At 45.9% G+C, this 121,896-nt stretch overlaps 5 protein-coding genes and 1 long non-coding RNA gene across 6 annotated transcripts; 3 read left to right on the forward strand and 3 right to left on the reverse strand.

Annotated features, from left to right (window-relative positions):
* Positions 1–30,773: 30,773 nt before the first annotated feature.
* Positions 30,774–37,654, forward strand: LOC123441174 (MEIOTIC F-BOX protein MOF-like). Its single transcript, XM_045117678.1, has 4 exons — positions 30,774–31,747; positions 31,843–31,998; positions 32,083–32,317; positions 37,373–37,654. The coding sequence occupies exons 1-3, from the start codon at positions 30,848–30,850 to the stop codon at positions 32,287–32,289; spliced, it is 1,263 nt and encodes a 420-aa protein (XP_044973613.1). The 5' UTR covers positions 30,774–30,847; the 3' UTR covers positions 32,290–32,317; positions 37,373–37,654.
* A 16,212-nt stretch (positions 37,655–53,866) lies between these two features.
* Positions 53,867–55,435, reverse strand: LOC123441175 (probable pectinesterase 67). The gene is made up of 4 exons (XM_045117679.1): positions 55,117–55,435; positions 54,858–55,020; positions 54,292–54,746; positions 53,867–54,157 (listed from the first exon to the last, which is right to left on the reverse strand). The coding sequence occupies exons 1-4, from the start codon at positions 55,377–55,379 to the stop codon at positions 54,001–54,003; spliced, it is 1,038 nt and encodes a 345-aa protein (XP_044973614.1). The 5' UTR covers positions 55,380–55,435; the 3' UTR covers positions 53,867–54,000.
* A 7,575-nt stretch (positions 55,436–63,010) lies between these two features.
* On the reverse strand, positions 63,011–65,631 carry LOC123441176 (ankyrin repeat-containing protein At5g02620-like). The gene is made up of 3 exons (XM_045117680.1): positions 64,990–65,631; positions 64,186–64,718; positions 63,011–63,706 (listed from the first exon to the last, which is right to left on the reverse strand). Exons 1-3 carry the CDS (start codon positions 65,609–65,611, stop codon positions 63,107–63,109), a joined length of 1,755 nt encoding a protein of 584 aa, XP_044973615.1. The 5' UTR covers positions 65,612–65,631; the 3' UTR covers positions 63,011–63,106.
* A 5,909-nt stretch (positions 65,632–71,540) lies between these two features.
* LOC123441177 lies at positions 71,541–76,783 on the forward strand. Its single transcript, XR_006630424.1, has 3 exons — positions 71,541–71,581; positions 76,363–76,471; positions 76,744–76,783. It is a non-coding gene; the product is annotated as an uncharacterized LOC123441177 (long non-coding RNA).
* A 13,949-nt stretch (positions 76,784–90,732) lies between these two features.
* LOC123441178 (protein ZINC INDUCED FACILITATOR-LIKE 1-like) lies at positions 90,733–110,927 on the forward strand. The gene is made up of 17 exons (XM_045117681.1): positions 90,733–91,053; positions 96,247–96,287; positions 96,638–96,698; positions 96,824–96,926; positions 97,045–97,147; positions 97,232–97,285; positions 97,373–97,435; positions 97,519–97,568; positions 97,651–97,726; positions 99,969–100,169; positions 100,773–100,860; positions 108,870–108,955; positions 109,044–109,151; positions 109,824–109,868; positions 109,958–110,046; positions 110,378–110,421; positions 110,602–110,927. Exons 1-17 carry the CDS (start codon positions 90,897–90,899, stop codon positions 110,703–110,705), a joined length of 1,473 nt encoding a protein of 490 aa, XP_044973616.1. The 5' UTR covers positions 90,733–90,896; the 3' UTR covers positions 110,706–110,927.
* A 2,667-nt stretch (positions 110,928–113,594) lies between these two features.
* Positions 113,595–120,936, reverse strand: LOC123441179 (ankyrin repeat-containing protein At5g02620-like). Its single transcript, XM_045117682.1, has 3 exons — positions 120,201–120,936; positions 119,368–119,900; positions 113,595–114,269 (listed from the first exon to the last, which is right to left on the reverse strand). The coding sequence occupies exons 1-3, from the start codon at positions 120,811–120,813 to the stop codon at positions 113,670–113,672; spliced, it is 1,746 nt and encodes a 581-aa protein (XP_044973617.1). The 5' UTR covers positions 120,814–120,936; the 3' UTR covers positions 113,595–113,669.
* Positions 120,937–121,896: the final 960 nt, after the last annotated feature.

A 121,896-nucleotide genomic window follows, 5' to 3' on the forward strand; every position in this document is an offset into this window, starting at 1 on the left:
CCCTTCAAGACGGCTCGCGGAGGGGTGACACATATTTTGGTAGCCGTCGACAAGTTCACCAAGTGGAGCGAAGCCAGGCCTATCAAGAAGCTTGACGGCCCCACGGCTGTCAGGTTCATCACATATATCTCTGTCCGATATGGCGTTCCCCACAGCATCATCACCGACAATGGCACCAACTTCGCCAAGGGCGCCCTGGCGCTCTACTTTTCCAAGGTAGGCATCCGGCTCGACTTGGCCTCAGTGGCACACCCTCAGTCAAACGGCCAAGCAGAGAGGGCCAACGGCCTGATCCTAGCCGGCATCAAGCCAAGGCTGGTGGCACCACTGGTCAGGTCAGCCGGCTGCTGGATTGAAGAACTGCCGGCTGTACTATGGAGCCTCCGCACCACGCCCAACCGGTCGACCGGCTTCACTCCTTTCTTTCTGGTATATGGGTCTGAGGCTATTATCCCCACGGATGTCGAGTTCGACTCGCCTCGGGTCACCCTATACACAGAAACATAGGCGAAGGAGGCCAGAGAAGACGGTGTGGATCTCCTCGAAGAAGCAAGGGACTTGGCTTTGAGCCGGACGGCCATCTACCAACAGAAGCTGAGATACTACCACAACAAAAGGATCAGGCCTCTCTCTTTCAGAGAGGGAGACTTGGTCCTCAGAAGAATCCAGCGCACTGCCGGCCAGCACAAGCTCTCACCCCCCTGGGAGCGACCCTTCATCATCAGTAGGGCATTGCACAACAACGCTTACTACCTGATTGACGCCCAGAAGCCAAGGAAGCGCAAGAGGGACGACTCTGGCCAAGAAATGGAGCGCCCATGGAACGCGGCCTTGCTTTGCCCGTTCTATTGCTAAAAGGCAGAAGACAAGCAAAGGAAAGAGCATGCGCATGTATCTTCCTCCCTCTTCAGGGAACCACGAAGGCAATAAAAAGAACATGCTCCATGTTTCTTTTTGTCAAGAGTTTTCACTCAGTGTACGGGCTACACAGCGTACCGCCTCTTGCTAGCTTAATCAAGCTCGGAGGCTACGCAACGCGGCCCCTTGCTAGCTTTAAACAAGCTCGGGGGCTCGCCAGCCGCGTGAACGGTCCACCCTTATAACGGACACATAGTGTACCGGCTGACTCCTGGTCCGTCGCTCGAACCCGCGGGCTGGCTCCGGCCGCTCGGTTCGCGATATGACGCCAGGTAAGGTCGAATACATGCAAAGTCCGGCTATACTTGGGACGACCGGCTCGGGATGGCTCGATCGTATATACGATCTCACTCAAGACTCAAGACGGCCTGTGACTGCCGGGAACAACAACTACGATGAAAAGAGCATGCTCCATGCTTATTCTTGCTAAAGAGTTTTCACTCAGTGTACGGGCTACACCGTGTACCACCTCTTGCTGGCTTAATCAAGCTCAGAGGCTACGCAACATGGCCCCTTGCTAGCTTTAAACAAGCCCGGGGGCTCGCTAGCCGCTCGGACGGTCAATCCTTGTAGACGGGCACATAGTGTACCGGCTGACTGCTGGTCCTTCGCTCGAACCTGCGGGCTGGCTCCGGTCGTTCGGTTCGCGATATGACGCCAGGTCAGGTCGAATACATGCACAGTCCGGCTATACTAGCGACGACCGGCTCGAGTTGGCTCATTCAAGCCGGCCTCTGATTGGCTTATGTCTTGTTCTTTATGTCTTGATGGCTTCGGATAAGAGAAGTCAACCAGGAATCAAAAGACGGGATCATAAGACAAACACGCTTGGTGACGAATATAATGCTGAATATTTACATTCATAAAAGCATTGGCCCACGGCCCACGTTCGTTACATCCCTCCGAGGGTAGAACCAAAAACACAGAAGGACACCAGTTACGGGACAACGACCTCAGTGGTCATCTCGGCTGCTGCTCCCGATGTGGTGGCATCACCGCCTCCAGCTCCTCCCGAGGCAGTTGCGCCGTCTCCCCCGCTGGGGCCCCGGCTCCGCTGATCCCGGAGTCAGCTTACGCCCCACCGCTGGAGGCGGCTGCAGATTCCGCAGCCCAGACCGCCTCGTCGGAGCTGCCGTTGGCGTCATAGGGCTGAAGGCCGTGCAGATCTTCAACAATCACGCCGCCGTCTTCACCCCGCTCCAAGACGAAGTCATCCCAGGCTGCGTACTCGGCGACGGTGCTGGCTCTCACCCGAAGCTCCTCCTCCATGCCTTGCAGCTCCGCCTTTGAGCCGTCGCGCTGGGCAGCCAGCTTGCCCAAGTTCAGGTTCCGATACCATGACTTGGCCAAGCGCAGGGCATATAAGCCCCAAACCGCGCTGCGGAGGCTCGCCAGGCATCCAGGCGCTCTCCACCCGCTGCGAGCCAGCGGGCAAGCCGGGTCATGGTCATCGGCTCCACGCCCTCCGGCCACAGGGCTGCCACCATCGACGAACCTGCAACCTGGAGCTGAGTCACAGACTCGCCCAGGACGTGCAGGCGGGCACGCAGGCCCACCCCGATCTCCTCTACGCTCCAGCCGGAGGTAGTATCTACCTCCTGCCCGGCCGCGCGGCGCTCCTCACGGCACACCTCAACGGCGGTGTCGGCTGCGACTTGGGTCGCGGGGAAGAGATCTGGGGTAACGGCAACTAGGACGTAAGAACACAACAAGAGGAGGAGACGGCAAAAAGACCAAACCCAAAACAAGGAAAAGAGACCCACGCTGGAAGGCGCCGTCAGTCTCATGAGAGATCTCGAGGACCTCGTGCTCCCGCACCTCACTCGCATGAGTAAGGCGGGCGATTTCCTCCTGGAGGGTCGCGGCGGACTCCAGCGCCTTAGCCAGCAGCGTTTGCTTCTGGGTAAGGGCTTCATCCTTCTCCCTTAAGGCGGCGTCCTTGAGGTCCACCTACTTGAGGTGAAGCGACGCGAGGTGGTCCACGGCGGCAGAGTAGGAGGCCTCCTTCTCCTGCAGCGTGGCCCGCACCCGCTCCAACTTGACCCGGCTAGCCGCCTCGAGCTCCTTCTTCTCCGCCTGAAGAAGGTCCAGCTGCTCTTGGAGCCGGCCGCCGGCGTCGCGCAGGGCATCACGCTTCGCGGCAACCTTGCTGAACCGGACTTCAAGCTCGGCGATCCGGCTATCAGCGCCCAGGTGCTGGTCCCGAAGCTCGTTGTACGCCTGTACCTGAGCATCGTAAAGCGACTGCCAAAGGGGAGAGAAAGGGAACATGATTAAGATTTGACCTAGTTAAAAGCCTAACCAGCCCGATTCTCGGGGGCTACACCCAGTGGGTGCGCTTGCGCGCCCCCACTGAAGAAAACTGTGTAGAGAAAAAGGCCTCCAGGAGATTCAGACCGGTTGGCAATCAACCCGCCCGATTCTCGGGGGCTACACCCAGTGGGTGCGCTGTCGCGCTCCCACTGACGTCAAGAGAAGAGAGAAAGTGCAAAGAAAAACCAAAAAAAGGCAAGGCCTACCTGGGTGCGGGCTTCCAGGCGCTCCATGTCGCTGCATACAACGCGGGCCGCCTGCTCCACCTTCGACCGGCTGCTGCCAAACAACGACACCAGCTCCGGTACGCCGGAAAGAACGGAGCCGACGGGCAGTCGCACGCGGGACAAGTTCGCCGCCCGCCATGTCTTCATGGGCCAGCTCCCAGCCCGGCCCCCTGCCCTTGGCGCAACAGGGCCGTGCTGGGGAACAACGATGGCGTCGGCTCTTGGTGCCGGCTCGACGGCAGACTCGGGCGCCGTCCCAACCGGCGCTACCTCCCCCGCAGGAGGCGGACGAGCCGCGTATGGCGCATCCATGGTCGCCCCTGGGGCATCAGGGGCCGCGTCCGGCGCGGTCAGATCCAGCACCGGCGCGTCAGGAGCCGCTTCGGCCTTGGGAGAAACCGGGATCGTCTCCAGGTCCACCTGCTCCGGTGCTGCCGGTTCAGACGGCTGGGCCCCTTCGGTCCTTGGGGCCGGCCTGGAGGCGGCCTCGCTAGCTGGCTCCTCCACACGGGCATGTGCGGAGGGGTCATGTCTAGCCTTCGCACGCTTCTCCGCCGGCCTCTCGACCCGGCTGGGGCGAGGCTGACCCACGGCGGCCTTCCCCACAGCCGTGTCCCACCGGCGCTTGGACTCTATCTCGAGCTCCTTCTCGGCAGCATCAGCTGCTGCCCAGCCGACCCGCTCGGCTGTGGAGGCGGTGTCTTCATCCGCATCCTCCGCCTCCCTGTCAAGCCAAGCTTCTCAGGAACAAAGCTCATCTCAAGGTGAGGAAGGGAAAAGAGGAGGAAACCTTACCCTGCAACTACCGGGACCTGCCTCCGGCCACCGCCACGGCGTCTCTTGGCGCCGTCTGCTCGCTGCCCAGCTGGAGGACCCGACGCCGGTCGCTTAGAGGCGGGCCGGGCTGTGGCACCCTTGCCCTTCTTCCCGGCTGCCTCGTCAGCAGCGTTCGCTCCGCCACCTTGATGCTGGCCACGCGTCAGCAGTGAGCTGGTGACCTCCTCCACCTCGTCGGAGTCTTCCTCGAAGGGTGCATCAGAACAGAATGAGGCTTCCTGATCGTCGTCCGTCCAGTCTGCTACGGCGTGCCGCGGATACTCACTAGACGACTCGGTCCCTTCCGACTCCAGGGGATCTTCCGAGCTGGCGGAGGAGTCTGAGCGGGGCTCCATCGCACCCTCGTCCTCCATCTCGGAGGTGTCGGACACCTCCACGTCAGGGGCAGGCTGACGGAGGGACCCCTGTAGGGTCTTGAACATCTACAAAAAAGGAATTCAACCAGGCTCAGCAGCGCCACCGGCTCCAAGACAAAACAACAGAGAAGAACGGAGTAAGGCTACCATCGGAGGTGGGTGAGCCTGTTTGAACGGGGGCATCCCCCATGTCCATCCCCCATGTCCATTCCGCTCTCGGAGATCATGGGCAACCGTGATACCATGGGCAGAATTGCCAAATGGTCCATCGCCATGGCGGACCATGATATTCGGTACGGGCCTCGCGCCGCCATCAAATCACAGGTGGTGGCCGACTTCTTAGTCGATTGGGCCGAGACCCAGTTCGAGCCACCGCCTCCAGACTCCACGCATTGGTGGATGCACTTCGACGGCTCGAAGATGCGAACATGACTGGCAGCCGGCATCATATTGATGTCTCCGAAAGGGGACGAGCTCAAGTACGCTCTCCAGATCCATTTCGCCACCTCCAACAACGTCGCCGAGTACGAAGCACTGGCTCATGGCCTCCGGCTTGCCAAGGAGATCGGCATCCGGCGGCTCATATGCTTCGGCGATTCAGACTTGGTGGTGCAGCAGGTCTCTGGCGAATGGGACGCCAGGGACGCCAACATGGCAAGCTACCGCTTCCTCATCCAGCAGCTCAGCAGCCCCTTCGAGGGTTGTGAGTTCCACCATGTTCCCAGGGCAGAAAATGAGGCGGCCGATACGCTGGCAAAGATTGGCTCCACAAGACACGCCATTTTAGCCGGCGTCTCCCTCGAGCAACTCCACAAGCCGTCTATCAAGCCGTCTCCTGAGTCGGCATCAATCTTCGTACCGGCCGACTCTACAATACAAGCGCCGCCGGCTCCGCCAGTTATGCCGGCTGTGGACCCCACGCCGGCTACACTGACGGCACCGGCTCCAAATGCGGCACCGACCGAGTCTACGGTGCAAGCGCCGTCGGCTCTACCAACTACGTCGGCTTCGGATCCTAATCCGGCTCCATTTGTCCAACCGACTCCAACAGCGGCACCAGCTACAACGAGAACCCCGGCTCTGTCCGGGCTCGAATCCTCCCAGTGGGTGGACGTCATGGAGATAGACGGTGAGCTGGCTGCAGTAATAGCACCGGAGACGCCATCAAGCTCGGGGGCTGCGGAAGCCTCCAACAGTCAAGACGAAGCAGAGGCGACCCTTGTGTCGGCTCCATCATGGGCTCAGGCCATTCTGGCCTTCCTTCTTCGCGGCGAAATTCCTCAGAACGAGGCGGAGGCAAGACAGATCCGCCGCCTACGCCATCATCAATCGTGAACTGGTGCGACGCAGCACGAACGGCGTGTTCCAACGCTGCATCGAATCAGAAAAGGGCAGGAGATCCTCAGAGACATCCACCAGAGGGAGTGTGGGCATCATGCCGCCTCCAGAACCCTGGTGGCCAAAGCATTCCGCCATGGATTCTACTGGCCCACGGCCCTCGAGGAGGCCTTGGATCTGGTAGACAAATGCGAAGGCTGCCAACGCTTCAGTGCACAAAGCCATATCCCGCCCTCAGCGCTGAAAACCATTCCCTTATCATGGGCATTCGCCGTCTGGGGACTGGACATGGTTGGGCCCTTCAAGACGGCTCGCGGAGGGGTGACACATATTTTGGTAGCCGTCGACAAGTTCACCAAGTGGAGCGAAGCCAGGCCTATCAAGAAGCTTGACAGCCCCATGGCTGTCAGGTTCATCACATATATCTCTGTCCGATATGGCGTTCCCCACAGCATCATCACCGACAATGGCACCAACTTCGCCAAGGGCGCCCTGGCGCTCTACTTTTCCAAGGTAGGCATCCGGCTCGACTTGGCCTCAGTGGCACACCCTCAGTCAAACGGCCAAGCAGAGAGGGCCAACGGCCTGATCCTAGCCGGCATCAAGCCAAGGCTGGTGGCACCACTGGTCAGGTCAGCCGGCTGCTGGATTGAAGAACTGCCGGCTGTACTATGGAGCCTCCGCACCACGCCCAACCGGTCGACCGGCTTCACTCCTTTCTTTCTGGTATATGGGTCTGAGGCTATTATCCCCACGGATGTCGAGTTCGACTCGCCTCGGGTCACCCTATACAAAGAAACATAGGCGAAGGAGGCCAGAGAAGACGGTGTGGATCTCCTCGAAGAAGCAAGGGACATGGCTTTGAGACGGACGGCCATCTACCAACAGAAGCTGAGATACTACCACAACAAAAGGATCAGGCCTCTCTCTTTCAGAGAGGGAGACTTGGTCCTCAGAAGAATCCAGCGCACTGCCGGCCAGCACAAGCTCTCACCCCCCTGGGAGGGACCCTTCATCATCAGTAGGGCATTGCACAACACCGCTTACTACCTGATTGACGCCCAGAAGCCAAGGAAGCGCAAGAGGGACGACTCTGGCCAAGAAATGGAGCGCCCATGGAACGCGGCCTTGCTTTGCCCGTTCTATTGCTAAAAGGCAGAAGACAAGCAAAGGAAAGAGCATGCGCATGTATCTTCCTCCCTCTTCAGGGAACAACGAAGGCAATAAAAAGAACATGCTCCATGTTTCTTTTTGTCAAGAGTTTTCACTCAGTGTACGGGCTACACAGCGTACCGCCTCTTGCTAGCTTAATCAAGCTCGGAGGCTACGCAGCGCGGCCCCTTGCTAGCTTTAAACAAGCTCGGGGGCTCGCCAGCCGCGTGAACGGTCCACCCTTATAACGGACACATAGTGTACCGGCTGACTCCTGGTCCGTCGCTCGAACCCGCGGGCTGGCTCCGGCCGCTCGGTTCGCGATATGACGCCAGGTAAGGTCGAATACATGCAAAGTCCGGCTATACTTGGGACGACCGGCTCGGGATGGCTCGATCGTATATACGATCTCACTCAAGACTCAAGACGGCCTGTGACTGCCGGGAACAACAACTACGATGAAAAGAGCATGCTCCATGCTTATTCTTGCTAAAGAGTTTTCACTCAGTGTACGGGCTACACCGTGTACCACCTCTTGCTGGCTTAATCCAGCTCAGAGGCTACGCAGCACGGCCCCTTGCTAGCTTTAAACAAGCTCGGGGGCTCGCTAGCCGCTCGGACGGTCAATCCTTGTAGACGGGCACATAGTGTACCGGCTGACTCCTGGTCCTTCGCTCGAACCTGTGGGCTGGCTCCGGTCGTTCGGTTCGCGATATGACGCCAGGTCAGGTCGAATACATGCACAGTCCGGCTATACTAGCGACGACCGGCTCGAGTTGGCTCATTCAAGCCGGCCTCTGATTGGCTTATGTCTTGTTCTTTATGTCTTGATGGCTTCGGATAAGAGAAGTCAACCAGGAATCAAAAGACGGGATCATAAGACAAACACGCTTGGTGACGAATATAATGCTGAATATTTACATTCATAAAAGCATTGGCCCACGGCCCACGTTCGTTACATCCCTCCGAGGGTAGAACCAAAAACACAGAAGGACACCAGTTACGGGACAACGGCCTCAGTGGTCGTCTCGGCTGCTGCTCCCGATGTGGTGGCATCACCGCCTCCAGCTCCTCCCGAGGCAGTTGCGCCGTCTCCCCCGCTGGGGCCCCGGCTCCGCTGATCCCGGAGTCGGCTTACGCCCCACCGCTGGAGGCGGCTGCAGATTCCGCAGCCCGGACCGCCTCGTCGGAGCTGCCGTTGGCGTCATAGGGCTGAAGGCCGTGCAGATCTTCAACAATCACGCCGCCGTCTTCACCCCGCTCCAAGACGAAGTCATCCCAGGCTGCGTACTCGGCGACGGTGCTGGCTCTCACCCGAAGCTCCTCCTCCATGCCTTGCAGCTCCGCCTCTGAGCCGTCGCGCTGGGCAGCCAGCTTGCCCAAGTTCAGGTTCCGATACCATGACTTGGCCAAGCGCAGGGCATATAAGCCCCAAACCGCGCTGCGGAGGCTCGCCAGGCATCCAGGCGCTCTCCACCCGCTGCGAGCCAGCGGGCAAGCCGGGTCATGGTCATCGGCTCCACGCCCTCCGGCCACAGGGCTGCCACCATCGACGAACCTGCAACCTGGAGCTGAGTCACAGACTCGCCCAGGACGTGCAGGCGGGCACGCAGGCCCACCCCGATCTCCTCTACGCTCCAGCCGGAGGTAGTATCTACCTCCTGCCCGGCCGCGCGGCGCTCCTCACGGCACACCTCAACGGCGGTGTCGGCTGCGACTTGGGTCTCGGGGAAGAGATCTGGGGTAACGGCAACTAGGACGTAAGAACACAACAAGAGGAGGAGACGACAAAAAGACCAAACCCAAAACAAGGAAAAGAGACCCACGCTGGAAGGCGCCGTCAGTCTCATGAGAGATCTCGAGGACCTCGCGCTCCCGCACCTCACTCGCATGAGTAAGGCGGGCGATTTCCTCCTGGAGGGTCGCGGCGGACTCCAGCGCCTTAGCCAGCAGCGTTTGCTTCTGGGTAAGGGCTTCATCCTTCTCCCTCAAGGCGGCATCCTTGAGGTCCACCTACTTGAGGTGAAGCGACGCGAGGTGGTCCACGGCGGCAGAGTAGGAGGCCTCCTTCTCCTGCAGCGTGGCCCGCACCCGCTCCAACTTGACCCGGCTAGCCGCCTCGAGCTCCTTCTTCTCCGCCTGAAGAAGGTCCAGCTGCTCTTGGAGCCGGCCGCCGGCGTCGCGCAGGGCATCACGCTTCGCGGCAACCTTGCTGAACCGGACTTCAAGCTCGGCGATCCGGCTATCAGCGCCCAGGTGCTGGTCCCGAAGCTCGTTGTACGCCTGTACCTGAGCATCGTAAAGCGACTGCCAAAGGGGAGAGAAAGGGAACATGATTAAGATTTGACCTAGTTAAAAGCCTAACCAGCCCGATTCTCGGGGGCTACACCCAGTGGGTGCGCTTGCGCGCCCCCACTGAAGAAAACTGTGTAGAGAAAAAGGCCTCCAGGAGATTCAGACCGGTTGGCAATCAACCCGCCCGATTCTCGGGGGCTACACCCAGTGGGTGCGCTGTCGCGCTCCCACTGACGTCAAGAGAAGAGAGAAAGTGCAAAGAAAAACCAAAAAAAGGCAAGGCCTACCTGGGTGCGGGCTTCCAGGCGCTCCATGTCGCTGCATACAACGCGGGCCGCCTGCTCCACCTTCGACCGGCTGCTGCCAAACAACGACACCAGCTCCGGTACGCCGGAAAGAACGGAGCCGACGGGCAGTCGCACGCGGGCCAAGTTCGCCGCCCGCCATGTCTTCATGGGCCGGCTCCCAGCCCGGCCCCCGGCCCTTGGCGCAACAGGGCCGTGCTGGGGAACGACGATGGCGTCGGCTCTTGGTGCCGGCTCGACGACAGACTCGGGCGCCGTCCCAACCGGCGCTACCTCCCCTACAGGAGGCGGACGAGCCGCGTATGGCGCATCCATGGTCGCCCGTGGGGCATCAGGGGCCGCGTCCGGCGCGGTCAGATCCAGCACCGGCGCGTCAGGAGCCGCTTCGGCCCTGGGAGAAACCGGGATCGTCTCCAGGTCCACCTGCTCCGGTGCTGCCGGTTCAGACGGCTGGGCCCCTTCGGTCCTTGGGGCCGGCCTGGAGGTGGCCTCGCTAGCTGGCTCCTCCACACGGGCATGTGCGGAGGGGTCATGTCTAGCCTTCGCACGCTTCTCCGCCGGCCTCTCGACCCGGCTGGGGCGAGGCTGACCCACGGCAGCCTTCCCCACAGCCGTGTCCCACCGGCGCTTGGACTCTATCTCGAGCTCCTTCTCGGCAGCATCAGCTGCTGCCCAGCCGACCCGCTCGGCTGTGGAGGCGGTGTCTTCATCCGCATCCTCCGCCTCCCTGTCAAGCCAAGCTTCTCAGGAACAAAGCTCATCTCAAGGTGAGGAAGGGAAAAGAGGAGGAAACCTTACCCTGCAACTACCGGGACCTGCCTCCGGCCACCTCCACGGCGCCTCTTGGTGCCGTCTGCTCGCTGCCCAGTTGGAGGACCCGACGCCGGTCGCTTAGAGGCGGGCCGGGCTGTGGCACCCTTGCCCTTCTTCCCGGCTGCCTCGTCAGCAGCGGTCGCTCCGCCACCTTGATGCTGGCCACGCGTCAGCAGTGAGCTGGTGACCTCCTCCACCTCGTCGGAGTCTTCCTCGAAGGGTGCATTAGAACAGAATGAGGCTTCCTGATCGTCGTCCGTCCAGTCTGCTACGGCGTGCCGCGGATACTCACTAGACGACTCGGTCCCTTCCGACTCCAGGGGATCTTCCGAGCTGGCGGAGGAGTCTGAGTGGGGCTCCATCGCACCCTCGTCCTCCATCTCGGAGGCGTCAGACACCTCCACGTCAGGGGCAGGCTGACGGAGGGACCCCTGTAGGGTCTTGAACATCTACAAAAAAGGAATTCAACCAGGCTCAGCAGCGCCACCGGCTCCAAGACAAAACAACAGAGAAGAACGGAGTAAGGCTACCATCGGAGGTGGGTGAGCCCGGTTGAACGGGGGCATCCCCCATGTCCATTCCCTGCCCTCATCCATGCGGGCGGTGGAGATCAGGTTCACCCGTCGCGCCACAGCGCCCGGGGTGAACCTCTTGGCGGACAGCCGGCATGGATCAAACCGGCCGCTCATCTGGCAGACCAGATGTGGCCGCCTCTGCAGAGGCAGAATCCGGCGGACCACCATGGTGGCGAGAAGGTCGCGGCCGAGGAGGCCGCTCTTCCCCAGAATGTCGAGGTGGGCGCAGATAAGCGCCACCTCAGGATGCGGCTTGGGAGTCTTCGCATCCCAGGTCCGCCGTGTCGGAGGAGCGATGGTGAACGGGGGCATGTTGAGGGCGTCCTGGGCCGGGTCGGCGCTCTTCACGTAGAAGAAACCCTTCTGCCAATGCTTGATGGAGTCTTGCAGAGGCATCTGGGGGAAGCCGGACCTCAGGCGGTGATGCACCAACGCGGCCCCGCACGGCGTCATGGGGCGCGACCCCTTGAGCTTCTCCACCTTGGATTTCTCCATGGCGATGGACTGTTGCTTGAAGAAGAACAGGCTGCGCCACAGTTCGACGCGAGGCTCGATCCCCACGAAGCCCTCGCACAAGACACCAAAGGCAGCCAGCTGCAGTATGGCATTCGGCGCGAGATGGTGCGGCTGCAAGCGGAAGAACTGGAGCCATTCGGCGAAGAAGGAGCTAGCCGGGAGCCGAAGCCCCGGTAGAAGTGCTTGACGAAGACCACAACCTCTCCCGCGGCGGGTGCGGGAGCGGTCTCGGAGCTGGGAAGGCGCACCGACACTTGGGAGGCCGGGGGCGGCAGTCGATGGTGACGAAGTGCATCGATGTGCCCCTCGTCGACGTCGCTACCCAGCCAGGCCCCCTGCGAGGACGCCTCCTGCGCCGATGACTTCTTCGAGGAAGATCCGCCGGCCATGGCTGCGGGTGGCGAGAGCTCGAAGCGGTCGACGGAGGTCTCGGCCGCGAAGATGAAGAAGACAGAGGGCATGAGCTTTTCTTCGCAGGACGCAAGGAGGTAGAGAGCACGGAGCAGGGCGAGAAGAGGGGGCCAATGTCCTCTGATGGGGTTATAGTCCTACGATAGGGTCATAGGCTTGCCCTGTAGGTCCTACCCAAGGACTACCCCTCACAAAGGACAAGGCCCTTAGTCCGTTCCGACTGAACTAAGGAGTCCCCATCATCCAGTCGGTAACAGGTCCTCGATCATCCAGTCGGAGACTAGCATTCGGAGGATATCAAGCTAACCGACTGCATACCACTCGGAACATCGTAACCCCCTGGAGGGAAACGGTCGTACGTTTCCAGGTGCATTTATTAGCATTTAGGGCGTACGTTACCTGTAACGTACGCATTCAATCGCCACTACTCCACCCCTGTACCGGAACCGTTGTGGAGGGCAGCGCACTCTATATAAGCCACCCTCCCCCGCTGGTAGAGGGGTTAGCAACTCATTGTATTCCATATTCCACTCGACAACAAGCTCCCAGAGCACTGAGACATAGGGCTATTACCTCCACCGTAGAGGGGCCTAAACTCATACAACCTCGCCGTAGCTGGGACTCTCCCATCCTTGTCGTACCCTACACATCTACTGTCAGGCTTATACCCACGACAGTTGGCGCCCACCGTGGGGCAGGCGTCTAAGCGACTTCCGACGAGTTTGCGACTACTTCCTTTCATCATGTCGTCCGGTGGAGGTTCGAGCATGGGTCACCAGATCTTCTTCGGCGCTCTCTCCTTCATCATCGACGATTCGGCGTGGCTTCGGGATGCTCCTCTCGACGTCAAGGCGCTTCCCCGTCGTAGGGCTACGCACTTCCGTGCCGGTGCCCGCGGCATTCTTCTTCTCCAACAGTCGGCTCCGGTGTCGACCTACACCGCCGTCACGCGCCGCGCAAGCGGTCTCGCCGTCCGCGGCTCCAGCGTTGGGTGCAACACGCCCAGGCGCGCCAGAAAGTGTCTTCACAAGTGGCAGTTCTAGAGTCTGTTGTGGTCGCCCCGCAGTCCCAGCGCTCGGGCTCGGTTCCGACTGAGTTTCCTTCCGAATACACGGGTCGCGGGCCTGTAGCAGAAGTACACATGGCCAACTCCCATGAAGATCCCCGTCAAGCTGGCCGGAGCGAGCGCGAGGTCGGCGAAACGTCCAGCGCGCGTCGTCCACCTCGCCGTTCTGCCAGTCGGCACACTCGGCGGAGCAACGTGGAGTTGTTCCGCACACCCCTCCTCAACTTGGCTGCGGCTGCCAAGATAGCCGATTCCCTCCAGCCGACTGATTCAGAAGCTGGTAGAGGGATCGAGCAGATCCGAGCCCTGTTGCACACGGCGCAGCAGCAGAATTCGGCGGTCTCCCAGTCGCACAACAGGATCCATAATAGTTCTGTTCATGCGAATACACATCGGTCGGTTCACAGCCCTGGTTCCCATCAGCGGCACAGGGGAGGCAGCCATTCCATGAATCACGAAGATCGCCACCGTTCACGCACCCCTCCGCGGGGTGGGCCCTATGGGTCCCGACATCATGATGATCGACGTTCAGTCGGCGACACTTACGACCCAAGACCCGACGCAAGAGGGCGTATCGCCCAGCGAAGGGACGACAGGGGCCGAGCCCACCGCGATGGTCACGATATGGACCGCCCAAGTGGAAGCAGGACCATCGTGTCTGGTCCCGAGTGTTTTAGTCGAGCCATCCGCTCGGCTGACATCCCACCCAACTTCCGATTGGCGACGGGAATCAGCAAGTTTACAGGAGAGTCCAAGCCGAAAACATGGCTAGATGACTACCGAGTGGCGGTCCAGATCGGAGGAGGGGACAACCATGTCGCCATGAAGCACCTCCCTCTGATGCTCGACGGCTCGGCGCGAGCGTGGCTGAATCAGTTGGCCCCCTCAAGCATCTACAGCTGGGCAGATCTGGCCCGAGTGTTCATCGGGACCTTCGAAGGGACGTGCAAGCGCCCTGCTGGCCTCGTGGAGCTCCAGCACTGCATCCAGAAACAGAATGAGCCCCTGCGAGATTTCATTCAGCGTTGGACAACTCTCTATCACACGGTGGAGAACGTCACCGAGCATCAAGCAGTCTGCACCTTCAAGGCAGGCGTGCGGTACACGGATCTGTACCTGAAGTTCGGCCGAACATGCGATATCTCCATGAGCAAGATGATGGAGATAGCAACACGCTATGCAAATGACGAAGAAGAGGACCGCATCCGAAGCAGCAAGCACAAAACAGTCGCTGATAGAGATGGAGGCAACACTCGGAAGCAGAAGCAGAAAGCTCCGACTGCTCCGCAAGCAGAAGTCGCAGCCGTAACCAATGCCAAGTTCAAGGGCAAAGGGAAGGCTCAGTGCACCCCCAAGAAGAAGCAGTTCAGTAACCCCATCCTGGACCAGCCATGTCCGGTTCATACGAAGATGGATGAAGAGGGCAACCCCATATATGCGAAGCATACCACTCGACAGTGTCGCCTCCTGATCCAGGGGTTCAGCGAAGGGCAACCGAGTGAGAAGGACCATGAATAGGATGAGGAGGATAAGGAGGATCCGTTCCCCCAAGTCCATGCAACCCTGATGATTTTTGCTGACGTCGAGAGCAAGAGTCGACTGAAGTTGGTGAACAGAGAGGTGAACATGGCCACCCCTACCAACCCCAAGTTCCTCAAATGGTCTCAGACTGCGATCACCTTCGACCAGTCGGATCATCCGGCACATGTACCCACCCCGGGGAGACAGGCTCTGGTCGTCGACCCGATGGTGGAAGGAGTCCGACTGCGCAAAGTCCTCATGGATGGCGGTAGCGGCTTGAACATCATGTACGCCGACACACTCAAGGGGATGGGCATCCCGATGTCCAGACTCAGTGAGAGCAGCATGCAGTTCCATGGAGTCGTCCCTGGACGGAAGGCCAAGTCACTCGGTCAGATCGCGCTGGACGTCGTTTTCGGCTCCGACAAGAACTTCCGCAAGGAAAAGCTGACGTTCGTAGTGGTCGACTTCCAGAGCGCTTATCACACAATTCTGGGTCGCCCAGCGTATGCGCGTTTCATGGCCCGTCCATGTTACGTATACCTGAAGCTGAAGATGCCAGGCCCGAAGGGTGTGATCACCATCACGGGCAATCGACAGCGAGCCGAAGAGTGCCTGCAGCAGGGATCAAGAATAGCCGACCAGCAGATGGTCGTCCTCGAGCTCGACGAGTACAAGAAAACAGTCGACCCCGCCGACCTGATGCGCTCAAAGAAGCCAGCTTCTGAATCCGCATTCCAGTCGGCGGGTGAGACGAAGAAGGTCAGCATTCACCCGACGGACGACACTGCTGCCCCGACGAACATCTCCACCACCCTCGATCCTAAGTAGGAAGCCGAGCTCACCCAATTCCTCCGTGAGAACTGGGACATCTTCGCATGGAAACCCTCTGACATGCCAGGTGTACCCAGGGAGTTGGCTGAGCACCGACTGCACGTGGATTCCACCGCTCGGCCCGTCCGAGAGCGCCTGCGCCGGTCCACCGCGCACTAGAGGAAAGCAATCGGGGAGGAGGTGGCCAAGCTGCTGGCAGCCAACTTCATTCACGAGGTTCACCACTCCGAGTGGCTCGCCAAAGTTGTCATGGTGCCCAAGAAGGACAAGTCGCTCCGAATGTGCATCGACTTCAAGCATCTCAATAAGGTCTGCCCGAAGGACCATTTTCCGCTCCCCCGCATAGATCAAATTGTCGATTCGACTGCGGGGTGCGAGCGTTTGTCATTTCTAGATGCCTATTCGGGCTATCATCAGATCCGTCTGTATGGTCCCGATGAGTTAAAAACAGCCTTCATCACCCCATTCGGGTGCTTCTGCTACATCACTATGCCATTCGGTTTGAAGAATGCAGGAGCTACCTTTATGCGCATGATCCAAAAATGTCTCCTTGACCAGATCGGTCGGAATGTGGAGGCATATATGGATGATATCGTAGTCAAGTCACGCAAAGGTTCCGACCTGCCGACTGACTTGGCAGAAACATTTGCCAGCCTTCGTAGGTACGATATCAAGCTCAACCCCGCCAAATGTTCATTCGGCGTTCCCAGCGGAAAGTTACTCGGTTTCTTCGTTTCCGAACGAGGGATCGATGTCAACCCCGAAAAGATCGGGACCATCGTCCGAATGGAGAGGCCGGTCAGAATACACGATGTTCAACAACTCACAAGTTGCCTAGCGGCTTTGAGCAGGTTCATCAGTCGACTCGGCGAGAAAGCACTTCCTGTGTACCGACTCATGAAGAAATCAAATACTTTCGAGTGGACAGACGAAGCCCAAGTCGCATTCGACGACCTCAAAGTCCTACTTTCCACCCAGCCGGTTCTTACTGCTCCGCTCAGTAAAGAGCCCCTTCTTCTCTACATTGCGGCTACAAATCAAGTCGTCACTACTGTTCTTACAGTCGAACGAGAAGAAGAAGGCAAAGAATACAAAGTTCAGCGGCCAGTGTACTACGTCTCCGAAGTCCTGGCTCCTTCCAAGCAGAGGTATCCCCACTATCAAAAGCTTATCTACGGGATCTACTTGACTGCGAAGAAGGTGGCCCATTCTTTCCAAGACCACTCGGTGTCTGTTGTTTCTGATGCTCCATTGTCGGAAATTCTCCACAATCGAGACGCGTCAGGCCGAGTGGCGAAGTGGGCGATGGAGATGCTGTACTGCGATATCAAGTTCGAGGCCAAGAAAGCGATTAAGTCTCAAGCTCTGGCCGACTTCATAGCACAATGGGCAGAACAACAGCAACCGACCCACATCTACTCGGCCCATTGGACAATGTTCTTCGATGGGTCCAAGATGCTGAATGGCTCCGGCGCTGGCGTTGTGATCATATCGCCAAAGGGCGACAAGCTCAAGTACGTGCTACAGATACACTTCGATTCCTCCAACAACGAGGCAGAGTATGAAGCTCTCCTCTACGGGTTGTGTATGGCCATCTCACTTGGCGTCCGTCGCCTGATGGTCTACGGCGATTCGGATTTGGTGGTCAATCAAGTGATGAAAGAGTGGGATGTCAGGAACCCCACCATGACCACATATTGCAATGCAGTGAGGAAGCTTGAGAAGAAGTTCGAAGGTCTAGAACTTCATCATGTTCCGAGACTGAAGAACCAAGCAGCTGATGAGTTGGCAAAACTCGGATCCACTCGGAAACCAGTCCCGAGTGACGTCTGCCTCGAGCACCTTCACCTCCCTTCAGTCAAAGAAGATCCTTTTACAGAAGAACCAGTACAACCAAAGAGTTCAACAAATCCGACTGAAGTCGATGTACCTGTTGTGGTTGATCTGGTCATGGAGATTCTTGCTGTCATCCCCGATTGGACTGTGCCGATCATTGCATATATCCTGAGACAGGAACTACCAGAAGACGAAGTCCAGGCCAGGCAGATAGTCCGCAGGTCGAAGTCATTCACTGTCATTGATGGCCAATTGTACAGGGAGAGCGTTTCAGGCGTTCTCCAACGATGCATCTCCCCAGAGGAGGGGCAGCTGATCCTGGAAGATATTCACTTGGGACCTGCGGTCATCACGCCTCTTCGAGAGCAATCGTCGCCAAGGCATTCAGGGCTGGTTTTTTCTGGCTGCAGGCAAACGAGATGGCTAAAGATATGGTCGACCGATGTGAGGGCTGTCAGTTCTACTCCAACAAGTCCCACAAGCCGACATCTGCGTTGAAGACAATCCCTCTTGTGTGGTCGTTTGCAGTTTGGGGATTAGATACAGTCGGACCATTCAAGACAGGCTAAGGGGGATACACACATCTGTTGGTGGCAGTCGACAAGTTCACGAAATGGATCGAAGCCAAGCCCATCAAGAAGCTCGACGCCTCAACAGCCGTCAAGTTTGTCAGGGACATCATCTCCAGATTCGGTGTACCTCACAGCATAATCACGGACAGCGGGACAAACTTTGACTCGGACAGATTCAAAGGTTTCTGTACAAGCCAAGGTGTCCGAGTGGATTTTGCTTCCGTGGCGCATCCCCAATCCAATGGACAAGCAGAGCGGGCGAATGGGCTTATTCTTCAAGGTTTGAAGCCCCGACTCCTCCGAGAGGTGGGACATGCCGCTGGCGCATGGGTCACCGAGTTACCTTTAGTACTTTGGGGTCTCCGCACAACCCCGAACAGATCTACATGGCGATCACCGTTCTTCCTCGTTTATGGAGCAGAAGCAGTCCTTCCGAGTGACTTGCTTCATAATGCGCCACGAGTCGAACTCTTCTCCGAAGCTGAAGTAGAACAAGAAAGGCAAGACGGAGTGGACCTTCTAGAGGAGGAGCGCGAGTTGGCACTGACTCGCTCAACCATTTATCAACAAGATCTGCGGCGTTTTCACGCGCGACACGTCAGGAGTCGTACGTTCCAAGCAGGCGACCTGGTGCTCCGAGTGGATCAGCAAAGACCTCACAAGTTGGCTCCTGCCTGGGAAGGACCCTTCATCATCTCAAAGGTGCAGAACAATGGAGCATACAGACTCTACAACATCGACAGGGTGATAGACGAGCCACGAGCATGGAACGGAGATCTCCTGAAGCGCTTCTACACGTGACAGTCGACTGAAGCAATGTAAAGAACAAGTATTGGTGAAATAATATAAAGCAGATTGAGTTCTTTGCAGGTTCAAAGTTCTTCCGCGGTCGCAGACTCCGGTCTCAAAAAAAAACTTAGTTGCGATCCAGAATCGCCTAAGTATGAACTTTCTCCGAGTGTGCACTTAACGTCACACTCGGGGACTTAGCTGCGATCCAGAATCGCCTAAGTATGAACTTTCTCCGAGTGTGCACTTAACGTCACACTCGGGGACTTAGCTGCGATCCAGAATCGCCTAAGTATGAACTTTCTCCGAGTGTGCACTTAACGTCACACTCGGGGACTTAGCTGCGATCCAGAATCGCCTAAGTATGAACTTTCTCCGAGTGTGCACTTAACGTCACACTCGGGGACTTAGCTGCGATCCAGAATCGCCTAAGTATGAACTTTCTCCGAGTGTGCACTTAACGTCACACTCAGGGACTTAGCTGCGATCCAGAATCGCCTAAGTATGAACTTTCTCCGAGTGTGCACTTAACGTCACACTCGGGGACTTAGCTGCGATCCAGAATCGCCTAAGTATGAACTTTCTCCGAGTGTGCACTTAACGTCACACTCGGGGACTTAGCTACGATCCAGAATCGCCTAAGTATGAACTTTCTCCGAGTGTGCACTTAACGTCACACTCGGGGACTTAGCTGCGATCCAGAATCGCCTAAGTATGAACTTTTTCTGAGTGTGCACTTAACGTCACACTCGGGGACTTAGCTGCGATCACGAATTGCCTAAGTATTAACTTTCTTCGAGTGTGCACTTAACGCCACACTCGGGGACTTAGATGCGATGCAGAATCGCCTAAGCACCCACATTCCTTCGACTGTATCCTACAGGTACACTCGGGTAATCAACTGACAACTACATGAATTGCAGACCCTCATTGAGGCTCATGTGGATGTCAAAACAACCGACAACTACATCAGTACCAACCCGCAATCCTACCGATCCACTCGGTGACAATACAGATCCAATCGGAAATTCCACGGACCCTCAATGAGGCTCATGCAGATGTCAAGACAACTGGCATGTTCTGAATGTTTGCCTTTGGCTTCACCAAGAAACGCCAAATAAAAACTCGAGTCAAAATTGCAACAGAAGAGCAAAAGATTCGATTCAAAGTTCAACCAAAGATCGTGCCTCGGTGTGGATCAAGCTTACCCACACCGAAACAAGAATGTGACGGCCAACAGCAGTGTCCAAAGTTTCTTACAAATCAACACTCGGCATACCGAGGATCAAGTTTTCTTACGCGTCGTCTGGAGTAGCGCCAGGACTGGAGGGCTCCACGAAGGTGTCCAGGTCGATTCCGTCGGCGATGCGTGTGGCACTTTCAAGGAAGGTTTCCATGAAGTCTTCGAATCGAAGTTTCTTCGTGTTGGCCACCTTCAATGTCTTCAGCTTCTCCTCGCGCACCTCCTTGCAATGGACTCGGACCAGGGACAGAGCAACATCTGCACCACAACGAGCTGCAGATTTCTTCCACGAGTGCACTCGGTTCGGAATCTCCTCCAGTCGAGCCATCAGGTTCTCCATCTCCTGCCACGACTCATCTTCTGGCCAAAGCTCCTTGTCGATTCGGCCAACGACTTCTCTCAGTCGACCGATGAAAGGGCCAACTTTGCCCACGCGGATGTGCGCCTGGAGCAGATCCCGATTGGCGTCCTCGTCGAGTGGAACGTTCTCGAGAATCGACCGCTCCACATCAGCTGCTTCAGCTTCAGCGTCAAAGCAAAAATCTGCGACAACAGGACAAGCAAACAATAAGCGCCGAGTGTGACGCGCATAACACAAGCACTCGGAAAAAGCAGGACTTACCAGCCAAACGCGTCATCATCTGCCGAGCCCAGTCGCTGACATATTTCTCCTGCTCTTTGCACCGTTTGTTCAACACGTTCATTTGTCCCATCAGAGCAGTCCTTTGTTTCCCCATCTTCTCAACTTCCTCAGTCAGCACTTTGTTCGCTTCGCGAGCCTCCTCCAAAGACTTCTCTCGCTCCGCCAGAACCACCTTCATACCATCCATTGCAAGCAGTGCCGCATCCCGCTCACCAACAAACTGAATCTTCTCCGCCCTCAGAGTCTCATATGCTGTCCCCATTTCACAAGTTTTCTGCCAGCCAGCACCAAGAGACAATCAGATAATTCAACAATAAAAGTCTAAGTTCTTCAGACCCCTGCCGACGCAAGCAGTCGACAGCGGTCTCGGGGACTACACCCAATGGGTTCAGTGAGAGTGACCCCACTGGCCTGCAACTCAAGCAGGCCCGCCCTATTGAGATGCATGTTACCACCTACGCCTACGAGGCTAATACTACCCGACCTGAGTACAAATTACTCTCGGGGACTCTTACAGTAAGTGCACTCCGAGTGCCACAACTGCTCGCAGTCGGTCATATTATTTACAGACCTGACCAAAGCAGAGACAATATGTATAAAGACAACTGCTGGTGCAAGCACTCGACAGAAGTCTCGGGGACTACACCCACTGGGTTCACTCAGAGTGAACCCATTGCAAACAACAGATGCTATCCAAAAGCACCCACTGGGTTACAAGAGAAAAGTAATTACTTACTAGGCCACTTACTCGGATATCGTCCCGTAACTCCAAGCTCCGCTGGTACAAGGAGGCGATGGAGTCGTACGCCTTTTTGGCTTCTCCCGCCATCAGCTCGGCCTGCACCATGGCCCCCTTGGCCGCTCCCACCTGATCCTCCGAGAGGTGCTGGATGTTGAACTCGACATTGGACGGGCCTGGCATTGTTGGAAGCTCCCTGGGCATCCCGAGGCTCGCTCCAGTCGGTTCAGCCGCCACTAGCGCCTCCTCAGTCGGCGGCATCGCTTCAACCGGCGGCACGTCCACGGCGGGAGCAGCAACTGGCGGGACGGCCTCAAGGACAGGCTCTGCTGCTGCCTCAGGCCCCTCCTGGTCACCCTCACCCGCATAAATCACCCTTGCCAGACCGAATGGCGCGAGATCTCAAAAAAAGAGAAGGACGAGACCGAAGACAGAATTCGAGACGCGATAGTATAAAACACTCGGAGTCACTACAACGCACCTGGTTGGGACGAGACGACGTTGTCCGTGTCCATGGGGTCATCCTCCTGGCACGCCGGAGAGGTGGCAAAAGCAGCGACTCTGTCGAGTGAAATCCATTCGACCAATAAACAGGAGTTCACTCGGATATCAGAAGAAATTAGAAGATCGATACACTTACGTGGAGGTGATGGGGACAACAACCCTCATCCACGGCAGAGCCTTCCTAGGTTCGGGCCCACTTGGTTTGGCCGCCTTGGAAGACTGACCCGCAGGCTCATCGGCAGCGTCCCTGGCCCTCTTGGTGCTCCGAGCACTCGGGACCATTGGGGTAGTGGGCGGAGCACTCGAAGATGCCGGAGGGACCGAGGGAACGGAAGGCTCGTGTCGGCGCTTGGTCCGATGCTCTAATTGCGGAGGCGGCGAGTCCTGCTCTTCGTCTTCCTCCTCTTCCTCGCTAGTCTCTTCCTCTGACTCCCCGCTGTCGGAGACATACTCAGCGCTCTCCAGGCTGCCCTCTTGGTTGCCTTCTTCCTCCTCCTCGTCCGGGTTCCCGTTCGAGACAGGAGAAAACCAGTTGGTCCACTTCTGCGTGAAATACAGTCGGCGACATCAAGCGACGAGCAGAGATTCAAGAAAGCGATAAAACTAAAACAGATACGTGCACTCGACACATGGTACTCACCTGATTCGGAGGAGGATTGTCCGCGCTGAAAGCCCTCACTCGCTGAGACCCTCTGGGGTTCTCGCAGGCGCCTGTGATCTGGAGCACCCACGACGCCACCTTCTCCTCGGTCACGCTCAAGACGTTAGTCCGAGTGGAGTCCTCGGTCCCCGAGTAGTGCCACATGGCGTGGTCGCGAGCCTGCAATGGTTGTATGCGCCGACCAAGGAAAGTCTCCAGCAAATCCATGCCGGTGACTCCCCTCCTGACGACGTCTACGAGTGCGTTGACCAAGGGCTGGATGTCGAGCTTCTCCGCCTTCGTGAGCGCGAGCTGCTTAGGTGGAGCGGGATGATCAAGGCTGAAAGGGGGCAACCCTGAAGAGGCGTTCGGACATGCAACATCTTGGCAGTAGAACCACGTCGACTGCCAGTTCCGGACCGACTCGCTCAGCTGAAGAGCAGGATAACTACTCCGACTCTTTTTCTGGAAACCTAAGCCTCCGTAGAGTTGGAGAAGATGTGTTTTATCATCTGACTAGCTGAGTCGTTTGATAGTCTGAGATCTAGCAGAGAATATATGTTTGAACAACCCCCAATGGGGGGGCAGCCGGTGAAGCACTCGCACATAACGATGAAAGCAGAGAGATGGGCAATAGCATTCGGAGGAAAGTGGTGAAGTTGTGCCCCGAAGTGGTTCATGATGCCCTTAAAGAAAGGATGCGGGGGCAGGGAGAAACCTCGGTAGACATGGCTGAGCAGCAAGACGCGCTCCCCCTCTCGGGGTGCCGGCTCGACCTCATTCTTCGCCGGCAGCCTCCAAGACTTGTGGACGATCATCCCGTCCTCCACCAGCTGCAGCAGATCCCCCTCCGTCACCGTGGAGGGGAGGAAGTCGCCTTGAGTCCACCCCGCCGGCAACGGCCGCTGCCGCCGCTGAGCAGGAGCCGTCGCCTTCCCCTTCTTCTTCCTCGCCTCCATCTTACTGGTCTGACCCTTGGTCATGGCGGAAGTTGCGAGTTCGCGGAGAGGGAGGAGGAGTGGAGAGGTTAGGTGCGCTGGAAGAGGCGAGGAGGACGAAACAAAGGAAAAAGATCCGGCGGGCGTAACGAAAAACCCTTGCCGCCGGGATTTAAGTAAAGTTCCCACTGGGTCGCTGGCAGGTGGCCCCGAAACCTTATCCCCCGATCGGCCGCGGCGATATCAGTGGAGGAGTTGAAGGTGCGAGAATCGAGGCGTCAGGCGCTACTCGAGCGCACTGGCGTCATTCCCGCTGAGCGCGCGAAAACCGAAATTTGAAAATCCCAGAAAATCCGCTGCTGTCAGTTGAGGGGTCGCGTCAAGAGATACCCCGAAAACACTCGGTTTCCGACAGTTTGTTCCACGGAGATTTCCACTCGGATCGTTGGTCTGAAAAGATAAAATGGATCGAGGCAAGCAACGCCCAAGCCAAATCCGTTCCAGTCGGATCCAGACTTCAAGCATCGCTTCGTCGTTCCAACCCCAATCCATTCAGGGACTAATGATGTGGTTATAGTCCTAGGGTAGGGTCATAGGCCGGCTCTGTAGGTCCTACCCAAGGACTACCCCTCACAAAGGACAAGGCCCTTAGTCCGTTCGACTGAACTAAGGAGTCCCCATCATCCAGTCGGTAACAGGTCCTCGATCATCCAGTCGGAGACTAGCATTCGGAGGATATCAAGCTAACCGACTGTATACCACTCGGAACATCGTAACCCCCCTGGAGGGAAATGGTCGTACGTTTCCAGATGCATTTATTAGCATTTAGGGCGTACGTTACCTGTAGCGTACGCATTTAATCGCCACTACTCCACCCCTGTACCGGAACCGTTGTGGAGGGCAGCGCACTCTATATAAGCCACCCTCCCCCGCTGGTAGAGGGGTTAGCAACTCATTGTATTCCATATTCCACTCGACAACAAGCTCCCAGAGCACTGAGACGTAGGGCTACTACCTCCACCGTAGAGGGGCCTGAACTCATACAACCTCGCCGTAGCTGGGACTCTGCCCATCCTTTTCGTACCCTACACATCTACTATCAGGCTTATACCCACGACAGCCTCCTCGAAACCCTCGTGTCCCATTTAAACCCCCACGAAGCGTCGTGGGGAGGGGATCCGGTGCGCGCCGGGCCCCATTAATTCCGTGTATTACGGGCGGTAACGCCCCCCTAAGCCCAACCGTCGCGGAGTAAATCCGCAGAAGATCTCCCGCGCGAAGGCCGAGGGGGCGTCGTGGCGGGACCCAGGGCCCAGGCCCGGTCCCGTCAGCAGTAATCGCCATCATTACGCCAAGCGGGGCCTGGCATGTGGCGTTCTCCGGACCAGTTAAGACTGGACCGAGGCATCGCTTCGAAGCTACCCGGTTCCGAAGCCGGCGTCCTTCGTCGCGAACAACACCCAAAATATCAAGACAAATCAGCAAGCCGGTGAGGCCGCTCGCCAGCAGGCGGCAGACCTCGCCAGCTTCGGGGACTACTGTCGGGGGGATAACCCCGGGTAGGCTCATCAAGCCCGTTCCTTCATTTCTGGGCCAATAGACATGAAGGTATGGAGATTCCCAAGGCCCAAGTCTTCTGACCGGCTAGGCATCACCTGCCGGCTGGAAGACGAGGCGGCCACCTTTCTGGCTGGCCAGGCAACCCCTGCCGGCTAGAATCCAGGCGGCCTCCCCTTCGGAGCCGGCCTGGTCCCGCCAGCCGGACTAAGGAGGAGGCGGCCACCCTCGAGCCGGTTGACCAAGCACGCTAGCCGGCCGAGGATCACAAGTCACATCAAATCGTAGGTCCGGAAGAGACCTCACGATTAAAGGTAGCTACGCGTCAGCAAAGGTACATGATCAGGGCGCCCGACAGGTACGAGCGTCGGCGGCCACGCCGTTGACCTACCCCGGCTCTAATCCATCACCTAGCATAGTGCCGGACCGTCACACTCCCACTCCATTACTGCACTCGGCGTGGGGAACAGTGGAGGCGGTCGTACTACCTGCCCATGAAGAATCTTGCGGGGCAACGCTTGACGTACAACGCGTGCTCAGCGTCAGCCTTACGCGAGAGTCCCATTGGCCAGCCGGCGGGTCCCACAGGCAATTGAGACCATGCAGCCGGCGGGCCCCTCATCGACAAGACAAGACCCTTGTGGGCCCCTGGCCAGCCGGCGAAGCAGCCAGCCGGGTCCCACGTTTGTACCCTTTATCCATATTGTAGGCCAGTGGGTTCGTCTATAAAACCCCCCGGCTGCCCCCAATGCAAGGGGCCGATCATTCACCAGTCATTCTACACTACACACTCACCAACCCACAGAGAGAGAGGTAGAGACGAGCCGGCTGCTTCCCTCTTCCTCCTCCCAACACAGCTCCAGGAGCGACATTGTACTCTGTTCCCATACATCAAACACACCAGCAGGATTAAGGGTATTATCTCTACGGAGAGCCTTGAACCTAGGTACATCGTGCGTCCCATGCGTGTACCAACCTCGTTCCCAGCGCCTACCTTTGTCCCTTCGGTTCTCACCGACTTTAGCCTACCTATGGCATATGTTGTGAGTATTCACCGACACAAATCATGCATGTAAGAATATTTAGATACCTATGATCAACAAAAGGCATCAATATTATGGTCTTCGAGAGAAGTTCGCCATCTTTTCTCCCTATTTTCACTGATTCTATCCAAGAACTAGATGCAACCACTTAGGGCCATATTCTTAAGAGCACAGAAAAGGAAGCACTAAAAATCCAATAGCAAAAGCATATTCGTTTGTACGAAAAGAGATGCGTGACAGGAGATGATACGGGGCAAACCCATGGATGTCGATCTTTCACGAATTGGAGGGGGATTCCTCAAGAACACGAAGAACATGAGGAACAACGAGGAGAAATCACAATATAAACACTCAAGAACAAGAGCAATCATACATCCACACAAGATCCACAAAGGTACAAGAACAAAAAAAGGAAAAGAGGATACATGGCAGAGTTCATCCCAAATCCCATATGGGGAGATGGGGCCTTGAATCCACTAGGGATCTTCCCTCGCAAGTGGCCTTGACATCCACTAGGGGATCTTCTCACATGGAGGCATCTCCATGGGAGAGCTAGTGGAAGGAGCAATGCTCAACTAGATGCTAAATCATTGCTAACCCTAGAAAGGAGGAGGATGTGGTCTATTTATAGTCCAAGATGAGTGGAGTGGGAAAATAGGGGGGGTACATGGCCTTTGGCTCGTGTCTGCCCGCACAGGGGACGGATGTCCAGGCCAAGGGTCAGATGTCCAGGGCTTCATGGGGGTGCAGGATGTTCGGGGCTCGGGTGCCTAGTTTCCGCGCGGTTCGGGTCCTGGAGCGCCAGATTTGTGGGGCGGTGTCCGGATTTCCGACAAGGTGCGAGATGTCCGGGCCGGGGCCAAATGTCCGGCACCTATAGCTGCTTCGGCTTGGCCTTGGCGTTGTAGGGGCCCCATGGGTCGGATGTCCGTTCCATTGGCCAGATGTCCGGGGCCTAGAGGGTCTTGCAGCCTCCTTCTTCTGTTGCCTCTTCCAGGCTTCCCTTGCGGACGGTGTAGTTGTTCCTTGGCGCTTGCACTCCGCCTCATCATCCGTGAAGCTCCGACAATACCTATGAATGTACAAGAGAGGAGTGTCAAGTAGTATACCATCCTTGAATGGACAAGTGAGCACATGTAAAGGAGATGATTCACCTTCTTGCCAAACAGACTCTTGTCATGGCGATGCCCGTAGGATGCTCTGCATGAGGAGAGGATCAATTACTTCGGTTCTATTAGGTACCAACTTTTTTCTTTCCTCCACACGGAAGGAAATCTTGTCAGCTGTATCATAACCACCTTCAGATTTTATATGTACACAAGAGCACCCAATTTTTTTTTTATATTCTCCACAAGAGATAGAAGTACCCGGTTCTGAATTTTATAGTCACCACATTTAGTGCAAATAAATACAAACTTACTAATGATTTTACTGCTCAAACTGAGGAGGAGAAGAATGATTATTAATTATACTGACCAAAATCACGACACCTACCCGACTATGCGAGAAAGAAAAGAAAACAAGAACTGAGACCCTTTATCAAACAAGAGACATAAGTGATTGAAGTGTCAGCTCAGCTCTGTGGGTACCGATCGAGAACCCAAGAACCAGCAGCAACCTTGTAAATCCTGCAGGGGAAAGAAAACGAAGAGTCAGGGAGGAGGGAAACCGGGCACATCAGATGAATTGGAAAAAATACACGGCTCGATACGAAGAAGCTGAAACGACGTTTCTTACCCGAAAGACAAACCTCTACATATGAGAAACGATAGCATCTATCTGGTTGTTCTCTTCTACAAATTTCTCTGCATATGAACACAAAAAATGTTCTATGCAAATAAATACAATTAGTAATTAATTGAGTGCTCACACTGAGATGGTGAATAAGAATATTACACTGACCAAAATCATAACACCTACCCGACTATGCGAGAAATTAAAGGAAGGAAACAAGAACTAATCAAATCAGAGACTTTCTATCAGACAAGAACACCTAGATACACGAAATGCTCGTCTTTGTTGGATGGTACTATGGCATCACAAGAAATAATACTGGAAGTCTGGAACCTATGGAGGAGAAAGAAACGGTTTCTTGTTTGATACATTGCCCATTTGGTTGGACTGAAAATCAGATTGTTACATGGAGGTTGGGATTCAACTGAGTAACTGCTGCCATCTGTAGGTACCAGCTTCTTTCTTCTCTACATGCACAAGAAAAAGGCTACTGTTCAGCTGAATCATGACCACATTCAGATTTGTATAAATGAACATAAAGCACACAAAAATATGTATATTCTCATTCCACAACAGATAAAAGTACCCAGTTCTGATTCATATTGCTAGCGAACACTTGATTTCCAACAGATGCTTCTACCAACTAATAAATGGCGATGATAAAAAAATAACATTAGTGAAGAGGAGATAAACCTTCACCTGAGCTTGAACAAACAAAATAGGAAGGACTCACCTTTGATCTGCAATAGTACTTCCTCAATAATGCAACTACATAAAACACTTCTACTAGCTAGTACTTCATCGGTGAGCAAACGCACTGAAGCTCCTCCAAACATGAAAATGTTGAATTCTGGAGGGGAAACATGAGTGTTGCCCATGGAAATGTGAGCAGCCATACTATCAGATATTGCCATACTAGCATAGATCGCTATATGTGTTGTAGCGATGAAACAACCTAGTCATGGTGGTGTATAGTTGTGCTGCCTAAACAATATCAAATAGACAAACTTTGTAAATGAAATTTTCCGTTGAATATAAACATGGATTCAACAAATCATAACGTAAAAACTAAAATGTAGAAACAAACATGAATGGGAAAAAGAGATGATTCATCCCTTTCTTTTTCGTCAAGCTCTTCCACAAAATTCTTTCTCTTCTTTTTTATCTCAGATCTGAAATTCCACAAGATTCTTTCTCTTCTTTTTGATCTCAGATCTGAAAAATGCACAAATTGAGAAATCAAAATCATAGAATCAAAGAACTGAGATAATAAGTGGGGGAGGAGGGGGGAGCAATCTAGATTGTAGATGGTGATGATGGATGACGAGATCATCCTCCACTCCACTGTGACACTCCCACCACCAACCGCCATCCTCCTCTGCTCCTCCATGCCCACCACGAAGACCATGTTGTCCCTGCTCTCCCATGGTGGCATCCCTCCTCTCCTTCCTTCTCTTTCTCCTTCTAATGCTCTCTCTCTCGTGAAGATCAAATCGAGCACCGTCGCTGATGTCCTTTGCATGCAGGTTGCTACCGCCGTCCTTTGCCTACAGGTCCCCTCTGACGCCGGAGAAACTCGCCTCCGCGTCCGCATAATTCAGAATGGACCGAGTGAAGGAGACGAGGAGCTTCTGCGGGGTGGTGAGGGAAAAAGTTTAGGGTTGGAGACAAGGAGAGGGAAACATGGAGGGTTGGAGACAGGGAGGGCGCTGGGCTCCATTGTGGACACGGGAATGGTTGACCCAGCCAATCCGTGCAAGCGCTGAGCCCACCTGTCATAGGGAAGAAAATAGCTGCACGTTGACAAAAAATACCAGCAATCAAATGATCGAACGATCAGGAGCCGAAGTCAAAGAAGATCGAACACACATGAATGATGCGCACGGGAAGGCCTCCAGAATGGTGTGTAGCCTAGCGTCTTTTATAAGATATATATAGATTACCTTAAACTTTTTTGAATTTTTTTTGACAATCAATACCATGATGCATTTATAGTAGTGAATTGTAGATCGTAGAGATACATGAGCTGACAACAGAGAATACAAAATAAAGTCTAAAAACAACGAGCAAATCTTCGAGATCTTCAAACTCTTTCTTCTTCCATGACACAAATTTAAACTTTTCTGATGATAGTCATAGGAAAATAATTAACAAAGGTATCAAACCATAAACCTGTGAAAACCATTGTGGGCTCTCCCATAGTTGTAATTTGAGCCGCAATGTCAAGGCTGCGATTAACACAGGTAGCCATTAAAGTAATCAACCAACATCGGCAGGAGTACCAACACCGATACTCCAGGGACAAAAAACCGAACAACCATGTCAACATCGTTGGGAGCCAAGAATACGAATTACCATTGGCAAGGACATACCAGCCGGGACAGATATTGCGGGGACATTCCTCCTCGCGGCGACCATGAGAAAAAAATGCAAAACCGATCTGACGAAGCAAGATTTGGAAGACTATGCCTAGACAAGTTTAATCTTCCAACACATCATTGACATCAAGAAGGAGATCTCATCGTTGAACGAATGGATGAAAAATACTTATGGTAGACGATGCCATCTTCAAAGAAGAAGACGACTATCAAAACCATAAACCAATATAACGAAAACACTACTATACTGTTAGGTACTCCACTCATAGACCGGGTTTCCCACCCCTCGTGATGCCGACGAGGCCGGACGGAGGATGGGTAACTGATCTATGTTGGGGACGGAGGCGGTTGGCGGCCGCTAGGTCTTTTTTCGTGTTGGCTTCTCATAATTCATGCATGGGTCCACATCAAGACTAGGGGCAGATGGTACACCCCGTCCCTCTCGGGCAAGTGTTTTTTCGTTTTTCTGAATAATTAATAAAACATGTTTGGACTAAATTTTTTATAATTTTTTTAGGGGGATTTTTTATATATAAATAAAATGGAACCAAAGTGTAATGGACCGGAGCCCACCTGCGTGCTGGTATTAAATTTTGGTAGTTTCGTTGGGCTCAACCAAATACGTCGTCATCCAGGCCCATCCTTCTCCTAACCCTCGACTCTAGGGCAAATTCCTTGGCTTCCAATCCGTCTCGTCAGTCCTCACGCACTCATGGCGGCGGCTGCAGACTGATCGCCGTCCCAATCCAAACATATGGAAATGCTCGGGGGAGGGCGCTCCACTTCCACTGACGCCTCCGCCAAGCCGAAGCGTCCGCGTCATGCAGTGGACGACGGCATCGGCACCGGCACCGGCACCGATGCCGATGGCAGCAGCGGCGGCGATGCGGACAGCGACCGTCTGAGCGCCCTGCCGGACGACCTCCTCCGCGAAATCCTGTCGCGTCTCAATGCCCTGGAGACGGCACAGACGTGCGTGCTGTCTGCGAGGTGGAGGAACCTCTGGCGCTCCGTGCCGTGCCTCGACATCGACGAGCGGGAGTTCACCGCCAAGTACCCATTTTTCGTCAACTTCACCGGCAACCTTCTGCGCGGACACGAGGTCGCGCTCCTGGAGGACCTGCGGGTGTACCTGCACACAGGCGTCCTCGGGTGGTCTGCCCCTTGGGTCCGCCGCGCCATAGGTCTGGGCGTGGGCGAGGCATGGCCTTGCCGGCTCAAAAGGCTGCATCTTTACAGCGTGCATGACCTGCAACTGACGGACCTCGGGAGGCACATCAGCTCCCACTGCCCTGCTTTGGAGGACTTGAAGCTGCAAAACTGCTGCTACTTGGTCACCGGCACTTTCAAGATCGCCTCCTCCTCGCTCAAGAAATTGGTCGTCGTTGGCGACCATGAGGATGACGATGCCGATGGCCTTTTCTACTTCGTCATAGATGCTCCTGCCCTCGTCTCCCTTTGCTTGGGCAGCTCCGATATTTATCACATTAGTGCTACTCCTACCGATCCACATTCCATGCCGTCTCTTACCGATGCATCAATTCGTCTATGCCCCCTCACGACCTTCGGGATTCCATCAACCGCGTACGAATCCGGTCTTCTTGCTACCTTGTACAACGTCACAAGCTTGCACCTGTTGCATTTAGGGGTCAAGGTATGTTCCCCTTCTTCTTTGCATCCATCCATTTTTAATTTTATCTCCTTTAGATGATGCTAAATTCTGACTGACTGTCTGGATTATATATATAGTTGTGGCATTGTGAGGATTATTTGGAGTTTCCTATATTCGAGAACCTGAGGACCTTGTCCCTCGACCAGTGTTATATTGCCGGCGACTTCATGGGGCTGGAGCCTTACCTACGCAACTCCTGGAACCTAGAGAAGCTCACTTTGCGCCGCTGCAAGGTGGTGATGTTGCGTCTTCCTTCATCAACAATTACTATAACACAATTTAGTCAGTTAAACTAAGTCTTATATGTTGTTCGACAGGTCTTAGACTTTAGAACTAAGATGAAGGAGGAGGAACATCTTCACAAATATTCTCAGGACCCGATGGATTTCATGTGCGAGAACCTTACGATTACTGAAATCATATACCAAGATGGTGATGCTTCTGTCGACCTACTGGTCAAGTATTTGGTGGGCATGTCGAGGAATCTGCCAAACAACAAGATCGAACTCACTAAAGTCGATTAGCAGAACCGCATCACAATACACTATGGTGGTGAGGATAATTCATTTTGAATCACAGAACACAGTTTTGTCTCTTCTAATTATTCGATAAGAATGCTCCCTTGGACCATCTGAGCATGCGTGGCTTCATGAAATTCATACTCCTGTTTGGTTGTGCCTAGGGTAGTGAATGATCACACTCGTGTTATACTCTTGTGTAGATCAAAAATTAAGGAAGGGTACCTTCAAGTTTGAGAAATGGTGGCTTACTAGGCCTTATTTTAAATAGATACTAGTTAAGGATTGGTCTATTAGACACAATAACTCAAATGGATATCTGGCAACACAAAGTGAGATTGTTTAGGAAGCTTTCTAAAAGGTGGAGTGCCAACCTTGAGGCTTTCCTTAGGAAACATAAGAAATTTTTCATGGAGGAATAGGATGGTCCTAATGGATGGATACTATTCTACTACAACTCAGTGGGAAGCTTGCTATCCTCTCAGTAGAATAGTATCCATCCTATTCCTCTTCATGGTCCTATCAAGATGAGAGGAATAGGATGGATACTATTCTACTACAACTCAGTGATGTTTGGAATAACGAAGAGATTAAGGCTAGGCAGAGATCGTTGGTTTGGGACATCATGGAAGGTGATACGAACACTGCCTACTTTTATGTTGTAGCTGATCGGAGAAGGAAAAGGATCATTAATGTGATAGATGGTCCTAATGGACCTGGTAATGCAGAGATGAAGAAAGTCATAGATTACTACAAAGATTTTTTAAGAATTGACCTAGACCTTAAATTACTCTTAGAGATTATTTTTATGGTCTTGAGTAGAAAATCATTGAAGATGAGAAAGTTAGGTTAAAGGCTGGGTTTTCTGAGGAGGAAACCAAAGATCTTATCTTTGATACACACTCTATTTGTGCCCTTGGGCCTAATGGACACCCTTTTTTGTTTTCCAAAATTTCTGGGACATCCTAAAAGTATATATTGGAGCCATGTTTGGGTCTTTGTTTGAGCTTGATTTAGACATCATTAGGCTTAATTTTGCTATGTTACTTTCATCCCAAAAGAGAATGATGCTAGAAACATAAATAAATTAAGGCCTATTAGTCTCCAAATTGTTGTTTTAAAATTCTCACTAAAGTTATTACAAATAGACTAGTCGATCTAATTGGTAGATTAATTTATGAGCGTCAGTCTACTTTTACTAGAGGCGGGTTTGTTTTGGAAAGTGTGGTTACTGCACATGAAGTAGTTCATGTGGTCAAAAAGGTTTGATCTTTAAAATTGATCTTGCGAATTCTTATGATAAGGTGAACCAAGCCTTTTTTGTATGAATTTATTACCCCAAGGGGTTTTGCAGATAGATGGATAAATTGGATTAGGAAAGTCACACAACAATAATATGTTGTGGTTAAAGTCAATGGTGACGAGAGTTATTTTTTTCATAAATAACAGGGGTCTTAGGCAAAGAGGTCGGTACCCATTTCCCTTTAATTTACTCATCGTAGTTTTTGCGAGGATGTTGGTTAAAGGTCGAAAAGTTGTGTTAAATAAAAAATTATTCCCCCTTTTTTGACATGGTGGGGTGGTTTGTTTGCAATATGTAGATGACACTCTGATGTTCTTGGATACTGATAAGAGAGTTGATACAACTCTCAAATGGGCCTTGAACTATCTTTAGGTAGTATTTGGTATGTGTATTAATTATCATGAAAGGGAGTTAGTGCCTATTAATCTAGAGCCTGAGATGGTTAAACCGTTTTTAGATATTTTCCCATGCATCCAAGGATGTTTTCCTAGTAAATATCTTGGATTGCCTTTGCATTTGATAATTTGAAAACAGACGGCTTGCAAAGCTTTATAGATAGTATGCTTGCTACGATAGCATGCTGGACGACTAAATTGTTTTCATTACTAGGTAGAGTACTCCGTTTTAATCTTGTTTATCTAGTAGCCCCCTTTACATTATTTTTTATTTGAATTCCCAAAGTGGGATCTTTATTTAGATTAATCTTAGTTAGCTAAGTTCACGTGGAGTGTAAGTGATGGGGAACAGAAGATCCATCTAGCTAACATGCCTTTATCTGCATGAAAAGGAATATGAGGGAATGGGCATCCCTAATATCCAAGATCTTTACATTTTCTTGATTGGGTCAAGAAAGTCATATAGATTCTAAATATAATGCTAGAAGCCCAAATGTTCTTTGGTGTGATGATCCCACCCTTCTCGGTTGTGGAAGTGAGCTATGTGGGCTAGAAAAGTTGTTAATTATTTGTTGTCATGGTGGGATGGTTTGTCTGCAATATGCAGATGGCACTTCGCTGTTATTTGATACTGATAAGAGAGTTGCTTTGATCTCAAATGGGCCATGACGCGTGTTTAGGTAGTATCTCTTATGTGTATTAGTTATCACGAAAGTTAGCTGGTGCACATTAATCTAGAACGCGAGGAGGTTAAACCTTTTTTCAGATATGTTCCAGTGCATCCAAATAAGTTTTCCTATTAAATACCTTGGATTTTCTTTACATTTTGATAAGTTGAAAAGAGAGGGATTGTAACCCCTGATAGATAGCATGCTTGTTAGGACGACATGTCGGTCAAATTGCTTCATTACTAGGTAGAGTTACTTTAGTTTAAACATGTTTGTTTAGTATCCCCATTTACATGTTTTCTTTTTAAATTTCCAAATTGGGCCATTTTTTAGAAAAAGCTTCGCTAGCTAATTGCATGTGGAGGGAAAGTGATGGGAGCATAATATCTATCTAGCTAACGTGCTTTATCTACACGAAAAATAAATATGTGGAATGGAAATCCCTAATATCCAAGATCTTGACATTAGTTGATTCGGTCATGGATCCAATACATACACATTAGGTGATGTTACTATTTGGAAGAAAGTCATAGATGCTAAATACAACACCAAAAGCCCAAAACTTAGGTTAAAGGCTAGGTTTTCTAAGGAGGAAACCAAACATGTTATCTTTGATACACACTTTGATTGTGCTCCTCGGGCCTAATGTTTAAGGCTTGGTCCGATATTGATTTAAAAATCTTTAGGCTTAACTTTTCTATGACTACCCCAATCCCAAAAGAGAATGATGGTAGAAACATGCATAAATTTAGACCTACTAGTCTGCAAATTGTTGTTTCAAAATTTTCACTTAAGAACTTACAAATAGACTAGCTACTCTAATTGTTGGTTTCCAATTGTTATTTTTTTCACTGAAAAAGCTACTCTAATTGGTAGACTAATTTCTAAGCATTAATTTGCATTTTTTACAGTCGTGTTTATTTTAGAAAGTGTGGCTATTGCACATGAAGTAGTTCATGTCGTGCATTCCACTCACCAAAAAGGTTTGATCATTAAAAATTGATTGTGAAAATGCTTAAGATAAGGTCAACCTAGACTTTTCGTATCAAAATCTATCCCTAAGGGGGCTTGGCAATACATGGATAAATTGCATTAGGAAATTCACTCAACAACAATACGCGGGGGTTAAAGTCAATGGTGAGGCGAGTGGATTTTTTCATAAACAGCAGGGGCTTAGGTAAGGATATCCTTTGTCCCCATTGCTTTCTAATCTAGTCGTTGATGTTTTTGCTAGGTTATTGGTTAAAGGTCAACTGGTTTTCTTAATTAAATATTTCTACCCAATTTTTTCATGGTGGGGTGGTTTGTCGAAAAAAATGCAGATGACACTCAACTATTCTTGGATATTGATAAGAGAGAGTTGCTCTTAATCTCAAATGGGCCTTGAACTATTTTTAGGTAATATCTCATATGTGTATTAGTTATCATGAAGGTGTGTTAGTGCATATTAATCTAGAACTTGAGGAGGTTAAAGCTTATTTTAGATATTTTCCAATGCATCAAGGGACTTTTTCCTACTAAATACTTTCGATTGATTTTTCATTTTGATAAGTTGAAATGAAAGGGCTTGCAACCCGTGATAGATATTATGCTTCCTAGGATGACTTGTTGGAAGGCGAAGTTGCTTTGATTACTAGGTAGAGTTACTTTAGTTTAATGTTGTTTATCTAGTATCTGCATTTACATGTATTTTCTTTAAATTTCCAAAATGGGCTATATCTCTAGATAAATCTTTGTTAGCTAATTGCATGTGGAGTGAAAGTGATGGGGATTAGAAGATCTATCTAGCTAACATGACTATCGACATGGAAAAGGAGTATTGTGTATGGGCGTCCCTAATATCCAACATCTCAACATTTGCATGATTAGGTCATGGATCAATATATACACATTATGTGATGTTACTATATGGAAAAAAGTCATATATGCTAAATACAACACTAGAAACCCAATTGTTCTTTCGTGTCATGGTACCATCCTCCTAGTTTTGGAAGCGAGTTATGTGGCTAGGAAAGCTATTAATTTTGGATGTAAATGGCACCTAGGGGATGGTAAATCCATATTATTTTGGGATGATATATGGTTTGGCAATTCTCCTCTGGCTATACAGATTTCGAATTTGTGCTGCAATAAAAATAAGATAAGCATGACCTGTGGGATGGAGAATATTGGGTGCTATTTTTCCTAGAGCATTCTTGAATGAGCTTATCTGTTAATGGTTTGAGCGTGAATGTCTAGTTAGATTCATTGTCTTATGTGAACCCCGAGAGATAGTTTAATATGACATAATGAGTCTAAAGGGGTGTACTCCTCTAAATCGTTATATGCTATTGTGAATTTTACGGAGCACTACCAATATTATTTTTTGCATATTTTTTGGCATCTCAACATGTCACCCAAAGTTCAGGGGTTTATATGGTTCTTTTCTCAGAATATCTAAGAATAAGGGGGCTAGTCAAGCCTTTGGAGTGTGTATGTTGTTCTGAGATAAAATCTATGAACCATCTTTTCTTTGAATGCCATATGCCCAAAGTAGTTTTCGCTAATTTTACGGAAATTTTGAATGTCTATGTTGTACGTTTTACTTCTTTAAGTTTTTACTGGCTATGCAACACGAAAAATAATTGTATTTGAATGTAGTTTCGTCAGTTGTCCTGTGGGGACTCTGAAATATTAGGAATGATATTGTTTTTAATAAGTGTAAACAATCTTCTCTTACACAGGTCTGGCAACAAATAATGATATACCGGAAGGCTGCCATGAGAAATGAAAATCTTATGAGGGAACTGCCGTGGTGTACTTTTGAACATGACAATTCGTGCGTTAATGGAGCTTGAAGGATGGGTTGTTGCGGATTTGATTTTCCTTTCATAGTCTCATTTGAATAATTGTCAGGACGATGTGCTTTGTCATACTTTAGCTTTTGGTTCCATGTTTTTAGTGAAGAGTGATGGTCGAGCCAGTGGCCTCATTTTATCATCATAAAGTTAGTAAATTGAGTTGAATTATGCATCACCTAATTTTATTGATATTTTGTTTATGGTTGAAGACATTGTACAATGGCGCTTTTATCGATTTTTATGGTCATCCTTCCTGGTGTGATCATCATTTGTTTTGGTATACTATTCGTAATTTGCATAAAAGGAAGCTCACTTTACGTGGTTGTAGGAGATTGAAGTGAAATTGTATACTCGTTTGAAAAAGTTTGAGGCAATGCGACACCTGATGCAATGATAAAAGATTTATGTGAGTGTTTCATGGATTGTGAATATTTGGATTTTGCTAGCGGTCCTTTTACTTGGAGAAGAGGCAATGTTAGTTGAAGACTTGGCCAGACACTTTGTAATGTGGAATGGGCAAATAAATTCGTTATCAATGGTAAACATGTCCTTTTTACCATTGACCTTAGATTTTGTACATTTTCAAAATATTAACTTATTTATCCACCCTAAGTGTCTTGTAAAACACTTTTAAGGTAGAGGGCTTAAAGAAGAGATTGTTGCGAAAATTTTGAAGAAGACATGGGGCAAACAAAAATGTTAGGTGTTGGTCCGTCTCTTGCGATGCGTACTTGGGTGGTGCAAATACTTTACTGTCAAGCTCCCGCACAATGACCCCGAGTTATGTGAGTTTGGAGGTTCCATGATCAGGAAGAAGGTGCAGGGTGGTTGAAGGGAGAGTTTATAGACATAAGGAGTATTGGAAATTGATGTGTCATAAGGACTATTTGAAGTTTCTTGTATTCGAGAACTTGAGGACCTTGTCCCTAGATGATTGTATATTATCGATGCCTTCATGGGGCTGGAACCATATCTGCGGAATTCATGTAACCTGGAGCACCTCTGCAAGGTGCTACTGCTGCTTCTTCTACCAACTATAACCATAGCACAATTTAGTCCGTAATATTAATTTTTATATGTTGTTCCACAGGTCTCAGATTTTAAATTTATACAGGGAAACACATTCACACATCTTCTCAGGACCTCATGGATTTCAAGTGCGAGAAACTTAGGCTTAGTGAAATAATATACCAATTAGGTGATGCTTATCTACACCTACTAGTCATGTTTTTGGTGGGCATGTGGAGGACTCTGCTGAACAACAAAATCCAACTCACAAAAGTCGATTAGCAAAACTGCTATGTCAATAAACTATATTTGCTACGTCACTATAGCATGTTGGGGAGGATAATTCATTTTTTGAAACGGAGACCAAAAATTTGTCTCAGATCATTAACTAATTAGTTAAGAATGAGAGTTCGCACAAACAAAACAAGGGAAGGAGACCGATGTACTAAACTAGCATGATCGCACGAAATATTGCATGTTGGCAGTCACCCTTGTACCGTCTGAGCGAGTGGTCCATGAAATTCATCAGAGTAATATGAAAAATTCCAAACTGAGCGATGCTGCAGGTGATAGTATCACTCACACTCTCGATAAGCTGCCGCATTACACTTACTTCAGTAACTAACATGGAGTGGATTAACATGCACACCTACGTGTTACGAATCAGAAAATTGTATCTACGGAGATCCGTTGTATAGCCTCAGTCAGATTTTGGACATTGATAACAGATGAAATGTCAGGTGTTGGTTCGTCTCTTATGACGCATACTCAGGTGGTGCAAATACTTTACCGTCAAGCTCCCGCACACAATGGCCCCGAGTCATGTGAGTGTGGAGGTGCCATGATCAGGAAGAGGGTGCATGGTGGTTGAAGGGAGAGATTATATGGACATAAGGACTTTTGGGAGTTTCTTGTATTCCAGAACTTGACGACCTTGTCCCTAGATGAGTGGTATCACTAGTGGAAAACGGGCCTTTGGCATGGACCCTTTAGTCCCGGCCTCCCTCTGGGCCGGGACTAAAGGCCTGGCCACGTCGCCCCAAATCGCAATGCCGCCCACGAGGCTTTGGTCCCGGCCCGTAAGGAGCCTTTAGTCCCGGTTTGTGTCTTAAACCGGGACTAAAGGGCTACGCGGTGTGAAGCCCGCATGTGCGCCACCTTTAGTTCCGGTTTGTGTCTCAAACCGGGACTAAAGTCCTCTGCCTATATATAGCACAACCCCCCTCTCCCCTCTTCCTTGCATTTTTCTTGGATGTAAGAGTGTGGGTGTGTGCTAGCTTTCCTTTTTTTTGATGCACTAGAGGTGTTTGTTGAAATGTGTGTTAGAGCGATGCCGCTTCAGTTCACCGAACACAACTACGATATGAGATGCCTGAGCCACGCTTAAACATCTTCCTCTTTATTTCTACTTATTCTAAAAGGTTAGCAACTAGATTTCCTCGTTTAGACCGTGCGGTACTAATTTCTAGGATCGTGATTGTATTTGATATACTGTCGTATAACGCATAGGAGCCATCCATGGATGTACGGTGATCGACGCACAGCCGCTTACAGAGAAGGCGTGCATTCTTTTAGAGATGCAGCCGATGCGAACAAGCATGGTGGTGTCTTTATGTTTTGTCCATGTGTTGAATGTCGGAATGAGAAGGATTACACTTCCTCAAGAGTCATTCAGAGCCACCTGCTTCGGTCCGGTTTTATGTCCGGCTATAATGTTTGGACCAAGCACGGAGAAAGAGGGGTTATGATGCAAGACGACGATGAAGAAGAAGAGAACGATGATGACAACTACCGGTCTATGTTCCCTGAGTATGCTGATACCGCAATGGAAGACAATGAAGAAGAAGATCAGGATGAAGAACGGGAACCAGATGAGCCCGCTGATGATCTTGGCCGGGTCATTTCTGATGCACGGCGAGGTTGCGATACAGAAAAGGAGAGGTTGCAGTTCGAGCAGATGTTACATGACCACAACAAATTGTTGTACCCAACTTGTGAAGATGGCCAGAAGAAGCTGGGTAGCACACTGGAATTGCTGAAGTGGAAGGCAGAGACCGGTGTGACTGACTCGTCATTCGAAAAGTTGCTGGTACTGATGAAGAAGATGCTTCCAAGAAAGAACGAATTGCCCGCCAACACGTACGAAGCAAAGAAGCTTGTCTGCCCTCTAGGATTAGACGTGCAGAAGATACATGCATGCCCTAATGACTGCATCCTCTACCGCGGTGAGAAGTACGAGAATATGGATAAATGCCCGGTATGCACTGCATTGCGGTATAAGATCAGAAAAGATGACCCTGGTGATATTGAGGGCGAGCCACCCAGGAAGAGGGTTCCTGCCAAGGTGATGTGGTATGCTCCTATAATACCACGGTTGAAATGTCTGTTCAGAAATAGAGATCATGCGAAGTTGTTGCGATGGCACATGGAAGATCGTATGAAAGACGATAAGTTGAGGCACACCGCTGATGGTCGGCAGTGGAGAAAAATCGAGAGAGAGTTCCCGAGATTTGCAGCTGAAGAAAGGAACTTATCGTTAGGTCTAAGTACAGATGGCATGAATCCTTTTGGGGAGCAGAGTTGTAGTCACAACACCTGACCCGTTACTCTATGTATCTACAACCTTCCTCCTTGGTTGTGCATGAAGCGGAAGTTCATTATGATGCCAGTGCTTATCCAAGGTCCAAAGCAACCCGGCAACGATATTGATGTGTACCTAAGGCCATTAGTTGATGAACTTTTACAGCTGTGGGCCGAACCAGGTGTACGTGTGTGGGACGAGCACAAACAAGAGGAATTTGACCTTCGAGCGTTGCTTTTCGTAACCATCAATGATTGGCCTGCTCTTAGTAACATTTCAGGACAATCAAACAAGGGATACACTGCATGCACGCACTGTTTGGATCAGACAGAAAGTATATATCTGGACAAATGTAGGAAGAATGTGTACGCGTACAATCGTCATTTTCTTCCGCCCAAGCATCCCTTAAAGAAAAAAAGGCTAGCATTTCAATGGCAAGGCAGAACCCCGGGGGAAGCCTGTCATCTGTACTGGTGCTGAAGTATTTGATATGGTCAAAGATTTAAAAGTAATCTTTGGAAAGGGTCCTGGCAGCCAACCTGTTCCTAACGGCCCTGATAACCGCGTAACCATGTGGAAGAAGAAATCTATATTTTGGGAGCTACCCTACTGGGAAGTCCATGAGGTCCGCTCGGCAATCGACGTGATGCACGTGACGAAGAATCTCTGCGTGAATATTCTAGGTTTCCTGGGCTTGTATGGGAAGTCAAAAGATACACCGGAAGCACGGGAGGACCAGAAACGTCATAAAGGAAGAGATGACATGCATCGAGGGCAGTTTCAAGGGCGTGCCAGCTACGCTCTTACTAAGGAAGAGAAGGAAATCTTCTTTGAAGTCCTTTTCAGTATCAAGGTCCCGACTGGCTTCTCGTCGAATATAAAGGGAATCGTAAATATGAAAGACAAAAAATTCCAAAACCTAAAGTCTCATGACTGCCACGTGCTTATGACGCGATTGCTTCCGGTTGCATTGAGGGGAATTCTACCGGAAAATGTTCGCGTGGCAATTGTGAAGGTATGTGTATTCCTCAATGCAATTTCTCAGAAGGTAATCAATCGAGAAAGTCTATCGGGGTTACAGATTGATGTGGTCCAATGTCTGGTCAGCTTTGAGTTGTTGTTCCCGCCATCCTTCTTCAATATAATGACACACCTCCTAGTTCACCTAGTCGAAGAGATTAGAATTCTCGGTTCTGTGTTTCTACACAATATGTTCCTCTTCGAGAGGTTCATGGGAGTCTTAAAGAAATATGTTCGTAACCGTGCTAGGCCAGAAGGAAGCATCTCCAAGGGCTATGGAACAGAGGAGGTCCTTGAGTTTTGTGTGGACTTTCTTCCTGACCTTAAGCCGATTGGTGTTCCTGAATCTCGGTATGAGGGTAGGCTGATAGGAAAAAGGCACACTAGGAAGGAAAGCAAAAGTATGTATGGACGGGCATTCTTTCTCTCAAGCACACTACACAGTTCTACACAATTCTACCGTGGTGGCTCCGTATATCGTGATACACAAGAATATTCTACGCTCCGAAAACCCGGGGAAGGCTGACTCTTGGATTAAAGGGGAACACGAGAAGACTTTCGGCAGTTGGTTGCAGACACATCTCATGAATGACGACACCGTTGGAGATCAGCTGTACTGTTTGGCCAGGCCACCATCTTCGACTATATGTACTTTCCAAGGGTATGAGATAAATGGGAATACATTTTACACGGTTGCCCAAGATAAAAAGAGCACCAACGAAAATAGCGGTGTCCGCTTTGATGCAACAGACGAGAATGGGCACTGTTTGGAAACATATTACGGGTACATAGAGGAGATATGGGAACTTGACTATGGACCTACTTTTAAGATCCCTTTGTTTCGGTGCAAATGGGTGAAGCTGACAGGAGGCGGGGTAGTTGTAGACCAAAAGTACGGCATGACAACACTGGATCTCAACCATTTGTCCTAGCCAATGATGTCGCTCAGGTTTTCCATGTGAAGCACATGTCTACAAAAACGAGAAAAAGAAATCAACAAAAGAAGATATCGTCCGATGAGCCAAAACGCCACATAGTTCTTTCAGGGAAAAGAAACATCGTGGGAGTAGATGACAAGACAGACATGTCAGTAGATTATAATAAGTTTCATGAAATTCCGCCCTTCAAAGTGAAAACTGACCCAAGCATCCTACTGAATGATGAAGATTCTCCATGGCTACGACCCAGAAGAAAACAGAAATAATAGATAGGAATATTGGTGCAATAATGTAATAATGTATTAAACCTTTTATGTAATGCATGTATGGAATGTACTAAACCTTTTAGTTTTGAATTATTTATTCAATTTCAAACACTTTTCATTTTCATAGTTTTGTCAAATTCTCAAATATGCAAAAAGAATTTTAATAAACCTTTGTAAGAGATGAGTTCTCGTTCGAAACGCTGATACTTCGAGAGAGATTGTCCGTTTTGTACACGAAGTGCATTCAGTTTTTGTCATAGCCCTCTCAACGTTTTAACACAAGCTATGTGGGTGAAATGATGATAGCATGCCAGCTTTCAACATTTTCAGAGTTCATTTGTAGTGCTTTTCAATTTCAGGGTCAACTAGCTCAAAAATTAATAAGTAAATGCACGAAGAATAACAAATGAAGTCAGAAATTGTTGAAATTTTGTGATGTGCCTTTGAATGGTGCATTTTGAACACACAAAAAGTATGAAGTTCAAATAAGTTCAAAAAAATGAAATCCCTTTGTAAGAGATGAGTTCTCGTTCGAAACGCTGATACTTCGAGAGAGATTGTCCGTTTTGTACACAAAGTGCATCCAGTTTTTGTCGTAGCCTTCTCAACTTTTTAACACATGCTATGTGGGTGAAATGATGATAGCATGCCAACTTTCAACATTTTCAGAGTTCATTTGTAGTGCTTTTCAATTTCAGGGTCAACTTGCTCAAAAATAAATAAATAAGTAAATGCACGAAGAATACCAAATGAAGTCAGAAATTGTTGAAATTTTGTGATGTGCCTTTGAATGGTGCATTTTGAACACACAAAAAGTATGGAGTTCAAATAAGTTCAAAAAAATGAAATCCCTTTGTAAGAGATGAGTTCTCGTTCGAAACGCTGATACTTCGAGAGAGATTATCCGTTTTGTACACGAAGTGCATCCAGTTTTTGTCGTAGCCCTCTCAACTTTTTAACACATGCTATGTGGGTGAAATTATGATAGCATGCCAACTTTCAACATTTTCAGAGTTCATTTGTAGTGCTTTTCAATTTCAGGGTCAACTAGCTCAAAAATAAATAAGTGAATGCACGAAATATACCCAATGAAGTCAGAAATTGTTGAAATTTTGTGATGTGCCTTTGAATGGTGCATTTTGAACACACAAAATGTATGGAGTTCAAATAAGTTCAAAAAATGAAATCCCTTTGTAAGAGATGACTTCTCGTCCGAAACCCTGATACTTCGAGAGAGATTGTCCGTTTTGTACACGAAGTGCATCCAGTTTTTGTCGTAGCCCTCTCAACTTTTTAACACATGCTATGTGGGTGAAATGATGATAGCATGCCAACTTTCAACATTTTCAGAGTTCATTTGTAGTGCTTTTCAATTTCAGGGTCAACTAGCTCAAAAAAAATAAGTAAATGCACGAAGAATACCAAATGAAGTTAGAAATTGTTGAAATTTTGTGATGTGCCTTTGAATGGTGCATTTTGAACACACAAAAAGTATGGAGTTCATTATGATATTTTGTCAAATTCTCAAATATGCAAAAATATTTTTCATAAACATAGTTTTTAATTGAAAATAACCAAATAGTTAATAGTTTGGATAGTCAAAATAATTAACTTTGAAAATAGAATATAGTTTTGAATTATTTATTCAATTTCAAACACTTTTCATTATCATAGTTTTGTCAAATTCTCAAATATGCAAAAAGAATTTTAATAAACATAGTTTTTAATTGAAAATAACAAAATAGTTAATAGTTTGGATAGTCAAAATAATTACTTTTGAAAATATAAAATAGTTTTGAATTATTTATTCAATTTGAAACACTTTTTATTATCATAGTTTTGTCAAATTCTCAAATATGCAAATAGAATTTTAATAAACATAGTTTTTAATTGAAAATAACAAAATAGTTAATAGTTTGGATAGACAAAATAATTACTTTTGAAAATAGAAAATAGTTTTGAATTATTTATTCAATTTCAAACACTTTTCATTATCATAGTTTTGTCAAATTCTCAAATATGCAAAAAGAATTTTAATAAACATAGTTTTTAATTGAAAATAAAAAAATAGTTAATAGTTTGGATAGTCAAAATAATTAATTTTTAAAATAGAAAATAGTTTTGAATTATTTATTCATTTTTAAACACTTTTCATTATCATAGTTTTGTCAAATTCTCAAATATGTAAAAAGAATTTTAATAAACATAGTTTTTAATTGAAAATAACAAAATAGTTAATAGTTTGGATAGTCAAAATAATTACTTTTGAAAATAGAAAATAGTTTTGAATTATTTATTCAATTTCAAACATTTTTCATTATCATAGTTTTGTCAAATTCTCAAATATGCAAAACGAATTTTAATAAACATAGTTTTTAATTGAAAATAACAAAATAGTGAATAGTTTGGATAGTCAAAATAATTAATTTTGAAAATATAAAATAGTTTTTGAATTATTTATTCAATTTTAAACACTTTTCATTATCATAGTTTTGTCAAATTCTCAAATATGCAAAAAGAATTTTAATAAACATAGTTTTTATTTGAAAATATCAAAATAGTTAATAGTTTGGATAGTCAAAATAATTAATTTTGAAAATAGAAAATACTTTTGAATTATTTATTCAATTTCAAACACTTTTCATTATCATAGTTTTGTCAAATTCTCAAATATGCAAAAAGAATTTTAATGAACATGGTTTTTAATTGAAAATAACAAAATAGTTAATAGTTTAGATAGTCAAAATAATTAATTTTGAAAATAGAAAATAGTTTTGAATTATTTATTCAATTTCAAACACTTTTCATTATCATAGTTTTGTCAAATTCTCAAATATGCAAAAAGAATTTTAATAAACATAGTTTTTAATTGAAAATAACAAAATAGTTAATTTTGAAAATAGAAAAATTGGAACTATATGAGAATTTATAGAGAAACTTAAACCTAAATTCAAAGTGACCTCACTTTGAATTCAGGTTTAATTTTCTCCATAATTTTAAATATAGTTTCAATTTTTAAATTTACAGTCAATTTAGGCCCGTAAGCCTGCTTTAGAGAGGAGCTCGATGGAGATGGTGCGACGGGGCTTATAAACAAGTGTTAGTCCCCCTCGCTGGGCGAGGTGGGACTAAACTTATCGTGCAGCCAGCGGAGGGGCTTTAGTCCCGGGTGGAGCCACGACCCGGGACTAAAGCCCCTCACGTGCCGCCTGCCAAGCACGGGCCTTTAGTCCCGGGTCGTGGCTCCACCCGGGACTAAAGGGTGTCTTTAGTCCCGGCTCGAGCCCCGACCTGGGACTAAAGGCCCGTGCTTCCCGCCTTTTGGTATGCCGAAAAAGGGCCTTTAGTACCGGGTCGTCGCTTCACCCGGGACTAAAGGGTGTCTTTAGTCCCGGTTCGAGCCCCGAACCGGGACTAAAGATCCACCTATATAAGCGGGAGTTAGAAAATTTCCAACCCAAATCGCATTTCGTTCTCTCTTCTTCCTCCTGCTCGGCGCGGCACCGACGAACTCGACGACGCCGTCAGGCTGCCCGCCGTCCTCCTCGCCACCGCCTGCCATCCTCCTCGCCGTCGCCGTCGTCCTCCTCGCCGCGCGCCGCCGTCCTCCTCGCCGTAGTCGACGCCTCCGGCCAGTAAGCCCCCGCCCCCTCCTCCCCAACACTCCGGCCGGTAGAAGAAAAGAAGAAAAAGGAGAAGAAAAGAAGAAAAGGGAGAAGAAAAGAAGAAAAAGGAGAAGAAAAGAATTAAAAGGGAAGAAAAGAAGAAAAAGGAGAAGAAAAGAAGAAAAAGGAGAAGAAAAGAAGAAAAAGGAGAAGAATTTTTTTTTTGTCATTTAATTCCTATTGTTATTAGGTTTGTGCTAGATTATTAGGGTTAGTAATATTTAGAATTAGGTTAGGGTTACAAGAAGAAGAAAGATGAACAAAAATAAGAAAATAAGATTAGGAAAAAGGAAAATAAGAAGAGGAGGAGAAGAAAAGAAGAAAAAGGAGAATAAGAAGAGGAGGAGAGGAGAAGAAGAGGAAAAATAGAAGAATAGGAGAAGTAGAAGAAGAGAAGTAGAAGAAGAGAAGTTGAAGAAGAAGCGGAGAAGAAAATAAGAAAGAAGAAGAAGAAGAAGAAGAAGAAGAAGACATTTCTACGTATATAGATGCTTAATTAGTGTTTCTTAGATTATTGCTTAATTTTGCTATTGTATATGCTTAAGTGTTAATAGTTTATTTTACTATATATACAATTAGTTTATTTTTAGCAAGAAAATTAATAGAACTAGTTTATTTTTTTAGTTCATTTTACGATGCCTATCCCGCATCCTCGTCGTCGACTCGGCGGAGGACACCTGCTTGATCAGAGGGGCCATGTCTGGGATTGGGCTCTGCCCGGCTGGTATTGGGAGGTGCTACCTTCCGGGGGGCGTAGGTTGGTGAGGAGCCAGCCCGTTGTTGACCCGATCCTTGTTTGGTGGCGGTCGCATGGGCCAGTGACGGTGCCGAGGCTTCCGGACACCGCGGAGGTGGTACATCACCGTGTCAGCGAGGAGGATGAGCACGTTCGTCGCTACATGGTTGCGTTGGAGGGCAGGTTTGAGCATACCTGGCAGGTTCTTCACGGATCTCACTAGAGCTATGGTCCTGTGATGGTTCCTTCTCTTTGGGTGTCCACCGCCCGCGACGATACCCGTCGGGCGCTACGGTTCTAGCTGTATCAGTGATGCTATATGTATGATAGTATTCGAGGAGTATTAGTGATAATATTCGACGATGTACGGACAAAAGAGATGATGTAGTTTTGCTTATAATTGAATGCATGCTAATTTGAATACTACTTTATTTCACGATTTGGTTTTGCTTATTGAATGCTCAAATTGGAAAAGTGATCGTACTTTGAATACTATGCAAAAATCTAGGAGTCCCGGGTGGAGCCACGACCCGGGACTAAAGTTGTTTTGGAACGGAGTTCCTGATAGAATAAATGTTTTTTGGTACAAAGTTCAACAAAGTCCTTTGACACTAGACAATGTGACATATAGAAGGATAGATGAGATCAGGAAAAATAGGATCATTTTCTACACATCTAGAATGTCGCCATTTTGTTAAATCCTTAAAGGTTAAGAGAATCCGTTAGATATATTTTAGAGTTTAGGTTCTAGCCAAGACCCGGGACTAAAGGTCCTCCTATATAAAACGACACTTCGAAGTTTCCAACCCCTCTTATATAGTTTTTAGTTTATTCGTTAATCAAATGTCCGTTTTTTGCAGAACTATGGATCCACATATCAGGAACCTCGAATAGGAAGAACTTCTCGAAGATATAATCAAAGACGGCCCCGACGTTGAACCAGCTGAATCTCCGTCGTCATATCTAAACCCCTCTGGATATGGAATGGAGGTCGACCGACACGAAGATGAAGCCGATGGGGCAGGAGATAGGTCCAATGACGGAGAAGGTGATAGCTCCATTGATGGAGAAGCCGGTGGAGAAATAATAAAGTCCGGCGAGGTATACATATGAAGTTCGACAATCACTTGTAATATGTGAAAAATATTGGAGATAGATCTATATTGTATACATATACATTCATTTGACGAATGTTTCTCCCTCTTAGGCCTCCACACCGAGCAAAGCTACGAAACGAGGCCCGACTAGAAAGTTGGATGCACGGACGCATTACACCTTTGAGGTGATATTGCCTACGGGTGAACCCAAGCTTCCTAAGAATGTTGCTGACACATTCAAGAAGCAATGCGGAGTTCTCGTTAGGGATCACGTCCCGATCAGCGTTCGGGAGTGGAACAAGCGCAAAGGGGCAGCCGATAGTGACTATGTCGCCGAAAGGTACAAAGATAATCTTTGGAATGATCTCATGTCACATTTCAACCTGCCAGAATGTGAGAATGAAGACGCCGCAAAAAAACTGAGGGCCAAAGTCAAGCAGTGGACTCTAAAGAAGATGGCCGAACTGTTCCGTAGCTGGAAGAAGAAGCTATGGAAAAACTATCTGAAGACAAAGAAAGTGCCAGTATTCGAGGGGTATCTAGCCAAGAAGGCGAATCACTGGAAGGCATTTCAAGAGTACAAGGAGTCAGAAGATGCCCATGCATTATGAGAAAAGAACAAGAAAAATGCCGACAAGAAGAAATATCACCACAAGCTGGGGCCAGGGGGCTATGAGACTGCCATCCCAAAGTGGGGTAAGAAAGAGCAAGATCTGCTAGCTAAAGGCATCATACCTGAACCACTCCGTGATGAGTGGGAATTTAGAGCAAGAAATTGGTTTCTTGCGCATGGTGGTTCGTACGACGAAGAAACAGGGGACCTCATCTGCAGTGACGGTCTTAGGATAACCAGGGAGAATTGGAAAAAGATAGTGAAAGAAATCAAGGAGGGAAAAAGACAGTTCACTGCAGATAGAGAGAAAGATTTGCTCACACTGGTCCTCCGCAATGACGAACATGGAGGACGAACGCGAGGCTTCGGTCCTTCTTACCCGTGGTGGCTTGGGTTTGCCAGAGACCAAGACACTTACAGAAGCCGAGCGAGAGCAAAGAAGCGGCAGCAGGATGAGGAGAATGACAAGTTCAACCAGTTGCTTGCCAGGATTAACGAGCAACAGAAGCAGATTGATGAGCTTAGAGGAGTAGCGCGCCAGGAAGATCCTGCACTCGATATTACCGGCGCCCCATCTAAGCGGAAAAGCAGCGTGGCTGAATCTGAGGCCCCGCCCGACGATGCACGAAGAATGATAGAGGGCGGTCCCGGCTACCCCGTGGATGGAATCAAGGAGTCAACATCATGTGAACTCCATCAGAAATTCAAGAACATTTCCATGAAGGTGGCCGTCGGACAAGCTTTACCTTCTGGCCCTGATGCACGCTGGCATGGCCGTGAGATTCCAGCTGGCTTTGCTAAAGTCGGGGTGGATGAAATCATGACGGGGTGTCATGATATGGAGCTCGACATAGCTGGACCCGAAGATGAGAGGACACTCGGAGAAGTACTGGGTGGAGTCATCCTATGGGACAAGAACTACATCAAGCTTCCAGGCTCGGCCCCAAGGACAACACCACCTCCGAGTCATCGCAGGTCACCTACACCTCCATCACCTCCAAGCCCTCCACATGACGTCGAACAACACAACAGGAGTCCATGTCGATCACCGCCGCCGGACTTGGGTCGTCCGTCTCCGCCGCCGCCCGCTCCGGATACTAAGCGGAAGCGTGCCAGCAAGAACGCTCCGCCGATGATTTCTAAGCGACGGAGCCCCCCAAAGCGCAAACTGTCGCCCCTCCCAAAGGTACCTCATCCTAATCTTCCTATCAGACCTTATGATCGTACCCCCGAGGAAAACGCCAGGATAGCAAAGGAACACCACGATGCGCAGATGAAAAAGAAGGAACCCGAGCCCCGCCCGGAATACACCAAGAAGCAAATAGCATTTGCAAAATACTTCACGAACCTTCCATCACAATATGACTTACACCATAAGCCTGATGACTATACACGCACATTGCAGAATGAAGTGAAAAAGAGCAGATCACGTGCAAGTGCAAGCGGGAGGAAATCAAGTTCAACTACAAGCAAAAAAAGATCAGACGTTCCTCAGCTTGGACAACAGGCCAAACAGTCGATCCCACCCCTCAGGGTGTTACCCGAGAATGTCCCCCCTCTGGTGCAGGGGCAAGATTTAGAATTAGCAAAGAAGTGGGCGAATGAATGGGGTATCCCGGTTGAAGACATTCTGGCTTCCCAAGACGACAGGTTACCCAAGGCTGTGGTAGCCCCTAAGCCACAGTTTGTCATGGGAGCGCCTTTGGTCAGCAAAGATGATCTCCCAACAAATATGCGTTACTTGCATACATGGTACTTAAGTGAATCAAAGAATGGGAGAACGATGATCGTGGCGAGTGTCCTACGGGAGTACTAAGGCCGCCCCGAAGAAATCCATATCGACTTTGATGAGCTCTTCCAGATGTACAATGCCGACGCCCTCGACAAATCGCTTATGAGTTGCTATTGTCTCAAGTTTTTCAATTTGTTGTCTACATATAACTTGTTTAGTTATTTCAATTCATTTTCTATATATAACTTGTACTCTATTATGCAGAATGAAGATTCTGGATTGTAAAAATAGGAACATCCTAAATATTGGGTTTATTGACCCAGATAAAATACATATAGCGACGCTAACTGATAAACCCAAGGAGACGGAGGAAAACCTTCTAAGGTTTCTAACAGATCAAAATTTATGTGACCACATACTGTTTCCATACAACTTCAGGTGAGGGTCTTTACTCTGTTGTGTCCATTCACTTATAAGTGTAATTGATAAGTTACTGACACACATACACACACACACACACAGATATATATATATATATATATATATATATATATATATATATATATATATATATAGACACACACACACATGTGAAGCTTTCATTGGATTCTGTTGGACATTCAAATTGATAAGGGAAGAGTTGATGCCTTCGACCCATTATCGAGACCCTTGGAACAGTTCCAAAGCCTACAGGACATGCTCCAAGGGTAATTTCAATCATTTTTGCGCTCCATTGGTCTCTTTCGATGATTTTCTGATATATCAATTAATGAAAAACTTAGCAAATCATTATCCTTGTCAGGCAGGGTTTGGAAGCGGTTCAAATGCGTGACTCCCGGTATCGAGCGTGAGAAGCTGACCTTTAGAGCGGCTCAGGTAAGTAGTAGTATGATATACTTCTATTTTCAATACATTTATGATGCTAGATTATTATTTTGATTATATATATTCTATTCTCGTAAAGTGCGACCAGCAGCCACGGGGGACGCATCTATGCGGATACTATGTTTGCGAGACCATTCGCATGTTTACCTCTGAGCACAAGGATCACAGATATGACGTAAGCAATGAACATTCACACCTTTATTTTTACCCGTCATTCTTTGTTATCATGATTGATATTCATATTCATCTCCTCTTCTTATATAGTACACGGCCATGAGGGAGAAGTCCCTACCAGGACGGAAGCTATAGATGACAAAGGACGATTTAGTGTAGCTAGGGGCCATTACTGATGTTGGTCCATGTAATCGAATAGACGGGCTCTAGTCCCGATAATTCAGATCTCCATATAATTGTATATATATGCTCGCTTATAAGATAAGTTAATCTTATATATGTATATGCATAATTATTTCTATTTAGAATTATATGAAAACTAATTTCCGAACACCAAACGAGGCATCACGTTAATCTCCCGAACACCTAAACCCTAAAACCCTAAAACCCAAAAATAAACAAAATCTGAAACTCTTTAGTCCCGGTCCGTGTAAAGACACGGGACTAAAGGGCCTGCCCCTGAGGGCGCTCCGAGGCGCCCACGTGGAGCACGTTTGGTCCCAGCTTGGAACAGGGCCGGGACTAAAGGTTAGGCCTTTAGTCCCGCCCCTTTAGTCCCGATTGGTGAACCGGGACTAAAGCCCCTTACGGGCCGGGGCTATAGGCCCTGTCCCTAATAGTGTATATTATTGATGACTTCATGGAGAAGCTCACTTCCCACCGCTGCAAGGTGCTACTGCATGCTGCTTCTTCTACCAACTATAACCGTAGCAAAATTTAGTCCATAATATTAATTCTTATATGTTGTTCCATAGGTCTCAGATTTTAGATTTTAGATTTTAGATGGGGAAACACATTCACACATCTTCTCAAAACCTCATGGATTTCAAGTGCGAGAACCTTAGCTTAGTGAAATCATATACCAAGTTGGTGATGCTTCTGTACACATAGTACTAGTCAAGTTTTTGGTGGGCATGTGGAGGACTCTGCCAGACAACAAAAACCAACTCACAAAAGTCTATTAGCAAAACCTTATGTCAATAAACTATGATGGACGCTAACCAACATGTGGTTGGATGGTTATATAGCAGGACTGTGGTATCCCCTGTCTATCATAGTTCAAAGTCCCACACTTGACGTTGGTACTTGCATTTTCCTGGATTTATTCCAGGTCGACAATGAAGGCATGAGCGGCGACTTCGTCAATCTCAAGATGATATGCCAGCTTAGTCTCTTGAAGATGCTCATAAGAGTAGGGTGTGCGTGCGTGCGCTAATAGAGGTGAGTGTACGCTCGTATATATGAACTACTTCGATTGTACTCTGTTCCAAAAAAAAAACTATGATGGACCGGATAATTCATTTTGCAATGGAGATTTTTTTTTTGGTGTCATCTCATTAGCTAATTAGTTATAAGAATGAGAGTTTACACAAACAAAGCTAGGGTATGGACACCGACGTACTAAATTAGCATGATCGCACCTAATATTTCATGTTGGCAGTCGTCCTTGGACCGTCTGAGTATGCATGCGTGGGCGTGGCTCCATGAAATTCAACGGATTAATAATATTACAAATTTCCAACTAGCAAGGAGATGCTGCAGGTGACAGTATCACGCACACTCTCGATAAGGTGCCGCATTACACTTACTTCACTAACTAAGATGGAGTAGGTTAACATGCACACCTACGTGTTACGAATCAGAAAATTATATCTACGGAGATGGATTGTATAGCCTCAGTCAGATTTTGGACATTGATAACAGATGAACATTACAAGTCAGGGTGAATTACAAGAGGGAGTAGCAACTAGCAAGCAAGCAACAAGTAAGCACTTAATGTTGTTCGAGTCCGATGATCAGTAGTAGAACGCTGGGAGCCACTCCTTGCCGTTGATGAAGTCGACGGTGAGGAACTTGGCCGCCTCCGCCTGGTCTAACCGCCGCGACCATGGCACACGCTGCGACGTGTCGGCCCCTGGCCCCGTGCAGTTGAACTCCGCGAGCATCACATGTCTGCGAAAATCAAAGCAACAGCAGACATATATATTACTGATCATCATCATTTCAAGATTTGCAATGAATTCTCATCGGTCGGATGGATCCTTGATCGTTGTGCGAATCTGTTTGTGCGTTGGTAATTAACGTACTCGGTGCTGCCAGAGAAGTCGTAGTTGGTCCAGCCGGCAGGGTTGACGGACTTGGAGAGGTAGGTGTCGGCGAAGACGACGCGTGAGTAGGCCTCGTTGGCGCGGCCTAGGTACACCTCCCCTACACCGTACACCTTCCCCTTGAGGAAGACGAAGCCGCCATTGCCGCTCTCCTCCTTGCGGTCTTGCGCGGCGATGGACCCCAGGATCGGCGTCCGCCGGTCGGGCTTCACGAAGATCTCCGGGCACTGGAATATCGACTGGCCGCCGCCGAAGATGAAGTCGATGTTGCCCTGGATGTAGCAGCTCTCGTAGTAGTGGCGGCCGGCACTGTCGAAGAGGGTGTGGTGGGGGCTGTAGAAGGCGCAATGGTAGAAGGCCACCTTGTCGCCGCTGACCATGGCGGCCACCGTGCGGATCTCTGGGTTGTTCGGCAGCCCCGCGCGCGCCGCGTTCTGTGCGCACGTATATCAAAATTAAGTTCTTCCGATGGAGTTGTACACAGGTTGGCGGCAATTCGACAACAGGAAGGAAATGAAGAGGAAAGCAACTAGGAGCTAGCGCACCCTGAAGCTAAGGCCGAAGACGATGACATTGTCTGCGTGCACGGCGAAGGTGGCCGACTCGGTGTTGTGTGGGGAGGCGGACTCGTAGGAGATGGACGTGCGGCCCTTGCCGTTTCCCCTCACGAAGATGAACGGCTTCGTCTCCGGAATCACGACTTTCTCCCTGCATCCATATGATATGCACATCCGCATTATTTGTGAAAACCCACTCTCGGAGGTGGAGGATGAACAAACAATTGAGCATGCATATGTATCGTACGCGTAGACGCCGGATCGGAGGTGGACGATGACCCACTCGGAGTTGCCGGCGGGCACGGCGTCGATGGCGGACTGGATGGTCTTGAACTCGTCGTTGGGGCCGACGATGAGGGTGCGCTTGGCGTTGATCTTAGAGGTGAGGAGGGGCCCGTTGACGGCATCGTTGCTCTTCTTGGCGAGCTTGTTGTGTGCGTCGCAGAGTGACAGCGAGAGGAGGAGCACCGCTGCGGCGAGGGGGAGGAGGAGGAGGCTAGGCTGGGCCATGATTGGGGGGGCGTGCGTGCGTGGGTGTGTGTGTGTTGTGGAAGAATAGCTCGCTACGCCCCAGGACAATGCCGGGGAAGTGGTTGCTAATAACACGCTGCTCGTTTCTGGGCCACTCGCTACTGGTGAGCACGGGAAAGGCCAGGAGGGCAAGGCGGGGGCATCATCTTGATGCATGGTTTGCCATGCATGCATGCATGGTTAAAGTTGCCGATGAGAACTGCTCTTCGTTTTGATGGATTCTGTGGTGTGGTCTAGTTTTGTAACGTACGGCATTGCGGTGTTCTAGTTTAACTTACCCGAGAGAAGGACACACAGTATGTCTAAAAGGCGCATGGATAAATTATCCAAGTGTAATCAAGCTCAATCTATCGAGCATGTAGCTTTTTCTTTTGGAGAACGCCGAATGGTATAATCTTCTCATCCAGATAGTAACATGATCTCTCTCTGCACACCAGTCAGGAGTAGAATGCCGGTGGTAAATTGCAAACCTTTATTAAGTTATGTGTGTCCCTTGTGGGACATCCGATAAAATTAGAATGATGGAGAGAGATCAACATGGCCCTTGTGGAGCAAAGGATATCACACCCAAATCGAGAAGATAGGTACGTGCCGGCATTTACCCGGAGAAAATGTGAAGATGGCCCCCCTTTGGTGACACATTCGCAATGCTAAAGAATTGTTGATGCATGTGGCTGAGTTGTTGCCAAGAGCGGTCGGGAGAGACAATTATTAACTTGTGACTGGTTGATATATGATGACATGGCATGCTTAGTGGGCATTGAGGTGGACACCTTGCATGTCAAGAGAATTGGGACCGACTTTTTAATAAGAATGTAAGATTAGCAGTTGTTTTGTGGCTCGTGGTCATGTACAAATTCTAAGATGTATGGATGTGGTGCTGCTAAATTTGTGTATATTTTTGTGCTTTCACTTTTCAAGGGCTGCTCTTTGCGTTCTGTCAAAAAACTCGACAAACATTCATGTTAATTCTTTTATCGTGCCTCTAGAATATTTTTCTGAGACAAATTGGCCCCCTAGATAGACTTCAGCATTCCCCTAAAAGAGAGAGAGAGAGAGAGAGAGAGAGAGAGAGAGATAAACTTGGGATTCGGGGCTTTTGTGTTCGGTCGAGCTTGGGCTTTTCCGTGGAATATTAGTTTCGGAGCAACATTGGACATGTTTTTTTTTTCTTTTCCAAGTGGTAATTTACGCTGACAATTCATTTTAATATCCCTAAAAAACACGTCACATTATAATTGTGCATATACGAGATTCTCTATATCTACAATATAGTATTTTGTTTTGACTTTTCATATCATACCATCAACGGCAAATGTTTTCCATTGTTTAGTATTTTTAACTTCATAATCCTCCTCATATAAACTGCTACAAATTCCATCAGCAACGTGCGGGGTATCATCTAGTATTGCATAATTTAGAAACGCAATCAACAATGTTCAGATAAACTAGCACGCCACGAAAACGTGAGAAACAAAAAATCAACACCCATCATTCCTCTGATAATGGTGCATGCAACTCCAAGGCTGTGACGTGTGAGAGGCCATCAAGTATGATGTGATTTCATATTTTGTTTCGACTGCCATGGAGGACACCAGATCTAAGACTTATCGTGGCTGTAACCAGAGAATGCAGATCCCTAGTAACTATTGCAAACCCTCAAGAATTACAAGATGATGGGTCGAGGATAGACAGATGGTTGAGGTTAAGAGCACAAATCTCAAGGCATCCGTGGAGTTGGCAGCGGGATATGCCTCTAGTCTTGAGTAACCTTAGTGAGATCATATTCTGGAACCAGAAATTGCAATACTCCAGCTCCACACGTTCAAGCGCAGGGGAGTCTGAATTCAACAGTGTTAAGCAAATTGACTCTTTCAAGCCTGATTCTTTTCACGTGCTGGGAAGGAACTATTGAGCTTCTGTCGGCGACCAACTGGTAGAAGAGGCCACCGAACCAGGAAGGGACCGGCCCAAGAGGGAGCCTCGCAAACCGGCTCGGCTCGCTGGGCCCAAATGGGCTTAAGGCATCGGGTGCTCTTATATGACAAGATGGGCAGACCGGCGGGCGAAGTACGGCTAGGCAGTGGCGTGTGTCACCTGAACATGATAGCGTGTTCTTCCTCCTCTCCTCTCTCTCTCTCCAACTCGCGTTTCCCCTCTTGTAACTCGAGATGTGGCCTTAATGGATGAATTCGAACCCTAGCCCTCACAATCTACTATCAGAGCCTCCGAATTCTGGAGATCCCTAGCCACCGTCACCACACCTGCTTAGCAAACCGCCGGCGAGCCGAAGCCATGGACAAAATTTTGCCGAAAACCAGCGCCATCTATGAGTTTTTGCGCGTTGACTTCGACCCCGCCCTCGCCAAAACCACAACGGACCGCAGTGAGGCGACAGTCACTGCCCTCGCCAAGCTGGACAGTAAGATGGATTTGCAGTCCGGGCGCATCGACGTCAAACTCGCCATTGATGTCGACCTCGACAAACTCTGTGGCAAAATCGGTGCTGACCAAAGCACCCATGTCGCATCGTCATACGCACCAGTGTCTCCAAAGAAGCCACCACCGAGCTCTCAGCCACCGTCGCTCAACGGCGGAGTGAGTGGGTCTGAAGGATTCCGGCCAGATCTGGAGCAGCGGAACACTGGCTCCAAGTACGTGCCTCCTCTAGCTAGAGGTATGCTTCCTGAGATGAATCAATCCCGTCAGACGGTGACAGCCGCTGAAAATTTTCGGCTGTTCATGTCAGAATCGCTGTATTTTGGGCCTCATATGGAGTTACCCTGTTTTGATGGTTCCAACCCGAAGTGTGCCAGTCGCTTTGTGAGGATTATTTAAAACCGTGGAACATAGCACATCAACAATGGACCGCGTTTGCATCTGCCCAATTTGAAGGACCTCGACACGTTGGTTGGAATCTGTTCAGCGTCGTTCCCCTCATGTCAACTGGTCTGGATTTTGCTCACTGTTACAGTCTCGTTTCGGGCGAAACAAGCATCAGAACTTAGTTCGTCAGATGTTTCATATCCGGACCAGATATAACCATGCATTCCAGCGTGCTTCCACTAAAGCTCGCCTGAACTGCATATTAAGAGGTACCAATTGTAGTACCATAGACACATAGTCCACTTTACGTTGTGGAATATTATAGAGCATAGGATATTGAAGTGTTAAAGGAGTGTCCCCAAGCCAAGTATCTTCCCAAAATCTTGTTGATGCACCATCACCAACTACAAATTTGACCCTCTAAAAAAATCACCTTTATCTTCATTAACCCTTTCCAGAAAGGTGAGTCTTTGATCTAGATGTAACGTGTGCTAAAGTCTTGGAATGCAAGTATTTATTCTTCAATTGAATCCATATCCCCTCGGTCTCTGTGGATAACCTGTAAAGCCATTTGCTAAGCAGGCATCTGTTCTTTACTTTCAAATTTTCAATGCCCAAACCCCCTGGTCTTTTGGTCTACATATAATATCCCAATGTGTCAACCTGTATTTCTTCTTAGCCTCATCACTTTGTCAAAAGAAACGCGATCTATAAAAATCTAGTCTTTTTCGTACCCCTACTGGTACTTCAAAGAAAGACAAGAGGAACATGGACAGACTTGCTAACACTGAGTTTATTAGTACTAGTCTCCCTCCATATGACATAAGCTGTCCCACATGAGATGAATCAACAACATCGTAGCTTTTCGGAAACATCTACAAAATTCCTCATCACGGCGATGAACATGGGTGACACATTGTACTGGGTCACAACTTTTGACAGGGCAGGCTCTTTTGCTATCAATTCCAGTGCCAGATGCTCGTGGACATTGCGAATGGCATGGTGCAGTGCATTAAATCCATACATGTCTTGTTGCAAAATTGCTTGACTCAATCGTGGTGTTCCGCAACACTTCTGGAATAATGAAGAAGCTAAAGAGGCATGTCCAAGTGAAACAGCAATGACAAGTGGCGTCTCGTTCTCGTAGTTGACATATCTTATATATCTAAATAGACGCCTCCCACTACCTAATTTTCCTGGCTCCTCGTGACTCAATGTCATCATCCTCCGCTGGCAACAGAGCTACGCGATGGAACTCTCACTGCCTCCCTGACCCGAGCTTGCCCATATGCACTAACTTGCTACCACTAACCTTCGGCTTTCAGGACGCACTAACTTCATTTGGGATTATTGATTTGTCTTCCATGCTGCTGCTTTTATTCGTGGCGCTGTATCTTCTGCCTCCACGATGAAAGTTGAAACGCTCGCACGGCAGCGACTTAATACACATTAAACATCAGCATTCATACCGTCCATTACCTTGGAAATGCAAGCAGTAGCCGCCTTAGTCTTTAGAAAGACGTCATCAACCACACATGATTGCTCGCGTCCTCCTACTCTTTGATCCAACCTCCATCCCTGAATTCTCGTAGGTCTGTGCACCTATTTTCAGGCGTTGTTTGTTTTTCTTATTCTGTTCAGTTTTCTCTCTGGGTCAATTTTTTAGTATAATCTAACGAAGCTAGCCAGGGCGTAATATCTCAAATCTGACATATATAGTTTGTTGAAAATGGGAACAGAGAATAGTAGCACTGCCTACTAGATGAACTGACGGGAAAGAGACCAAGGTGAGGTTAATTTCTTTTTTGCATGCTGCTGTAGAGTATCTTGGAATTTGACATGTACTTTCCTCAAGTTGTGGAACCCTAGATTAGCAAACCACTTATTCCCTAGAAAACTAACTTTGCCCCTTGCATGTTGTTGGATAGTATACTCTGTAAAAAACATATTTTTCCCCTTGCATGTTGTTGAAGACACTACTCAGCAGATATTCCAATTGTTAATCTATATATAACATCGCTTGATATATGATATGTGGAAGTTTTATTATAGAAGTTTATTTTGGCTTGAAGAGACTACGCAACAGATATTCCAATTGTTAATCTATAGATAACACCGCTTGATATAATAATATGTGGCAGTTTTATTGTAGAAGTTTATTTTGGCTTGAAGAGACTACGCAACAGATATTCCAATTGTTAATCTATAGATAACACCGATTGATATAATATACGTGGCAGTTTTATTATAAAAGTTTATTTTGGCTTGAAGAGACTACTCAGCAGATATTCCAATTCAGCTTGCAGCAAAATAAGTGTGCATTTTATTTAGCCTCATTCCATAAGCAGCAAGTAAAATGCATTTTATTTAGCCTCAGTTGGTAAGCAGCAATCTAACTTACCACTAAAAAACACACATCTATATAACATCATCCTATCACATTTTATGCTTACTACTTATCTTTTCAACTACGGGTGGACAACCAGTACAAATGGACAACCGAGACAACAGGTACTCCTACTGAAATTAGTCCGCTCTATATTTTCATTTCATTTCTTTCCCTTATTGACAACATACACATATCATTCTTACCCTTATTGACAACATACACATATCTTCTCCAGGATGCCACCTAATTCTGCAAACAATAATTTTCCATGTTCTACTGTTGGTTCAATAAGAGAAGCTCAGAAGAAATACATGAGTGCAATTGTAAATATGAAGAGCACAGAAGACCCAATATTAATAACTTGCAAACGCGAGTCCAAGCCTCAACACAACACAAACCCATTCTCATCTGTTGGATACATTGTTGAATATGAAAAGAATGGGATATCATATATCCATGTCACACTAACTGAAGAAGACAAACCTACAAACAATATCTAACAGATCCTGTAATAATATGGTTCATGCTACAAACTACTATAGTTGTTACTATTCATGCTTTGACGGATATAGATTTTTATCACATGTTACATATTTGTACCGACAATAAAATTTTCAGACATTGCCTATGTATGAAATCTACCTATCATTTTATTAATTAAAATTATTTTCTTCTTTGAGATTTCCATGTTACTCCGATAATCTGCAACAAATTTCTGCAGCAACGCGCGGGGCATCGACTAGTTCAAGGAGTGAAGGCTCCAGTTCCAGTGCATACGAGCCGAACTTTAGTCTCCTTAGTCTTTGGCAATAAAACAATCTCACTAATATCTAGCACGGATAGGTTAAGTTGGCCGGCCTGAAGAGACCCCAACAATTCTATCTGGTCATTCTTGATGACATCCCAAAAGTTCTGATAGAACTCTACTGGAAGCCATCAAGGCCTAGAGCTTTGTTATGTTTCATTTGAAACACCGCAACTCGCACCTCCTCTTCAAAGAAAGGTGTCGTTAGGATTTCATTCTCTTCTGTTGTGACTTCTGAAATATCATCTTTTCGGGTCTCATCAAGAGTAAATTCCTTTCACATGGAGCGCCAAACAAATAATTTTAGTATGGGGTAATATAACACGTGAGCTCTGCCTAACCCTCGACCCGTCCGTGATATTATTGGATGCTAAAAATACAATTCTTCATGTGCCGCCCACTGGATACCATTTGAAAATACCATGCATTGTTGTCTCCCATCAAAATAAATTGGGTGCTAGATCTTTGGTACCACTTCAGTTTCTCTTATTGCAAAAGACGTGCAATATGCTCATTGGATTGATTTTTCATATCAATCTCACGTTGCCACAAAGTGCGAGTTACAGCGATTTTATCGAGGTAATCAATAATAGCGGAAATACGTTGCATTTCTTTTGATATATACCATTGCTGTTTTTAGCCCATCTAGTTAGGAACTTCCTTGTGGCATGAATTTTGAAGTTTCATCTTTGAATCGGTCTGCGACAAATGGCAGACCAATGAAGTGTTGGTTGTGTATGTTTGAGTTAGTGACTTTGCATCTTTCCCTTATCCGTTAGTCATCTTTCGCTTGGCTTGTACGTGAAGACTCTGTTCGTGCACGATCTATTTTCTATTTTCTTTTGGATTAGTTTACCACTGCATGCATGCATAAAAACATACCTTTTGGTGCTAAGGAGTATTAAACGTATGGGAAAGCAATCACTCATGAAGACATTCTGGAATGTCTCCATGTGAAACTCATTGGTGAAAAGGATTGGGAGTTTGCAGCGTGTATTTATACCAGTCATGTTTGATAAAGTTCTGACCACTGTTTATTGTGTTTTCGGTTTTGTTCAGTTTTCTTGAGAATGAACTCCTGAACTTGCAGTTTCCAGAAACAAAGTAGTGGGATCACTTGTCAAGTCCGGCATCAGAGTGCTAATTTAAAGATATAAATGGATAAAAGAGTCAGGGAGTAGCTGTTATCTTGTAAGCATGATAAAGCCCAGGAATATCTTGGCACAAAACAAAAATATTAGGAAACTGAACTAATTACCAGGTATAGAAAGATACGAAAACCTCCGCACTTTACTTCCTGGAAAGTTGCAGTCCAGCTCAAGCTCTCTCATAACCCCATGAATAGTACAAAAATTTAGTAAAACAAATAAAAAAGTTCTGAAATTTTATGCCATTTATTATGATCAAATGTCTTATGTGCTTGCATAATTTGGTTCCCATATGACATCAGACAAGCACACAAGCTCTGTTCAGCAGTGCACACAAGTTTGTATGTCTGTATGAGGTCCTAAAATGTTGTTTGGCCAAAAAAAGTGCAAGCACCTACAACATTTCGTCATAATCAATTCCACAAAGCTTCGATTGGAATACAAGTAGCAGTTCAATACATGTAATCAGATAATATTTATTACAGATCAATTTAAAAGTGCTATTGAGAAAGCATAACCATAAAACAGATCGACGAGGTCAAACCATGCTAAGAAGATCAGACCTGTAACTTTTACCCAGCCTAATTTTGAGGCTCCAAACAGGCCATTTGCCTAGCAGCTTAGTGACAATGGGCAACACAGCTACCAGCACACAAATTGCAATAGCCAACCACTGGAGCCGAGAAGCCAACACAGTGTATAAACCCGATGAAAAAGCCGTAGTTGTTGCCACATATGCAAACCACATGAGCTTCTTAGTGAAGGATCTGTAATAAATTAAGAACTCGTAGTCCTCCCACCTTGCTATGATGCATATGAATGCGACAGCAAACGAGGAGCACATTGCTAGGACATCAGAGATCAAGAATGCCTGAAATGCAAATTTCTTAGACATGATGGGAAGTCCCTCGCTTCCGGCATCATTACTGTATCCTCCAGGCAGGGTGAAGGCGGCAGCAAAGGTGATTGTCGCAATGAGGATCGCTACCAACGATGTGTTGCTTGTGTATGTTTGAGTTAGTGATTTTACATGTTTCCTTGATGCGTCAGTCATCTCTCTCTTGGCTTGCACACGTAGATTATGAAGAACGGGAGCATCTTCTGGACAAGCTTTCGACATAAGCATAGCCACTTCATTCTGCATGAGTCCAATGGAATACGTTATAGATAAAGGAATACTTAAGAGTATATCATTACAATTAAAATATATGTACATCAATAGATTAAAGAGTACTTTGTAATGTGAAGTGTCACATATTTAAAGTATAAAGGCCAAGGCACCTACGAGGCCTAAGAGTATATATAAATAAAAGCCCTGGCCGAGGAGGATGAAGGCCCCACCGACGGCCAACCACGAGGGGCTTTGCCTTGCCTCTAAAAGGTACCCCATTTGAGTAATGGTTAATAGAATTGAAAGAAAAAAAAACTGATTCATGTGATCAAAAGGCTAAATTGACCTTGTTGCTTGTTTGTGTAAACTAATTGCGGACTATAGTTGCGCCTGTTCGCCTACAAATACTTCTCTATGTGGCATTATAAATGATTCTGTGAAAATTATTGACTTATTTGGAACACCGTTTATCAGCGCAATATTACTGATAACACATACATACGTACCCAATTTAGTGTCTTGGCCTTCTCCACGGCACCCAAGAGTTCCCAACCTGCTGGAGAACCATTTTTGTCCATCGTTGTTGCATCTATACCCTTGTGGGACAGTAAGGAAGCAACTATTCTGGGATTGCACTTCTGAACTGCATAATGTAGAGCAGTTTTTCCTGTGTTGTCTTGCATGTTGATGAGTTTACTAAGTTGTGGTGTCTCCACGATAAATTCAACAAACTCCTCATGACCAAACAATACAGATGTATGAAGCCATGTACGACAGTCACTTGTTCGGCAATAAGGAGCATCGGGACAATGTTTCAGAATCTCTCGAGCGATATCAACGTGACCTCGAAAAGCAGCAGACCCAAGGAGGGTGCGACCTTGTTTATTTACTTCATACCCTAAAGAACAATCATGTTGCAGCAATATGCGTACTACCTTGGTTTTGTTGAAAAGTACAGCCAGTCTTGCTGGTGTGTTGTGTCCGTCGTTAGCTACTATGGCCATTTGAGGCCGTGCCCGCATAATTTTTTTTGTTCTTTCTGGAAAGTAGAAAAGGGCAACAATTAATTAATGATGATGGCGATTAACAGCGAAAGGATGATACGCTGAGGAATACTAAAAGGTTGATTGATGTAAAAAGTTGAGGAATCATAACATCAACTACGTTGTGATAGTCCTACATTTATTATTTAAACCTCAGGGCTAGTTTTGTGTGAATAGTGCATATTACTATTATTGTAATGTGTACTCCCTAGATTTTATGTAAATACTAAAAGTACTATATTGAAATTTGTACTCCCTAGAGCTCACCTTCATCCCCATCTCTAGCTGCAGCATGCAAAGCATTGCATCCATACCCTCCTGCATGACTAGAATCTGGAATACTCAGGAGTTTCTCGAAAATATGTGGAAAATTTCTCATCGCCGCGATGAACATGGGTGACTCGTCATGCTTGTTCACATGTTTCGACAGGGCGGGCACTGCTTCTATCAGCTCCAGCGCAAGCTCCCTGTGGCCACTGTGAATGGCATGGTGCAGCACGTTGCATCCTTCCTTGTCTTGCCCCAAGATTGCAGCACTCATCTGTCGTGCTTGGTAGCATCGGAGTAAGACAGAAGCCACCAGGGCACGCCCACTTGCAACAGCAGCGAGAAGTGGCGTCTCCCCATCCATGTTTTCCACGGTGAGGAGTGAGTTATCTAGTGCCACCACATCCATGCAGAATCCTTGGTGGCCAAGGGTGGAGGCTATGTGAAGGCAGGTGTTTCCTGTTGGAGTTGTTCCGAGAAGAATGCCCGGATTCTGTGTAGCCAAGGACTGCATTGATTTGGAATCACCAGATGTGGCTACATTCAGGAGCCGTTTGTCCATTTGTAGCGGCGCAACTTCTCCTCCCGATGAACTAGATGTTGTTGATGCAGTGTCTGCCATCTCTCTTCGCTTCTCTTCTGTATCAGTCTACTACTGCATGGATAAAAAAAGGCCTAGTAAGTGTATATGTTTGGTGTTCAAAGAAGTAGGACAAAAAGCGTATGAGAAAGCGATCGCTAGCAGGCCATTTGAATGTGAGCTCGTAAAAATTAGCAATCCCCATTTCAAATATCTGCAAATACTTTGTATCCCTCATTTGCTGAAATAATAATGTATTTCCAATTGGGGTTAATCAACAATGCAGTCTTACTTAAAGTTAAAAAGGCAGCTAGCCTTTATTAACCTGATGGGAGTATATATATGCTCTCTCTTGACGCTTGACAAGTAACTCACCGTAAATTCACATGTGAGTTTTTCTGAAAACAATACACACGTTACGTGTATACTTATGTCATGTGTATATATTTCTCATTGGTTCCTGAGAATAGGCATTAAACAAGAATCTCTTTAGATTGAATAACTTAAGTCATATGTGCACCAAAAAGATAAGAAATGCACGTGAATAATACATAGCTGTAAAAAGAAATTACATAGTCGTTTGTATGAACTACAGGAAACCGCGTAACTGCTACACGAACCGGTGGGAAGAAGGCAAAATTCCTATTAAGCTGTTGGTATAGCAAAGCAATGAGGAAGCTCTAGGTGTGTCATTCCTAAGATCCGAAATGCTTTCACAGAAAAGATCCGGAAATATACAAAAAGAACAACAAAAACGAAAGGTGTAAACATTGACTAACCAAATGAGGATATTAATACCTGGCCCTAGAAATATCCAGATGGCAACAGATGACAAGAAAATGGGATCGATTTGAGTGGAGAAACAACAAGTGGCAGAACTCTACTTTTAAATGAGGGGGTATATATAGCATGGACGAAAACTCTTACAGGGGCAAAGAAAGATGCTTGGGTTACTCCAGCAAGGAAGGGACATACACTTTGCTCACATCAGAGTTAAATAAGAGCTGGCAGATATGTTCCAGCTTTGCCATGTCGCCATGTGCATGCTTCATATACAGAATATGTAATGTTGAATCCTTGTAGTCCCAACTCATGAACTGCTCTGTAGTAGGTGCTTGGCATCCCTATCACACTACTGAAAACTGCAAATTTTCCAGTGCACACTTGTTTGCCGAGTGCATTTTCTTAGACACTTAGCAAAGGTGGAAAAGCCCATTGCATGCCTTCGAAAAAAAACTCGAGAAAGATGTAGAAGTCGGCAAAACGGTACTTTGCCGAGTGCAGCACTCGCCAAAGACCTACAACTCGATCGGCAAAAGTGAACTTTGCCGAGCGCAACAAAACACCGTGCAAAGATCTAGAACTAGGCAACTGATTGGACACATGACCTGGTGACGGTAGTCGGCGGAACATTGGTGTCATCACAATCTTTCTTGAGGTTTACACTCCCGAACTACATTTCGCCGTTAATCCTTCATTATTTTCTTTTGTTGTACTTTTTAATTTTTCTATTTGCCAAGTGGGGCCCTAGGCAAAATCTTTCCATTACTATAATATTTTATTCTCATTTGTTTTTATATTTTAATTTATATTTTCTGATTTGGGCATTCGCCAAAGGCCTTATTTTATCCTTTTGTTCTTCTCTTCTACTCCCTCCATTCGAAACTACTTGTCACATAAATATATAGAAATAAATTTATCTAGAACTAAAATAGATCTGGATACATTCATTCCTATGACACGTATTTACGGATCAAGGGAGTATTTGCCAAGGAATATTGCCCATGTTTCTTGTTGATGATCTGTGTGTGACGAGTATTAATATTTAAATGATGTCTGGAGAATAAATTGAAAAAGACATTATTCTGCTTTTGTTTAGAGCAACACGAGGCAAAAAATACTTTTGATGAGTGCAACACCAGACAGTTTTTTACCTTTCCTTTTATTTATTTCTTTTTATTAATTCAAACATGAGAGTGCGAAGACTGAACATGGGGTTTATTTGTTTCATATTTTTGAAAAATGCAAAGGAAGCACGAAAAAGATGAAACTAGGCATGGTGCCCTCATATGACACCTAAGTTGTTGTAAAAACATGACAAAGTTTTAGGAAAATTGTCACATGCACTGCTTAAAAATAGGAACATCTCTGAGAAAAAAAATCATGATTTTGAGATGGAATGGGTGAGGTTTGAAGGCGATACAACTATTGCTTCATCCGTTGGCCTTGAAAAAAATTCTACACTTAAGATAGACCACTACATCCATGTCAAAATTTGGCGTCTTGTCAAGTTTGTCTGCTATATTTAAGTCATTAAATACATTTCCAAGCATTGAGTAAATATAACAAAGATTTGAATTGCATGTGCATGAAACAATTGTGAAAATCGGGCTTGTTATTGTATTTTAGTTATTAATTCCATTTTAGGCCAGATTTGAATTGCAGGTGCATGAAATAATTGTTAGGATGAAATCATGAGGGAGGTAGCTAGCAAGCTAACGGTGATCAAGGTGATCGATGGATGAGAAGGAACGGTTCACACTCCACCCAAGACGGGCCGAGGCGGAAGAGGGAAGATCGCGTGGACTAGCGACGGGCGTTGAATGTCACTTTCATAGGCTGACGGTTGTCGATGGGTGAGGGGAAAGGTGGGATTTTTTTATAGCGTTAAAAGCTAAGCTGCAGCCAGATTGAGGACAAGAGCAAGCAGGGGGTGCAAGAAGAGTCGTACTCCCTCCGTCCCGGTGTATGAGTCATCTTAGAGCAAGTACAACAAGGTACAGTCATGTGACAGCCCGAGACCGACGTTCCAGCAGATTCCCCTTTATTTTCGTTTTCGTTGTGTGTCTATTTTTCTTTTGTCGCATCATCATCGCATCATACGCATCATCTGCATTGCATCGGCATCTTCGTTGTCGCCTGTTTTTCAAACTTGCATCCGTTGTTAGTTGCCGGTTCACGTCGTTGTCCGTTCTGAGCCCGACCGCACACGTACGCGCCCGCGGCATCGTCAAAACCCTGTTTTAAAAGTGTGCGCAAAACTTTCTCTGATCGGGGTGAAACTTGGCATGCGGTCGTAATTTGTTTTAGCTATGCCGCCTGTCGAATTTTGTCGCGATCGGAGACCATCTGGTACCCGAACGGTCGACCGTACCGACACCGTATTCGGTCTACCGTCGGACGTTTGTCAATGTTCTAAAATACGTTGCCGGGCCGTTCGTTTTCCCTCTCGTCTCCGGTTAACCACTCTACACAGCCACGTACCCGTTGCCGCGTGCGGAATCATCCGAATCCGACCGCACGGATGGATCCGGAACGGAATTCCGGTTAACCTAGCCCCCATATGTCTATATATAGACCCCGTGCTTATTTTAAACAGCCCCCTCTCCCCTGCCTTGAAATCCGTACCTACAGTGCCAACCCTAGCCTCCCGCACCCTCTCTCTCCTCCCATCGGTCCCTCAGCCGCCGCCAGGGCCCGCCGAGCCCAAATCGGGCCCGGCCGAGCCCATCCGCCGCCGCCTCGTCGTGCTCCCGCGCCTCCCCGCTCCTCTCCGTCAGCCCACGCTCGCCCCGACCCTCCTGCAGCCCGAGCCGTCGCGTCGCCCTCTGCTTGCCGCTCCGGCCGCCGGCTTGGTCCGCCCGTCCGCCACCCTGCGCCTGGATCCGGCCTCGCCCGGCCCTGCCTGCCGGATCTCCTGCCCCGTCGCCGAGCGCCGCCCTCCGCCGCCATGGATTCGCCTCCCAAGCTCCGGACGCCCAGATCGGGGTGCCACCACCGGGATCCAGTGGATCCTGCCCAGATCAGGCTATCCGCGCCAGCCCCTCGCCGTCCCAGCCGTCGGCGAGCCTCGCCGCGCCGCCCGTTGACCGGGATGCCCCTGCCTGCTCGTCGAGCGGGAGGTGACGAGCCGCTGCGCCAGGTGGGCCTCGCTCCCCGCGGCCCAGGTGGACGTCGCCCCAGCAACCGCTCGACCAGGCTGCCTCACCCCTGGCCAGCGCCTCGCCCAGGGCCCAGGAGAGCCCCTCGGCCCAAGCCCATCCCTCGCCGACGACCCAAGGTGAGCCGAGATTATCCCCCACCTAGGCGACGTGTAGCTATGTTGCGCCCTTTCTGTTAGGCCCGGTAGTATTTTTCTTTTTAGGGATTTTCGGAATATATTATAATTCTAGAAAATATACGTTTATTAATTTGCCCGTAATTTTTAATCCGTAAGTCGGATCGCCATGTGTAGCATATGGTTTTGGCGTAGAATTTCACGTAGAATCCGAATTTATAACTTGCATATTTGTTTGATGTACTTTAGCATGCCTAATGCCTAGTTTTGCGTGCTGTCTCAATAGTATAGCTGCCCGTATATATTTTCGCGTGTGTCCGGATTGCCAGAATGTCGTAGACAAAATGTTCATGTTTTAGGAACCCCTTTGCCATGTATGTTAGAGTAGTCATTCGTATTTTTGCGTGTAGGGATTTGCCGTTAGTTTATTTTTTCCGTGTCTAGGTTTTATCTCGCATTTACGAGTGGCATTAACTTTGTTGTGCAACCCCGCATATTTTATATGTTTTCGTTGTAGAAAAAATCCATATGATTTTTCTGTGCAATTAGTTTTAGCTTTTGAGTAAGTTAGTTCGTGCGATATTTTGCTATGTTGCCCTCTTGTCTTTCCGTAGGATTTATTCCGTGCTTCGTTTGATTAAGTTGTCAACTAGAGAGTTGTTCTTGGATGTTTAGTCTAGCCCCTGGTATTTTTAGTTGCAATAGAAATGCATGTTTAGGCGTGGTTTGCTTGCTCTCAAGTTGCTAGAAATAGTGATGTTTTAGAGATGCTGAAATATTTCTATGTCTGGAATCTGTTATATTTTGTTGTTGTCTTGTCTTGCTTTTATCTTGTGATCTGTAGCTCTTTTGAGGTTGATGCAATGGGGTTAGTTGTAGACTTTGTGTTTCTCTAGCATGCTGTGAATTTTCATGCCATTTGAAGTTCTGTAGCTTATGGTTTTGCTGCTGTCAATATGCCTTCAGATCGAAAACTGCAGCTTCATAAACTACCATTTTCACTAAGTCTGAAATAGTGTGTGAGAAGCCATTTTGTGACTTCTTTTCCTAGTGTTCCTTGATGCCATGCTAGGTGTTGTTGATTGTATGTTGTAGTGCTTCTTGCCCTCTATCGTGTCATGCATTGGTTGATTATATTTGAGTTGTGTAGCTCGTAGTTGTGGGGTGTAGAAAATGCTATGTGGCAGATTTTGGCAGATTGTAGTGATTTCTTGTTTAGCTCGTAGTTTTTGATCGGTAGCTCCGTTTTGATCGTGTCCTATATGAAACTTGCTTATAATCTCGTGTAGTTTCATTTTCTCTTGCTAGTTGTATGTTTTGAAGTGCTCGTGACCGTCGTTGCACACATATTGCATTCATGCCATCATATCTTGCGGTGCTTGTATCTTTTAAACCGTAGCTCCGTTGGATATGATCTCTATGTGTCAATTGTTTGTAACGACGTGTAGAATCACGTGAAACTATTTGTTTTGCTGTTTAACGACCAATTAAATGTGTTAGTTCAGATCTGGACAGAATTGTAAATTAACATGTGAGGTCGTCTCGGAGATGCTATATGTCATTTCCGACCTCATTTAAAATGTCTAGATAGGTAGTTTAATTACGCTTCACATCTTGCCATGTTTAACCACATTTAATATTGATGTGTATCTAATCGGGATAGAACTAAATAAATAAACGTGGAGTTTCGTCAATATGCAACTCGTTGCATATTGAACTTCACTTAATGTGTAGTGTTTGATTGTGTTAATTGTCATGCCGTGACTTGCATGTATTCAGCTGTTCATGCATCATAGGTGCTGTGCATCGTGTGGTGAATTTCGTGTGTTGATTTGTATTTCCGGTTTGCTTCGTCTCGATAGAGTTCCGCAAGCGTGTCGGATTGTGAGGACCCGTTCGACTACGACGGTTTGTCTGCTTCACGGAGGCATTCTTTTTTCCAAGCGGGATCTCAGGTAAGATGACCATTTCCCCAGATACCATTACTATCATTGCCATGTTAGTTTTACCGCTTCTATCATTATGTCTCGTTGCCTACCACATGTTAAATATCAGCCTCTCAACAATGCCATGATAACCTTCAACCTGTTCGACCTAGCAAACCACTGATTGGCTATGTTACTGCTTGCTTAACCATGTTGTTAGCGTTGCTAGTTGCAGGTGAAGTTGCTTCCATGTGATAGCATGGGTTCCTTGTTATATCACTATATTAAATGCTATTTAATTTAATGCACCTATATACTTGGTAAAAGGTGGAAGGCTCGACCTTTCTAGCTTGGTGTTTTGTTCCTGCTTTGCCCCCTTAGTTTCGGCTACCGGTGTTATGTTCCATAATTGAGCGCTCCTAACACGATCGGGGTTGTTATAGGGACCCCCTTGATAATTTGTTTTAGATTAAAGCTGGTCTGGCAAGGCTCAACATTTGTACTACATTTGCCTAAACACCTAATAAAATTGCATAGGGACTTTCCGGACCCCGAGGATAATTTAATCAACCCCGGGTCAATGCTCCTCATGAGTGTAGGTCCAGAACAGAGCAGCTTATTAATGCTACCCGGGGCAACTCGGCGTTTGGCGTGGTAACCATCACTCATTCGTCGTGTCCCGAGAACGAGATACGCGGCTCCTATCGGGATCGTCGACACGTCGGGCGACCTTGCTGGATTAGTTTTACCTTTGACGAAATATCTTGTGCATCGGGATTCCGGTGATGCTTTGGGTAATCTCAGAGTTGAGGTTTTCCACTAAGGAATCCGACGAGATCGCGAGCTTCGTGATTGAGGATTTCTATGCGGTTTGTGGTAATTTGTGATGGACTAGTTGGAGCACCCCTGCGGGGTTAAATCTTTCGGAAAGCTGTGCCCGCGGTTATGTGGAAACGTGGAAACTTTGTTTAACACTGGTTCTAGATAACTTGAAGTTAACTTAATTAACATGCCAACCGAGTGCGTAACCGTGACTATCTCTTTCGTGAGTTCCTTCTCCGATCGAGGACACGATGGGGTTATGTTTGACGTAAGTAGGTATTCAGGATCATTCATTTGATCATATGTAGTTCACGTCCGCTATGCGTAGATCTTCCCCCTCTTATTTCTGGTACTCGTAAGTTAGCCACCAAATACATGCTTAGCCGCTGCTGCAACTTCACCACTTAACCCTAGCTCACCTATTAAGCGTTGCTAGTCTTGATACCTTTGGAAATGAGATTGCCGAGTCCCCTCTGGCTCACATATTACTACAACACCAGTTGCAGGTACAGGTAAAGGTTACTTGATGCGAGCGCGTTGATTGTTCATTTGGAGTTGCTTCTTCTTCTTCTTCATCGATCTGTTGGGGAACGTCGCATGGGAAACAAAAATTTTCCTACGCGCACGAAGACCTATCATGGTGATGCCCATCTACGAGAGGGGATGAGTGATCTACGTACCCTTGTAGATCGTACAGCAGAAGCGTTAGTGAACGCGGTTGATGTAGTGGAACGTCTTCACGTCCCTCGATCCGCCCCGCGAACAATCCCGCGATCAATCCCACGATCTAGTACCGAACAGACGGCACCTCCGCGTTCAGCACACGTACAGCTCGATGATGATCTCGGCCTTCTTGATCCAGCAAGAGAGACGGAGAGGTACAAGAGTTCTCCGGCAGCGTGACGGCGCTTCGGAGGTTGGTGATGACCTTGTCTCAGCAGGGCTCCGCCCGAGCTCCGCAGAAACGCGATCTAGAGGAAAAACCGTGGAGGTATGTGGTCGGGCTGCCGTGGAAAAGTCGTCTCAAATCAGCCCTAAAACCTCCGTATATATAGGTGGGAGGGAGGGGACCTTGCCTTGGGGCTCAAGGAGCCCAAAGGGGGTCGGCCGAGTCCAAGGGGGGAGGACTCCCCCCCAAACCGAGTTGGACTTGGTTTGGTGGGAGGGAGTCCTTCCCTTCCTTCCCACCTCCTCCTTTTTTTTCTTTTCTCTTGATTTTCTCTTCTTGGCGCATAGAGCCCTTTTGGGCTGTCCCACCAGCCCACTAAGGGCTGGTGTGCCTCCCTCAAGGCCTATGGGCTTCCCCGGGGTGGGTTGCCCCCCCCCCCCCCGGTGAACTCCCGGAACCCATTCGTCATTCCCGGTACATTCCCGGTAACTCCGAAAACCTTCCGGTAATCAAATGAGGTCATCCTATATATCAATCTTCGTTTCCGGACTATTCCGGAAACCCTCGTGACGTCCGTGATCTCATCCGGGACTCCGACCAACATTCGGTAACCAACCATATAACTCAAATACGCATAAAACAACGTCGAACCTTAAGTGTGCAGACCCTGCAGGTTCGAGAACTATGTAGACATGACCCGAGAGACTCCTCGGTCAATATCCAATAGCGGGACCTGGATGCCCATATTGGATTCTACATATTCTACGAAGATCTTATCGTTTGAACCTCAGTGCCAAGGATTCATATAATCCCGTATGTCATTCCCTTTGTCCTTCGGTATGTTACTTGCCCGAGATTCGATCGTCAGTATCCGTACACCAATTTCAATCTCGTTTACCGGCAAGTCTCTTTACTTGTTCCGTAATACAAGATCCCGCAACTTACACTAAGTTACATTGCTTGCAAGGCTTGTGTGTGATGTTGTATTACCGAGTGGGCCCCGAGATACCTCTCCATTCACACGGAGTGATAAATCCCAGTCTTGATCCATACTAACTCAACTAACACCTTCGGAGATACTTGTAGAGCATCTTTATAGTCACCCAGTTACGTTTGCGACGTTTGATACACACAAAGCATTCCTCCGGTGTCAGTGAGTTATATGATCTCATGGTCATAGGAATAAATACTTGACACGCAGAAAACAGTAGCAACAAAATGACACGATCAACATGCTACGTCTATTAGTTTGGGTCTAGTCCATCACGTGATTCTCCTAATGACGTGATCCAGTTATCAAGCAACAACACCTTGTTCATAATCAGAAGACACTGACTATCTTTGATCAACTGGCTAGCCAACTAGAGGCTTGCTAGGGACGGTGTTTTGTCTATGTATCCACACATGTAAATGAGTCTTCATTCAATACAATTATAGCATGGATAATAAACGATTATCTTGATACTGGAATTATAATAATAACTATATTTATTATTGCCTCTAGGGCATAATTCCAACACGATCTAGGATGGGTTCCAGGCCGGCAGCCTGGGATAGCAAGGATGGCCGTCGTTCTTCTTTTCTCGTTTGTTTACGTCCGACCCTGCTCTTATTCATGATGTTTATGTATTGTACTGTTGTGACTCTGATGTAGCCTGTGGCGAGTGTAAGCCAATTCTATATGTATATCTCTTCTTTTCAGTACATGTACTTGTAACGATATCCATTCTTGCGACACGACGAGATGCGCTTCTATCCTTGACGAGGCCCACGTGCCAAATTGAGGATAGGGTCGCATCTTGGGCGTGACAAGTCAGCAGGCTGTAAGGATTAAAGTACTATATTTGTACTGAGTTGGATGAGAGAGAAGAGGAGAGAGAAGGGAAGCGGGCTCTTCGTGAAGAGCCAGCTCTAGCACGTGCTCCTAGATGCTTTGTGAGAATGAAAGGTGGACCATATATGATAAAAGTAGTACTCTTTTATAGCTAACTATTATACAAGTTAGCTATAAGATGGGCTATAGGACTGCTTATAGCCAGCAGTTGGCTATACTATTAACCATGCTCTTAGGTTTTGCACCATGACCAAGACGGTGAGGCAAACGAGAGAAACCAATGCTAATTTGCTAATTAATACCATTGCGTGAAATGAATTGACCACTGCATGTCGTGCTAGTTAGTCTCAAGTCATTAAAAACATAAACGCTTCACGCCTCTTATTGGTTGATTCCTTTATTCATGTCAAAAATCAAGAAACGAGGTGAAAGTCGGGCCGACCCATAGGCCGGGGCGACTCCCCTGGCCCCTGGGAGGTAGGGTCCCCCGCCCAGGTAGTAGTATAGTATATGTACACAATATTTGTTCTTTATATCCAGAAAAATAAAGGGAGACAATAAGGCCGAAGCCCACCACGTAGCTAGCACAATGAACCGCTAGTTTGCTACGCTACTGCAGCACTTTATCGATCTCCTTCAGTCTCGTGTCCAATCTCCTCACCTCCTCAGCTCCTCCCCCAAATTCCTCAATCCCAGAAAGCTGTGCCGCCTCTCCCGTGCACTTCCAAATTCGAGGCGCCGCTCCGTGCATCCGTTAATGGAGACCAATGGTGATATTCCCTTCCGCAATCATGCATCTCTCTTTGAATCCTCAATATTTGAGGCATCACCGCATCAGAGATGATATATCTACCTCCTTCCCCTAATCAAGTAGTACTCTTTTGATTCGCTGTTAAATAGCACTGCGCTCTGCCTCTGATTTCTCCATCTGACATCTCCAAGTCTTCTCTTCCTAGTTCCTACTCTTCTATTGGCATGTTAATCAAAGCTGCATTGAGAAGGGGGCGGGGAATGAGTGTTACAACCTTGCAGATCTAGGAAGCTACGTCGACAAATCAACATCAAGCCATATGCCTATATCGAGGTGCTTTTGTTCCCTGTATTGGTTGTTTTTGTGCAATTGATTGATGACAAGTCTTCTAAAAAAATGTTTCAGTGAGAAAAAGAAGTGAAATAAACAATGCATTCTTGCCACTTTATGCATCGAGAAAGAAAAGTTGGATGAAATAAATACTGATATGGTTATTGATAACTTTTTTCCCGAAGTGTTAGGAGAAACACCAAGATGTGATTATCATATTCAGGAAGCTTTGGAGACGTCTTTTTAGGGTGAAGACATCTAGTGAGGAACACATTGGAGAGAATAGTAACTAATGTAAGTTTTCATGCGTTAACATTCTATCTCGTGATAACACAAATGCTTCAAACTGCTATCAGTTTTGACAAGGTTTTCATACTTAGAAGAGTGAGATGATGGTTTTGTTGTGTGATACGTCTCAAACGTATCTATAATTTTTGATGGTTTCATGTTGTTATCTTGTCAACTTTGGATGTTTTATATACCTTTTATATCTTTTTTGGGACTAACTTATTAATTCAGTGCCAAGTGTCATTTCCTGTTTTTTCTGTGTTTTTGACTCTTTTCAGATCTGATTTTGGAACGGAGTCCAAACGGAATAAAATCCCCGAAATGAATTTTTCCGGGACGGAAGAAGATCGGCGGACTTGAGAGCCAAGGCAGGAGGCCCACAGGGAGCCCACAAGCCATGTCGCCGCGGCCAGGGGGGCGCGACCACCAGGCTTGTGGCCTCCCTGGCGCTCCCCTGCCCTAGCTCTTTGGCCTATATATTCCCTAAAATCCCAGAAAAATTCAGGGCATCCACGAAACCACTTTTCCGCCGCCGCAAGCTTCCGTTTCCGCGAGATCTCATCTGGAGACCCTTCTCGGTGCCCTGTCGGAGGGGACTTTGGAGCTGGAGGGCTTCTACATCAACATCATTGCCTCTCCAATGACTCGTGAGTAGTCCACTTCAGACCTATGGGTCCGTAGTTAGTAGCTAGGTGACTTCTTCTCTCTCTTGGATCTTCAATACAAAGTTGTCCATGATCTTCATGGAGATCTATCCGATGTAATCCTCTTGGCGGTGTGTTTGTCGAGATCCGATGAATTATGAATTTGTGATCAGATTATCTATGAATTATATTTGAGTCTGTGATATCCTTGTAAGTCTCTACGAGTCTTGGGTTTTGTTTGGCTAACTAGATCTATGATTCTTGCAATGGGAGAAGTGCTTGGTTTTGGGTTCATACCGTGCGGTGACCTTTCCCAATGACAGAAGGGGTAGCAAGGCACGCATCGTGTTGTTGCCATCAAGGGTAACAAGATGGGCTTTCATCATAGATTTGAGATTGTCCATCTACATCATGTCATCTTGCTTAAGGCGTTACTCTGTTCTTTTGAACTCAATACACTAGATGCATGCTGGATAGCGGTCGACGTGTGGATTAATAGTAGTAGATGCAGAAAGTATCAGTCTACTTGTTTTAGACGTGATGCCTATAAATATGATCATTGCCATAGATAACGTCATGACTTTGCGCGGTTCTATCAATTGCTCGACAGTAATTCGTTCACCCACCGTCTACTTGCTTTCATGAGAGAAGCTACTAGTAAACACTACGGCCCCCGGGTCTGTTCACAACTATCGTCTTCACTTTTACTTTTACTTTGCTCTGTTTACTTTTTGCTTTCAGTTCTCAATCTATAAGGGATTGACAACCCCTTCATAGCGTTGGGTGCAAGCTCTTTGTGTTTGTGCAGGTACTTGTGACTTGACGCGATCCTCCTACCGGATTGATACCTTGGTTCTCAAACTGAGGGAAATACTTAACGTCACTGTGCTACATCACCCTTTCCTCTTCAAGGGAACACCAACGCAAGGCTCAAAGGCCGTAGGGGAATCCTTTGCATATTTGCCAAGGAAATCCCTATAGGCATAGCCAGCAGCAGAAGGATTTTTATTTTGGTGGCATGCATTTTTTACCTCCCTTGTGGTTTTAGTTCATAGACCATCAATATATGCTATGTACTCCCTCTGTTCCTAAATATAAGTTTTTTTTAGTGATTTCATGAAAAACTACATACGGAGCAAAATGAATTAATCTAAACTCTAAAATATGTCTACTTACATTTATATGTAGTTTTTGGTGAAATATCTTAAAAGGCTTATATTTAGAAATGAAGGGAGTACTAAATTTCTTTTGAATTAGTACATATACTGAAATTTTATATGTCCAACATGGCCTCATTTTTTTCTCTCGCCCTAGAGCACTGAATATGTATGGGCCGATCCAGGGTGAATGTTAATGCACCGCGTCTAAGTGTTTTGGGACTATTTGACTTTCGTAAGATTACTTATACACCGGGATGGAGGGAGTAGTGGTTTGTGTGGCTGGCGGCGATGCTTCCATTGCCGTGCACGTCGAGAGGACGACTCGATGGACTTGTGCTGCTTACATGCATTGCGATGATGTCATGATTTTTTTTTTGCGTCTTGCAAACCAACTTATGGTTGGATTGTTATTATGATAGTGGCATACCTACCCACTAATTTCAAATTCTAGGCTTGATATTGGTGCTCTAATTATTCTGAATTTATTTCAGATATTTCAGCTATGTGTGTTTTATGGGAGGAGACGTTCGCGTTGTAAACCAATCCGTGGTTGGATGGTTATGAGGGCTGTGGTATCTCCTGTCCATCAAGAGTTCAAATCCCAGATTTGATATTGGTGCTTGCATTTTTCTGGATTTATTTCAGGTCTTTCAGCGATGTGCGTTCAGTGGGAGGAGACGTTTCGCCTACGACGCGTGTGTTGTATTTAGGTCATGGCACGCAGCCGCGCGTGCGACGCAACCCGTGCCGAGGCTTCTCTCGCCTCTAGGCGGCCGAAGGACCAAGGCTCTTTAGTGGCTTGAGGATGGTGCCCTCATGCGCTTACGGTCCTCCGGAGGTGGATCATCGGCGGCCATCAAGGAGGCTCGGTCGCTTTGCATGTACAAGGTCTGGTCAGGATTGTGAACCTTTTCTCCGGCGCTGAGGTGCCAGTCGTAAAGAAGATGGCGACGATAATCTGCGCAAAGCATGGCCCTGGCCGCCAGGTCAACATCTCGAGAGTTATCGTCTCTGAGCCGCTCAACACGAGGGAATGTATCCTTGCCGCCCTAATATACAATCTGCGGCATCACACTTTTCAGAGTTGGTTGTCCCAACTCACATATTGCTTCTGTGGTACGTCATGGAAATTGCCCCTAAAGTTTGCATAAATTACCCACCATGCCATCGGTAAGTAATAGAAAACGTTTGCATATTAAAAAATAGGAATTTTGAATTAAAGTGTTGACGAAAACATAAAATGTTTGTGGACTCAAAAAAGGCGCGGATTTTTATAATTTTTATGCAAATTCCAAAACAACGCCCGTGAATTTAATAAATATATTACTGACTTATAAAAATGTTTGTTTATTCAGAAAAACTTCATGCGTTTCAAAAATGTTTGTGAATTTAAAGTAAAATCCTCCAACATCAAAAATTATGTTTGTCTTTACTAGAATTGGTCGCCAATTCAAAAGAAAATATTTAAACCCGTTTGAAATATAAAACATATTCACGAGTTTTAGTAAATGTTTGTAAATTGTGAAAAATGTTCTTGATTTTAAAATTGTTCTCGTATTTGTAAAATTGTTCATGAAAGATCTAATGTATGTAGTTAAACATTAATGCTTCTAAGTCTTTGTGAAAATATACCCGTGTGATTTTTGAAGAATTAACTGTTGGATGGATCGGATTATTATTGTATGTTTTCTATTTTTTTTTTGAAATTAAGAATAATTCTTTGAGTTACCAAGATTTTTGACAACCATGATATTTATTTTTTGAAAATGTAAAGATTGCTTCAACTTGTGAATAAATTTAAAAGAAGAAATACTTTCTTGCATTTGTGCACAAAATTTTAAAATCAAGCGATGATGTGTGAACATAATGTGGTCATCATCATTGAAGATTTTGTTTTTTTCCCGTTACAACGCACGGACCATTTTGCTAGTACCTACTAATAAAAGAAATAGATATTCTTAGTCCATCATGTTATTTTATGGAAAAATCCCTAATGTTTTTACTAATAAAGAAAATATGTATTCTTAGTCCGTCATACTATTTTATGAAAAACCCCCTAATATTTTTGACATTAAACCCGAAGTACATATTAAATGTTTTTTAAAATACTCATATGTTGTAAACCGTAACTTCAAATTTAACATGTTATATATGAATTTTGATTAGAAAAATATGTAGAATCTGAATATGATGTTATTTTACCTGTTAACCATTTAAAAAATATTATCTAGGATGCAATCTTAATCAATAATGCATTATCCGTCTTTCTTTCGTATTGATATTGATTTGGATTGTGAATGAACATTTCAGCAAAATTAGGATTACAGACGAAATTGAAGATCACTTAGCCGTTTCTTTGTACGTATTAACTCTATATGCAAGCCGTATTTAAATAGAAGACCTGTGGAATCTTGAACTGCGTTTTTTAGTCTAAAATCATCTTTGTTTGGCTCATAGCTACAAATACTCAAATAATAGACCACATTTGTAAATTAAAAGTCAGTGGTATTCTTTTTCCCCGTTGCAACGCACGAGCACTTTTCCTAGTGACACAAAACTCGTCAAGTATGAGATTGGCGTCAATGAAGATGGCGTGCCAGTGGTCACCACAGAAGTCCAGCCACTCATGGAAAGGATCGACCGCACCATCGGTACGAGCGACTACTGGAGCAACACTAGTTACATCTTCGAATTGGAAGTTAAGCTTGCTATGGCGTGGAAGACCCGCTGGTTGCCAAACATCCAGCCTTTCTTCAAGGTATTCAAACTCATCGACACCGGCACCAGTAGACACAAGTGGCTGGAGGTCACAAGCTTGGGTGACCACTCACTGTTTTTGGGAAGGATATTCTCTAAGGCGATGCATGTGCCATCAAATAGGAGTGGCGGTGTGGAGAGAAATCGCATCTACTTCTCACATTATTGTTGGTTTGGTCAAAATGCCATCATGCCTCGTGACATGAGATCGTTGACAATCTCGAACCTGAGTAATGGTGTCACTTGCTACAGGGAAGATGACTCGAAGAATAGCATCACCAGCGATGACGTGAAGAGGATCATGTCGGTAGGCTACATCATGAACGGTCGTTCACATGGTAGCATATGGATTCTCCCTCCAGATATATATCTAGTCAACACTCCGGATATTAGTGCATTAAATTGCCGACGAGATATCATGTGATCAGCTATGAAGTGGGAGAAAGAAGAATATAAGACATATAACAAGGTTGTCTGTCATTTTGTAGGCAGAGGGTTATCTGGTAGATGGATAAAAGATTGAATGACTAGCCCTTTTTCTTGTAAGCATGATAAAGGTTTGGAATATTTTGGTAGAAAACAAAAAGATATTAGAAAACTCAGTCTAATTGCAAGGTCAAAACCTCTGTGCTCTTAGCAACATGGTATAAAAGTACCTCAACTCTATTCTGGGGCCTCTGTAATTTTACGAAATGATAGTGCTCAGAAATCTTGTATTGAATTGCTTAGAAAGGCGTGGAAAATGAAATCGCTGGAGGTGGCAGTTTACTCTCCAGGGCCCTGTTTGGGACCGCTCTATTTCATCAAAAGCAGTTCCGTTCCATCAAATTCATTTTGGAGCATTTTTATATAGGAGTTGTAACTCTTTTAAAGAGAATGTTTGGCTTTTATCCAGCTCCAGCTTCACGAATGGAAAATTTGATTGAAATGATCTATTTGATTGGATGAGAGGGGAGAAACGAAGGGGTATCCACTTACTGGTGGCAGTGGTGGGTAATTTTGCTCTAACTCTAGCTTCTACAGTTTTATGGAGCACCTCCTAGAGAGCTTTATAAAAAACAAGAAGTTGGACCCTAGATTCTAATTTTTTCTGGAGCTGTAAATCGTGAAGCTACCCTGTTTGGCTTATATTTTCTAGAGCGGAGCTGAATTTTCTGAAGTAGAGCAGTCTCAAACAGGAGTTTACCCTTTGATTTTTGGTTCTATTATTAGACTATAATCTTGTATTGTACATGCTTTGATGTATCATACCATCGACTCTCATACACATGTCTTTGCAATGGTTTCACACAGCTTTCGAATGGCAAGCTTTGGGAAGCTCGTTCTTCCATGTTTTCTGCACAACTACAATGTATGGAACCTTACCATTGTTCATAGAGTTGTTGTGTAGAAAATAGAAATACAATTTTATTGTTGCTGCTGATGAATTGATGCTGCAGCCACACTGTTCTGATGCCGAAAAAGGGTGGACGATCTGTATGACGGATGATATGTATGATGGATCGAAGAGTTGGTGCTGTGCGTATCTTAGGAAGGATCAGGTTGATGTGATACTAATAGGATGGCCAACCATCGATCTTTTGCGCATATTGCCCAAGCAAACCATCGTTGGTTGGAAGACCTGTACAAGAGTTTGTATCTCTTGAAATATGTTTCAATATAGCTAAACAGTATCAAGCTATCGACGATAAAAGCTTTAACACCCGCTTTGTAGATAAAACAACTTTCGAGTCATACAAGATACAACCGACCAAACAAAAAAAAGGCAAAGAAACGAAACCAAACGACAATAGATACAAGATGCTCAATAACAGCTAACTCGGCGAAGCCGAGGTCAATCCATCAAAGAAACTAAGTTGGATGAGTAGCCCGCCGACCAAGGAAAGCCACGCCCCGTCTACTCCGATGAGGACAATATTGATGTGTGCCCGTCCTGTTGGAACTCACCCATGGATCGGTTGCATTACCAGATCACAAAAACTTCGCCTGAGGCACGTGTCTTGACTCTCTTTTCATCTTTATATTTATTTTCCACTTTCTTCTTTTGGTACAATCTATCATACTCATCTAAATTTGGATTACTCCAACATTCACCTTCTAATCCAAATTATCTGACTCATCACTCAACAAGAAACGCAAACGACCACTTGTACATCTGCTCATGTCAGCTGTCTCCGGTGACACAACTTACTGGAGAACAATTTCTCTCGTCCTGCAACAACGATGTCCATTAAATAATCACCATCTTTTTTTTTCAATCCGAATTGTTGACTGGAACCAAGAATTATTCGGGCTACCAGCCATGCTGTCACATCTTAGCGTGTTAGATGCAGCCTAAACACATAACTGGATACATGAACTTAACTTAACTGGTTCGCTATGATCTTCACGCTGATCTTCATATTTAGATCAGTTCTTACATGGAGATATACAACTCTTTACCCGCCACACCTTCTCATTGTCGTCAATACCCCATCTTACCGAATGACACCTCCTGTCCAGCGGTGACACAACTCGCCACATACGTGCAACTCAATTTTACCGCAGATGAACTCAACGGAACTCCTTGATGACAAACGAAACACAATGCACAATTTCATTTTTTCCATTCGCTCTAGATATCAATTGTTGAAACTCGTCCACGGATCGATCACATCAACAAATCACGAACACACGTGATCACAAAAACTAAGCCAAAGACATATGTTGTGCCTCTCTTTTCTTCTCTTTAATTATTTTCCTCTTTCTTTTCTTCTCATTTCTCGGTATAAAAATAAAACTTAATTTCAACTATTTGTGTAAAAGATATAAGAGTTTGAAAGTCGAAAGCAAAAAATGAAAGCACGTACGGGGGACTCGGTGCCCCCGCACTTGTGTGCCCCAAATCCGCTCCGATAATGCGATGACTATCAATCCCGGCTATTTTTACATGGCCAATGGAATTTGCATGATCACCTCGGAATCCATCGGTAACACATCAAACTTGAGACCCAGAGACGGCCACGGCAAACTGGTTACATATTGAATGATGAAGAAGAAACCCGCAGTACATATCATATGTTTAAAAAAATACTCATACCTTTTAAACCGTAATTTCAAATTTAACATGTTATATATGGAATTTGATTAGAAAAATATGTATAATTTCAAAATAATGTTATTTTACTTGTTAACCATTTTAAAAGTACTATCTAGGGTGCAATCTTAATCAACAATACATTATCCGTCTTTCTTTCATACCGTCACTAATCTGTATTGTAAATGAACATCTTAGCAAAATCAGGATTGAAGACAAAATTGAAGACATTTGCCTGTTTCTTTGTATGTATGAAATATACATGCAAGCCGCATTTAAACACAATACATGTTCAATCCCGTTGCAACGCTAAGATCATCTTAGCAAAATCAGGATCAACTGTGCTTTTGTACGCTAAGATCATCTTTGTTTGAGTCATAACTATAAATACTCAGATGATAGACCATTTTTTTAAAAATTCAAAACGTGTGGTATTCTTTTCTCCTGTTGCAACGCACGGGCTCTTTTGCTAGTTAACCCTCAAAAGAAAAAAAAACTGGTTCCAATCATGGCCGTAATTGACGTGCGTGCGTTGCCCAGCAAATAAGCCCATGATATCTCTACCCTAAAAAACACATCTCTCACATATACTCGAACTTAAATCGATAGAGCCGGCAGATCGATGGCCGCCGCCTGTGACGAGCGCCCACATACGGCAAGGCAGTGCTGGTCGACCACGTTCCCCGACGATCTCCTCGCCTTCGTCTACAGCAAGGTCGCCTCCCCGCGCGGCCGCGCACGCTTCGCTGCCGTCTGCCAGTCATGGCGCCGAGGTTGCGCTCTCCAAGAAGAATGAGCCGATCCTCTGCATGAGCCAGCACCATGTCCCCCCCACCCGCCTGGTACTCATCTTGAGAGTTACCTTCTCCGCGCCGCCTACCTCGCCCCGGTGTATCATTGCCGGCATAACATACAAGTGCGGCATCGCACTCTGCAGGGTTGGTTGTTCCAACAGCGGGTGGACGGTACAAGGATGTCGTAATTACGTGAGGCTTGTGGACATCGCATTTTGCAACGACGAGCTCTACGGCGTACATTGCGACATGACAGTCGTCAAGTTTCAGATTGGCGTGAATGATGATGGTGCCCCTATCATCACTGCAGAACGCCGGCTAGTCATGCAATGGATTGACCATGTTGGCGACTACTCGAGCAGTACTAGTTACATCTTTGATCTGCACGGCACGCTTGGGATGGCGATGAAGACCCGCTGGTTGCCAAACAAGCCGCCTTTCTTCAAAGTGTTTAAGCTCGTCGACATCGATGCGGGTGGACAAATGACGCTTTACATGCACGAGTGGCTAGAGATCACAAGCTTGGGTGACCACTCATTGTTTTTGGGGGAGACATTCTCTAAGGCAGTACATGTGCCAATGAACATGTGTGGCGGCGTCGAGAGAAACCACATCTACTACTCGCATTGTTGTCCGTTAGGCCAAGACGGCATCATCCCTCGTGACAAGGTATCCGTGACAATCTTGAACAACTTTACCGGCGAGGCCTTCTACAAGGAAGACGACTCAAAGAACGACATCACCAGCAATGGCCCGAAGAAGATTGGGTCCATAGGATACTTCATGAAGGGTCATTCACATGGTGGCATGTGGATTCTTCCTCCATATATATAGGTAACCTACACTATGTGATAGTAGTGCATTAAACTGTCTGTAAGCGATATCATATACTCATTATTATGAAGTATTAGAAAAGAAGGATGCAAGCCAGATAGGAAGGTAGTCTGTCATTTTGTAGACATCCGATAGCCTCACAAATGGATAAAAAATTCAACATGTAGCCCTCTTCTTATGAGCATGAATAATAAAGGTTTGGAATATATCTACTCTTACCAACATGGTATAAAGCAAATGACATGTATCTGGCTAATCCCAGGAAGACGACCATGGATCCCGTTACTCGTCCGGATAGGTGGCGTACATACGCACGCTCCTCGTCATACTCCCACTATAGCTGGGAAGCATCCTCTGGATCAACCTCGTCTGTACATGTTGTGTTGTAGTAATCACCATGGAGACTCAGAAATCTCATCGCCCAAGATGTCAAGTCTACTTAAGTTATTAGGTGAGGCATGATTAAGTGTTGGGGTTTGCAACAACACTAAGCATATATTCAGGTGGCTAACTTCCGAGTACAAGAATAACATGAGAATCTATACATGACGGAGCTGGACTAAATTATGATCAAGAAGTGATCCTCAACATGTACTTACGATTCAAACATAACCCCACCATATTCTCTTCCCGAACACCCTCAAAAAGAGACTATCATGGTTACGCACACGGTTGTTGTATTTAATATGAGTTTACTTTAAGTTTTCTATGACTGGGTGTTAAAAAACTTCCAAGTTGCCGCATAATCGCAAGCACAACTTTACGAAAGATTTAACCCCGCAGGGATGCTCCAACTCATCCATCACACACTAGCCACAAGCTGCGGTGGAAAACCTCAACCTCGAGATAACCCAAGGTATCCTCGAAGTCCTAGTACACAAGTCCTTCGAGAAAGGTAAAACAAATCCAGCAAGACCAACCGGGAGGCCAGATCTCAATAGGCGTCGGGTGTATATCTTTCTCAAGCCACTACCAGATGTGTCACACTACGAGTAAAACCAAACTCCGAGTTTCCTTGCGATGGCCGTGTAGTCTGCCCGTTTGGACCAACACTCATGTGGAGCACTAACCTGGGTTGTTGATTAATTATCCACGGGGTAGCTAAGCCCTATGCATTTTTATTAGGTTGTTAAGCAAATATAGTACCAATGTTTGGCCTTGTCGGAAGAGTTTTATCTTGAAAGAATCTTCAAGGGGGTCTGCATAACGACCCCAAATATGTTAGGAGCGTTCAATATGGATCATAACACCGGTAAACGAAAAACAAGGCGACAAAGGTGGACAAAACACCAAGCAAAAGGCCAAGTCTTCCACCTTTTACCAAGTATATATGTGCATTAAATTAAATAGCTATAATATGGTGATATCCCAAGATATCGATGTTATCACATGGATCAACATACACCTGCACCTAGCAACGCTAGAAGAAGAACCGAGGAAGCGATAACGTAGCCAAACAACAGTTTGCTGAGATGCGGACGGGGTTAGAGGCTTATCATAGTATTTTAGGAGGCTTGACATTCAAGTGGTAGGTAGTGAGACATAACGATACAAAAGAGACAACTACGCACAACAAATTTAGAAATGATATGAAGGGTGATGATCATCTTGCATGGCATGGCAAGCACAATGAGTAAATACTACACATTAAGTGAAGTCCAGTTTTATTAAGTGAAGTCCAATATGAAACGGGTTGCGTATTGACGAAACTCCATATTTAAATGATTTAACTCACTCTTATTTATTTACCTAGCAAGTTTAAATGTTGTTTATCATGGTAAGAGGTGAAGCACAATTAAACTATCTATTAAGACATTTTAATTGAGGCGGGAAACAACAGATAACAATTCTGGAACACCATCATATACATGTTATCAATTTGTTTCTGTTCTGACTAAACATATTTTATATTTATTAGAAAAATAAAGTGCATCATGTTATTCTACACATTTTTCTAAACAATTGACATGTATAGTTCATTAAAATCAGAGTTACGGTTATTTAGATATGACATAAACCGTTCTAGCAGGGCATTTAATGCAAATTAAATGCAATCAACAAGTTAAACATTTTAAAACACACGTGAGAGTGTCATAATATGAATCAACACAAAATTTTAGTCAAGTTTCATATATAAAGCATTTGCAATGGACCATGATCAAAGTTACAACATCTAATTAGGTTTGGTCATATATATCCTCATGCACTTTTCAAACAGAGATATATAGAAGCATGCCAGCATTTTTTTTAACATGGATGAGAATGCCTGTAACAGATGGCTCATAAGAAGTACGGTCGAAATTCATATGATGCCTAGAATAAAAAGATATGCCAATGAGAAATATGCGAAGTGTTGGTTAACAACCGACAAAAAGAGGGGTAGTAATTGAACTGTAGAAATATGCGAAGTGTTGGTTAACAGATGAAAATGCATGTGGGTGGAGGCTCACAACGCTAACTGTTGCAAAGGACTCAACAAAGATGAAACAGTCACAGCGGGGTGCAGATATGTGTGCGTGGCTAAACCAATGGGCTAAACACACACACATGCCTATGTCGGCCCTGGAGAGAGACAAGAGGGAGAGAAGATAAATAAGGGAGAGAGATATCACATTTACATGTGAGACTCATATAAAAGCTAACGGTCAAACAAATCGCTCAACAAATGGATTATTTAGAAACAGGCCCAACCTATCCTAAACTGAATTAATTTTAAATCACATCGTCATGTGGGTTTTTAAACATTCCATAAATTTTATGGTAGTCTTTTTAAAAAATTGAAAAGTGGTAGTTTCTTGTGATCAACACATGTAATGTATATTTTTTTTACTATATACTTGTGCAAGCGCGGCCGACCACTGCGCTAGCACTGAGTTCTTATACAGGGACATATCAAACATCATGTCGAGCTTTTGGCCATGGCTGCTCGGCGGACGCAGAAACTACCGTGACGCCTACGGGCAATCCCGGCGGCGACTATGATTGCAGAGCACCGGCGGGGGTGCAGGTTTAGGTGAGGCTGCTGAAAACGACGGGGTGCAGCTGCGGGGCGCTTGCTTGCTTGCGTGCGTGCACCACGCTGGCCGGAGCACACCACCGAAACCTCACCAGAGCACTGGCCCAACCGAGCAAACGCCGTCTGGCCGGAAAAGCAGGCCAGGAGCAGCAACTCCAACACCCACAACCGACCATCAGGCGCCACCAAGCTTATCTTCCCTACAGCCCACACAACTCTGAAAGAGCCGGCGCCGCCGCATCCAGCCGACGGCCCATGCCAAATACGGAGTAGATCTGGGCACGAGGTCCCGATCCTCAGCCAAAGCAGCACCCCGCAGTACCTCCGACGAGAGGAAGAGTGTTAGACGAGAAAGCTGCGGTATAGGCCGTCACCCTAGCGCCCAACACAGCAGCGCCACAGATGCGTCAAATCCGCGCCTCTCGGACTCCACGGTGACCGCACGCCCACAACCCTGCGATGACCCCTAAAGCATGCCACTGCCGAAGAGAGAGACCAGGGGCGCTACCCAATGCCCAGCCTCGCATCGCCCACTGTTCCGTCCAGGGGCGGCCACTGCACGCAATTGAGCAAGGGAGTCCCGCGCCACCGGCTGCCACACGGGCTTTGTCCGCCGGCATCGCCCAACGACGGCAAGGGAGGGCTGGGGGTGAGCGGTAGTTCGCGGCGGCGGCGCATTAGGTTCGACCGAGCCGCCCGTTGTAGAGGAAGAGGAAACGACCCCCGCAACAATAGCCTAGATTTCTCCATCAAGAACGGACATGAAAGTCACACAAGAAGCTCCGATAAACTCAAGGTACCCTAATAAGCATAAGTCAATTAACATTGCATTTATGAAGTAATGACATAGAAATGGCCTATGTTTTGCTGGAATGTTATCTAATTCATGTTCTATCAAATCATGGGCACTCGATATTTCCTACACAAGTCATTCAAAATTCCGGCATGACATTTTCTAAAAACAGGACATATCGTGTGTGAAATAAATCAACATTCCGGGAAAACACAAGCCACTCAGAGTTGTTCCATGCCATAACATACATACATTTCCAGATAGATCTAATTTATTTTAGTAAAAATTTCTAGACATAATTTTTTTATTAAAAATTTCTAGACCTAATATTTTTACTACAAATTTAAATTAGTAAATTTCTAGAAAAGTTGATGCCTAATAATTTCTCATATACCATTACAATACAATTTTCTAGTGAACTCCTAGAAAATTTCATCCTTAAAATTGTCTTTCTATAAGTTCTATCAATTAAAATAAAGAAGATGATAGATACAGGACGGGAGGCTACACGTCCGGGGACGGGGCCAACTAGCTTGGGGCAGGGCGTGCGGTGGCGGACACAAGTGTGGGGTAGGGCGTGCGGGGCAGGCAACGATCGTGGGGTGTTGCGTGCCACATTTTTATCGGACTTTTCTCTAAATGTTTGAGGAGTGAGAATATCAAAGTGCTGCAAAAAAATGCTAAACATACAAAGAGTTACACATTGACTAGGATTTTTTCTTTCTAATTAACTTCTCACCCTTGATTTTTAAGGGGGTGAGGCCTTCACCTCCCTTAATCTTTAATTAAGATCCACCTGTCTGTAAAACTCTTATAAACCTATATATGTGTAGCATTACTGTAGGTGCGGCTGTACATGCTCCTCCTGGAACTGCTTGGTCAACTTTCCTTTTGGTTTGAACTATGCATTGAATTGTTTTGGGGGTTTCTTTAATGGAAACTGAGGGATGACACGTTGTTAATTTGAAAAGAAAAAACGTGCCACCGACAAGATATCACGGACAAGGATTAGGTGAAACAGAGAGCAACTGTTACGGTGGTTGGGCTAAATGAATCCGTGAGCTATAGTCGGTTTAATAATTGCGAGTGGACCGACAAGTAAGACGAAAGAGAGTAACTAGAAGCACAACTAAAGTATGCATTCACCTCAAAAAAACTAAAATATGCATGCACTGCAAGCATCATCTCTCTCATCAAAAAACGTCTTCCTGTAGAGAGCAGTTCCAGTTGCAAGAGCATACATTACATTACATATAGTAACACACGGTAGCTGAGCACATGCACAAAAACCAACTCCTCTGCTAATCATTCCGCTTCACAGACCGAGCCTGGAAAGTAAGGAGAGGAGAAAGAATCAATGGCCGGCGGCGAGGCAGCAGCGCCTTTGCTGGAGTGGCAAGCGGCGGTGTACCACGAGGGCTGCCCGGGCTGCGGCGTGGAGCGGAGGAAGGCGCTCAACCCCGGCATCCCCTACAAACAGTTCTTTCACATCTGGATAATCATCCTCGTCTCATGTATGTATACATATATCTATCTATATACTACTGCATACGTCTGTCTCTGCTTCCTTCCATGGGCTAAACCAAGATAAGGTCGGTCAGGTGATAAGAAGCCAACATTTTTAGTCTTACGTTTGATCTTTGATTTGAGAAGATCGTGCGTCTATTTGGATAACTTGCTTCTTATATACTCCCTACATTTACTAATACATGGTTGTTATAAAATATACATTTTACATCCATACAAAGCCATCCACAGTAATCGAGGCAAAAATTATAGGAAACGACCCTATAATTTAGAAAAAGTTGTCTGTGAACAAGTTTTGTCAGTCCCGTCAAAGCGAGCCGCCGTATGACGCGCAGTGGCGGCAACATGCGGCAGCTAGCTGGCGTGGTGGAGCGATGACGCGCAGTGGCATGTACTCCCTCCGTTCCTAAATATAAGACCTTTTAAAGTTTCACTATGAACTATATACAGATGTATGCAGTCATATTTTAGGATGTAGATTCACTCATTTTGTTTCGTATCTAGTTTATAATAAAATCTTTAAAAAGTCTTATATCAAGGAACGGAGGAAGTAGCGACTAAGGAGAAGGTGATGCGCAGCGGCTGGCGCCCGTGGGGGGCTGCACGGTGTTGCGTGGCAGGATGGCGGTAACCGTACTTGGCAGCGTGGTGCCGGACCGGCAGTGCGGCGGCGGTGTGGTTTCCGACCGAGGTGTCAGCAGACAAGCAGCAGGTCGACGGCGCGGATGTGACTTATGTCGTAGGTGTTCAAATTTCAGCCGACCAAACTGTCCGAGAAGATCATCCTCCAATAAACCTGCAGGAAGAAAGGGCCAATTTTACAGCCTCCCTCAAAGTTGTTTCCGTAAAAACGGAAACTGTTGGAGAGACATTTTACGGCAACTTTCTGTAAAAGACAATTATTTTAGAGATGGAGGAGCGGTTGGAGTTTCTTTAAAGGCGAGACCAGTCTGATTATCTAGACACAAACATTAGGTCTGCATAACCATAAAAGAAAACAGATCATATATGTTAGATCGACATATGACCATACTTAAATAGATTAAATCAGTAAGGTCATCATACGGAAGCATACGGGAGAAAATAGACATATTAGAACACAACCGTTAGATCTATATAAGCATTCTCATGTAGGCGTGACCTACATCTCATGTAGGTGTGACGTACATCTCATAGAAACATCTCATAGACACCTACATGCCGTTTGGACAAAGTTGTGACGTACATCTCATAGAAACTAGGCCATCTCCGAGAAAGAAACTTTTTTTTGAGAGGGACCGGGTGAGGTATGAAGGCGAGCAAACCTTGCTTCAGCTATTGTTCTTGATTTCTTTTCTACACTCAAGATACACCATTACATAACCCATGCCAAAAATTGACTTTTTTTTGAGTCTGTTTGCTATATTCGAGCAATTAAGTGCATTTCTAGGCATTTAACGAATATAATCCATATTTGAACTAGAAGTGCATTAAAAATTAAGCAAAGTTGGGTTGGAAAATCATATTTGTGTTCTTGAGTCTATGTCTAGGCCATATACAATAAAAAGAAAGGAAGTCCAAATTGATGATGCCAAGAGTCGATCCTGAACATGTAGTTTATTGGTTTATAAATTCCAAAAAATAGAAATGATCTCCGAGAAATATGAAAATGGGCATGGTGCCCTCATATGACACCTAAATGTTGTGGTAAAAATTTGACATTGTTTCGAGAGAAAACGCGTGAGGTATAAACGCAACGTAAAATTTTGGCCTTGAATTTTTTTATACATTGAATATACACCATTACTTGATCCACGGAAAAATTTGATATCTTTCGGGTTAGGTTTGTTGTATTTAAGTCATTAAGTGCATTTCTAAATATTTAATGGATATAACTCAAATTGGAACTACAAGTGCATGAAAAAGTTTGTAAAGTTGGATTGAAAATTCATATTTGTGTGAGCCACGGATGAGTGACATGGCAACAACTCAGCCTCATATCTCGTGCGCTTCTTCCTAAATCGAATGGCCGTTGGCCTTTCTCCTCCCTCCCCTCTCTCCCTTATATCCGTTCCTTCTCCACTCCATGCCGCTGACGGCCGCGTGGACCCACCAGCAGGCAAAGCTAACCTCTGTATAGCTAATCGAGCCGCTCGATCATACCAGCAGGCAAAGCTAGCCTCTATATAGCTAGCGGCCCCAAATGTTTCAAACTGTTCACTCCTCTGCAGTTTAAGGATACCCGAGGGTTGTATCCTCGACAATAGCCTCACAAGGTGTCTCGGTCTAGAGGTCTCACGGGAAGGCCACCCTGATGATACCCCCCCCCCCCCCCCATGTAGAGGCGTTGAACTTGGTGAAGATTCATCCGGCTAGCGGCTGCCCCCTAGCCGGAGCAGGTGCTGAAGCGGGATCGCCCCGTCCGACTTGAGCTGGCCGGCTATCGTTTCGCGCTCCATCGCACGTCTGTCACACGCCATGTGTGGCCCGCAAAGGGGGTCGGCCCCTCCACGGTGCACGATACGGGATGCCACCGCAGGCTTAGCCAACTAGGCTTCGACCCGCGTGTGAGATCCTATGTGGGAGGCCACCCAACGGTTGGGATTCTGACGGTGTTAATGTGGCCATTTCTCACGGGGTAGTGGGGATCGTGGCACAGACGATCTCAATGACCCACAATCTCCAGGGGGTATAATGGAGAGGTGAAGGACGCGCCAAGGCACATCACTCCTCACCCCCCCTCGCTTCGTTCTACTCGCGCCGCTCACCTTCCTTTCTCCTCGCGCATGCAGCGCTCTCGCCTCCTTCCCTTCCTCCTTGCACCGCAATGCCCTCACCTCCTTCCCTTCCTGCTCGTACACCTTCGCAATGCCAGTCGCCACCGCTGGGCAATCTCGCAAGTGTTCTCCATACCGCCAGCACATCAACGTTGATGCCGCGCTCGTAAATGGATGGGCCACTGTCGGGTTTGTTGGAGGGCTCCCCCACTACTTTGGCCGACATCGAGCGCCTTCGCCAGGCAAGGAAGATCTCTCCGGCAATGCAGGTCACCGTCCGCACCATCGGAGATGAATTGGCTTCAGAGCCGCAAGACTGCGAACGCATAGTGTTCGCCGTGCACTTCGCGTGGGATCCCGAGCTCCCAGGGGGACGAGGTCACCGCCCTATGCAGCCGGTTGCAGTAGCTGTTGGGCAACGAGGGATTGGTCAAGACGGATCTGGTGGATGCAGACCGTTGGTGATGTGGTTTCCAGCTGAGTCGTCTGCAGGCAAGCCGGACACACCCGCCGGCGGTTGTTACTCCTGGCGGGATCTAGACTGGCCCCACATATCAATACTAGTCTTTTCTGTCCACTTTGTCATCACTCATGCGCACCCGGGATCAACTTCCCGGTCGGTCACCCATCCTAGAACTACTCCAAGGTGAGCACGCCTAACCTGAGAGTTCTGTTCTAATGGGCTCCCGGAAAAGATGGAATTCCTTATTGATATGAGTAGTCTGATACCAAACTTGTAACGTCCCGGACACACCCGCCGGCGGTCGTTACTCCTGGCGGGATCTAGACTGGCCCCACATATCAATACTAGTCTTTTCTGTGCACTTTGTCCTCACTCATGCGCACCCGGGATCAACTTCCCGGTCAGTCACCCATCCTAGAACTACTCCAAGCTGAGCACGCTTAACCTGAGAGTTCTGTTCAAGTGGGCTCCCGGAAAATAAGGAATTCCTTATTGATATGAGTAGTCTATCATCCCTAATAAGCCAGGCTATCACATTCTGACTTTATGGAAACTGTTCGAGAGGCATTTTGCCCCAACTTCCCATAAATGTCAATTATTTTAGAGATGGAGCACCTGTTGGAGTTTCTTGAAGTGCGAGAGAGAAGTCTAATTACCTACTAAAAGCACAATAAGACAGAAAGTAGAGAGATGTGCTAGAAATTCTCCTAAAAAAGGAAAAGAAAATCTGATCGTCGATTTGCTTGACAATTCAGATCACAAACATTGGGTCTACATAACCATGAAAAAAAACAGATCATGTATGTTAGATCTACATATATCTATACCTAACTAGATTAGAGCCATAAGATCTTCATAATTGTACCTAAGCACAATACGAGATAAGAGAGAGAGATCAGAACACAACTGCTAGATCTACGTAATCATATCTAAAGAAACCTCATCCGTTATATGTACATAATCATACCTAAACAAAGCACATCGGTTAGATACTAATATTATTACCTAGATACATCGATTTTGATAGAAGTTCGTAGTTATATCTAAACATATTGTCCCATAGATCTATGTAAGTGTGCCTAAAGATACCACATTCTTTAGATGTACATAGCCATAGATAAACATACCACATCCAGCCATACCTAAGCAGACAACATCCTTTAGATGTACATAATCATACATAAACAAACCTAATATGTTAGGTTTTCATAATTGTAACCTAAGGATTGAGGGCATGCTTGTTGTTGATTTGTAACCTACATCACTTCTGTTAGATCTTTATAAATATACCAGAACATATATTAAATGGTAAATATTCATAACTATACTTAGATAAATCATAACCAATATGTCATCATAGTTGCACCAACACGAGCAGCTACGGAGGAGTATGTAAAGAGGTGTTGATTATTCAAACCGAAGGATTGAGGGCATGCTTGTCGTTGATTTGTTAAAAAAATTCATTATAAAATACGGATCCAATTGTATATGGAAGCATGGATCTTAGCATAAGCCAACTTTTGCTAGTAGGTTATGAACACAATCAGATTACTTTGTATTCCATACAAAAAATGAAGGAGGGCTATATAGTTGCATACCTTATACTAGCGAGCATACGATAGTTGACCTAGTGGGCCTGCATATTGCTGGTAAGTTTGGTTGATGTCCTGGTAACTCCACACCTGACTGTATAAATATTCCATTGAGAAAACAAAATGAATCAACAAAATAGATGTTATTGCAATAAATATTTCAATTTCCAAATTTGTAGCAACATAATCATATATTTATATGAAAAATAAAAGGCTAAAGTTACATCTTTAAGAAAGTATCCATGTCTTAAACATAATGTACTTTGCAATGAAGAGGGTGCATACATTTGTTTTACTTTTTGCACTTTCTTACAATTTGTGCATTGATGTAAAATTTGTATATTTAACCATTTACCTTTGTCATTCTAGGTTTGCCAATATCATCGCTATTCCCCTTCTTGTATTTTATGGTACGTGTATCTAAATAATAATATAAGTACCGAAAGAGAACAACATTTTGCTCTTACATAATTATGTGCATTTTTTTTCTATTAGCCGTGTACACAACTTTGTCTACATTACAGATTCATTTCATGCCGCTTTCAAGTTCTTGAAGTTTGGAATGTAGTATAACACCATGTTAATATCAATAATTGCGCATGCTCGCATCTGCAGCATGGAATGTTGTTTCATACATTTATCCTGAAAATTAATATGTTGACTTGCACTATAATTTTATATCTATGCATACCTCACCCAACATTTTCCATTAGAGACATAACCTTTGAATTTTTTTCATAAGATTATATTTTTTAAACAGATACAAGACCTACATATTGCTGGAACAGTAGAGGACGTTGGATTCTATGCTGGGTTTGTTGGTAAGAACCTTCCCAAGTGGTGGAATTCTTTGTTCTAAAGGTGTTATATTTATAGATTATTACAAAGTCCTTTCATTCAGTCCTTTATAAAGAATGAGCAATTGCCTATTCTGAATTTTTTGTAGGTGCCTCCTATATGCTTGGTAGAGCTTTAACCTCCACTGCTTGGGGGGTGGTAGCAGATCGTATTGGGAGAAAGCCAGTTATAGTGTTTGGAATTTTCTCTACGTTGGTACTCTCGTTCTTTATTTACATCAAAATGAAGTTAGATATCAACGGTATTGCTTTTTCACTAATTATTTTTAACACATCCCTAATTCATGATTTCATATTCACTATGTCTCAGGATTCTGTTCAATACTTTGTTTGGACTAAGTGTACATTACTGGATGGCAATATCTACACGATTCCTTGTTGGTCTTTTAAATGGCTTAATTGGGCCCATTAGTGTACGTTGGTTGGATGATCTAATATACACTATGTTCGGTATTTTAACAAGCTATCATTATTTACTTGGCAATTGATTGTTGCAGGCTTATGCTGTTGAAGTTTGCCGACCTGAGCACCATGCAACTGCATTGTCACATGTAAATTACTAATTTATATATACCAAACTTTTTTGTGTACTCTAATTCCATGGTTTAGATAATGGTTTGAATTTTATATATGATTAGGTTACCATGGCATGGGCAATAGGTCTCATTATTGGACCAACAATTGGCGGATATCTTGCACAGGTATCCATGAAAAATGTAGTAATACATGAATTATTGTATCCTACAATAATGAATTAATATTATGATATTTTTTTATTTGGTAGCCAGCAGAAAAATATCCAAAGTTATTTCCGGTTGACTCTTTGTTTGGAAGGTATTATTTGTTACATTGTATTCAGTTGTACTAGAGAACACAGGTTTGTTGAACTTACTAACTCTTGAAATATATTTTTTAGGTTTCCATATTTCTTACCTTGTTTGTGTATATCGATCTTCTGCTTTGTTGTTCTTATAAGCTGCATTTGGCTCCCGGTACGTGCAGTTAATCAACATTCATTTTATTGAGTTCGCATATTTTCTGCAAAGGCATGTATTAAAAAATTCTATCACATGAAGATTATATCTCCATGGAACTCTAATCCTTATCTTGTTGAAATTACCCACTTGTTGTGCAATGGTTGGATGCTACGCTAGAATCCATAGTCTGATGCCCGGTCCTGCCAAGTTATCTCTGTTTTCTCACCCAACCCTTTTGGATTTTGACTTTTATCATCAATTTCTACTGATCTTACACTGCATTCACTTAATAGTCAAGTTGTACACCATATCACTTACTTTTGATTTTCCTATCTTTGTACTAGTAAAACATTTTGTTGAAAAATATTGCATGTATTTAGCTGATTCCCTATAACTAAAAGCATAACTTGATTGGATCCTACCATGCTGCAACAGTATAATAGGAGTAATGAATACTACCACCATTCAAATTGACAGGACCCACTTGAATTTTCCTACCTTCCTAAATTGTACTAACATAACTTGTCTTATATTGCTACAAAAGTTATACTATTGGAAACCCCTTTTAAATGCAAATCCAGCAGTATGATTTTTGGGCATATAACTTATATTTTGTTAGTCAAATTTATGGTTAAAATTAAGTTAACAATTCGACTTGACCTCATAAATTTCAACGCGGGAGTACTAAGGTTATCCATGCATATTTTGTGATCCCTATGTAACGATTTCACCAAAAATCATGTAACAAATTGCACAAGGTTCTTCGTAACCATATAACATACTTGAATGACTTACAATTTAGACCAATTTGTACTACTTATCACTTTTTTGGTGTTCCTTTTTTCCACTAGTGAAAACATTTCGTAAAAGATATGCGTTCCCGTAGCTGATTCTATAGGCGAAAGGGCACCGCCACCGCCTTCGTTGACTACTGCACAGGTGGCATGCCTTGCCTATTTATTTTCATTTGCTCTCCTTGGCTATAGTATCTTTTTCCAGGTGGCTTGGCGCATCACGGCGGTGGTGTCTGGCGTCCTGGCATGTAGTCCCCTCCCCCTCTACTCTTGAATCCCATCTGTGCCATCTTCGGTGACAGATATATGCTTGGAACATGTTCACCCTTTCCTGATGGTCTACGGCAAGGTAGTCCTGGCACGTCCAACTCTAGTACGAGGTTGCCACCATCCATCTACCATCTGACTCATGGTCCTCAGCTGTAGAATATCGAGCCTACATCACTGTAGGCATTACAAGAGTTGCCATCAGTGCTCGTGTGCACTATTTGGCCGTCTGCTTCATGTCTCCCTAGTGGCATGATTCTAGGTGGCGTATGCGTTGATTATGCAGTGGAAGTGGTGTGATCCGCGTCGATGTAGGTGTTGGAATGCTTGCTGCAAATATGTCTACAATGTCAGATGTGGCGAGTGAACATCTATGCGACATGAGACAGAATTGACCTAGGTTCAAAGCACCTATTTGTCCAACATGGTTTCGTTGAACACTATGCATGTTGGTCTCAACTAGTAATGTTGGGCTTCCACGTTGATGGTGGTGGGCATATCTAGGCGCAACTTGACAGTTTATTAGGTGCACACACGGTTTCGCTCATGTGGCTATGTCCATGTTAGGACCATGCACGCATGAGCGTCTATCTCTAGGGGCACACACCATGGAACACACATGCTCGTCCTGTCGACTGTGGCATTGCAATATCGACTTTATGGAAAGTGAGGGTGACAACATAGAGTGAATTCAATTTTCTGGTCCTCTATCCGAGGATCATGTGTCTATTTCCTTGGTGAAACCCTAGGTCTGGCCTTCTTTTGTGGTTCCAAGTAACGATAGTCTTTTTATTGTTTTTTTATGGAAGGTATCATCTAGAATTTTCTTGAACCCTCACTCTAGGGTGAAAACCCATGATGTTGTTTTATTGGTTGGATTAGGCGATGATGGTGCTCAGCAACCATTCCCTTCTCAAAGGCATCAATGTGGGAGAAACTTCCTCGCAGTCCGTTTCCTATAGTGAAATGTTGCTCGCTTTGATGGGGTTACAACTTGTTTTTTACAATTTGATTGCGTGCATCCTCAATGTCTTGAACACCTCTTGATATTTTGCTATTGTAGAGGCACGTGTAATTGGTATCAACTCGATACTATTATATTGCCCTTTATAAAAAAATCAGCAGTAAGGTTTTCTTGCATTGTATGCTCTATTCAATTCTTAAAAATAGAACTAAAAATATTTAATACATTCCAGGAGACAATGCACAACCACAAAACTAATGGAAAGGGACACCGAGTGAGTGAGTCTTTGTCGCCACATTTTTCTAATTCAGATGAGCTTGTTGAGCATACTATTACTTCAGCTACGAAAACGAATATATTGAAGAATTGGCCATTGATGTCATCTATCATTCTGTACTGTGTTGTGTGCTTTGATGACATGGCTTATACTGAGGTATTCTTTGAATTGTTTGTCTTGTTTATGGTGCTGATTTCAAGATAGATGTTCTCAATTAAAAAATATTCTCAAATTCAGCATTGGATATACTAATGGCAAAAACATGCTTTGAGATATGCATGATTAGTTGTCGATATTGTTTGCTTTGCAAATGATAATTGGTACAACGAGCTGCACACCAGTTAATTGTCCAAATAGTTTGTACTCTATTGTATAAGGCGCAACTTCTAGTATGAAACAAAAATTGTCCAAATAGTTTGTACTCTATTGTATAAGGCGCAACTTCTAGTATGAAATAATACATCGTTTTTGTTCATATGACCATTTAATTATTTATTATCATTGCTGAGTTGATTTAGTGAAAAGACCATTGCTACACAACCCAGTAATCTCCATAATGTTTTATCAATATATCATGCTAGTTCCTTGTTTAGTCGCGGTGGTTACTCGGTTGATTCAGGTCACCCCTTTGTGCACTACGAGTGAAAAAGAAAGGTTGACCTTCAGGCTAATTTTTATTTATCTATCGTCAAATTTGGTTTAGAAAAGAAATTCAGCTTCTGTCACCTTAACCCTGACGCTTTGGATCACAAATTATAGGTATTCTCCTTATGGGCTGAAAGTGATAAAATGCACGGTGGCTTAAGTTTCTCATCTGAGGATGTTGGTCAAGTTCTTGCAATTTCAGGTATGAACGTCGGTTCTATACACTAATGATCAGCAATCTTATTGTATCATCTGAAATCCCTTCTTTGAGTTGATATGCTGTTAGTAGTAATCTTGAGTGTCGTGATTAGCAAGTGGTCTAATCGTGATGCAGTTAGAATCGGCTTACATGTCGTGCGTTAAGTCTAAGTAGTACTAGGTGAGGTCAAGTAGTACGTGGGTTAGACGTTGCACTTGTCCGTGTAGATTTAGGAGTTCAGGTTAGAGTTGGTCAGCTAGAGTTCGTGGTTGTATATAAATATGCAGCATGTCCTATAGATTGTAATACGATGGTGAGAAAACCAGAAAGTCAATAGAGAGGGAAAAATTAGGGCATGACAAGGGCCCTTGGCTATAAAGTTTTTGTGTGCGTGTTCATCGTACTGTATGTGATCAATCCTATAGGCCAAGTTTCAACAATTGGTATCAGAGCAAGGTCTTTGAAGCATGTGCTTGCCCCGGGCAAGCGACCCGACTAGCCCCTCAGGGCCAGCGATATGATCGCTGGGTGGTGCAACGATGAGGAGGAGCATTCAATAGTCGTTCGTGGAACGACAGATAAGGAGGTTCAGGAGATCGCCGTTCGGCGAAGCGACAAGGAGGGACGGCGGACTGTCGTCAGCAAGGCGGTGGAAGAAGATTATTGACGTCTGCAGGAGATATATGAGTCAAGGTGTCATGCAAGTTAGCACATCTTGGTCGTCATCGTCGTCGTCGTGTCAGTGTCGTCGTGCCTAAGTGCTCGTCTCTGTGAAGATCCGCTGAAGATGAGTCATCGAGGTCGTTTGTGTGTCTCGTCAGAAGGATCAAGTTCAAGTATGTGGGGGCGGTAAATCAGTGAAGGTGAGTCTCTTTAATGAGGTCATGTCTCTACATAAGGCTGGAGTTGACGGTGTTGTCCACGGGGTGATGCGATCCACAAGGAGCCGGTAGGTATCTTGCTAGGGTGAATGGTGTAGTCCACCGGGTGGTATATTCTACATGTTACTAGCGAGGCTGGATAGTCCAAGGCATATTTGAGGTGGTCCGTTAATTCATCAAGTTGAAATTGGAAAGAAAATTGATGTGATGAATGAAGCATATCAATTTAACTTGTCGTGGTGCGAGCAGATGAGTCGACAAGAAACGGATAGTCAACGCTTCAAGATCGGAGAAGCACGGAAGACACACCATCAAGATTAGGGAAAGATTGTTAGTAGTAACCTTTAGTGTTGTGATTAGCAAGTGGTCTAATCGTGATGCAGTTAGAATCGGCTTACATGTCGTGCGTTAAGTCTAAGGTCATGTACAATCATTCCGACATTGGGTGTCTGAAAAACTTTTCCACGTCACGTATAGATAGCTTAAACGACGGCCCATACAATAGTAAGTCCATTTGGCTGTCTCTAACCATCAAATTTCACGGGAAATTAGAAGGTAATTTCCGTAGAAGATGGGATCCCATCTGATGAGCTCTCCGTGCAATGGCAAAAAGACTGTCGGTAAGCAGCGACTTTCACGCTATAAGACCGTCTTTATTTTTACTAACGGAGTAGGCAGTTATTTTTCTTCTCTTCCCCACATCATCTAATATCCTACGTGGGTTGCGTTGCACACGGCTGACTGGACATCACTGTACATGCCCTAAGTAGTACTAGGTGAGGTCAAGTAGTACGTGGGTTCGATGTTGCATTTGTCCGTGTAGGTTTAGGAGTTCAGGTTACAGTCGGTCAGCTAGTGGTCGTGGTTGTATATAAATATGCAGCAGGTCCTATAGATTGTAATACGCTGGTGAGAAAACTAGAAAATCAATAAAGAGGAAAAAAATTAAGGCATGACAAAGATCTTTGGCTACAAAGTTTTTGTGTGTGTGTTCATCGTACTGTGATGTGTTCGATCCTATGGGCCAAGTTCCTACATATGCTAGCACTGAAGAACACACCATCAGATTGCACTACTAGAATTGTCTTTTTGCCAAGTTTTAAAAAACTCGACAGAGCTCATATTATACTCGGGAAAATATTTGCCGAGTCTCAAACCCAGCGCAGCACACGCAGTTGGACAAGGCCCGACAATCATTACTAATGCCGAGTTCTTTTCATTGCGAACTCTCAGTGAATATTTTAAAAATGTTTGCCAAGTGTTTGTCAGAAAAAACTCAGCAAACCACACCATTAGACCGGACGGGCCATTAATGAAAGTGCCACATGCCACCACGGTTTGCCACACTAACCTCGGCATAGTTAGGCCAATATAAATTATACACGTGCCAAAACTCATTGCTCACTAGAAAATATATGTCGGGTTCTGTATTGAGCAGAACTGGGCTGACTGTTTGCCGTGTTCCAAACTCGGTAGTATCCATCCAGAACTGGGCCGTCGCGTGGCATAGCGTTATTGCCTAGTGCCACATTTTGCGCGTTTATAACAAAGAAAACTGGGCAAATACTTTGCCGCGTTTGAAACTCGGCAGTTTCCCGTCCAATAAGGACCGGACGCATGGCACTCTTGTGCCACATTTCGTCGCCGAGTTTGCAACGATCGAAATTGGGCAAATCTTTTGCCGATTATTTGCCCAGTTCACATACAGAGTTTTCTTACAATATAAACTTAGTGAATGTGTGCCATCTACAAAGTTCCACACTTGGCACAATATGGCAGCAGCCTGGCAAATTGTATGTTTCATAGTTCTAAACTCGGCAAAGAGCAAATATGATTATTTTAATATTTTTTGGCAGGCCTGCATGAAAATAAATACTAATATATCTTTGCTCATAGTATTGGATCACATATTAACACTAGAAGTTAACAATAACATAAGTTTGCGAAAGTTCAAGTCACGACACTAGAAGTTAACAATAGCATAAGAGTTAACTAGTCAAAAGCATACATCAAAATCGACATACAAAGTTTGTAAACAACATAAAAACAACTAGAATACTACAAGTGTACAACCATGACGTGAATTTAAGGGGATGCTTCGTTGCTGCCTCTATGCTTCGCCAGAGCTCCTGTAATTATTTGTGCTAGCATTATAGTATTTGATTTAGGCTTCTATTTATAGAATTATGACCAGATGTACTAACCCTGTCCAGGATAGAAGCAACACCACGATGATGACAATGGTCATCAAGGTTTTCAACCCAATACACCTCCCTAGACTTGCATCATTGCCTATTATATATGAGCTGGTTTGTGAGCACAAACTGAGACTAAGCATACTCAGCTTCCTCCATGCCATCATAAGCTAAATAGCAGTTGTTCGGATAATGGTGTACTTGTTCATGGTATTCATGGAACGAAGCATACGCTCAAGGATGCCTCCCTCTGTAGACCGCATACACCCTCATCTACCAAGAATAAGAAAATTATTTCAACATGCAGGAGATGAAAGGCAAGGTTAGAAGAACACATGGAACGTAAGCAACATAACCATGTATGATTCATATACCCGAAAGCATCAAGAATTGCACTCCAATTCAACATGACCAGTTACATTAGTATGTCAACATCAATCAAACTATCTAACTAGGCTACTACAATGGAGCTCTACTCTGAGTGGTAGTCGGAGAAGCTGCTCATCGTGGAGTCGAAGAAGGTGCAGATGTCCCTTGTAGTGGACGAGCCAGTGTCCTCGACAATGGCGGTCGGCGGACTCAATGGGACCATATCATCAACCTCCTCCGCCTCCTTCTTGGCTAGGTCATCGAGAATGTCCTGTTGCTCACCACAAAGGCAGACCATCATCACGTGAATACCTTGGTCATTCGGATCATACTGGATGGAGTGGTAGACCACTTGGTCCTTGTCGAAGAGCTGTGTGTTCGCCCGAACATGCACATCTATGTACTCCTCACTGGCGCGCTCGGCAGACAAGTCCACCGAAAAGGTAGCAGCGGGGTCGAGCCAATTAAACGAGGGCGCCAACGACATGATCTCAAGGTCAATGGTTACACGTAGCAGTTCATTAATAAGAAACTGTCACATAGTAAACATAACACAAGTGTGCATGATGTATAGTGCATGCAATTCACATAACATTCTTCCTACCAACATAGTAAGTTCAGAAGACTAATACAGGTGATGATAAGGCCGATGACAAGTAGTTCACAAATAAATTATCCGCTTCGTGGACAGATGAATTCTCCGTCTACTCCATCTTCAACTATCCATTCTCAATCTGGTGGATAAGGGGCCGCCAAGTTGTGCATCGTGGCAAGGGCGGTCACTGGGCTGTTGACATGTACACGAGATTCTGTGACGGATAGGCTGTTGACATGTACACGAGATTCTGTGACGGATAGAACCGCCCTCTCCACCACAGCACGAGCGCCCTTGTCGTCGAGGTCCTCCATCATGAGCACTGTAGCAGAGCTTGTGTAGTAGATAGATGCCCTCGTGACCGCTTCCTGGTAGCTGTCGTCGTAGGTGGACGCCCTCGTGGCCACTATATGAGCGCTCTCATCAAAGGCGGCTCCCCTCTCAACGACTGTGGCCACCATCTGAACCGATGCACGAGCGATCTCGTCTACCGCCCCCTCAGCCACTACACGAGCAACCTCGTCGGCAATGGCTGCCCTCTCGGTCGCTAAACGAGCGACCTTGTCTAGGGAGGTCGCCCTCTCCGTTGTGGCATGAGCGACATCGTTGAGGACGGCTGCCCTCTCATCCAGTGTTGACGAGCTACTAGGATAGCGTCTCGATGTCCCCATCTTTGTTGACCCCTAGTGAGCAGTATTTGTTAAACTAAAATTAAGGAAAAGAACATATTGGAATTGCAATTGCAAAGCGAACACAGAGACTAGACCTAACATGAAGTCAGACCTACAATGAAGACTCAAGCTTGCCGCATTTGAACAATGCAGCTATTTAAGTAGGTGGTGATGCTCCTCGTCGTGGCGAGGTTTGGCTATTTGAACCGGTCAGCGAGCGCCACGGGCGGCGAGGTGGGACTAAACACAACCTTTTAAGTAAGAAATCGAGGGGTTGGCCGAGTTCATTTTATTGGAAACTAGCAAAGATAGGACTCCTGGAATTCTGATTTACAAAAACTAAAAGTAGAAAATATTTATCGAGTCTCGTTAGGCGAAACTCGGCAAACAAAGGCCACCGTCACGGCTACGTCACCTACTGTATAGCAGGGCCCTACTGTGAGAGTCTGAACATAACTCGGTGAACTTGAGATTCTGCCAAGTTTATTTAGTTTGCCGTCTGTCTTTTCTTGGCAACTGCCAAAGACACAGCTCTGCCAAATTGGTTCATTGTCGAATACAATTTTGAATCAAACTCGATAGACAAAAATTTACCGAGTTCCCGCTAGAATGTGTTGGCTCAAATAAGGCCCTGTTTGAAACCACAATAGATTATGATAATCTGGTTTACGAAGATAGATTATATAATCTGGTTTATAAAAATAATCTACATGAGCAATGTTTGGAGACCAGATTATATAAACTATAATTCAGGTTTTACATTGTATAATGACTTGTCTGCCCTCTGTTTTTTTTTAAAAAAGAGGAGGATGGAGGTGGTAGGAATGTAATTATCTCTAACTTTACAAGGGTAATGGGTCATTAGCAATCCATAATTTGATTTTAGCTGGTGTAGAGTAGATTATGAGTTTTTAATAATCTGTTCATTTATTTTTACAATCTACATCATAATCTGTCATGTTTGGAGACATAATATATTATAAAAACTGGATTATATAATCTAGATGGTTCCAAACAGGGCCTAAGCAATGCCTTGTAGTGGTCACCGGCGTCCACGCGCTTGGTCTGGTCCGTGGAGAGTGTGGCCATGTTTGTGCGTCCAAGTCAGGTCCGAGGCAAGGCGTGTGCGTGTGTGCCTGAGTACGTGCGAGTGTGCCGGTCAAGTTAGTTAGCTACATGTGTGTTGAGTCGGTTAGATCTTGGAATGTGTCTAGGAAAAGATCAAGTTCGGACGTGTGTTACCTTGGCTAACTGGTACGTGCATGTAGGGAGTAGGCAGTGCATGAGGTTAGTGGCCGTGGTTGTTAGCAGGCCATGCGGACGTTGGTTAGTGGCTGTTGTGCGTGCGTGTGTGGCCGTTGGGGGTGTGTGTATGCATGCACCGGGATGTAATCCCTCCCTTGTATTCCTTTTTTTTTTTGAGAGACCTCCCTTGTATTCCTTGTCTTCCTGGTGTGGTATGTGCCCGGGTAATAAAAAGATTCTGTTCGCGCGGCCGTGGCCCCGTTAGTGTGGCGTAGCGTTTGTAGCTGGAAAACCTTGTGTCCAGTGTGTTTTTTCTTCCACCTTTGTATGTGTAAGTGAGAGAGAGAGATAGCGAGGTCCGTCCGGCGTTTGTGTCGCCGGAGGGCTAGTCGATGTTCGTTGTCGGTGGGTTTGTCCCAACCGAATGAACATGTCAAAGTTTGGGAACTTGGGACAAAACCAGATTCTAGTAGTGTTATAAAGAGGAGGAGACCCTCGTCGCAGAAAAAAAAAGGGGAAGACAAAGATACACAGTTATTCTTTTGCTCACAGCTCTTATTGAGTTCCAAGATATGCTTATATTGTCTGCAGGCGTGTGAAAATCTACGGATTTGACAAAAAGAACTACATAGAATAGAACCGTGCATATTTTCTATGGTATGTTAGAGCGTCTTCCCTATGAGTTGGAAGAATGTTATAGTGCCTCATCTTATAAGAAACACTGTTCAAAAACTATATTTCATAAAGTGATACCAGGGGCTACTCGTCAAACTGCACCCATACCCTGGGCAATTAAAGAAATTCTCTAGTGAAACACCCACAACCCCGCGTCGTCCCCTCCGTAGGCGGCTCGGGTGGCGGCGCCGATCTCCTTCCCCTCGCCTCGTCACCACCTTCCCCAAACTTCGCCGCCGGCCGCGTCCGCCTGGGCAAAGCCCCTCACAGAGGCAGCGTCCTCATCGGGGCTTTGTTCTCCGCGCCTCGGGAGGGCCCGTGCGGTGCGGTCTCGCCAGTCAGTGGAGTGGGATGGGTGTGGCTCACTGCGGCGGCGTCCTCATCAGGGAGACGGGGTGGGGGCGGTCCATTGTACGCCAGGTGCGTGCCCACGGCGGCGGCTGGTCAGATCAGCTCTGACCCGGCCGGTGGCAGAGGCTTTATGTCTGGTCTCCGATGAGATCCGATCCAGCAGGTACGACATTCATGCATGGCGGTGGTGATCGGTGGCGGCCCGTGCACACGATGTTTGATGGAGGGTCCTTGAAAGGATCCTGGTGAAAAATCCTTCTCTTGGCATGTTACCAAGGGTGGCGATGGATGCATTTTTCTACGTCATCCCCTTCTTGAATGCATCATCGTGGAGAAGCTCAAGACCCCTATCAGCTACCTCCGGGGAAAACCTTAGATCAATCGATGGAATGATGTCGATAGTCATGTATAGTATCCCTCTTGAGGGCGTCATTGTTGAAGGTGTGCATAGACTCGAGGGAGCAGTGGACGGCATTTGCGGAGGAGTGGTGTTCCCTGTGACGCATCGACGACATGTGTCTCGGCGGTGAGGCGTAGCAAAATTTTGGTAGCTAGGCACAACAAAGTCTTGGCGACGGATGCGTGATGATGAATGTGACTAGGTAGAAGGTGTTGTCTGTAGCCGTGAGGGTGTCGACTGTAGGTCTGGCAAGTCGCTACATCGGTACATGCTCTCAAGATGGATTGATCGTAAACGGCGGCGACGACCTATGAGAGTGCGTCAGACCGGTTTGGGCCCAGACCCGGTATGTGGCTTGGATGGAGCATTCGACTTTAGATGTTAAGATTTGGTGCGATATCTGTTTGGTATTTGACTCGGACATTCGGCACCCCTTCATCAATGGATAAGAATAGCGACAAATATTGTCAAGATGACGGCTTTCGACTGATGTCCTATTTTAAGATCTTTATGAATAATTAATAAATTGACTGCACGCATCTACCAGATGGAGAGGATGGGAGTCATCCTTTTTATCTAACAAAATATAGCGATAACACTTAGCCCTAATGATTTCATCTGTTTGTATAGGTGCTAGCATTCTTGTATATCAAACATTTCTATATCCTCGTGTTGTGAGAGTTCTTGGACCAATAAATACCTCCCGTGCTGCGGTCGTAAGTTCAAGTTATATAACATCTGATTTTCATGAAAGATCACTTTTATTTTGAAGCAATTAACTGGTGATTCTCATTACTTATGCAGAGTCTATCTATGGTGCTTATGTTTACTTATGCACCCATCACACATCTCTCAAGACCATGGTCGTCAATAGCAGTAAACATTGCATCGGTGCTTAAATGCAATTTTGTCGTGAGTGATCAGATCCCAAACTTGTGACCAATATATTTAAAAGCATGGTTAATAATATAGTCAGTTGATGGCTATATAAAACTGCCATGTTATTTATAGCCATCATTTATATGCATTCATACCATAATGTGGGCTTTAAGGTTGGCTATTACATTAGAACTTTTTCCATCTTCTCTCTATCTTTCTCTACACCTTAATTGTATTTCTCTAGAAATGCATATATGGCTAGGCTCTTGATTAAGAGTCTTTCATAAGAGCCCAGTCCCTTTAGGCTGATCCTAATGAGGGTATCATAAAAAGTATCACGCATGTCAGCTAGATTTTTTGATGATGTGGCACATCATTAAATAAGGAAAAAAAATATGGTATCATATTATGATAGCGTATCATATTAAATGGTTCACTACTCCCTCCTTCACATAGACAAAAGTGCCATGTAAGCGGGTTACAAGCCCACTATTGTACTGGCTCTAAACGTTGATGGACACCTTGTTACACAATCGTTCCTTTCATATTTGGAATTGACTAGTAATTCTTTTCCTAGTCCAATATTGTCACTGTTTTGATATGCTGCTTCTGTCGAAATGAATATGATACTCCGCCTGATACATATTAATTAATGATTTTATATTCGTTGTTCTTACTAAGATTCCTCGTTTTCACATTTATCAGATAACCATTGCTACATCTTGTTTAATTCTTCAGAACAAATCTGTGGTATGTGCCTTATGTATTATTAATTTACTGTTTTAGAGCAACTGGATTTTCTTCACCCTTCTAATTGTCTATATACATGGGAGTGACAGACTCAAGATCAAAGAGCAACTGCAAATGGCTTGGCTACCACTTTAATGTCACTTTTCAAAGCATTTGCTCCAGCAGGAGCTGGCGTCGTGTAAGCAATCCATATGTTATTATTTTATGGGAACATAAGCACTTGACTCTATTTTATACGGGCATGAGGTATCACCTTTTGGCATTTCAACATTTTGCATCAATACGTCGCTTCAAGGTTCAGATTGTTGGAAGAAAAAGAAGTCAAATCTTTCATCTTTAATTAGTTTTAATGTAATGAAGAACCAATAAAATCGTAGTGAACACTCTCTTTACATCTTTGACTTAAATTTCCCCCAAAAAATTCAGCTCTAAAAAAACTAATTATTCACAAAAGTGTGTTACATGTGAAGGCTTTAATATATACATATAATAGTTATCTGGTAATACAGGTTTTCATGGGCACAGAAACGCCAACATGCGTTCTTCTTTCCAGGTAACTGTTGTGCACACCGTCCTTTTATATTTTGAAGTTAATCAAATTAACAAAGTTATTTTGTTCAACTTATTTTGATGGAAGGTTGAAACTAGAATTTGTTCTATATTATTTACAAGTGTGATTTAACAAACTTCTTATTTTCTGATAACCCTTATTTTTGGCTTCTGCTATATGTAGGTGACCAGCTGATATTTTTCCTTTTGGCGATTGTCGAGCTTGTGGGATTCATTTGGACATTCAAGCCGTTTCTTGCTGTGCCAGAACCGTTTTCTTCGGATTAGCACGGCGAATTTGGGCATGACTCTATGGCTTATTCAGTGCTTATAGATAAAAACTACACCTGCACTTAGGTGTTTATGTACTTTGAATAGCATTGTAATTTGATTCTGTGAGATTGCGTTATGGAACAGATGAAATAAAATTAGAAACAATGGTTTGGAGTGCTATTGTAATCTAATTACGGGCCAAAACAGTGAGCGAAATGGCATCCCTATTATATTACTTTATTGGATCAACTTATTACTTTGGAAAATGTTATTTTTTCATGATGCTCTAACCAATTGGAAGCTCAATTGAAATTTGAGCCATGTTATTCAAGTTATCTGTGCCACATGAAGACGAAGTGAAACTTTTTTGTTGGACAGAGTACGATCGAAGTCGCTCATATACACGAGTATACATGCTTCTCTATAAAAGAACGCACGCACATCATATCCTTATGAGAACCTTCGAGAGACAGAGCCGACACATAATTTTGAGATAGACGAAGTCGTCACTAACGTCGTCATAGTCGACCGACACGTCTCCTGTCACTGAATGTACATCATTGAAAGGCCTGAAATAAATTAAAAAACGCAAGCACCAATATCAAGTATGGAACTTGAAGTCTAGTGGATAGGGGATATCACTGACCTACTAAGAATCCAACCAAACGAAACTAATATTATCACTTCAGCAAAAGGACCATTTGGAATTAAACATAGAAGCGACCTAGTAGGGCAGGAGATAGGACCCTCGCCGACAAAAGAATCATGCTTTGACGATCATATTTGGTGTGGTTTATGAAATATTTAGAACTTTCATCATGATGCTCTCTAGAATCTTCATCTCTTTTTCTTAATTAAGCATGTGAGAATAAATTTTCAAAAGGGAGTGACAAAACCTGATGGATCCTCTATGGACACAGGCTTAGCCACACCGTCACCACACCGCACACGCTTGCAAAATGGAGTGACAAAACCTATAAATTACAAATGTATAACCAAATATGTTATGGTTTGTTCTATAGGTGAACCAACTACAGTTGAAGAAGCACTTGGTGATGAAAAGTGGAAGAAAGCTATGCATGATGAATACATGGCACTACAGAAAAACAAAACATGGCACTTGGTTCCTCCACAGCAAGGTAAAAATTTGATTTATTGCAAATGGGTGTTTATAATTGAAAGAAAGTCTGATGGGACCATTGATCGTTACATGGCTAGGCTTGTTACAAAAGGTTTTAAACAAAGATATGGCATAGATTATGAGGGCGCTTTTAATCCAGTTGTGAAAGCGGCCACCATTCGCCTTGTTTTGTCCATTGATATTTTCAGAGGGTGGAGACGCCTTAGGCAGCTAGATGTACACAATGCGTTTCTTCATGGTGTTCTGGAAGAGGAAGTGTACATGAAGCAACCTGCAAACTTGACAAAGTACTATATGGGTTGAAGCAGGCTCCAAGAGCATGGTATTCTTGCCTCTGTCATAAAATGCAGGCACTTGGCCTTGTTACTTCTAAATCTGACAGCTCGTTGTTTATTTATAACAAGTCCAGCACATGCATATTTGTTCTCATATATGTTGATGACATCATTGTGATAAGCTCATCAAATGAAGCAATCACATGACTCTTAAAGGATTTGAGTGTAGATTTTTTCTTTGAAGGACCTTGAAGACTTGCATTTCTTTCTAGGAATTGAGGTGAAGAAACACAAGGGTAGACTTCATCTATCTCAGGAAAAGTATGCAGCTGATATGGCAAGAAAGGCCGGTTTAGAAGGATGTAAAGCCTCACCTACTCCATTTGTTCTCATGGAAGGGACACTCTTGAATCAAGAGGATAGCACAAAATATAGAATTTTAGTAGGAACATTACAACATCTCACCCTTACTAGACCTGATATTTTCCTTGCTATCTACAAAGTCTGTCAGTTTCTTCATGAACCTACATTCACTTGACTGCTGCGAAACGTATAGTCAGATACGTCAAAAACACCTTGAGCATCGGTCTAAATTTCAGTAAGTCACCCTCTACTCTTGTAAGTGTTTTCTCTGACTCTGATTGGGCAGTATGCCTGGATGACAGACGGTCAACCGGTGGATTTGCTATATTTTTTGGACCTAATTTGATATCAGGGTGTGCCAGAAAACAGACTAGAGTCTCAAGATCAAGTACAGAGGCAGAATACAAAGCAAATGCTACAACAGAGATAATATGGGTTCAGTACATGTTAAAGGAACTCAGTGTGAAAACTACACGACCTCCTTGCCTATGGTGTGATAATCTTGGTGCCACCTATCTCTCTGCAAATCCAGTCTTTCGTGCTTGAACAAAGCATATAGAAATCGATTTTCACTTTGTTGGAGAAAGAGTTGCTCAGAAGAAGCTCGACATCCGCTTTGTGCATTCCAGAGATCAAATTGCAGATGGATTCACAAAAGCCTTGCCTGTACGAAGCTTTGAAGACTTCAAACATAATCTCGACTTGACCAAGTTGTGATTAAGGGAGGGTGTTAAACACGCAACATGGTTTGTACACCAAGGAGTCTCTATCATGGCGGTAGTTGTTATAGGATCTAGTTTAGCCTTTCATCTTTCGGTTGTAACTAGATTATCTTTATCTCTACTTGCCTTGTTCTCCAAGATGTAACTTAAACCATGTGTGTGCTATCCAGGGTTCGGCCCCTGCCTATAACATGCAACACGTCGCCTCACAACGAGCTAAGACGTTTCCGCCTAAAGCACACATTGCAGGTGGCGTGAATCATCACAAGAGATATGGAATAAAAGCATCGAATTTGAATGGAATACAAAAATAAGAGTACAATATTTTGGCCCATGCTTGAAACAAATAGATGAATGGTAATACAATATTTTGTCCCAATCACTTAGCAATACAGGACCGCATACAAACAATGTTGATTATTACGTATAAATTACAAAGCACTATGAAAAATCAGAATCCTAAGACACATGGTTGAGGTCACACTATCCCAAGAAGATCGGAGTTAAAAGTCTTACCCAACCGAAATCTGAGCCTCAAGATAGGCCATTCGCCCAGCAGTTTTGTGAGAATGGGCAACAAAGCTACCATGACACAAATTGCAATGGCTAGCCAATGGACACGTGGAGCCAGCACCGTGTATAAACCAGTTGAAAAGGCTGTAGTTGTTGCCACGTATGCAAACCACATGAGCTTCTTAGTAAAGGATATGTAATAAACCAAGAACTCATAATCCTCCCACCTTGCTATGATGCATACGAAGGCCACAGTAAACGAAGAGCACATTGCTATGACGTCAGAAATCAAGAATGCCTGAAATGCAAACTTCTTAGACATGATGGGAAGTCCCTCACTTCCAGAATCATTGGTGTATCCTCCAGGCAGGGTGAATGCAGCGGCGAAGGTGATTGTCGCAATGAGGATCGCCACCAAAGAAGTGCTGCTTGTGTATGTTTGTGTCAGTGACTTTGCATTTTCCCTTGATGCTTTAGTCAACACTCGCTTGGCTTTCACATGAATATTATGAAGAGGGGGAGCATCTTGTGGACAGGCTTTTGACATAAGCATGATTACTTCGTTCTGCTTGAATTAAAAGAAAGATACATATGAAGATCATAGTATAAAAAAATAAAGTTGTGATGTTCTACTATATGTAAATAATTGTTTTGTTCATAGTACTTTATTTAGTTCAAAAATGACGCAGCCTAAAATCATAGCCATTTTCTTTTTAGTTGATCATGAAAAAATCCTTATTATAATATGTTTTTCTGAGACCTTCACCATGTACATATCATGAAAATAACGGCACTTTCTTTCAAATAATAGAAAATATACATTGCAATAGGACTAACCCATAAAATATTGAAAAATATATTTCGAATACTAAATTTGAAACACCTTAAACTCAAAAATTTGTGACCTATCTCCCTACGAGTAATTTGTAAATTCTCCGCACTAGTAGTCTGATACCAAGTGATGGTCGGACCTATCTAGAACCGTTAAATTGGAAATTTATCAATGGTGCAGTTGGCCTGTATAAACATAAACCCTTGTGTTTCTACACATCCAAGTCGGCCCTTGCCAGGTTATCTATCACAGCTGCCAGCCTCATGCCTCCAGTCTCGTCACATCACCTCTGCTGCGTCTCGTTGATGCTGCCCCCGCTACTCGTTGATGTTTCTACTCTTTTTTGAAGGTTTTGGTGCATACATATCACCATCGCTCAAGGGGTTATCTCGGACGAATGCGGATCGCCTCGAGGCGGCGGCTCACGCTTGCGCCAGGCTGGTTGTCGGCGACGACGGCCGGGACCGGATCTAGGTTTTCATGCCTAGAGACGGTAGAGGCTGTCGATGCGTCAAAGGTGGATGAAGGTTCCGCTATCGACGACTCTTCTGAGCTATCTTCTTCAGTACGTCGGAGAAAGACTGATGAGGAGCTGGCCGACGAGTTTTGGGCGGACATTGGCTACCCGACTCCGGCGTCGATGGTGTGGGAGAGACCGTCGTCTCTTCGGGCAGGTGAGGTGTTTCAAGTGTGCAAGTCGGAGGCGCACGGGGATTCGAACTCGAGGGAGGATGCGGCGAACTCCAACTCGGTCGGGCCAGAGGTTTCACCAAGGATGCCAGCTGCGGAAATGCGAGGTGTGGTGGATGTGCCGGCTCGGTCTACGGCGCTCGTCAAGCCTTGGATCGGCCCGCTTCTGCCTCCTCGGGTTTCAGTTGCTCGGAAGCTCGGTGACCTGCTTGCGCATGGATGTCTCGACGAGGAGGAAGCCTCGCCGACGTCCAGTTCGCCGGCGGTCATTGCAGGACCGCCAGGGCGGGGTGCCTCGTCAAGCACAATTTGGGACTGCTCTGCTACTTAAAATTCAGCTTTGCTCCAGAAAAGACAAGTCAAATGAGGTAGCTCCACGACATGCTGCTCCACAAAAAAAACTAGAATCTCGGGTACAACTTCAAAGTTTTTATGAGGGTGCTCCAAAAAACTCTAGAAGTTGGAGTTGGGGGGAAATTACCCACCACTACCACCAGTAAGTGGATACCCCTTCATTTCTTTCCCCTCAACCAATCAAATAGATTTTTTTCACCAAATTTTCTATTCTTGAAGCTGGAGCTAGATGGAAGCCAAACATTCTCTTGATTGTGCTATAGCTTCTGTATGAAACTGCTTCAAAGTGAATTTGATGAAGTGAAGCTGGTTTTGGTGAATTGAAGCATTCCCAAACAGGCCCTCAAACTCCCGATCTGGTGATCACGGCGGGAGCAGATTCGTCTCAGGGCCGGACAAATCCTGAGCGTCCATTGCCGATGGTTTAGGCATTTGTGGAACCGCAAGGAGCATGCGGTGAACCCTAATTTTACTCGTTCCTTCACGGTCGTCGTCCGCTCTCCTGCTATGACACGAGGCGATTCTGCCGCGCTTCCCGGCCTCAACAACGACCACCATGCATGCCCAACTCCTGGCTCTGCTCCGCCGCCCGATCCATCTCCGTCAGGTGGCGCTGCAGGTTTCGCTCCAGGGTTCTATCAGTCGGTACAGCCGACGCACTCACTTGCACCGCCGGGATCCCTAGCGCCGGCATAACAACAGGTGGTATATCAGCCGTCGGTGCAACACCCACAGGTTTACCAGGTGCCGTTCCAGCAGCAGTTCATCGGAAACCCGCACCTCCCATATATTCTTTAGCCTTCAGGTGGTTATGTGCAGCATCAGGAGCAGTCGGCAGTGCTTCCTTATCAGCCTGCTAGAAATAAGGTGCAACATCATGGTCCTCCCGCTTGCATGCAACCGGTCACCACTTTCAACGCCAGGCCGACGTACAAACCTGTTATCACAGGGCCCTCCTCTAACGCTCGTCCGCGCAAACCAAAGGGCGGCAAGGGTGGTCGTCCTAAATATCAACAGGGCGCAGCGTTTCCTAGTACCACTCCTGTTGTACCTTTCATGACTCCGCAAGGGCAACAGGGAGCTGCAACTGCCTTCGCCTCTATGCCAACTTTGCTAGCGGGACACGGGCAGATGGTCCTTATGCAGAATCAGCCACAACCCCCGATTTAATCTTGAGTTTCAGATGGAGTCGTAACTTGCGCCTAAAAAGGTGAGGTGCACTAAATGTCAGTCTGCAGGACACCTAGCTGTTGATTGTGAGACACAACAATATTGTTTCATATGAAATAAGACGAACCATGCGATGACCATGCGCCGGTGCCCTGCTCTTAAGATGCTGAAGCCGGTGGCAATGCTTTGTGGATATGGCACTGGGAACATGGCCTTCTTTCATATGCCTGACAATGTCTGTAGGGAGGATATTTCTCCACAAGTCTCACCAACATCATTAGTCACGATCTCTGGTGGCTCTATCACTTCCACTATTGTGGAGGAGGTGCTTCTGAGAGTCACCAGGTTTACAATTTACATCAAATCACACAATGTCGCTTTGGAGTTCAAGGCCTGGAAGTCTGAGGAGATAACACACCGCTTCAAGTTAACACCTATTTGGGTGCATGTGCACGGGGTGCCCCATGTGCTACGCCACTTCTTGGGTCATTGGGTGGTCGGTTCGGTCATTGGCGCCACCCTGGATGTGGATCTACTCTGCTTGCGCCGTAGAGGTATTGTTCGCATTCAGGTGGCCATGCTAAAACTCAATGCTTTCAAAAGGAGCACAATTGATTCTCTCTCGTCGGATCTGGTTGTTCAAAAGAAGGGGTATGAGTTTCGATACAATCTGGAAAAGTCAGTTTTTCGTGTTGACGCTGATTTCGTGCCTCGAGTTTGGAAGCACGGAGATGATCCTGATAGCGACAAGGGACGTGACAGGGAGGACACTATGAGGGCTAATGATCCAACTAAGACGTCCAAAGCATCTTCATCATCCAAGGCGCAACTGGGAATTACGCTCAACATTCCTCTGGTTGAGTGTAAGTTTGTTCGGTCCGTGTGGGCCATTGTCCAAATAGCTTCAAATCTTTACCCCCGACGTAGTGCACGGAACATGTTTGGCATTTGGTTGAGGGGTATTGAAAAACAATTTTCTGCACACATTCTAGTGGGGGCGGCTGCCTTATGTTGGGCTTTGTGGCTTACCAGTAATGATATAGTTTTTAACAATAAATGTGTTTCATCTCCTCTGCAGGTTATTCATGTATGTTCGCAATGGCTCCGTACCTGGTCTATCCTGCAGAGACCGGAGGATCGGGACCTTTTTATGATGGCGTCTACACGGTTGGAGCGTATGGTCAGGTAGGTTTTCTACCCCCATGGATGGCGGTGTGATCTTCCGATAGGATCTGCCACGTCTTAGGCAGGTTTAATATGTTATCTTAGATGTTTAGCTTTTTCGGATTTGTGGACTTGTTGGTTGTGTGCATCTGGTTATGCAGAGGCCAAGCTTTTTTTGATGCGATTGTATCAACTCGATAATTTAATTCAATGAAATTTTGTTTATCGAAAAATGCAGAGGGCTGCTACATTCATTAAGAAGAAAGAAGAATATAATGCTACCAAAAGGCACGACGGGAAGGTAAAAACACAACTTAAACAACCAAGGACAACCTATGGATGACCAACACAAACGCCCACCACACACTATCTAAGGACACTGGCAAACCTATATCATAGAAAGCTAGAGGACACCATGCGTGCATGATAATATGGACCATCCACAACGGAGCTTGCAACACCAACCTAAACTTTCACCATGACCATGATGAGTAGAGCACGAGATCTGCAAGGATAGCAACTGCTACTAGCCACGATTAAACCACACTTGCAGAAGCCAGGAAAGAGATGGCCACAACGATGCCGAATAAAGAGGCCCATAGTACTATAATGTCAGACCGTCATCCATCCTACCGTCCAATGGAGGGGAAAGTCAAGTGTGGAGGGAGGTCATCCACAAACGATGGGGAGGCAGACGGGCATGGACTAGACAGCGAAACATAGGGAACTCACGCATGCCAAGGAGGACCATAGAGCGAAACATAGGGAACTCACGCATGCCAAGGAGGGAGGAAGATTGGGAGCAAATGTGCCAGATGCGGACTGAAGCACTGAAATATGGACAAGGATGACATGAGGGTAGGGGAGATGCTGCAGATTTACTTGAGTAGATATCTAGAATGAGCATGGGAGCTACCATTGCAATGGGTCCTCAGCCTGGACGTAACGAGCGGGCTTTTTGGCCCGCTCATGGTCCGTTCGGTCTTGGCCCGCTCGGCCCAGACCCGACAACAAAACAGACCGGTCTGAGCCACTTCGTCCTAGGTGGAGCGAGAATCATCAAAATAAATCATATGGTAGAAAAATCTACCGCAAAGCCAGTATTTAACATCACTTGCAATATAGGCATACCATTAAATTTAAGTCTCTTCTATAAAGTGCTACATATATAAATAATGGACCTGCAATCTATTTGAACAATGGTTAGTAGACATGGAAAAAAAATGTAATTTAAAAGCCTAAAAATAGTCCTTACTGTTTTTTGTGTAAGCTAAAAGCAGCCTAGTTTTTACTGGTCCACTGACTGGAAAATGTTTTTTAAGCAGTAATATAGACGATTATATGATTAGTTTACTCACATAGTAGTGGGGAGAGTTACAACAAAGTAAAATGTTTTTCCTTAGTAGTAACACCGTTTATATGAAAATACTATTTATAACACATATGTACATACCCAGTTTAATGTTTTGGCCTTCCACACGTCATCCTCGAGTTCCCGACCAGCTGAAACAGCATTATTATCTAGCATTGTTCCATCTATACCCTTGTGAGACAGTAAAGAAGTAACTATTCTTGGGTTGCAATTCTTGACTGCATAGTGTAGAGCAGTTTTTCCTCCACTGTCTTGCATGTTAACGAGTTTACTAAGTTGTGGTATCCTCAGGATAAATTCAACAAACTCTGCATGATCATTTGATACAGCACTATGAAGCCATGTAGCACAATCACTTGTTCGGCGATAAGGAGCATCTGGACAATGTTTCAGAAGCTCTCGAGCAACATCAACCAGACCTCGATATGCCGCAGACACAAGGAGAGGGTTACCTTGTGTGTTCACTTCATACCCTAAAGTCCAATCAAGTTCTAGCATTACTCGTAGCATCTCGGTATTGTTAAAATATACAGCCAATCTTATTGGTGTGACCCCGTTCGTGTCAGCTGCTCTAGCCATTTCAGGCCGCATCTCCATAACTTTTGCGGTGATGTCTGAAAAGTGGAAATCAAGGAGCATGAATTAATGAGGATTAATATTCAATGGACCCAATTACATTGGCACACAAAGTGATTGGTATAAAATGTTGTGGAATCACAATATCAATTATGTTGTAGATAATCCCCAAGTTTAAATGCCAGGACCGATATGATGCAAATACTATATACTACTCCCTTTGTAAATAAATATAAGAGCATTTAGATCACATATAAACGTTCTTATATTTCTCTACAGAGGGAGTATGTGTATTTCTAACCGTTTGCTGATATTCATATGTACTTTATAGACCTTACATTGGTTCCGGCTTTTAACTGCTGCATGCAAAGCATTGCGTTGATTCTGTCCTGCATGACTAGAATCTTGAATTTTCAGGAGTTCCTCGGTGACATGTGTAAAATTTCTTTTTACCGCGATGAACATGGGTGACTCGCCGCGCATGTTCACATGTTTCGAAAGATCAGGTTGCGTTACTATCAAATCCATTGCAAGATCCGTGTGGCCGTTGTGGATGGCATGGTGCAGTGCGTTGCAACCATCAATGTCTTGCTTCAAGATTGCATCACTTAACTGCCGTGTTTGGTAGCATCTGAGTAAGATGGAAGCCACCCGGGCATGACCACTTGTAACTGCAGAAAGAAGTGGCGTCTCCCCATCCAAGTTTTCCACTGTGAGGAGAGACTCATCTAAAGTCACCACCTCCGTGCAGAATCCCTCATGACCATGAATGGATGATATGTGGAGGCAGGTGTTCCCCACGGGAGTTGTTCCAAGAAGAACTCTTCGATCCTGTGAATTCAAGGCCTGCATTGATGTGGAATCACCAGATGTGGCTGCCTTCAGGAGCCTTCTGTCCATCTGTGGTTGTCCTCCCAATGAAATAGCTATCGTTGATGTGTTGACGGCCATCTATCTTTTGGTTTAATTTACTGTGGGAAGAGATTAGTGAATGATGCACTATGAGAAAATACAACTATATGAGTAGCCACTTATCATGAAGGGAAATCACTAAGCAGACCACAATTCTTCTTAAGATCACTGCAAAAAAGTCCGTAAAAGCAAATGAAACTGATAATTGAAGAAAGAAGCTCAACAAATTCATCGATATAGAGGCCGAGGGTAAAGAAAGCTTTCACTTTTTAAAAAAGGTAGCAATTAACTCAATCATAAACTTAGCTGAATAGTAACGCACCACATGCTGTAGCAGAATAGAGCAGACACAAGATTAAGATACCATCCCCAGTTCCCTACTAATGTTCGTGGAAATGGAATTACTTGTCGATGTTAGGAATAAGCCACGGCACAATGGTGATCATCATGCGTGTGCGTGTCGGTCCAGTCTGAGTCAAGCCGGTTGGAGCCAGAAGACCGATCGTGAGGTGTCAGGAGTTGTGGCCGCGGCGATCAGTTGAGCCAGCCGCAACGTACGCACTGGAATGGGTCGTGCGCAGCGGAGGCTCGCGTGTACATGCATGCATGAGTTCCTAGACAGATGTTCTTGTGTCTAGTGTGTCCCTCTCCTTCTTCCACCTACGTGTGTGCATACGTGAGAGATGTTCGTCCGTCGTTCGTTTCGCCGGAGGATGCTCGGCATTCGTCGCCGGACCGGGTTTGACCCAACAGTACTTACAACAGCCGGAAGTCAAAGCACCATCCCAATCATAAATAGATGGAGACTAAGTTAGTTTATCACTTACTCCAAACCTAGCTCACCTCTCCCTCATTTCTATTGCATCAGAGGCAACCCCCACTCTGTCACCAATCTGAAGCGGGCAATTATTTCCCCTGGTCGACCCAACCAGCGAAAGCATAAAGTTTCAGCCTTTAATGTGAAGATCGGTTGGCATAGCAAATCCTCAAGGATGGGTACCAACAACCAATTTATTCAATTTAGATTCGTATCAAAAGGCATTTTGTCATTCAAGCAAATCTTAGTATAATCTACTCTCTCCGTTCACGTTTGTAAGGCGTTTTAAACATTTAAGACAACAC

Source organism: Hordeum vulgare, chromosome 3H (genome assembly GCF_904849725.1).
Source record: "Hordeum vulgare subsp. vulgare chromosome 3H, MorexV3_pseudomolecules_assembly, whole genome shotgun sequence".
Taxonomy (NCBI): Eukaryota; Viridiplantae; Streptophyta; class Magnoliopsida; order Poales; family Poaceae; genus Hordeum; species Hordeum vulgare.

What these genes read in the sequence shown, in the direction of transcription:
- LOC123441174 (XM_045117678.1), top strand. Translation starts at nt 30,848, where the DNA reads ATGGAAATGCTCGGGGGAGGGCGCTCCACTTCCACTGACGCCTCCGCC. An exon ending in TGTTGCATTTAGGGGTCAAG is followed by an intron (nt 31,748 to 31,842) that starts GTATGTTCCCCT and finishes TTATATATATAG; the next exon opens with TTGTGGCATTGTGAGGATTA. An exon ending in TCACTTTGCGCCGCTGCAAG is followed by an intron (nt 31,999 to 32,082) that starts GTGGTGATGTTG and finishes GTTGTTCGACAG; the next exon opens with GTCTTAGACTTTAGAACTAA.
- LOC123441176 (XM_045117680.1), bottom strand. Translation starts at nt 65,611, where the DNA reads ATGGCAGACACTGCATCAACAACATCTAGTTCATCGGGAGGAGAAGTT. An exon ending in AGCTAGAGATGGGGATGAAG is followed by an intron (nt 64,719 to 64,989) that starts GTGAGCTCTAGG and finishes TCTACTTTCCAG; the next exon opens with AAAGAACAAAAAAAATTATG. An exon ending in AGGCCAAGACACTAAATTGG is followed by an intron (nt 63,707 to 64,185) that starts GTACGTATGTAT and finishes GGACTCATGCAG; the next exon opens with AATGAAGTGGCTATGCTTAT.
- LOC123441179 (XM_045117682.1), bottom strand. Translation starts at nt 120,813, where the DNA reads ATGGCCGTCAACACATCAACGATAGCTATTTCATTGGGAGGACAACCA. An exon ending in AGTTAAAAGCCGGAACCAAT is followed by an intron (nt 119,901 to 120,200) that starts GTAAGGTCTATA and finishes TCCACTTTTCAG; the next exon opens with ACATCACCGCAAAAGTTATG. An exon ending in AGGCCAAAACATTAAACTGG is followed by an intron (nt 114,270 to 119,367) that starts GTATGTACATAT and finishes TAATTCAAGCAG; the next exon opens with AACGAAGTAATCATGCTTAT.
- LOC123441175 (XM_045117679.1), bottom strand. Translation starts at nt 55,379, where the DNA reads ATGGCCCAGCCTAGCCTCCTCCTCCTCCCCCTCGCCGCAGCGGTGCTC. An exon ending in CTCCGATCCGGCGTCTACGC is followed by an intron (nt 55,021 to 55,116) that starts GTACGATACATA and finishes ATATGGATGCAG; the next exon opens with GGAGAAAGTCGTGATTCCGG. An exon ending in TCTTCGGCCTTAGCTTCAGG is followed by an intron (nt 54,747 to 54,857) that starts GTGCGCTAGCTC and finishes ACGTGCGCACAG; the next exon opens with AACGCGGCGCGCGCGGGGCT.
- LOC123441178 (XM_045117681.1), top strand. Translation starts at nt 90,897, where the DNA reads ATGGCCGGCGGCGAGGCAGCAGCGCCTTTGCTGGAGTGGCAAGCGGCG. An exon ending in GATAATCATCCTCGTCTCAT is followed by an intron (nt 91,054 to 96,246) that starts GTATGTATACAT and finishes TTGTCATTCTAG; the next exon opens with GTTTGCCAATATCATCGCTA. An exon ending in TGCTTAAATGCAATTTTGTC is followed by an intron (nt 109,152 to 109,823) that starts GTGAGTGATCAG and finishes CACATTTATCAG; the next exon opens with ATAACCATTGCTACATCTTG.